The sequence below is a fragment of the Musa acuminata genome, chromosome BXJ1-9 (genome assembly GCF_036884655.1).
Source record: "Musa acuminata AAA Group cultivar baxijiao chromosome BXJ1-9, Cavendish_Baxijiao_AAA, whole genome shotgun sequence".
Classification (NCBI taxonomy): domain Eukaryota; kingdom Viridiplantae; phylum Streptophyta; class Magnoliopsida; order Zingiberales; family Musaceae; genus Musa; species Musa acuminata.
In genome coordinates, this window is record NC_088335.1 from 11,454,630 (window position 1) to 11,595,698 (window position 141,069).

A 141,069-nucleotide genomic window follows, 5' to 3' on the forward strand; every position below is an offset into this window, starting at 1 on the left:
CGAGATTAAACAATGAGTGATGTTTGTAACTCTGCTCACAAATAAATACATCATGTAACCATATCAAAGATCAAGGCACAAGGCATTGTGATCATGGTGAGTAACATAAAGAGTTTACAATACACATATAAGCTCATTTAGGAGGTGGAAAATTAAAATGCCTAAATAAAGAGTCAAATTGTCGATGAATTTGCTGCAGCTTAGATAGGATTTGATCTTGTCGATGTTCAAGCCGTTCTTGTCTTTGTTCAAATCGGTCCATCCGAATCTCAATATCTTCGATAGATGATGCAGGAGCTTGCTCAAATGAATGTGTTTCCTTAAAGGGACAAATCAGAGGAGATTGAGTACCCCTAAAGACTAGTGTTTCCGATTCTGGTTCAGGTTGAGGGGGATCGGTTCTTCTAGGCATTCTCACCCAGTTACCGTTTCTATAAACACATCTCAATCGGTGAAGTAGATTTTTATTTATTATGCTAAACCTATCTACTTTTATTACTTCTTCGTCGGATGGTATTGGAATATCGTAGGCTTTCAGTATTCTAGTGATTATACCACCATATGGAAGCATCATGTCTTTCTTAGATAGTTCTAACATATTTTGTTGGATAAGATAACCAAGACAGATGTCATGTCCTTTCATGATCTAATACATAGTTCCTAATTCTATTTGGCTTACTTCATCATGATGGTATTGTTTAGGGAGAATGATGCTAGTTAGGATATGATAAGTACCTTAGTATTTAATGGTAATAGATGTTCACAACTTTTAGGAACAATCGCTAAATTGGGATTGGCGAAAATTGTTCCTAAGGCTTCAACATATGTTGTCCCAACAATTTCATCATCCCATGATCCTCTAAAGTAAAGTCCTTTATTTTTTATGGGAATGCCTATCATGTCGCAAATGAGTTTATCCGTAATGGAGATGTGTTGTCCTAAGAGATAGGTAGACATTCTTTCTTCTTCATCTACTTGTATATTGTTGTAAAACAATCTAACAAGTCTTGGATAGATGGGTTCATTAATTTGTAAAATAGGGAGTAGATCTAGGTTTGCAAACCATTGGATTGTCTCTAAGTCTCTTAGTTCATCTAAATCTATATGTTTTCTCTTATTGACACTTCTAAATTCGAAAGAGGAAAACTTTTCAGTATGATATTTTGAATCGAAAAGGGTAAAATCAAAGTCTTCCACTAATCTCCTCTTCCCTTTGTCCCTTGATGATCTTCTAAACCTCATAACTACTGCTGTTTAGGAGGATAGTAATGAGCAAGAATAAATGAATCAAAAACAGAATTTAAGGGCTTCTTAGAGAATACCTTAGTGAGATCTTCAAGAGAAGGAGAGATTGTTGATCTTTTGCTTCGAAATGAGGAGTATTTTGGATGTTGTGAGGGGAGAAATGGAGGTGGAGAAGCTTTGGAAGAGTAAAGAGGGGAAGGGAGTGAGTTGGGGTCGGTTCCACCGTCGGCCCTAGCTCGGGTTAAAAGGGGGCAGGATTGCGAGCGGTTGCACCGCTGGCTGGGGCGGTGCAACCGCTGTAGGCAGTGAGCATGGTTCTGACTGCTGTGTGGTCTGATTTAAATGTTTTTGACTTTGAGATGAATTTTTATTTGTGGATCAATCAACTTTACTTACGTAATTACGTAAGAATTTTCATTTTAAGATAAGAACTTTTGCACGATCAAGATAGATCTTTTGACGTGCATACTCTCAATATCGTACACATGTTTGTGACAGATTGTTCAAGTTGGTAAGCCTTGCAAGTTCATGACAAACTTAGTCAGTTCATGATATAGTTGGATTCGAAAGTTATGAACGGATGAAATCGATGGGTTCGAAAATCCAGAGGATATGTGAAGGGAGAATCATGGGTTTCCAATTCTGAGGGATCAAATGGGATTGTATCCATATCGCATTTGTAATTTTAATTTTCTAATCCTCTTTTTGTTATTTAGGCTAGAGAGCATCACGTGTTCTTTTTGGATCTCGAGTCATGAATATCGAGAATCCAAAGAGCAGGATATTATTTCTTGCTCCCAGTTTATGATGTTTTACGTCTTTACAAGAAAGGATAATTTTTAGGTACTCATTTGCTTTTAGGTGCCTCAAAAATAGATCTACATTGTTTATCATGTTGCATAGACTTTATCATGGTTCCTTTAGGAACCCAAATTAATTTGTTCGGACTAATTTTCTTGAATGGACAATAATGCATTTTATGTCTAAGTTTGCAACAAAAGTTGCATTTGCTTTGGTGTCGAACATGTAAGATTGGGCCTTTTATGAAGGTGGTTGGATTTTGGTGAGGACTTCTCACAAATCTGATTCCACTTCTTTTGGGAACGTGACCCTTGTTTGCAAGGATCATGTTCAAAGACTTGCTACCAACCTCGAATTTCTTCAAGGTGTCTTTAAGTAGCAAGTTTTCCTTTTGGAGAGTTTCTAGATCATGACATTTTATGCATGAACCTAAACTATCATGATATTCAGTTTTTAAATTATCAAAATTACAAGTAAGACTATCATGCTCCTTTTTTAGCAATTTGTATTTTCTACTAATAATCTTGCATTCATCAAATAAGTCATGGAAGGCATTTAATAATTCGTCAAATGATAAATCTGCATCTATTAAATTTGTTACCTCCTCCCCGATGGCCATTAAGGCATAATGAGCAACTTGCTCGGTGTTGGACTCCTCTTCTTCGGACGCGCTCAAGTCATCCTACGTTGCTTTGAGCGCCTTCTTCTTTGATGTTCTATTTTTGACTTGGGGACAATCACTCTTGTAGTGTCCCTGCTTTTTGCACTCATAGCAAATAACTTGGTCCTTCTTGGGTTCAAATTTATTTTTTGTTTCATTCTTAAACTTGTTTCTTTTAATGAATTTTTTAAATTTTCTTGTTAGAAGTGCCAAGTCATCGTCACAGTCCTCATCACTTGAGTTTTCTCTCAAGTGGTCTTCTGAAGTTCTAAGTATCATATCCTTCCTGTTCTTTGGAATGATGTCTTCTTGCTCTTCATGAACTTTGCAAGTCATCTCGTAGGTCATTAATGACCCGATTAGTTCTTCAAGAGGGAAGTTGTTTAGATCTTTCGCCTCTTGAATAGCAGTGACTTTAGGATCCCAACTCTTAGGAAGGGATCTTAGAATCTTATTTACGAGCTCAAAATCCGAAAAACTTTTTCCGAGTCCTTTTAGACCGTTAACGATATCCGTGAAACGGGTAAATATGTCGCCAATAGTCTCACTCGGTTTCATCTGGAAAAATTCGAAAGAATGTATCAAAAGATTGATTTTTGACTCTTTCACTCTACTTGTGCCTTCGTGAGTCACTTCGAGTGTGTGCCAAATATCAAATGCGGTTTCACAAACCGAAACACGGTTGAACTCGTTTTTATCAAGCGCACAAAATAAGGCATTCATAGCCTTTGCATTAAGAGCGAAAGTCTTCTTCTCCAATTCATTCCAATCGATCATTGGAAGAGAAGACTTCGAAAATCCATTTTCGACAAGATTCCAAAGTTCAAAATCCATAAAAATAAGAAAGATCCTCATTCGGATCTTCCAATAGGTGTAGTCCGTCCCATTGAACATGGGTGGACGTGTAATAGAATGGCCCTCTTGGTTTCCGGCGTATGCCATCTCTCTTGGGTTTTAATCCGTTTGAGAGTTAACCCCACTCTGATACCAATTGTTAGGATCAAGAGCATTGAGAGGGGAAGGGGGGGGGGGGGGGTGAATTAGTGCAGCGAAAAACTTTCGACGATTAAAAAGGTGTTCGTACGATAAAAGCGATTTTGGTAGAAAAGCCGATTCGTAAATCTCGTTAACTTGTAATCAAGCGAGATGTAGTTAAAGGAAATCTATGAAGGCAGTTTGCAGTTATGATGAAAGTTAAAATGTAAGCGCAAACTGAAATATGATGTTCGTACGATAAAACTGATTTACGTCTAAACGCCGATTCGGAAAATACTGAACTTTAAAACACGATCGTAAATGTGCAGAAGGCAGTAAGCTATTGAGGAGGTTTGCAGTAAGGATAAGATGCTCAAAGTAAATGCAAACCAAGATTTAGAGTGGTTCAGTCAATCTTGACCTACATCCACTTTTGGCTTCCTCCACCGACGAGGTCACCGATGTCTACTAGAGGCCTTCCTTCAATAGGCAAAGGCCAACCATCCTTTTACAGTTTCACTCCTTTTGACGGGCTTAAGAGACAACCCTTACAGAATTTTCTCTCCTCTCTTTAAAGATCAGAACTTGGAAGAAAAGAGGGAGAAGAACTTTTGGCCTTTACAATAATTTTGAGCTCTAAAAATCATATAATAAGATCAGGATTTCGGTGTGTTTTTGGTGCTCTTTCAGTGCTGAAAGGGTGGGGTATTTATAGGCCCCAACCTAGTTTAAATTTCGAGCTCAAAACTGTCAATTCCCGGAATTCCGGGATTTGACGGTTGCACCTCTTGACTGAGGTGGTTGCACCGCCCTGCAGAGCTCGAAGACTGAGCCTCTGGGCGGTGCCACCTCCTGTCAGGGGCGGTTGTACCTCCTGCCAGAGCTCGAAGACCGAGCTCAGGCGGTGCCACCGCCTGACTGAGGCGGTTCAACCGCCTGGCAGAAATCAGGGTCCGAATGGGTTGATCCATTCGGCCCTATTTGGGTTTTTTAGGGGCCCAATTGCCCCAAGATTAAGTTAATGGGATCACCTCCCATTTCCAACTTAATCATTGTGCTAACTACGATATTTCCTAAGACATTTACTGCAACTTGCTCCGGTGCGTCAATCGCTTCTTCCGGCGAACTTTCGTCGATCATCCGATGAACCCTCGGTGTTGCTCCTGCGGACTTCCGGCAAACTCCTGGACTTGCGACGATCCACTTGGCGAGTTCCGACGAGCTTCTTTGGCAAGCTCATGGACTTCTCGGATTGTTCCCGCAGAACCTCCGACGACTGTCCGAACTTTCGTCGAACTCTCGAACTCCCAACGTGATCATTGTCTTGATTCCGGCGCAACTCCTGCTACATATCTTACTTTCATCATAGTTAATCTTGCACACTTATCTCAACATATAGATTAGATAACAAATGACAATTGACTTCATCATCAAAATCCGAGATTCAACACTACATGGACCAGCTCTGATAGTGGGTAGCGCCATGATAGCATACGCCCTAGAGTTGACAAGTGACATTTGGTGAATGACTCAATATATTATTATGAGCTAGTATGCTACTTTAACGTATATTAACTCACACTTTACGAACTTTTATGTTATATTTATAAAAATATAAAAATTATTTTAGATATGAGTAAACTATAAAAATTTAAAAAATCCATATTAAAACTAATTAGATGGGTTAAAATAGACCTTAACCATAGAAATATTCATTCTTTAATCCTAAGATTCGATATAAAAAAAATCAGTTATACAAGTAATTTACATATTTGGTTTTTTTGGATACAACTTAGGTTATTGCTAAGAGTTACATTATAAAACTCATGCAAAATTACTTGTATTTTTGTTCCACCTGCTCGGTTCTTCGGACTTGAGCTTACATGTATCTCAAAATTATATATGACACGGTTCGACATCTCTAAAAAATATATGCATCCCAGAAAAAATACTTGTAAAAACTTAAGCTTTAAAAAAAATATGTTATATTATGGCATATAGGAAGGAATGAGAGTATTATTCGTTGCATAAAATACTCGAATATTGTAGTTCAAACATTCCTTGGCATAAACGATTTAGGAAGGCAGCCATGATCTAACGAGCCATTATTGGTCAAATGAAACGAGGCGAAGATATTTAAAGAATTAAAGACCGCCTCGACCAACATCTCACTCTAATAGCATTTCATTTGTTCATTGTATTATTAGGTTATTTATATCGATCATTTTTATATTTAAAGAATTACTGTTCAAAATTTTTATGATTATTTATATTGATCATTATGATCACTTTATGAATTATATATTATGAATATGATTTGAATTATGATTACGATTATCGATCAATAGATGAATTAAAAATCTAATTATTATAAGATTTTTTAGGATATAAATTTGATGAAAAGAACTTTTCTAATTATTTATTCTAAATCTTATGCTCTCACGATATTACCTCCTAAAAAATCAGTATCAATAATTGAATATATACGTGAATATATGATATTATCGAGAGACCATAGATTATTTTCTTATCTTCCCATAATCACGTAAATAAGAGAATAAGAGATTATAGATCTTTTTTCATCTTTTCTTTATCTTTAAATCTGTCGTCATAGTAGTCAGGTGAAGAATAAAAAGAGAGAAGAAGAAGAGTCTAGTTCTCTTTACAAATCGATATCACTGTAATTTTTGAATTCGATGATAATGTGTTTGTAGATCAAATAAAAGTCCTTTAAGCAACATCAAAATATAAGTATTATAAATTTAAATATATTTTTATTTGATTTTAAAATTTAATATAATTTTTTTTCATATAATAACAATATACTATGATTTTTATGCTTATAATAACACTGGAATAGCGTCAATTAAAAAAAATTAAACGTATTTTTCTAGCTAGACATTTTAGAGATAGTGAGCACCAAACACATCAGCCAGAACAGTTCCTTTATGCATACCGCTTATCACTTTACAAATGACATTAATTAGTATTTCATTTTGTTTTCTTTGGTTTCCGTTACGCGCAACGAGTTGCACAGTAGTCATGATGTGCATGCAATATATGTATATATATAGGGGATTGCCAAGTCAAGTTGGATTTGGATGGGCCACTTGGCTTTATTGAGGTCTCGTTTGGTCTCGTAATGCTTCCTTTTGTGTGTGTTTGTACTGCAGTTTCGATGTCCTCAAGAGTCGGTTTCCATTTCGGAGTCCGGTCCAGTGTCAGCGTTGAACTTGGAATCGCAGTTGGCCGGAACCGGGTTCGGCCTCGCCACGAGAGTTAAAGAGTTCCGATCCAGTCTTCAACGTCCCTCCTCCTCCTCGTCGCTTCTATTCTCAAAGCGCCCCCGGGAAGATCCAGCCCCGATTCCATCTCCCCGGTACCGATCTCGATCTGCGATTCCGTGGAATCCATCTTATCTCTCTCTCTCTCTCTCGTCTCAGATCTCTGACATTCTACTCGGTTTTTCTGGGGAATTCGAGGTCGACTGCAGATCCAATTCTCTGTCGGGTATGTTTTGTTTGATTCCTAGTTATTTTTAAAAAAAGATCGGTGCATATGAGATTTCTTCTTTTCTTTTGGTTTTATCTTGTACAGTGGTTTAGTGTTTGATTTGGAGGATGCAGCACGTTCCGGCGACGATTGAGGAGCAGCTCCTTCGGAAGGCGATCAGGGAAGAGAGCCCATGGGAGAATCTGCCGAAGAGACTTCAAACAATGCTGATTTCAAAAGAAGAGTGGCACAAAAGGTGCCGTTCTATAAATCATTATTGTGTTTGTGCTAACTGGTTAGCTCGAGCATAGGCTAGTTATTTGCAATGAGCACAGGAAAATGTAACTTCACTGTCAAAATTTAGAAATAGAACCTGCAAATTGCTCTCTTTTCCCCAAACCAATAGTGAAACACTTTTATTGTGACCTTTTTTTTGGTTATTTGGCTAGGTCTTTGTCATCATGGAAATCTTGAACTTTAAATTATTATTGAATGAGCTCCATATGCTGTGTCTATTGAATCTTTCTTTAATAGCTTACCAAAACTTTATGAGAGGATAACGGCATTCATGCCATCACCATACTGCTTGCATATGATTTCATGACATCATCATACTGCTTGCATAGGATAACAACATTTTATGTCGCCACCAACTCTTTGATTCTTTTATTTTCCTTTTCTTGCTTGTCATCTGTGATTATTCTGTTGTCTTCTTACCAAATAGATGTTTCCCTTTTGCTTTTTCTTTTCTCTTAGTGAATGAATGATTTCTATTTCTTGTATGTTTTTTTGCTTTCCTCAATGAGGAAGCCAAACATTTCTAGTTTGTTCATTCTGTGACCTGAAACCGGTCGGCTATGAACATTGATGTTTCTTTCTTTACCGTCATGTTATATTCTGCAAATTCCATGGAGGACATGTGTTGTCAAGGCCTAACTTTTCATCATGGAGTGCAGGATCATAGATTACTGCATCAGAAAGCGTCTGCAGTGGAATCAGTGTTTTGCACGTAAAGTCTGTAAAGAAGGAGAATATTATGAAGAAATGATGCGCTATCTGCGAAAGAATCTTGCTGTAGGTCCTGGAATCCTTTATATATTAACTCACATTTTTCATCAACAGGTTATGATTTTACATGGTAGTTAAATTTGAGTCTGGCTGTTGATCTCTGTGATAATTAGTAGTTTTTTGCTTCTTGCCATCTCCACTATATTTTATTTTTCACTTTCTTGACTTTTGGATTTGTGCTGTTTAATATCTTCGCTTTTAATTCTTTACTTTATCGATTTAAATTGCTACGTTTTCTCTGCAGTTATTTCCCTATCATCTTGCGGAATATGTTTGTCGTGTACTGAGGGTGTCACCCTTCAGATATTATTGTGACATGATCTTTGAAGTTCTTAAAAATGGTAATGCCTGGTTCTTTCTAGCTCCTTTTACTTTCTTTTTGTCTCACCTTGAAGTGATTGATTCTAGTTTTTTTAAAGTCTTGCCAAAAGATGATTGCTTATGGTGCTGGTACTGAACATAGAACAATTTCAACTGAACAACAATTGATTTAGAACTTTAACTTGGGCAGTTATTAATTACTATAATACAGCTCTAGGTGGTATCCTTAACTGCCTGGATAAAATCCAGGCAGCATTGTAAGTTACTATGTTCAGTTTTGCCTAAATATATTTCAAATTTGATTTACAAGTAAAGGTCTCATGTGGCATATATTCCAGGTGAATATCTGTGTTTTTATTTGTATGTTACTGCTTTAAAGCTCTGATATAGGTCTCCTATAATATTATGTCTGTGTTGATTGTATCCTCTTTGTAGTGCTTGATCAGCCTTCTAGTCTCTCCTTTATTGATGGTTCCCATCTTTTCTTCTTGTCTTATATTTGTATGATATTATAAAAGGGTAACTGCCTCTCAGGAATATACGTGTGCTTTATGACCGGGGAAAAACTGTATTCATATCTACTGATGTTCCAGAAACATTTTTGCAGAGCAACCTTATGATAGCATCCCCAATTTCAGTGCTGCAGATGCTGTGAGGCTGACAGGAATTGGACGTAATGAATACATTGATATTATGAACAAGTGCAGATCAAAGGTCTTTTATTTCCTTATCACATGTGCATAGAAAGGGTTTGCCTTTTTCTTTTGTTAGTGGGAACTAGTTTATTTTGACTGTATGTTTGTTTTGGCTTAATGAACTTTAGATAATTCATATCTTGTCAAATCCAAATTAGTCGGTGATTTTCTGTGGAATTCTCAATTCTTGTGCATTCATCAATTTGCCTCCATGCAATCTTACTACATCTTGAATGAACTGGTAGATATTTAGGCATGTGGTGCACAGGTATGTGTGTATAAGAACAGAATAAATAGTAGAAATGCACACACATGTACTATGGAATATGGATAACATATATATTATATATAAAAAAGACGACAAGGCTCCCACTAGTGTGCCGTATGAGGAGGTCTGATGTAAGGAGTATAATTTCGAGTATCAGACCTGTATAGGTTGATGGCTGGACTAGTAGGAGTCCAGTCTGCTGATATATGGATTCACAGTAGCTGATATGTGCCACAATATATGTTTTGTTGGTGTGGGAGGCAGGGTGGGGGGAGAGGATGAAGAGAAAAGAAGAGGAAGAAAGAAGGAAGAAGGAGAAAGAAGAAAGAAGAAAGTGAGGAGGGGAGGAGGAAAAAACATATTGACCAGGTGGTGGCAAGTAGGCGATGGCGGGCGAAGTGGAGAGAGTGATGCAGAGGTTACAGTGAAGTTGAGGCCCAATCACTATCCCTAAAAGCCCCAATACTTCCTTTAAAATAAAAAAATCAAAACCGAGCAGTTGTTGCTTAAAGAAAAGAATGGACTACACACTAGTGGTCGAGACAATCTCGGTTCACATTTGGACCAATAAAAAATTGAGCAGTTAATTCTTATGAAAGCTCAATGATGGGAAAAGATTTATTTGGCTGACCCAAGTATTCAACACATCACCTTTTGTGATTCACAATTCCAAAGAAAATGTTGTTTTTGCCCTTTCTGTCAGGAAGCCCAAAGATAGGTGAAACCATCCAAAGCCTGTTTCTAAATATTGATAGATTTCAATCTTCCGTCAAGAAAAAAACAAATAGTTGTCAACAAAACATAAATGTGGTATCCTTAACTGCCTGGATGAAATCCAAACTCTTTGCTTTGAGTCAAGTTCATAATCTTCCTTGTCAAATATTTAATAACAATGACAAACCAATAAGGAGATATGCTGACATGAGCACCTTTTTTGGGTCTTTGTTTTCCACAGGAAAGAAATCCATAAGTTCACAATTTAAATATCATGAGCTAGAAACCCATTTAACTCTGCTATGAGGGAATTAGATGTATATGCATTTATTTTGTTTTTCATATGTCTGTGATATTTTTTTTGAAATTAATAACTGAAAATCATTAATGCAAGTTGTTGTGATAATCATTTTTATCCGGTTCTTATCTTAATCATTAATGAATTCTTGTGTTCACATTTGGTTGGTATGGTATCTATAATTTACTCAACTTCACTGATTATCAACTTCTGCACAGATGATATCAATGCAACTTTTTTTAGTAACATGATGTTAGAGGAAGTTATTTCATGTTGTTTTTGTCTATTTTTCTCTCTTCTTGTCTGTTTTTTTTTAATTTCTGGTACCTGTGGTTGGTTTGTTGTTCCCTTGACTATTATGTTCTCTTGGTGGTCTCCAGAAATTTATGTGGAAGCTGAACAAGTCAATTGCTAAGGAATTGTTGCCCACACAACCTGTGGATTTCCCAGTTGAACCATGGTGGGGAGTTTGTCTTGTTAACTTTACATTGGAAGAGTTTAAGGTGCAGCTTCTTACAAAATTTGTTCATAAATCAACATAAATACATAAATATATCTGACAAATGAGCTTGATAGATTATCTCACCTGCATTTCCACTTTTTATCCATGACCACATGTGTTATCACATTTTTATATAACTAATTTAAGAAAAAAAATCATGAAATTAATGCCACTTCTGTCTTGGTGATGTCAATACCCAATTATACTGAATATAACTGTTATAGTAATATAATTTACTCCTATAGAAACTCACAGAAGAGGAAATGGCAACAATAGACAAGGTCTGCAAGGAGGAAGTAAATTCATTTATTCTTTTTGATCCTGACATTGTAAGAGGTCTTCACAAAAGGGGATTGATGTACTTCGATGTCCCTGTTTATTCTGATGATCGGTTTAAAGGTATGCATGGCAATAATCATCTATCATATGAAATTATATTCATCTTAAATATGGATCAATATGGTTACATATTCGTGCCCCAAAGACTAAAGACTCATGCTTTGTTGAGGAGTTGATTTTCTTAAAACTATTATCTTGAATTTTTGTATTGTTAACATTTTCCACAATACATATCTACATATGTGAATGTACACACATGCATAACAGAAATCAATACACAAATGTATAACTAGATACACATGGATGTTGGCAAGTAGTTTACTTTCATAATTCATGATCCATCTTTCTCTGATTTCTGACCTTTTCTCATTCTCAATACTGAACTAAGTATATGCTTAATGGAAGAAAATCTGGATTCGATACTGCATATTTGCTTTGTTGATGGTTTACATCTCCCCTTTCTTGGTGTACGTATTATCCTAGGTCTCCATTTTCATTCCATCCTCTTAATTATGATTAAACTTTTCTTATATGATATAGAGTCGTGGATTGTTGTACCGGTCCACTCTGCTAAGTATGACAAACACTTGTTGTTTTAACAAAAATATGGGTATATAGATTTTCCTATAGTGATGGTACACCTTGGATCAAGGTAAACCATGGTATAGGTTACTACAGGTTTAGTACATGGTGTCTTGAGCCAAATCAAAGATTGTGGTATGTCAACTGATATAGGCCTAGTATAATCCAATTTGATATTAGATTGGTATAAACTGCTGCCAAGAGATACAGGATTTATGTAAGACCCTATTCTTGCTCCAGTAAAACTAATTCAGCATAATCAAATACCATCAGAGTAGATTGATACCATTAGAGTAGATCGAATACCATAGATGGTATTCGGCATAATCGAATACCATCAGAGTAGATTGATATAAATGCCAATCAGATTTAACCTAATTGTACAGGTGGAACTTCTAGCACAAATTATCCAAGAGACTCTGATTCACTGGATCTAATCTAGTGTGCTCTGCATTTTCAGTACTACCTCGATGTCTATCAACATTACACTATATGAGACTAATGTCAGGTAAATTTTAAAAATTAGGATTGGTAGCCCCTTAACCCCCACTGTCACTTGTTGCAGTTTTAAGTTTATTAGATGCAAATGCATTGCTTTTGAGATGATATATTTTGTTCGGTTAGATATTATGATTCTTGGCATATCTCACTAAATTATCACTTCTTTTAGGATGGTATGCTCATGATATATTATTATAGCCCCAGATGATACATACCACAAATTGATGTGTTATTATTTACAGCATAAAAATTGAAAAAAAGAAAATGTTCATTTGTTGGTCCAACCAAGAGGAGTGAAAGTGCTGCTCATTGTACGAATACTAGTCCAAGAGGTGATCAAAATGTGTCCTGTATGCAATATAACAAACTTCTATCAGGCAACATGTCTTATTTATTTTCTTGCTAAGATATAACAGATGTTGAATTTTCTTGAGCAACATTTCCAAAAGGCTGGACCAATATGAACCGAGCGATATTTATCAATCCGTCTAGCGAATGGGACATGGACCAAGAAATTTTGTCGGGTCTAGTTTGGATCATGGGTTACTGAGTGGCAAAGCTATCAAACTGAGCTTACCATCTAGATTTAGATTGTTGGACCCGATCTATGGGGCAGTAAGCCTACTGCCAGTAAATGGATCCAATAAAGATGCCTTACCTTTAAATCCCCTATTCCACCTTTTCTCTCCTCTTTCACCTTTTTTAATGTCGTTCCTATTCCCAACCAATTTTCCCCTAATTTTTCTCTCATTCCCACTCTTCAAGTTCTATCAAATCGGAAGTCAATCTCAATCAATTGAAGCCTCATTTTTAAGACCAGAACCAGTTTTTCTCCCAAAAAAGGTAAATTGAAGTTTAACTTTCAAATGAGTCACTTTTAGTTTATAGTTTAGGTGTTAGATTCCTTGTCTTGAAAGATAATTATTGGGCAATTTATCAAAAAAAGCTCCTAATAATGGGTTTTTTTCCAGATAGCATCCCCATATTTAGTTTTTACTAGGGGATGCCCTGTTTTCTAGATTTTAACCAAAATACCCTCAAAAGAAATATAAAAAGATGGTAATTGTCCTTTGACAAGGTTTGACTCAATTTTCTTATACTGAATATCGGTTTTTTTAAGTTGAACCGGGTCAGACCGGTTCAACTAAGCCATAACTATTCAATTTGATTTAATTGAGCCCTAGATTACCCATTGAGTTTTTCAAATTATCCCCGTATCCTCTACCTCCTCCTCCTCCCACTCCATCGTCTCCTCCCTCTCCTTGTTAGCTTTCCTCATCCTCAGCCTCCTCTAACTCCACCTTTGCCTCCTCCTCGTCCCACTCCACCACCTCCTCCCCCTCCCCCTTAGCTTCCTCCTCCACCTCCACCTCCGCCTTGCCCCCTCTCCCTCCCCCTCACCCTCATCCACCTCCCTCACTCCCTTCAACTCTTTTTTTTCTTTCTACTCCTCCATTGCTCCCTCCCTCCTCACATTTTACCTAGACTAGCCATTACATTTGAGTTACGCTCGAATTACACTCATTTACATAACATATAAAAAATATATATTAATTTTTATATAAAATATTTTATTTTAAAAATTAATCACCCTAAATTCATACAAAAATAAAAAAATTGATACTAAATATATTATCATCTCACCCTAGTAGTTCTGGAGAAATTTAGATAGATTTGGTGAAAATTCAAAGAGTTACACTTGCGTTACACTTGATTACAGATTTAACTCAAAAAAATTTATTTTAAAAATTAATCATCCTAAATTCATATAAAAATAAAAAAAGTGATAGTAAACATATTATTATCTCACCCTAGTAGTTTTGGAGAAGTTTGGATAGAATTGGTGAAAATTCATTAACTTACCCTTGTGTGACACTCATGTTACGCTTGAGTTATATTTGATCAAAATTCAATCTAGAAATATTCTATTTGTAAAATTAATCATCTTAAATTCATGTAAAAAAAAATGACAGTAAACATATTATTATCTTACCTTAGTAGTTCTGGAGAAGTTTGAATATATTTGATGAAAATTCAATAACTTATGCTCGATCACCAATTTAGCCCAAAAATATCATATTTGAAATTTTATTCACTCTAAAATAATCAGCAATTAGAAAAATGATACTAAATATCTTAGAATTATGTACTAGTAGTTTTGGAGAAGTTTGGATTGGTTTGATAAATATGCCTTAGTTACACTCAAGTTATACTCATGTTACACTCGTTCGCAGATTCAACATAGTTCGATTTGATCCACTGTGATCGTACCCATCCTTATTTGAAGCGAGTCATGTGGTGCCCAAATTAGACCAAACCGACCCTTGAATCTGTGGCTTGAAGTAGCCCAGTTCAAGGACATCATTGGAATTTTTTAAAAAAGGGTCCCCTTAGTAAAAACCAATTATGGGGGGTGTCATTCTATCACGGATTTAGCTAAAATTGCCTAAGTCGTGAGGCATCCTTACGGCAAAGTCACGGACTTAGTTGGAGTTGCCTAAGTCGTGAAGCACCGTTGCACCAACTTTTTGGACTTAGCTGGGATTGCCTAAGTTATGAAGTGCCCTTGCGATATGCGTCCGCAAAGAGTCAGCCAATTTATAACATCGCTCAAGTCTCTAAGGACCCATAAAAAAAGCAAGTTGATTAGTTTAAAAACGAGTAACGGACAAGTCCTGACGTCTCGCAAAGAGGGCAGGTTTACAAGCAATTTAGTAAATAATTTGAGTGCAAGAGAGAAAAGAGAGGAAGGAGAAAACAGGGACTTTAGAGGGAAAAACGAATAATCTCAAGTCTATAAACGACTGCTCACCGGGTTATCACGGCCTTAGCTGGAATTGCCTAAGGCGTGAGGCACCCTTGCGGCCAAGACGCGAACTTAGCTTGCGTTACCTAAGTCACGCTCCGCCCTTGCGATATTGCTCCGCAAAGATCAACCCACTTGTAACCTCTCATAGGTCACGAAGGACCTGTAAAAGAGAAAGTTGATTAGTTCGAAAGAACGAGCGACGGATAAGTCCCGAAGTCTCGTGAAAAGGGGAAGCTTTACAAGCAATTCAGCGAGCACCTTGCGTGCACAAGAGAAAAGAGAGAGAGGGGGAAAACAAGGGTTTTAGAAGGTTGAACGAACAGCTGCAAGCCCATAAACAACTGCTCACCGAGTCCCGGGCGCGACAACAAGTTCCCGTCAAGGCAACGTGCGAACTTGCGAAGGAGTGTTCAATGCCCGGTACTATACCGAAGCCCCATCTAGCCCTGTGCCACTCGGAGGGTTCCAAGGGGCTGAGATGGCTGACGTTTTGGTGAGCGGAGGCGGATTCCAGAAATTAGCCCGCGGCACATGAAAACGGAGCTGTTTTGGGGCTGTTTTGCTCGGTTCGATGAGCGGTCGCTTTGTAACGCTGCAGCTTGTTCGAACTTACATTTTTACAAGCAAAATGACTCAAAACCAAGGCAAAACAAGCTGCCAAGTAGCTGTACATGTAGATGAGAGCGACGAACGGTTCGTTGAACGGAGTTGTTGTGGGTGCGTGACGACTGTTCGTGACAGGGTGTTGGGCGCAATGACAAGTTCCCGTCAAGTTAACGTGCGAACTTGTGTAAACCGATTAATGCCCAACACTATCCCGAAGTCCCATCCACCCCTATGCCATTTGGGGGGTTCTAGGGGTCTGAGATGGCTAATGTTTCGCGTGCGACTGTGGTCTGCAGAAAACAGGCCATGACACGCGAAAACGGAGCTATTTTAGGGCAGTTTTGCTCGCCGTAGTGAGCAGTTGCACTGCAGCACTGCAGCACTGCGAACTGTTCTTGGTTACATTTTTCAAGCAAAAAACACATGAAACCAAGGCAAAACATACTGCTTAGCATCTGTACAAGCATGCAAAAGCGACGAACTATTCGTTAATTGAAGATGTGGGTGCACAACGGTCGTTTGTGACATTCTCCCCCACTTAAACTATCGACACCCTCATCGACGCTTGTTGGTAGGCTTTAATAACTGCTTCTTCGTGTCGTAGGGCGTCTTCAGGCTACCAGTTGGTTTTTGTTCGGGGAAGCTTTCGCCACTTCACTAGGTATTTGGTTTGCTCCGCTCCGTTAGGTAAGTTTATCTTGCAATATGCTAAAATGGTTTTAACTTGCTTCTCGTAGGAGGCTCTGGTGGGGGGTAGTCGAGTTGGAACATTTCGAGAAGCATCTTGCGGATCTGAGTGGTAGGCTTTCAAGTTGCTTACATTGAAGACATTGTGAATTTTGAGCCATGCCAGTAGTTGCAACTTGTAGGAGACATTGCCTAACCTGCTGATAATTGGGAAGGGTTCTTCGTACTTGCGCACAAATCCCTTGTGCACTTTATGTCTAAAGAACTGGAGTGATGCTGGTTGGAGCTTCACCAACACCAAGTCGCCAACTTTAAACTCCTATGGTCGCCTTCCCAAGTCTGCCCACTTCTTCATCTTTTTGACCGCCTTCTCCAAGTAAGCCCACACAATATCTATATTTCGATGTCATTTCTTCGCAAAGTGATATGCAGACGAACTACTCTTGGTATAACCGATCACCAAGGTGTGAGGAGTTGATGGTTGTTGTCCCGTAATGATCTCGAAGGGGCTTTTGTTAGATGCAGAGCTCAGCTGCAAGTTGTAAGATAATTGGGCAATATCAAACAGCTTCACCCAATCTCGTTGATTGGCACTCACGTAGTGCCGAAAATATTGCTCAAGGAGCGAATTTATTCTTTCAGTTTGGCCATCCGTTTGGGGGTGGAGGCTTGCGGAGAAGTATAACTTGGACCATAGCAATTTGAATAGCTTGATCCAGAATCGTCCTAAGAACCGAGCATCTCGATCACTGATGATATTGTGTGGGACTCCCCAATACTTCACCACATTCTTCATCATCAACTTGGCTAACTCCTCTGTTGAACAGTGTAGGAGTACAACAATGAGTGTTGCATGCTTTGAAAACTGATCGACCACCATGAGTATTGATCCGAGTCCCCCTACCGTCGGTAAGCTTGATATGAAGTCCTTTCTGGTACGGGTAACGACTCCAAAAGTCTCACTGGCTTCCGCTGCTCTACGTTATCTTGTTAGCAAGCAAAGCATGTTCGAACATATTCTTCCACATCAGTCCCTATCTTCGGCCAATAGAAGGCCTTCTCCATGAGAGCCAATGTTCGGTGAATGCCCGAATGTCCAACTCACAAGGAATCGTGACACTCTCTCAAGAATTCACGCCTCAAATTGTTCATTTAAGGAACATAAACCTTATTCCTTTTGGTATAGATGAGTCCCTCCTGGACCTAAATTCGTCGTGCCCTGCCTTCTTTGATTAGTTACATTAGGGTTATTGCCTCGGGATCACAGTGTAGTCCATCCCTGATATTGGAAAGGAAGTTGGATTGCAACTGACTTGCTTGGCCCTCGCCTTCCAACTGTATTGCATTCACCGGCTCCACTTTCCGGCCCAACGCATCGGTCACGACATTTGCTCTTCCGGACTTGTACTCCGTTGCCATATCAAACTCAGCCAGGAAGTCCTACCATCATATTGGCTTTGGGAGAGTTTCTTCTGAGTTTGGAAGTAACTCAAAGCGATGTTGTCCGTCCTTAGCACAAATCGCGATCCGAGAAGGTAGTGCTGCCAAACTTATAGACAGTGGACCACTGCTATCTTCTCCTTCTCGTGCACCGGGTACTGCTACTTGGTCTTGTTGAGCTTACGACTCTTGTAGACCACCGGGTAACCCTCCTGTATGGGTACTCCCCCAATAGCGAAGTCTAAAGCATTTATATAGACTTCGAAGGGCTTCCCATAGTCCGACAATTTGAGTATCGGTTCTTCCAACACAGCAGCCTTTAGATTTTGAAATACCGCTTCGCATTTATCGGACCATCGCCGAGGCTGCTATTTCAGTAACTCCGTCAGTGGAGTTGTGCGCTTCGAATACCCAATTATGAAGCACTGATAGTAGTTGACGAAACCATTGAAGGATCTCAGCTCCGACACCTTCTTTGGTGTTCGCCATTTCGCCATAGCTTGCACATTTGATTTATCCATCTAAATAGATCCGTCATCGATTCCGCCATAACTTGCACCTTCATCTGAGCAAAAGAGCACTTCTCCCTTCTCACGAACAAAGTGTTCTTCCTGAGGATCTTGAAAATTGTTTGAAGGTGCTCAACATGCTCCTCGAGTGTTTGGTTGTAAACGATGATGTTGTCCAAGTAGCCGACCACAAACTAAAAGATGTGATAGGGCCAAAACTCTAGGCATACAAATATGCACACAACAATCCTTATAGCCAGCCTAAGATGTGATAGGGCCAAACTAAAAGAGGCACCCAGATCACTTCTAAGCTTGAGACGAATGACTTTGTCTTCTCAAGAGGCTTAGGTGGCCAGGAACAGGGGCCTTAACACTACCTCAGCAGCCTGAGTCTGCATGGGCACCTTCAGGAACATTTAGTGTATCTTGCATAAAAGTTAGATCAACTTTTAAAATTTCATGGGCCAATGGGATCGAGTTGTAGATGGATTAGGTTTCGGCTCAATGCACATAAGACCTTGTCATCTTGGGTCAGTCCTAATTCTATCCAAACTCTTCAAATTTACTCTTGGTAAGCCTGGAGTATAGACTAAATTTGTTGTAAGGGATAAGAATTTTGACTCTATTGGGAATCCCAATCGAAGAACAGCTTGATTGCCCAACTTAGGTAGTAGGATGGTGACTAATTGTTGGATGGGGCCACCTATCAATGAATGCTGCAAACCAGCTTCTAGTCTACCTAAAGGAGATGACAATAGTCAATTTTTTTAGGTTCTGATTAGTGTTTATGTATTAATATTTAATATGTATGAGTTCATAGAGCCCTTGGGTACATGTCATGTCACTTGAATAATAATGGTACAATTCTCCCTCCTCTCTTCTCTATATCTCTCTTGAAGATGACCTTCTCCCTCAAAGAAAAAGGCACTTGACATGTGATGACTGTTTTGTCATGTTCAGCTATCATATATTATTTGCCTAATATCTATATAATAACTATTGCTAACATAAGGTTCAAGTCATAATCTAATCTGCATCAATTCTGAAACACAGAAACTGCTTCAAAAACAAACAGCCTTATCTCCATCGTAGTTTCCCTTTTGTCATTGATTTCTTAATATCATTCTCGCTCTTGCCTTTTCTTTGTTGTAACACTCGCTTCTCTTTGATATAATTCTTTGAGATAATTTTGACATAGCTCATTTTCTCGAGCTTTTTATATTTATATGGAAAAACAAATAACTCTAGCACTGCTCTTAAAATTTTATCATTACACTTGTATGTCTTTGTAAGTTTGCAATAGAAATGGACCTGCAAATATTACCATTTAATGTGTTTGCAGAAACACCTGTATCTTGTGCTGATGTTCATAGGTTTTTATATATTTATAACTCTCAAAGCTCTGCATAAAATTTTCTGTTATCATATTGCACGTGGCATTAAAATCATAGTATTTTCTAATGCAACAAGTGTTTGAGTTTATGTTACAACATAGTAAGCTGTAATTCCTTCATTATAGTTTTTTGTGTGCATCCTTCTAGTACTATGATTAACATCTACTTATTCAGTTTCCAGGCTGGAAGGGTTTGTTTCAAACAGGGAACAGTCTTATGAAGATCCAATAGAAGAGTAAGATACTTATAGTACAATTGAGAGGTCATTCAACCTATATCATTAAAAGGAATATGCATTTTAGGTTGAATATTTCTATGATTTGTTATATATATTTAACCAAATATATGGAAACTTTTGCAGGTTATTATATGCTGTTTTTGTTGTCTCGAGTGAGAATTCTACTGTTGCTGAATTGGCTACTACCCTGCAGGCTGACCTTTCTCACCTGCAGGCTGCTGCATCATTTGCTTGTCGATTGGGCTGGGCTATAAAGCTTTTAGATCCAGAATCGATTCTTCGAGATTCTAGCATTCCAAGTTCCCCTAGTAATATGCTAAGTGATGATGAATATGATTCTAATGCTAGCATCAACTCAGAAAAATCTGGTCAGCAGACTCATGGTCTTGTAATTGAAAAGAATAGAACAATTTCTGGCACTGCTCATGTGGCTTTTGTTGTTGATGCCAATATTACTTCCTACTTAATGATGGGATCTGTTTCACCAGGTTTGATTCATTTTTGCTGCGTGCCCTTTATAGTTCTAGCATAACCTTTTTTTGGTGGATAACTTTGGTTCTAGGAATGAATAAACCAGTGTTCACTGTGCCACAGTGTACTAGGCAGTATGTGTCGGTCTGATAGGGGACCAACACACGGACCGCCCTGTACCGGGTCTGAACCAGGCAGAACAGTTAAAATCTAACTGTTATCAACCTATATAGGTCGGTAACGATATAGGTCGTTAATGGTTAGATTTTGACCGATACCGATCAATGGCTAGGATTTGTTGAATTCAAACGGTCTATTTGACCATTTGAATTTTAGACCCTTTCTATCCCTCATTCACTCCCCTTTCACTCTCAATCTCTTTTGCTCGTATCTTTCTCATTTTCTCATTTGTACTCTCTTGAACTCCACAAATCTGTGATTTGTGGATTGGATCAAGCTTGGAAGGCTAATTTGAAAGGATTAATGCCTAAGTTAGAGGAAAAACTCTCTTATCAAATGTATATATTCTTTTTTTAGATTTTTGTTAATTTATGAGATAATTAAGCCTATTCTATGTTCTCAATATCTAATATGTTGTTTGAGACCTTTATGATCGTAGAATAGTGTTAATTAGGAAGTAACTAAGGCCTTTAATGTACGATTAGTTTGTTTAATGCTGATTTAATCGAAATTAGACACATATTGGGTGAAATTTTTGTATTTCATGCATATTAGGGTGATTTACATGTTTGTTATGAATAGGTTTATAGGTTTCAATTAAGTTTTTAATGTTGTGATTAGTTTAATTAGGTCTAATTAAATTTAATTCGATTTTAATAAGGGGTTTTGGGGGTTTTTTATATGCTGTTGGCATGCCCTGCCATGCCGACACTTGGCACACCAGTATGTGGTGGTATGTACCGTGCCACTAGCCGACTGGCACATCGGTTCAGACTGGTAGTGCAAACCTTGGAAAAAACTATTGAACATTAGTTTGCACACTGTTCTATTTCTTTAAATTTAAGTTTGCCACTTTGTTAAGATTAGTACTTGCGAATAAAAAAATATATACAGCACCTTAATTATGATGATTTGCTGCTGACATTTGATTCTGAAAGTAAATATCCAATTTTTTTATTGTGGAACCTATATAAGCTTTACAGTTGAGCCTGAGCAGCCATGTAGTATTTTGATGTTAAATACATGTGCAATTGTATGTTAAACTTTTATAGTTCCAAAACTCAGAAGATGTTTAATACATGTGTCAAGTCGTGGTACTAATTTTAAGAAAACATATCTTTATAATTTATAACATTCTATGCCTGATACTTTTGTAGGATTTCTTGAAGGACAGCCAAAAATCACATAAACAAGAGGTCACTATGAGGAAATTGAGCAATTAAAACTTGGAAAAAATTGTGCAAAGGGTCAAGAACCAATTATTTTAAAAGAGAAACAAAGAAGACGAGAATAATGCATGTTGATGAGAGATTAAGTTCCAACTACTAGGACCCCAAATTAGTACTTCTCATCGCATTTCTGTGTTGTACTAGATAATACAGTCCCTTTTAAGATCATAACAATTAAAAAGCACCTAAGAAGTTACATTTGGTAGTTTCCATTCAGGTTCTTTTTCCATCTATAATAACTTAATAAGACCAACTCTTAGATTTAAGAATCTTGGTTTCTGAAATGGGTGTTATTCTAAGTTTTTTAACAAGCACAAGCAAATTATATATGCTTCCACATAAGAAAGTGTAGGCTCCAAAGAAAGCTCACATAAGAAGTTTGCGATACTATTTCCAGTCACTGAAATACATATGCAAATCTTCTGTTTACTTGTGATGTTCTCTCCCTCGTCCTCTCTCTCTGTTGTTTGCTCATGGGCATAAAGTCAGTTCAGCCATAATATAAATAGCACTATCTACAGAAAATTCAAGATCAACTACCTTAAGTCTTTCCCCATTTCTTTGCATATCAGTGAGCCAAGCAACAGATGGGTGTTATCTCTGTCCATCTGTCTCTGTTTCTATGCTTAAATTATAGAATAAAATTATTATTCTGTTAAGTATATCTTAGATTAAGTTACTCATCCAATTACTTCCACTGAACATCGATATTAATTGATCACTTGAGCCCATAGTTTTGAGTTCTTGTAATACTTAAATACAGCTTTCTGAACTGATCTTATTCCATTATTACTTGCAGGATTAAAGTCTCATGCTGTAACACTATATGAAGCTGGAAAGCTAGGTGATTCTAGCATTGCTGAACTTTGCAAGGATCTTTCTACTTTAGAAGGAAAAAAATTTGAGGGTGAACTGCAGGAATTCGCCAACCATGCATATAGCCTTCGATGTATTCTCGAGTGTCTTCAATCTGGTGGAGTAGCTAATGATGGGAAGAATGTCAGACCAAGTAACCCAACTGAAACACAGCATTCCTTTATTGATGACATTACTTCAGTTACATCTGAAATTGGTGTATCTGAGGAATCTGGTTATTCTAATATAAATGAAAATGAACCAAAGATGTACCACAATGATGATTCTTCTGACCATGGTCATACTATAGTACCCCAACCGGACTCTCCAAATGAATCTGATGCTGCACATGTTCTTCCCATGACATCTTCAGGTACTTCAGCTGAAAATAACACCTGCAAACCAGATTATGAATCACAGAGTGATAAAAAAGTTACATCCTTGGATGGTTCAGAAAATGATAGGACCATTCTAAAACGAAAAAGGAAGTACCGTGTTGATATTCTTCGTTGTGAAAGCTTGGCTGCTCTGGCACCAGCAACATTAGAAAAAATGTTTCTTAGAGATTACGACATCATTGCATCTATGGTTCCACTTCCTGCATCATCAGTTTTACCTGGACCGTCAGGTCCAATCCATTTTGGTCCACCATCATATTCTTCAATGACACCATGGATGAAATTAGTTTTATATACGCTAGCGGGTAACGGACCTCTCTCAGTTGCTTTAATGAAAGGACAGTGTCTGCGATTGCTTCCTGCCCCATTAGCTGGTTGTGAAAAAGCACTAATATGGTCTTGGGATGGTTCCACAGTAGGAGGTCTAGGAGGCAAATTTGAAGGAAATTTTGTTAATGGAAATGTCCTTTTGCATTGTCTAAACTCAATGCTTAAGCATTCAGCTGTGCTAATACAACCTCTGAGCAGATATGATCTTGATGATTCTGGAAGGATTGTCACAGTGGACATTGCTTTGCCTCTTAAAAACTTTGATGGAACAGTTCAACCGATAGGGTCAGACATGGGACTAGACCCAGAAGGAGTTGCAAACTTGGATTCATTGTTAATGGACCTTTCCAGCAAAATTGAGTTATTCACGGTTGGTTATATTCGCCTTTTACGATTGCGAAAGGAAATACAATCAGACATGTTGATACCAGATCTTGAATATGAATGGTTTCCTTTGAGCTTGGAATTTGGTATTCCTTTATTTAGTCCCAAATTATGTGGCAGAATTTGTGAAAGGATAGTTTTATCACATTTACTGCAAACAGATTCACTTAGCGAGCACCATGATGCAATGCAAAGTCTAAGAAAAATATTACGTGAACTATGTTCTGAATACCAAGCAACAGGTCCTACTGCAAAGATGTTTTACCAAATCGAACATGTGAAGGAATCACCTCGTCATCTAATCAGCTATGCGAGCGGAAGATGGAGCCCACTGATGGATCCTTCAACACCAATCTCTGGAGCCCCCAGTGAAAACCAGAGATTTAAGTTTACAAATCGACAAAGGGGCAAAACAGAGGTTCTGAGTTTTGATGGGAATATCCTCAGGTACTTGAACAATATATACTGTGTGGCTGTGTGCTTTGGTTATGTCAATTATGAATTGGATTTTACAGTTCTATTGAAAAATGATTTTATCCGAAAATATACATCTTTCCAGTTGGGAAGTGCTAATCAAGCTTAGAAATATCTAAATATACGTTTTGAGATTCAATGAGGTCCTGCAGTTTCCCCTTGTTCATGGTCAATTGGAATTTGTTGCAGTTACCAAGAACAAACTTCTAAAGAGGTGGTAGTACTCTACTTCCTAGAAATTTGACATGAAATCATCTTTTTCAACAATTTCATATTCTGTTGTGTAGAGCTACATTTTTAGTTTTTGCTTTGTCTCATGAAGTATCACATGGATGCAACATTAGCATGTGTTTGTCATCAAACATCATTTACTTTGTAGCTATTGTTCTATAAACTGAATAATTTTGTCATATGTGCATGCATGATAATTTTTATCAAGGAGATTTATGATCCTTGATAGTTATTCTAGTCAATTTTTAATAATTATTTAGATCTTTTCTTTTGTCTCTCCAATATTCAAATTTTATAAGTTTTAACATGATAAGAATTACAGAGGACCTCAGAAGCCTCAAACTATTGATAAAACATAAGCAGGTCTTATACAAATAAAAAGTCTTACTATAAATTGTCTTACTAATTTTCTTGATCTGTTTTCTTTGTTTTCATTGAACATTTTTTTCTTTTTCTTTTCACTTTTCTAGTATTTATTGCTGAAGTTCTAACGTTTGAACCAGACAAAATGGTAGCAATGGTCCAATCTAGATGAAGACAGTTGTGTTGGATGATAGTTAGATTGTGGTTGAAAAAGGGATAATAAGGATCACCTTTTTTCTTTTTTTAATTTCACCTTATTTTTATTTTTCCATTATATGTTCTATCTAGTTAGTTTCACTAACCTTGTATGCTAATGCTTGTGAAGCTCGTTCATGACTTATGAAGGGGGGTTAAAGAATATGATAGCCACCTAATGTGTCCCAATTCATTCTCATTGATCCTTGATTTAAGAATTAGATGTAACTTAAATATTTATATATATGGCTATCTTGGAAGTTCTCTAAGTTTGGTAGTATGTAAGTATTGCCATTATCTTTAGCTTGTTGAGTTTAATATACAATTAACAGGTATCAATCATATTTGAACTGAATGTTACATGGGCCATTCATGTATGATGGTTGAATCCAGAATATTATTTACATTTCCAAACTTCCGCCCACAGGTCCTATGCACTTGCTCCTGTATACGAGGTTACTACACGACATATTGAAGAATCAACTTCTGGCAGTGGAGTAAAACATGAATCAGATGAGGCAGACAGTAGAGAAGTTGTCCTACCAGGTGTCAATCTACTGTTTGATGGGTCACAATTGCACCCGTTTGATATAGGTGCATGTTTGCAGGCTAGGCAACCTGTTTCGCTTGTAGCAGAAGCTTCAGCAGCATCTTCTTCTCTCCAAGCAACCAGGATTTCGATATAATCTTTTCTTGAACTACTTGCCATGTACGACTTCGATGAGGCTGGCATGTCTTCTATTGGTTACTTGTGCAGATCGTTTTCTGCCTCTTCGAAGATATGTTGTTGCAAAGTTCTGAATTTTCGTGTTTCATAAATTCTTTGATTCAAACAGGCAAGTAAACTAAATATGAATAATTTATCTTTAAGAGGTTAGTACTAATTGTTAAAGATGACCAACCAACCGTCCCTTATTCTTCTGAAGAAAAGTGATTGCTTCTAAGATATTTTAAATGTTCAGTTAGAAGTTCAATTAGTCATGCCTGGAAACTTAGAAACTGTCATACAACTTTCATTTTGATGTCGATGTTTTAACGTGTTCTTAAGTCTTAATTCCTGGGGGGCGGGGGGGCGGGCAGTTCTCATGCAGCAATAATAAGCCTATGATAGAAAATTAAAGCCTTAATTCCCTTTTATTAGTTTATGAGCCACTTCATATGTGTACACGTCTTTTAATACAATATTGCAGTTTACTTACACTGGACATCAACTATATGTTATCCTTTCTTTGAATATTATTTTGTTTATAAAATCTTTTTTCTTTGAATCTGACAAATTTTCTTTTGCCACTGCAGGGCCTTTTGCTAATTCAAAATTTTGTTACACCTGTATCATGAAATGAGCATGAAGGCCATTTTCCTTCTAGGGGAAAGGTTCTGTTTTAAAGTTCTTAGTCCACAATTTTCCTTTGTATTTTGGGACAATTTGCATAGGTGATATTTCCTTGTGTGGAAACTTCTGCTTTGAAGTTCTAAATCCACAATTTTCCTATGTATCTCGGGACAATTAGCACTAAAATGTGAATGCATTGAGTTCTATTTCCTAGGTGGTGCTATTTCCATGTCTTGTATGAATTCACCCCAAGGGGAAACCAACAAATGGTCATCTCCAGTTGGCGAGGTGAGCCAACTGCACATGTTGATTGTAAAGTGCCCTTCCATTTGATTTAGTATTCCTGCTTGGATAGACTGGTTGTGGAGAGAAAATTGCTCATACTGAAGTAGTATGTTCATGCTGTATTCAATTATATTTGGTGACATAAACATGCAGTTTTTCGATCATATAAAAATGAAAATATTCGATAGAGATTGTAACCCTTTTTTTTTTTTTTAATGTAGTAGGACTCAGAATAAATTCTATAATGCAGTACGCATGAATTGCACTGAGAGTATCTTTGGAAGCGTGATTCGATGATGTTTACTCTTGTCTTCTCATTTTCACACCAAGTGAGCTGAAGGAATATTTTCTTTATACTTCCATCCTATGTTCGTCGTACCGTACTGATGTTTCTGGGCTCGATACGGTATGGTACCGGTGTACCGAGTGGTACATCAGGGCGTACCGAGTGGTATACCCTGATGTATCGAATAATTTTATTTTTTTTTTCATATTGTAGCAATACTACAGTATAGTACTGTAGCACTATAACGGTACTAGGCGGTCCGCGTATCGATAACTTGTTGGATCGGTATGTATTATCCGGTACGGGGGCGGTACGCTTCGGTATGACAGACCTTGCTTTCATCAAATATTTTTATTTTTATTAATATATATTGGCTACCTTGATTGATATTTTAACATTTCATGGGATCGCATGGGTTTAAACATTCCCTAAAATTAAAAAAATAATAATAATCTATTTTTTCAACAATCTGAAGCTCGAGTCAGGTCAAAGTTTCTTTTCATGAGGAAGCTAAGTCAAAGTTGACCAACTTGAATCTAAAACGAGTTGAGAATTCAAGTCAACCGCATATGCAGATCGTAATATTCAGAGGGAATATGTTCTATTATTAATTTTTTAAATCGAGAATGATATTTTTTAACTTAAAAGAAAAAAAACAGTGATCCATCGAAATTACTCGAAACTCCGCTCTCACTTTTCTAACTGTTTATTGTGTTACCCGCCGAACGTGATTGGGTGTGGGAACCAAACTCGTGTGGGTCCCGCCATGCGCGCCGACAGTCACAGCGCAAGCATCGTACCCATGCCACCCTGTCATTGCCGAGTCCCACGTGCACACGATCACGGAGCCACGTGGTGACGGGTAAGATGCAAACACGTGCCGGCAAAAGTGTTCGATATTTTATGGACGGTCCAGATCAGAGCTCCGCCCATGATCCTCCCTCGTTAGTCAACACACACACACACACACACACACACTTCCGGTTGCAATTTGCCATTCTATCTCTCTTTCTTGCCGCTTCTTCGGTAAGCCCTAAAAGCCAGTGTAGTTCCCATTCGCCGTTGATGGCGGATGAATGGCTCTCCTCCTAAGTAACAGCCGACACCGCCGTCCCTTCCGCCTATCGTCCTCTTTAGCGTGCGATGGCCTCCGGTTCCCCTCCGCCGACTCACGCCCTCCAGATCCGATCACGCCGCCACGGGAAGACGGGTCGGGAGACGGAGGCTGGGGAGGAGGAGGAGGGGGAAGGCCGATGCGCCTCTCTCGTGGTCCTCCTCTGCCCCTGCCTCGTTCTCCTGATCCTCCTCATCATCGTCGCCTCCATCGTCCTCGCCGTCAAACTCCGCCTTTTCTGCCGCGGTCCCTTCCGTGCAACTATCGCCCACCTCATCTACAAGGACAAGTGCCACGGTTCCTCTTGAACCCTGCATCTCCATCTTTCTCCACCTCCTCCGGCTCCCATTCCCCCTCCGACACTGATGCTGATCCCGATGCCGACCCCGATCCCACCTGCTCGACACAATTAAGACCGTCGGACCCCAAGGAGGTGGAGCGGGTGTGCAAGGTAATCGAAGACCTCTTTGTCTCCGACCGAAACATGGAGGCCGTGCTCGATGAGTGTAACATCGACCTCAACCCTTCCCTTGTGATCGACGTCCTCGAACGCTTCCGCCACGCTCACAAGCCAGCATATCGATTCTTTCGGTGGGCAGGTGAGCGCTCAGGATACTCCCACGATTCTGATACCTACACCAAGATGCTGAGCGTCCTCGGGAAGACTCGGCAGTTCGAGACGATGGTGGCATTGCTTGAAGAAATGGGAAACAAGGGATTTCTGAATATGGATGCCTTCAAGATTGCGATCAAGGCCTTTGCAGCCGCACGCGAGATGAAGAAATCCATGGGGATTTTTCAGCTAATGAAAAGATTCAACTTTGAGGCAGGGCTGGAGACATTCAACTGCTTGATTGAAGCCTTGGCGAAAGGAAAGCTCGGGAAGGAAGCTCAAGCACTGTTTGAGAAGTTGAAGGATCATTACCCGCCTGATCTCCGGACTTATACCCTGCTCCTTCTAGGGTGGTGCAAGCTGAAGAATCTAGTGGAGGCTGGAAGGGTTTGGAATGAGATGTTGGATAAGGGATTCAAGCCAGATGTTGTTGTACATAACACAATGGTTGATGGACTGATTCGGGGACACAGAAGGTCAGATGCGATCAAGCTTTTTGAGCTGATGAAAGCTAAGGGGCCAGCACCAAATGCTAGGACATATACAATCTTGATACGAGACCTTTGCAAGGTTGGAAAGATGGACCTGGCAGTCAATTGTTTCCAGGAAATGCTGGATGCTGGGTGTCAGCCGAATGTTGCAACCTACACTTGCTTGATTGTGGGGTTTGGAAATGCTCGGCAGATGGATAAAGTTTCAGGATTGCTGAGGGAGATGACTGAGAAAGGATGCCCACCAGATGCACAGACATACAATGCCTTGATAAAGCTTATGACCAATAGGAACTTACCAGATGATGCTGCTAGGATTTACAAGAAAATGATTAACAAAGGCTTTGAGCCAACGTTTCACACATATAATATGATGATGAAGTCTTACTTCCATGGAAATAATTATGAAATGGGCTGTGAAGTGTGGGAAGAAATGGGTCGACAGGGGATTTGTCCTGATGTTAATTCTTACACAGTCTTTATTGGAGGGCACATACGGCATGGAAGGCCACAGGAGGCACACAGATACATAGAGGAGATGATAAGCAAAGGAATGAAAGCTCCTCAGATAGACTACAATAAGTTTGCAGCTGATTTTTCTAGGGTCGGAAAGCCTGATATGCTATATGAGTTGGCACAGAAAATGAATTTCTCTGGGAAGTTTGAGGTTTCCAATGTTTTCTATGGTTGGGCAGAGAGAATGAAGAACAGGGTCAAAAGGAGAGTTCCCAATCAGACTGGGAAATGCCTTTTCTAAGACTAGAGAGTAGTGTCAGGAAGAGAGTTTCCAACCGAACTAGAACAAGCCTTTACTCAGACTATTTGGAACATCTTCGTAACATTTAGTTTATTCTTTTCTTCTGGTATGCAACTATTGAGTCCCTCTTTTAGTATGCCTTGGCACTTCAGAGAAAGTTCAAGAAGGGCTGATGTTTTATGTATAATTTGTATTCAGTCTTTGCAGAATTTCTAGTTTTGTTCTCCTTGTTCGGTGTCTGTAGAAGCCTTAAACTAATTTATCCAGTCATACCTTGTGCATTACTTGCAGATTATTTCGTCTATTTTTTCAGTTTGTTGGCTGGACTAATCTGCTTGCTGCTCATATATTCTGCTCCTTTTTTCGCTCTAATATTAATGAACCTACTTATTTGCATTTTCATGCTCTCAGATGATGGAAAGGATACTGAAATTAAAAATCTATTAAACATGTCTCTCGTATTGGATGTTAGTCATGCATTATGAACTAGAATGTCATACAATATTTCACTGTTTCATTTCCTGAACTAGTTATAATCTCTGTACCAAGGTTACAATTATCTGCAGCTATGATAATTCATCATATATGATCCTTGTGGTGTGTCTGTGTACATAAACACACAAATGACGCAAGCAGAAACTGAAGCTGAAGCAGCAACAAAGGTAGTGAGTCTTGAATCCTTACCATATGGGTGGAGTACTTTTCTTTCCCACTGTTCACCCTATACCTGACGAGTAACCCTGTGCAAGTTTTAATTTGAAAAGGGCCTGGCTAGCAACTCAACGTTCAGTCACATTTCCTCAGAATTTTACATATCTGTTGCCAGCTGCCACAGTAATTATCTCTTTCATGAGGTTGGGACTTGCTGTGGTTAAGATAGAACATAGTTCAACAGCCCTATAAGGAACTAAGATATTTTCTTAGAAAATCAGTAGGACTTAATTCTACATGATCTATAGATACCTGCCAGTATGCGCTACGTCAGCTGGTATTTAGTGGTCTGACAAAGGACTGATATCAGCTCTTATGGTTTAGCACTGGTCAGCGTGGATTTGGAAATTGATCGGTACCGTGTGTACTGACCAGCATTTAGCAGTTCAAACAAGGACCTGGATCTATTTGTATTTTTTTGAGATTACCAAAATCATAGTATTGGATGGATAGAGTCCTCCTACATGACTCTTTAAGAAGAAGACGATTTTGAGTTGTTATGCTTGGAAAAATGGCTTATGATTTTTTTGAAATTGTAATAAGCATTATTGCATCAAAGTAACTATCTACAGGCTGTTTTAGTTGCTTGTAATTACAAATTATTATAGTGAGAATGTAATGCAACTATAAATTTTACATCCACAGGTAATTTAAATTTTTATTTGATGTCTGTTTGGTATTCGCAATGTACAATTTTCTCTATAGTGGGTTTTAAGACAGGAAGAAGTGCAGTAAGCGGGCGGGGGTAGGGACTGTGACAATTGTGGTGGGTCATAGGAAGCCTAATGGTGTCTAGAGAGCCATCATGTTATAGGCTGTGAGAGGTGCCATGGCTGTAAACGGTGCTGAGCATGGAATTAGATACCGATCCATCCTGGCATACATACAGATGTATCCTCACACCTGAAACATTTTCTTTCTGTATTTTTTTTCCTCATTACAGTATTTTTTATGAATCTAGTCTGACACTGTTTCAGTCTGCAGCTCACACTGATATGAAATGATCCTTGGTGATGATGGTCGAGTTGGGTGTCAAGTGTGGCACTGCAGATTGGAAGGAACGATTGGAGCGACAACAAAAGGTTAAGAGAGTCAAAAGCAGTGGTGGTTCTCAACCGACAACCGGCCTGCAGTTCCACATGCCCGCAAACAACTTAGAATGTGCATACGAGAGAATTTAGTTTGCGACTGTAATGCAGTTTGTATTCACTGGAGTGTGTTGCACATTGTTGAATTTGGATCAACAGCAGGTTTTTCAAATTGTATGTATACATGTGATTTTTATCAGATCAAGTGGTAGATCAGATGAGAGATCATCCAAAAGCCAGACAGCCCCAAGTACTTGGGAAGTTTTCCCTTGCTTTTCTTGCTCAGAATATTTTCTTTTCTCTGTGACAAATTGGCAATTTCCAACTACTTAACCGGTTGCTGCTCTTGTGATGTTTCTATATGATGGACTGTCATCCCTTTCTTCGGAATTCCAAGTATTGCTTGAGCTCAACACTGTCCTCTCTCTCTTTGTGGCATCATGCTTGGTCGAGTTGAACTCGGATAAATGATTATCTTGTAGCTTTCAATGATCCACTTGGGATCAGTCTTAAGTTTATATGGCACATATGATTGAGTGCTTCCATTTCTTTGTTTGAAGAGTATGCAGTGACATGAATCCCTGTTTTTGGTAGACTCACTCCTCTGATGAAGCCTTTGGCAAATCTCCACAATAGTGCAGTACAATGTACCAAAAATCCTGACTGCACTTGTGGAGGTCACCGTGCATGTTTAGGAACTACTACAAGCAAATAAAGTCTTTTAGTTCTCACTGACTTCTTCTTCTTTTCAATTTGGGACGAGCTGAGAAAGAATCGAGGGGTTGTTCCATTCACCAATGGAAATCCATGCCTCGGTACAAGAACAATATACACAGAAATGAGAATCCAACAAGGATTGGACAAAACATTATAAACATCCGCAAGTGATGTGGTCAGAAGCGTATATGGATTCTGTGCTCCTCCTCCTCCTCCTCCTCTTCTTCCCATCCCAATCTACGAGTATTTTCCATCTGTTGGATTAAGAAAAAAATGATCATAATTAAAAGGAAAAAAATTAAAGAGAGTAGAGGAAGGAATACTTCCATGTAAAAATGAAGATGAACAGCAGAACTTACATGGAGCTGATCCTGCCGGTGTGCTTCCTGGAACGCCGAAACGAACCGCATCACCAAGTAGAATGGCAACAGGATTCCACTGGCTCTCAGCAGGAACACCTGCAGCGTAAGCCATCACCAAACCCTCGGTAAGTAAGTACACGACGACCGAGGACAAGCATGAGATTGCATAACGTTGTTCTGATCCGATGTCACCACTTACAGTGAGGATGGTGAATGCGTAGCGATCGTCCCCGACCGTGATCACCGCGATGAGATTTCTCATCAGTAAGATCATCATGAGCTGCGAGCAGATTTAATTGTTAACTCGGGCGGCGGTGGGAACTCAAATCTCTGCGGAAACCCCCAATCGCTTACCAGGAGCACGATCGATCGACAGTAGGAAGCGCGTCGACGCGACGCGGGAGAGCACTCGGCGCGATCAGAGCCGGCATCGTCGTCCGCGACGAACTCCGGGTTACGGGGGTCGTAATTGAGCCTGGGGACCTCCAAGCTTCCTCTGTCACAATGTGCATAGCTGGGATCAATCACGGTGTCGGGGACCCCACTATATCCATGATTTGAAGCAGTAGGAGGTGGGAGACATGAGAGACTGCGTGTGGTGCCAAGTACAGCAGAGGACGAAAGGCGTCGCCGGCCATGGAGGTGGGAGGAGGGAGGTGTTCAAATTCAAACACAATAATGCATCTCAGGGTGGGCCCCAGTGGCCTAGGTTTGAGAATTTACCGGTATCGAGAGAGAGAGAAATGTGTGATGAGGGGGAGGAGGAGGAGGTCGAAAGGTACCTGATGGTCACTCCCACATCGATCAAGGCCTTCTTCTCAGGGATGGTATATCCAGGTTCAAATTTCTGCAAGATTACCTTCATTTAGCGAGGTGAAGGAGGTGGAGAAAGCATCTTAATTGAAATCATCAGAAAGATTAAGGCCGTAAAGCTCCGATCAGAAACCAAAAATCCAAATAGCAACTGCTTGAATTCGGAAGAAAAGAGCGTCCGATGAGATCGGAGAAAACAAAAGAAAAAGGAAAAGGAATCGGATCGTCTTGCGACCAGAAAGAATCATCGATCTACCTCGAGGCAAATCTCGCAAACGTTGCTCCCCTTCTCGTCGCACCATCTCTGGATGCATTCCCTGTGAGCAAACTGGAGCAAGGGAACAGACAAATCAGCACCACAAGATAAGACCTTCTTCGCTCGCGAAACAGATGTAAAGGCGATGGATACCTTTAGGGTCCCAGAACAGCCACAGGGGGATTCCATGCTCGTGTTCCTCTCTTCCTCCTCCTCATGGCAAATCCTGCAGAGGCACAAGGCAGCGGCAGGAGAACAAGAGGAAGCCAACCCATCGTCATCATCCACGAGCAATCGAATCTCCTCTCTGTTCCCAAACTCCTCCATCTCTAGCTTTGCGTCCATCTATCTTTCTCCGCCTTGGCTCCCCGTGGAAGGAAGAGTATAAATTAGGAAGGGAAATGGTGTCCGAGGAAGCCGTGTCCAGATAGGAAATGACGAGGGTGCCCCCTCTTCGGGGAGTTGGACCAGCGAAGGAGACGGTTGTTGTCTTCCTCCTCCTCTGTCGGCTCGGTCTGCGGTTGGACGGCGGCGGTTGGATGGATCACGGTACAGGTTTTGACCACCAGAATTGAAACGCTCAACTGCTTGTCCTTCGCCGCAGTAGCCATGAATTGAATCGTTCCACACCTCTTCTCCACCTAATCTCTTCATCCGATTGCGGACCTAAATACATCGGGCTCGGCATCCGATTGAGCTCCATCGTCACATCGCTTACCTTAACTGCATATATATATATATATATATATATATATATATATATATATATATATATATATATATATATATATATATATATATATATATATATATGAGTGTTTGTGTGTGTGAGAGACTTGGTGAGGTGAGATCACCTATGCGCCCAGTTGGAAGTTGTGTTGTTGACGTGAACTCGATTTGGGATGATCGGGTAGGTGATTTGGGATTTTCCTAGTTGCAAGATTTATCTTTGGGTTTATCTTTGGGGCTCAGTCATCCAGGTGTCATTGAGCGAAGGGTTATCTTATAGCTACGTCTTGACAGCTGAGTTACCTCTTATTTGTCAATGATCCTACATGACAAGTTGACATCGAGGGTTGCCCGGTGTGACTCCTCTGATGTTTAAGTTAACGAATAGGAGAAAACAATAGCGTCAATTGTACGATTGAGTAAGTGTGTAGAGAGTTCTCCTCTCAATGTGAGTTGATAGATTTCTTTTTATATTTAATCCCTGGGCCTATTTACTTGCTGATCCGGGATAAAGATTAGGTGAATCGTCTAATCATTCTCTCATCTTGATAAGGTAGAATGGTTATTGCTAGCGAGACACATCAGAATACATTACGACGTTATATATATATATATATATATATATATATATATATATATATATATATATTTCAAATTAAAGTTCTCAAATGAGTCATGAGGTCCCCGATTCAAATCGGTAACGTCTTCGGTGCCATCTTTTGCTTCCCTTGACAGAGGTCTGGAGCCCTAAAGAACAGTTCTCGCATCACATGATACCATCTCGCACTCTGTTCAATGAGTCCATAAAAGCTGTGCCTATGATTAATTAACGGTCGATTCAAAGTTTGAAACCAATCTACATTTGCTTTGGGTCAGCTTTTTCCACTGTACATATATATATATATATATTATCGTTAAGGACTTCTTCTACATGCTCGACTCTGATGCAACACAGTGTCCTTGGCGAGGAGCTATTGGGAGAATTAATGGTGTGTTTGGGTTTATTTGAAAGAGAATTAATGCTTCTTAGGGCTTATTATATCAAAAATTACAATGTTAAATTTGTTATATCTTTTGTTTATTTTAGTTTGATAAAACAGTTGGACAAGTGAAAGAGTAATTTAGTTAATTATCAATAAAATAAAATATATTTGATTAGTTTAAAGATATTTTGTATATGCAATAAGTTGTCACATGTCATCTACTCATAAGAATAAACAGAAAATAAATGTAGAAAAAAATAGAAGAAGCTATATTATTAAAGATTATAAAATCTTGATTGGATATCTGAAGAATTTATCTCTATAAAGATAAAAGTTTATCGATTCGTAACACAATAAAGAGATGAATATTATTTTTTAATCAAATCAGAAATATTATTTTCTTTGAAAGAAAAATAATATTATATATCTGATTTGATATAATTATAATATTTTGTACTTGATATAATATTAATTTTTCTTATTTTTATACTTGAACCTATAAAACAAGGGGTAAAATATTATAATGAATCGATCCGAAAAAGGATCAATAAATTTTGAGTTTTAGTTGATCAGAAATCGATTAGAATTCTCTCCGCGCCCTACATCACTTTAATTTATAGGGTTGATCGAATTGATAGATTAATCGATTGTTTAATATATTTAATAAAATATATTTTTTGTAAAATTTAATATTAAATTTATTTTTTTCTTTTTCTTCGACTTTCATCACTTTTTTTCTCACTTTTCTCCTCTCCTTCTATTTTTGCCTTCCTCTCTTTTTTTCTCTTTCATCAATGTAATACTCCTAATCATCCAAAGTAGAAGAGGTTTATAAAAGTTTGATAAAGTTTAATACCCTTAACTTATGCTCAAACAATTTAGGTTAACGGTTTAGATTCATCAATTTAATGAGTCTCATTTGAAGGCTTGAACTTTTAGATACAATAGTGTTATATAAAATATATATATATATTTGATTAATTCAAAGAAAAATGTGGATTATTTTTTAGAATTATTTGAGAATATATATATATATATTAAGATCATATCTCATTTAAAAACTTAAATTTTAGATGTAATAGCATTAATCAAACAAAATTTAACACAGTGTCAACAAATCTCTTGTCCAAACCTCACATACTAATTGAGTCATTCAATGAGTAGATTCTTGAAAGTAATTGATCATATCTCATTTATTGGCTTAAGCTTTTAGATGTGATGACAAGGTACATTGAGGCTGAACTCATTCATAAAGGATTAGTAAGAGTTTGATGTTCTGTATTGAAATAAGAGTTCTAAAAGATATTTAAAGGTACTATCAATAAAATAAAAAAAAGTATTTGTTGGTGTTACATGGGTTTCTAATTAATCAAATAACTTTTGATAATGATAAAACAACTTAAGAGATTAAGTGCAACCCAATTTATTTATTGACAAGTTTGATAACAATATGTCTATCATTACACATTTTTAAATATCCATGAGCGGTATCAAAACTTATTGTAAGCTTTAGTATCGAAAAATTCTCAAATTCAATCAGATTTTCGGAAGAGTGTTTCAATAAAATCCCTCTAATACTTAAGTTAGCTATGAGTTCAAATTAAATTATTCGAGAGAAAAAAAACCAAAGAGACTCGAGTAATTGACTAGAGTAAATAGATGTTTAATTTATTCGATAATTATATGAAATTATTAAGTAGTAATCGAACATAAATAATTGATGGAATCATATGAAGTTATGTATCACAAGTGATAACATGGCATCCGATCATTCTACCCCTTATCAACATCTATCCGTCCTATTAGGGCAGATCCAAATACAAATCTACTAAGAATGCGAGTTTAACATGAAGATCCAAAGTCCAACACACTATGGGTGTGGTATCATTATCATTATCCACACTATATCCATGAAACATAGGCCAACATCAACACTCATTCCGGTAAAGCTAATGGACCTCAAGGAGGAATGATTCAATCTTTCTTTCTCTTGTGTTAAAGGTTATCAAGTGCCCCTTATTTATGGCAGGATTCGACGAAGTTGCTTGTCCTTATCATCAATCAACTCATTCGGATTTCTACTATCCATAAACAAGTAGGAAATCTACGTCCCAATGGAAAGATGTGAATTAAATGGGTGGTTGGATACATACGTCGTCAGTGCAATCGAGGAACTTTGAATGCGGTCCGCTTTCTCACTGATCCTATCTTCGTGTGTTTCTTTCGATTGCGATTTGTGATGTTGGAATATTAAATTTAATTTTATATTTTAATTATTAATCAATTCAAAATAATTTTGTCTCATCGTGGATTTAAGTCGATCTCCATAAATTTGTTTTAGAGGTGAAACAATACAATTAAGCGTGAAAAAATCTCTCTTATTTTTTTTCTTTTAAGACTTGTTATTTCTTAGGGAGTAGTACAATTATTATTATTATTATTATTATTATTATTATTATTATCATTTTATTGGTTTAAGAGTTACTTATGGCAGAGTAGTCATTTCAAACCGGAAATAGGAGATAATTTACGTATATTTATCTTTATCTACACTATCTCTACTAAGTAAACTTCGTTACATCATAAATATAGACCGTGTTCTCTCGTACATTATTGACGTCATGAATGACGATGTTATTGCAACGAGTCAGAAGCTTCGAACGAACTCGGCATCGTCGTGACAAAAAGAAAGAATTCAGACGATAGAAATTGACAGAGTCGAAATCTCAGGAAACTATAAACCGACGAACGCAAGAAGACGAGAATAGGAGGAGAGAGATAACTCGAGTTCGTCCGAAAGGACACGAATTGATGGATATCAAACAAACAGTGCTCTGTACGAGTCGAGAACCGACACACCGACCGTACGAGCCATCCCTTTCTTCTTCTTCTTCTTCTTCTTCTCCTCCGTTTTATGAGTTTGCGTGAAGGGTTTCTTCCGTTGGATAGTTATTAACGGGAAAGCGACACTGAAAGCAGCTACACAATTCCATGGACGCCACGGAACGTCCTCATCCCTTTCTTTCGGTGTCCCACCTGTCGTGAGTCGAAGGGAAGCAAGCAAATGAGATAACGTGATTACTTGGGGGGATGACGTGAGGGCGGAGACGGCGCCTACCTTTGCATCCAAATCCGACACGTAAACTTGGCCGAGCGAGTCGTGCGCGCGTCAATCCACGCGGCGTTTTGTGGTGGATCACTGTCGGGGTTTTCTTTCTCCTGCTGGATTCTGGAATGCGCATGCTGGACCCCTCGACTTGGGTACGACTTACGAAGGGAATTAAGGTACCGAAACAACATCCTTAGGTGAGTTCTTTTATTCATGAATAGCTTAGCTATACAAAACAGTGATATTTGGACTGTCAATTCAGTGAAGCTTTATTGATCGATTCGTGTTGAGATGATTCACCACTGATTTAACTTTTTAATGGTGTCGATATCTTAATTATCCGAAAGAAGATTACATAAAGAGGCTAAAGTTATGGTATATTAGATATTGTTGGTTAGTAATTTATTTGAAGTAAGGATATGTATGCTAATAGTGAAGCTAAGATGATGGTGTGTTATTAAATATATAAGTGTTTTTGGTAATGAAGATGATTATTTATACGATGATTTGTCTGTTGATTATAATATTTGAATGACATCAAAATTATATTGATATATATATTATTTTGTAACTGAAATAATATTAGTCTTTGTATAACTGAAATAATGACATCAAAATAATGTTTTGAGATGGGATTTCTTAAATCCTTAAAAAACAATGTCATTTGAAGAAATTTTGAGATTAAACATGTTGCAATTAGAAATAATAAAATAAAAGTAAAATGTGAAGTTTTCGATTGTCGATGGATGGATGATTGTAGCTCATGGTAGAACAAAAAATTTTAGAATTACTAAGTTTCATAAGGAGCATGATTGTAATTTACCAAAATTGAATAAGGATTATAAGGAATAAGATAATTCTTCCATTGCAAATCAAATCAAAGATATAGTTATAACAAATGTTGATTCTATTACAAATATGATTATTACTTGTATTCAAAAAAGATTTGGAGTTGTTGTTTCATGCAAGAAGGTTTCACTTAATAAGGTTTGTGGTGACTTTGACCAGTTATATAATTTTATTTTTAAGAGAGTTAAAACTATATGACTATGAGACTTATGTTTAAATGATAGTTTTATTGGAAAAGTATTTTTAAATAATATTTTGGGCTTTAAGAGCTTGCGTTAGAAGTTTTAGATTATATATGCGACCTATTTGGCATCGATGCTGTACATCTATCAAGTAAATATCTCGATGTTTTGATAATAATTATAACTATTAATGGTTGCAATAGATTATTTCCATTTGCATTTACTGTAATAAAATTTGAGTGTACTAATTCATGGCAGTGGTTCTTGCAACAATTAAGAATATCTATTATAAGATACAAAAATTTGACTATTATGAATGATCAAAATCTAAGAATTCTCTCGGTCGTGAAATATATCTTCTCAGCAGTATATCTCATGGTTATTGCATAGTTTATTTATCTAAAATTCTTACGAGTGATGTGCGAGACAGAGAAGCTACAAAACTATTTTGGGTTGTTGTTAGATCCGTATAAGTTTAATGAATACATACAAAAGTTGAGGGGAAATCACATATAAAGTTTCATATAGATATCTAAAATTAAGAAAATCACGTACAAACGATCATCCACATATTCCTATGGCTATCGTTATATAATGCTCATCATAAATATATCAAAAAGTATAAATTTATTATTGAATGATGTTAGTGACTTACCTGTTACCTTTATGATTGAAATGACGAGCAAGAAGGTGACTGAATGGTTCTACATCCATCGTAAAATAATTAATAATTTAAAATCAATCTTGACAGGTATCATTAAGGATCAACTTGCCAAGATAAACGACAATAATCGATATCATAGTGTTTTTTCTCGTACTCATACTGAATTGTAAGTATAGATATCCTTTGAGAGCAGTTATAATATATTTGAAAAAAATAAGTTATTCATGTTGATATTTTGAGAATTTGATATTCTCATGGTATGGCTACTATTGGGTATAGAAATGACAATCCATATTCCTTCCGTTTGTAAAGATTATTATAAAGCTGACACTTATAAAAAGACCTATAAAATATTTTTTATGAGAAATAAATAATATTAGATATGACGAGAATATGATATATATGTGCAAGCTGGTGGACAAAAAAAAAGAAGCAAGAATTGAATCGACAATTACCTAAAATGGAAAATCAATTACATATGTCTATTTTGGGTCTAATTGAAGCCTTTCCTAAAATTGTTAAATCAATTGGACCAGTCTTTTTCTGTAATGCACTGTTTATAGATTTTATAAAAAATAATACAATGAATATGAGAAAATATTTTATTTGACCCAAATTGTTATCAATATTTTAGACCAATTTAAAAGTTCAACTGTCATAAAAACATTCCATATATCTATGATATTTCTATGGAATGAAAAAAAGGTCGACCAAAAATAAAAAAAAAATGACACACAGTTAACAACCTAAATAATTCATAAAAATTAAAAATAATCTCTAAAATAAAAAAAAAATAGTGACATATGTCTATTTTAGTCCAATTCAAATATTTTCTAAAAATTTCATATCATTCGAAGCAGTCCTTCAATGCGGTCCACTATTTTTTTTATTTAATTTTAGACAAAAATAGTACACCATATATTCGATAATATTTTCTCTATTCCAAATTTTTATTAGGTGTTGTGAACAAATTTAGAAGCTTAAATATTAAAAAAATATTATATGGATTCTTGATATTTCTATAAAAATAAAAAAAAAAATTGGCCAAAAATAAAAAAATGATACATAGTTCATAAGTTGAATAATTTACAAAAATATTTTAAAAAAATAAAATACAAAACTAGTTAGATGTATACAATGGGGTGTATAACTGAAAACATAACTTAGAAGTTGGCTTTACAACTCATGATGGGCCAACCCTGGTTCATTCAATAGGTTCTTTTTGTTGGGCCAACACTTGAGAACACAACAATGCCCAAACCTCTCTCTCTCTCTCTCTCTCTCTCTCTCTCTCTCTCTCTCTCTCTATATATATATATATATATATATATATATATATATATATATATATATATATATATATGAAAGGTCTGACGGTGGGTGCCATTAGTTAGGACTGCACTCATCATATAGTCAATTATGAGGGCCATGAAACAACAGTGTGTAGTAAACAATACATGTGACTAACATTGCACATGCAGACGGCCTCAATGTACAATGACTTGGAATATAATAATTCGCATGCTTTGTCTTAGACTTCCAAGTTGGTTGGATCAACATTTATGATCAGATTAACACCTCCGAATTCAACTACATCAAATCAAATATCATATTTTAATTTGGTCCAATCGAACCTATTGACTGAGTCAGATCTGATGTCATGCGATTTGTCCAATTGAATCCGATCAATTGAATCAATGCCCCTTTTCGTAGGCTGACCGATTACGTGTCACCCACAATTCGATCTTATCTCGACACCGGGATGAGGCCAAAAGTAACACAACACAAGCTTTCTACTGGAATAATATTTATTAAAAGAAAAAGAAAAGAAATCACGTGGCGCTCCACTTGTACTTCAAAATTGGTGTCCCAGCTGTGGATGGTGTGCGTTTGGGAGAGATGGGGATAAGTGGACTTCGAAAGATAAGTGGCCGGAGAGGGGCAATCATTTAGAGAGAGATTTGACTTCGCCTTTCGTTATGATGTATACTTGTAGAGCTTCGCTGTCACGTGAAGTATTGCATGATTTGGATCGTCCATTATTGCGATCCGGATCCGATGCCATCTTAATTCTATTCAATGTCCACTGGTTGCGGATCCTTCGTGTCTGTGGATCCACTGTCCCCCCACCGCAGTCCACGTCATACGTTTGGGTCATATGTCTCGGACAAGACAGGGAACACTACCTCCATCCACAAATTAGTGGTACGGATCCCAAGTCTTAGAAGGGATAAGCTGTTGGCAGTTTTGGTCTTTGTGTGAACCCTGTTCGAGTGGTGACACGTTTCGGTTCCAAGCCGCCTCGCGTATAAATGATCCCCGAGCTCCGAAGCAAGAAGTCGGTTATCAGTCTTCTTTGGTTCTCTAGTGTTGATCGTGTGGGGGCGTGTGAGGGTATACTTCAGTGGCCGGAGGAATGGCGGTGGGCAGCGAGATGGAGGCGGACATCGACGATCTGCCCAAGAACCCCGCCAACTACATGTCCCTGACCCCGCTCTGGTTCCTCGACCGAGCCGCCCTGGTCCACCCGAACCGCCTCTCCGTCGTCCACGGCCCCAAGCGGTTCACCTGGTCGGAGACGTACCAGCGCTGCCGCCGCCTCGCCTCCGCGCTCGCCGCCCGCTCGATCGGCCCAGGATGCACGGTGACTCTCTCTCTCTCTCTCTTTCTCTCCCTTATTTTAGTATTCTCTGTTTTTCTTTCTCCTGTGATGATTGCATACAGGACGGTTTGATAGTTAAGTTGACCGTCTAATTTCTATGGATAAATTTATGATGCTGTGAGATTTGCGTTGAGGACCGGATGTGTGGACATTCTGGAAACAGGAAATTCTATTTCGGCTTTCCATCTATTGATTTAGTCGGCTTGAGACTCTTGGATTCTTTGCTCTTCTTCGTTTCTGTTGTTGCATGTAGGATGCTTTGGGTTCGTCGTGTTCAGGAGCGTATGCTTATGGATGATATATATACTTGTTCGGGAAGTTATATTTGAGCTACTTATTATTATTTTTAATATTATATGTATTTTTATTGGTTTTATACTCACCTCCTCTGTTTAGATTGCCCTGTGTTCTTGTGGTTATGGCTGCATATCTAATACCTGTGGTTGTTACTGATGGATCGAGAATTTGTTTTTTTTTTTTTGTGAATTTATCCGTTTGATATACTCGAGACTTTTGGATTTTTTTTTCACTCTCGTTGTTCTGTTATTTTTCTGGCTACTATTGCACAAAACTTAAGAAAATTAATAACCATCCATACCTCCAACCGTGTGGATAAAATTTATTCTGGATCAGAAAATAATACTTTAGCTTTTTATTTTTTATTTAATTTTTACACTTTTTCAACATTGTTTTTTTATATTGTTTAATTAAAGCTACAATTATTCAACATATATATATATATATATATATATATATATATATATATGTTTTTTGGGTTTTCATTCTTTGTATCCCATAGTTAACTTAGTAAAATTTGAGAATAAAGAAATCAACTCGGATATTTGTTTCTCAAGATAAAAAATTTAACATATTATGAAAGTTGATCCATTTTGTAGCTCTTGGCAGTTCACACTGCATAAATATCATTATAAATATTTTTTTTTCTAAAGATATACATAAATGTGATTGTAATTTGCCTTGTATAACTGATGAATCAAATCTGCCTCTCTTTCTTTCGAGTTAACTGCAAATTATTCTTCTAAAGACATCTACATGTCTCTTGCAGTCTACAAATGTGCAGCAAGAGAGTGAACTAGTTCAGTTGTTTTCCTAACATTCATACAATATAATTAATGAACATGAAATCTCTTCTTGATTATTCAACTGAAAATGCTTGGGCTCCACCGTGTCTACTAATACAAGGTTGAGGAGTTCAACACTTAAATAAGTGGATTGAGTTGGTTTTTCATTATTAGGTGTGAAATGTGTTGTCACCATTGTCATTAGCTGTGACATGATAGTGACATTGACCATGTAAGACAAGATGTTTCAGAGCATGGAAAGTTAGAAGAAGAACCTTCCATTTGTTGTTAGAGGTTCTAGTATCAAATAGATTTTTCTAAAGCATTCGGTTTCAAGATGAGAGTAGTTATATCGAATTCAAAGATATAGAGATGACTTCGATACCAAGATAATACATAACAAGATTTCAAGTGTAACACAAATGTTTCATTAAAGCTGACTGAGACTTATTTTCAACTTTTTTGCCATATTAGGATATTTTCTCGTTTAAACTAAATGGTTTCTTTCCCTTAAAACTATATTAATCAACCGATGTTAACATTACTTTAGATTATGTCGAAATTGCTTCTGTTTTCTTCTCATGCTAATAACTTTGGTGCTTTGGTAAATAACTATGAGGCTTAAGTCATATACGTTATCTTATTCTTAGGTAGCTGTAATTGCACCAAACATCCCAGCTATCTATGAAGCTCATTTTGGAGTTCCAATGGCTGGAGCAGTCTTGAACACTGTCAACATTCGGTTAAATGCTGCTACAATTGCATTTCTATTGGGGCATTCTTCAGCAGCAGTTGTTATAGTGGACCAGGAATTTTTCACTTTGGCAGAGGAATCATTGAAGATCATAGCAGAGGAAAAGAAAGCCGCTTTCAAACCACCACTTCTCATTGTTGTAGGTGATGAAACATGTGATCCCATGTCTCTTCAACATGCTTTGAGAAAAGGTGCTATTGATTATGAGAAATTTCTGGAATCTGGGGATCCTGATTTTGCTTGGAAGCCACCAAAGGATGAGTGGCACAGCATTGCACTAGGCTACACGTCTGGGACGACGTCCAGCCCCAAGGGAGTGGTGTTGCACCACAGGGGTGCTTATCTTATGGCTCTCAGTTGTGCTTTAATATGGGGAATGAATGAAGGAGCTGTCTACTTGTGGACTTTGCCCATGTTTCATTGCAATGGTTGGTGCTATGCTTGGACATTGGCAGCCCTTTGTGGAACAAGCATATGCCTCCGTCAGGTATTGTTCCAATTTGCCGATATTTTTTAAAATTTTTTTGCAAACTATGTAAATAAGATTTATGCTTGTCTTTTATTCTTTAGATAGTTCAGACAGAGTAGATTGAGTTAATGTTTTTATTGCCCCATTCTCTCTTCTTCTTTCCTTTTTTCTTGGTTCAAGTTACTGGCAGTTGCCATTTTTAACACCCTCACATAATTTCCATATTACCAAAAGACTTTAGGATTATCTAGTTTCAACAGATTATATCTTATTCGATGTTGTTATAGCTCAATCTACTGATATTTGATGAAAATTAGTAAATTACTTAAATCTGACCAGGGTAAGTAATTTAGATATCACAAGTTGCGGCTTTTTTTTGAGAAAATTATTAACTTAGTAGCAGCCATATACATTCATGATTAGTAGTGCACAGTGCAGATCCTACTTTATTATTCTATTGTCAACCTTTATTTGAGATGACGAGGCTTTTCCTTCTCTAGAAATAAAAAGGGTGTCCACTGAATGCTCTAACCAGAGCAGCCTGTTTAATTAAAAATGGGCCTTTGCCAAATGGAATTAAAGAGGAAGTTGTGATGTTATTGTCATTCTTGTTATCCGAGTCTTCCCTTTATCAAGAGCATTTCTGAATAAGAGAACTCCATGGACGATGCTGGTGAATGTTGTCACTGGCACTTTGCAAAATCTTTACATGCTAATATCTTCATCAAAGATAAGTTCAAGAGAGAGGAACTTACCATAAGTGAAGAAAGGGCTTGCTGGGTGTTGAATTGTCTATTTTCCTTTATCTCTAATTTATGCCGGTGTAATTTCTAGTTCTGAAAAGAGGGTGACTGCATTAACTCTATAAGTATTATGATTGATGGAAATTATAATTGTATGTGGATCATAATTACTATACAGATTTGTTTTCTTTTCTACATCTTATGTTTTAATCACATAGGAACTGCTCTAGTAGAATCTAGATATTCATTAATAGATGTCCTGTTCCAAAAGATCTTTTTGAGATATCGATTCTTTTCTTGCTTGGAAAAAATGAGTTGGATATAATAAATTATTATTTTACCAGCCACCTGTTAATTTTATGTCCAAATAGGAATGTTGGTGACTGTTCTCCGATAGATAGTGTTAAAGAAGGATATTTTGAGTACTTTCTTCCCTATGTTAGTGCCGATCTGGTTAAAAATGGAAAATATGGAAGTAGACTCTCTGCAGAAATAAGTTTATTGCAGACATATGAGGTGCAGTATCCAAAAACTACAAAAAAAGTACACAAAGCTGCCTTGACCTATTTCTGGATAGTTAACATTCCAACTTTTGTCAATTACATTTAAGATACCATGTGGCTGGATATTCTTTGTTGTTGAAAGAAACAGATAATGATATTGCTATACAATATATATGGTACATTTGTTGACAACAAGAATCATGCCACTGCATTATGTGGTGCTGTTTATCTTCAGTCACTTGCAATTTCTTTATTTTCAGTAGGGAAAATTTTAGTTTCCAGTTCCATTTTGTCTCCTTTACTGGTGAACTGCACAAGTTGCATGTTTTGTTGTCAAGTTAATCCATGTATAATTTCATCAACAGTTTAGTTATTTTGTGGACTTGGGTGAGAAAAAGTTACTATTATTTTTTTGCTCAGAAAGCATGTTGAGTACATAAGCTTACTAATCTTTGTGTAGGTCACAGCCAAGTCTGTATACTCGGCCATAGCCAAGCAAGGTGTCACCCATTTCTGTGCAGCCCCTGTTGTCCTGAACGCAATCGTCAATGCCCCTCCAAGCGACACCATCCTCCCTCTTCCCCGTGTTGTCAACGTGAACACCGCCGGAGCTGCCCCACCCCCATCGGTGCTGGCAGGAATGACAAAACTTGGTTTCCGTGTCACCCACACATATGGTCTATCGGAGACCTTCGGTCCGTCCGTCGTCTGTGCATGGAAGCCTGAATGGGACCTTCTTCCGCTCGAAGAACGAGCTCGTGTCCATGCTCGCCAAGGTGTTCGCTACGTTGGGCTGGAAGGCCTAGACGTTGTCAACATGAAAACTATGGCTCCGGTCCCTGCTGATGGTACCACTCTCGGGGAAATTGTCATGCGAGGAAATGTTGTCATGAAGGGCTACTTGAAGAACCCAAAGGCAAATGCAGAGACCTTTGCTCATGGTTGGTACCATTCCGGTGACATAGGTGTAAAGCACCCGGACGGATATATAGAAGTGAAGGACCGTGCCAAAGACATTATCATCTCAGGGGGTGAGAACATTAGTAGTTTGGAGGTTGAGAGCTACCTGTACATGCATCCTGCGGTGCTGGAGGTATCAGTGGTGGCTCGACCGGACGAGCAGTGGGGAGAGTCGCCGTGCGCATTTGTGACTCTGAAGGAGGGAGTGGATCAATCCAACGAGCAAGCACTGGCAGAAGATATTATCAAGTTCTGCCGTGCAAAGATGCCGGCATACTGGGTGCCCAAGTCCGTGGTGTTTGGACCGCTGCCAAAGACAGCTACTGGGAAGATTAAGAAGCATGAACTGAGGACGAAGGCCAAGGCAATGGGAACTGTCAAACAGAGCAGGCTGTAATGGAAACATGGCTTTTCAGGATATGGAGTTAGCTGCTGTTGTAAGTGGTCTTTAATATTACGGTCCGTGATTCGAGCTTCGTCAGTAAATGTAGTACAACCTTATGCGGTGGTGGTTTTCTGGCGGAATTATGCATTTATTTATGACTCTCTTTAATAAAGTTTGGTCCCCAGCCGAGTCTTATGTAATGAAAAGGCGTGAATCTTTGGTGCCAACCAAATCTGTGTAATCTCGATTGACAGCGTAACACTCTTTAGTTGGATTGTATGGTGGTAAAGGTCCGGTTGTGTTTATAGTTCATTGTCTTCTTCTCTACTTTTCAGGATCACCTCATGCCAGCCAATACACTTGATCGACTGACTGACTTGAACTTGGATAAGGTGTTTAATGATCCGATGCACTTCTCAGTTCAACCTAATTCAGCGCAACCTGAACTAGTTTTACCATTTGAATCCAACATACAACTAGATTTCTATTGGCAACCTTCACTTTGCTATTTACAATTCTATTTAATTTTTTTTATATTTTAAGAATATCTCTTCCTACATTTTTTATTTTTTATTTTTTTTCTATTCAAGTAATATCGGACAATAGGAGACATAGGAGGAGGATAAAGAGAGTGGATAGAGACGGATATAGATAGAGGAGGTTAAGTGCGAGATGAATTATTATTATTCTGTTTTCTTCTCTTCATTTTTGTTTTTATTATTTTTTATAGATTATTGACAGTAAAGGATCGTGAATAACAAAAAGAGCAATCAATTGCAAGCTTATAAAAAGAATATAAGAAATAAAAGCTTTTACATATCTAGAATAAAAGCTTGGAAATAGTGATAATCTAAAATTTAATATACGATATATGCTCTACCAAATATTTTAACTTTACTTGTATTCTTTTAAACATTCGAGCAGTTGGCATGTCATTATTTTTTGTATTCCCTAAATGAATTTGTATCACTAGCCATTAATTATGATTGTTATTAATTTTAAGATATATTAAAAATTATCATATCCGGCATACATTTCATATTTTCACCAAAAGCTTAAAACATTTTACATATATATATATACATATATATATATATACATATACATATATATATATATATACATATACATATATATATATACATATATATATATATACATATATATATACATATATATATATATACATATATATATACATATATATATGTATGTATATATATATATATATATATATATATATATATATATATAACAGTACTTACATGTATGCTAAAGTTAAGATCTCTAGATATTGATGTGACATGTCTAATTTATTTGACATATTTAACTTATTCATAATCTCTTATTCTCGACACTTAAGCCCAAATCTCTCTCATCTTCATTACTGTCTTTCTTAGAAGTCCACCCACCCCATTGTCACCCCTCCTTCAATCGCGCTCCCATAATTATGTCGTCCATACCCATGTCAATGTCCATCAATAATTTAGATTAAAGGAGTTTCTCTATTATTAGATCTATAATGCCATCGTCATTAAGACTTGTCCCTGCTCCTCTATAGTTATGATTCGTAAGGCCAATCTACGATTATCATATGCGAGCTCCTTTCGTTTAAAATTTTGATTTCTTTCTTTTACCCATTTACTTTGATATACATTATTGATAAAAATATCATATTATGATCAAGTGAAGAGAGGATCAGGATTATAAGTTTATAATGATATAAAAGATATTTTTCATTAATTCAGAATTAACATCCATCCATTATATCCATTACACGCTCATCGAGACTCATAACTTTTATCATTAATAGATATGATAATTAAAATCAGATTTATCTTTATTATTAATCAATAAAATTCAAATTATCTATTAAATCATTATTAATATTACGTGAAAAAAAAAAATCATGTGTGGCACATTAATTACAAATTACAATAGTGGCATCCCGTGGAGTGAACACCCTCGTATTCTATTTTAGAATTGGAGGGATGGGGGAGGGGCTATATGTATGTTGCACATGGATTTGGAACCGTCAGATGTGTGCTACCTCTTGATTCGCTCGATCGAACGGTCCTCATCCAATCATCCGCGCTGCGCCTCCATCGTGATGTGTCGTTCACCCCACCAAAAACCGAAACCGAAACCGAAACCGCAACCCATTAAATGAAGGTCACGCAACCACACGGCAAAACCGCTTGAGGTGACCACAAACGGCCTATTTAAATGCCTTCTCCTCATCTCCTTGCCGTGAAAGAAAAGCGGTGGAAGGAGGGATCGGTGGTTCGAGGGGAGCGGCGCTGATGAAGTCGGACAAGGGCGGGCTGAAGGAGTACTGGAAGCGGCCCGAGCACCGCGGCGGCGGAGACGAGGGGCGACGGCGCCTGTGCCGCGCGGAGCTCGGCGGGGGCGGGCATCGCCGCCGGTTTTGGCGGCTGAAGATATCGCCGCGGCTGGGGTTCCTCCGTGCGACCTCTCCCCAGCGGATCCTCCCCCAGATCCGCGACGCCTACGTGCGGATGATGCTCCGCTTCGCCAGGGCGACCCCACTCGGCGTCACCTACGGCGGGGGCGGGGGCGGGGCCGGGGCGGTCGGGTTCGCGCGGGAGCCGCTCAGGGAGTACGACGAGAAGGTGCTCGTCGAGATCTACAAGTCACTCGTCGCCGACTCGGCCAATGCGGGAGGCGCGGTCGGTTTGCGGCCATAGGTGGCGTCAGCCCTCTCTCGCCGACTCTAATTTCCGTGGCGCCACCGAATAAAGAAACTGTGTATCCTAAATAAATAAATAAATAAATAAATTTTATTTTATTTTTCCTTTTATAAATTGCTTTTACAGGCTTTGGGAATGCTGACCGGCGAATGGATTAATGACAACAAGTTCGGCGTGGTACCGAAAATAATGCTTCCAAACAGCACAGATATGAGGGAGGTCCTATGGACGCATCTTTCATCGGTGTTGGTGGTGGAAGAATCTTCCGAGCACTAACTGCTCTCGCTTCATTGTACCAATTTAGCTAAAATTGTACCAATAGAGGGACTATTGCTCTCGCTTTATCATCACTCTCCTTATCCACACTCGTGATTCTCTTAACTGGAATGTTAAGATTATTTGTTATATTTTATATTTTTATTGATAAAATTAATGATATTAGGATAAATGAATCTAAATAATATTTATTTTCATAATTATAAAGATACCTATAATTTTTTAAAATATAGGATCGTGATATTAAAGATAATTAATAATAATAAATAATATGTAATTAATAGTAAAAAAAAAAAAAAAAAAACCCACTTACTTTTGATGCTGGCCGTCGGTTCAATTGAATTCATGACTTGGGTAATTTGATGCAAAGAAAGGTATGTTATTTATTGTAAAACGAAGTTATTGTTAACCAAACTTCAACCGCAGAATCTACTGCTCCTTCAAAATGGCCCCCCCTTTACCAAAATCACTCTGTGTATGCTTTTCAGTTGGAGTCATCATCATCATCTTCGGAAAGGGTCTCAAGTGTTAAAAATCATAAAAATTATTTTTGTTAATGTTTTTTAAGTTAGCATTAGGAAGTAAAAAAGGATTCAAATGGGTTTGGAAAGCTAAATAATTATATTAATAATCTCCTTACTTCGTAAGAGCAGTTACGTGGAATCGCTTAGTTTTGAGAGGTCTTATGTCCCAACATCCAAAAGAAATTTAAAAGAATATCTATCACACCAAATGTACTTGTTAACTTAGCTAGTAAAGATTTTGGACTCAAATTCTTCCTTTGCTATAAAAAATATAAATAATATCTTAATAGAAGATTTAAACAAAGAAAACTTATGATAAGCGTCGACTGGCCTAACGTCCATCGTGTCAAAAAGAGAAAAATAAAATCCAGAATCTACTTTTACATTGGACACAGTCTTCCACATATAAATATTTTACATAACCATATGAAATGTCTCAGCTACTTCAACTATTACAATGTCTCTCCATGATAGATCTAACTCGAGTCATGACAGTGCATGACTATAAAAAGCATACGAGATGATCATATGGCATCTATGAATCATTGGTGATGTCTATTTTCCTCCAAAGGAAAGAAAAGGAATTCGGTGGAGGCGATGCAGAAAAATGTCACAACCATCATCGTTACAAGTAATGATGCTTAGGACTAAGAAATATATATATATATATATATATATATATATATATATATATATATATATATATATATATATATATATATATATCCCACAGCATTGCAAAATTGATCTTATAAGACATCAACTTGCCACTAGATTTGGAGCCCCAACCATTTTTCCCTTGTTCCAAAAGATTGGAATTCCATACATGATTAGCCAGAGTATGCATTATAAAATTGACACAATCTAATCTACACAGCAGTAAAATGTTTGTCTACACCAATATGTAATGCATCTAACAGTATTAAGCACGGTGCTTCGATTCATAATAAATTTTGACAATAATGATAATGTTCTACATTTGTTAATCTGTCGGTGCTTAGTGATGATAAGTTTACATTCCACAAACTTAATGCAATTTAAATTACACAATGTATTGCAACTAAATGAATACAAGGATAGATGTTCTGGATGACTAGGAGGAATAAAACAATTAAGTAGGATTAGCCATAAATTAAAAGGGAACAAACTAACACCACTTTGTTTCCTTTAGTCAAACGAAACCTGTACATGACTGCTGGAGTTAGAAAATACTCCCCTCGATTTTGAAGAGACTATTTGGAGACTCCTAATGCCAAATCCACAAAAGAACACACCAAACCAAACTAATGCAATTCAAGCCTTTCGCCACTTGAGGGATGTCTTGTTAGCATGAGCTAAGAAAGAAACTGGAAACTTAGCATGTATGCATTTGCATACTACTTTTACCTTTGTACACCAAATCGTGTGTCGAGATTTGACCGTGTGGACTCAGTATGTCTTCAAGCCCTTTCTCTGGAGGCAATGGTCTGATTTCCGTGCGGTTACCAGATAAATTGTGAAGGAAAACTCTCTAGAACCCCTTAAGATCTTTAATTATGGAACAGTTCCAATCATCTTGAAGAATTCATAATTGCTTCGTGGCATAGCGACTCCAATGCTTCTTCAAGAATTCATAATTGCTTAATGGTATAGAGACTCCAATGCTAAACTGGGGGGTTAAAGTTGAACTCGTTATCAACCTGCCCAATCCCTTCTTGCTGCTGCAAACCAAAAAGAACTGCAGTGTGAGGTATGATGATCCAAACATTGTATTTAATCAATAACTTGCTAAAAGAAAAGTTGTGTGGTACTCGAGAATGCTTCCATTGTTCTAGCACATAATGAAGTTATGTTCAGTGGTATTAATGCTACAGTTTGCTCAAAATTAGACCATCCTCCGTATATTTTGACTTACTTTTCAGCTGTAAATTACATGATAAATGATAACAAGTGACTGCCAAAGTCTCAATCTAGTGCCTACATCAATCATTGTACAATATAACACAATGTATCCATATGGTTGGTATTGGTTGATACAGACAGGGTCAGATCCAAACCACCTAAAGCCTCTTTAATAGTCTTTTGCTTTTTTATAACTTTTTATATCAATAATAAATCAAAATATGTTTCTAATACTTGTAATAAACCAGATATCAAGACATCTACATAAAAGAACTAAAAATACATCAAATTAGCACATAATGTGTGATACATATATCATCTATACATCATAAATAGATAATCGAAAACTCGTAAATAGATGGACTAAAACACTACACTAGTGGGACAAATCTTATCATAAAAACGAATGACACATTGCCTAGGAAGTGGGTCTAGGTCCAGTCCACAATGTCATGTGGTTGGACACATGAATGACATGCTTTCACAACAGTTACATAAACGATATGCTTTCGTAACACTTGATATTGATATGCTGTCATTGTTGAATCGAAATAGCAATGATAATGGTGCATCTGGGTCAGAAAATTTACTCCTGGTACTAACCAACAAGATAGAAGGAAGGGCAAGGGCTATTATGGTTGTTGATATTTAACAAGTTCTATGTGATGCAACCATGATCACTGTTGAGCAGTAAACAATCAATAATATATTGTCATGTAAGTCATATGAAGCCACAGACTCAGCAAAATAAGACCAATTATTGACAAACACATTGTGCCCATGAAATCCACCACATTGGTATAGAGGTTGTGACCAAAAAAGAACTTAACGACTTGATCTTATTTAAGTTGTCTCTCGTTTCCTTCCAAGTCACCCTTGCCCTTGTCTTTATTCTAACTGATCTGGTAAATGGTTCAATGTTATGATCATCATCTTAAGTGGTACAAGTAAAATACTACTTTTTTCATGCTCATCTTCCTTTCGTTTGCTTGCCGGAAACACAAGACCTCTGGCCCTCACCACCATCATTAATGGATGTGCTATTATCCACCTCATTACATCATTGTTGATCTCATAAAGACTTGAATCAAATGGAGGGGTCTCTTCATCCTCCATGATTTATCGCTTCTCAATGACATATAATGGATTAACTGAATGCGATGAGTGACCTTTACCCATGCCACATTGTAGGGATGACTGAAATTGACTGTTTGTAAAAAAAAGGACTGTTTGCACCATGACACACAAAACGCTAACTGTTTTGTATCTTGAACATATGCTAATGTGTAGCCCTGGTCCTCATACCAAATTGCTTCATCCTATAGGTCAACTTCGATTTGTTTTGAGATACACTGAGATAGACATGGTAGATCTCCTACCTCATCAACAAGTGGATCATCCTAATTCTTTGTTGCACATATCTAATTATATCATAGGACATGAATCATTCTAGTAAACAAAGTGTCAACCAAGGTTTTAAATACCGTACCGGTGTATCGAGCTTTGCTCAATATGGTACGGCATGGCATACCGAGCAATACACCTAAAATAGACATACAACCCTTCGAAAATATATGAAAAATAGAAAAAAATAGTTAGGATAAAGTTTTTAAGTTAAAAATAAATATATATTTAGTATAATTTTAACAAAACTAATATAAATTAGATAAGAATAGTGCCACATATCTTTTTTGGGCTTTGAGGAGTAGCCTTGTGTAGGGTCCGCAATTTCGATCTTTTCCGGATCGTCCTTCCGTTAATATTAAATTATCTATAGAAAAATTATTTAAATTGTTCGATTATTTTGTATACAACTTAAACATTAAAATTCAAATGAATTAAGAAATCACATACAGATATACTTGATTCTACCATCAAACCGAACGACAAACCTCCATGGGTAGTGGATCGAGGTCCTCAATCTTATGTATCTGTATATCAATATGATATGTTTGTCGAACCTAATTCTAAAATTAATCTCATGACATAGTTTATTGATATACCGTATGCCATTGGTGCATCAATGTGGTGATGGTCGTAGGTTGATTGTCATGAATACATGTGTTTGAAGCGACTCCCGATGCATGTATTGGTGAATATCAGAACTTCTACTTTCGCTACTGATTTGCTATTCCGTATTATACTATTGCTCGGAGAAGTATGACCAACTATCACCGTACTGCTATTAGCCGTAAGATTCTCCATAATACGTGCATAAACTTGACTAATACCTCGTCGAGTTCCATGATTTGAATCTTGGGTAGCATGTGTAAAATACTGCTCCTCGGTCTATGCACCACCCTCAAATTGTATAGACGAGACCTCTTGATTAAAAAGTTTTTCCTCATAATCCTCCTTAATTTGATTTAATCCACAATTCATTGTTTTGTTGAGTTTAGGAGAATAAAAATGTGAGAATAAGAGAGAGAATGTGAGAAAAATGAGTTTGAGAGATTTTAAAAGAATGTGAGGATGAAATGGAATGAAATAGGAGGGAGGAAAGGGTTCAAAAACCCTTGAGGTTGACCGTTGGAATATTGTTACCATTTGGTAACGATCGGTTTCAACCGTTATCGCCCGGTACAGGTCGGTAATGATCGAAATTTCGATCATTATCGCCTAATACAACCCCGTATCGCCTGACACCAGGCCAAATACCTGATATCTGATATCACCCATACCGAGCGATATGGTACGGTATTCAAATCATTGGTATCAACTGAATTTGATTCACGTTCTTCCTTATCTCTATGTAATTTTAGGCAACATAGCCTTAAAGAGATCTTATAATGGATATAAACCTCTGTTGTTATCAATTTCTCTTCTTCTTCTCCTCGTCCTCTTCAAACTTGTCCTTAACCCCCCTGCCCGCCCCCTCTTTCTCAGTACCACAACACAATATATCATGAGACACACTATCATCCAAGAAGTAGGCCTCCTACCACATAGGATCAACATTTTGCTGCTTCAGTTTCATTTTTTTTAACAAAATTTAAGAAATAAATTCATGACTAATTGAAATATCTACACAGTGGTGGAGAAAATACCTAGATTTATAAGGATCTACACAGATCTTACGGGGATTCACACCAAATTTTGCAATATTTATGTCGATCAAGATTGCTTCTTCATGGACCTAGGTCACTCACATGAATTTGACTTGCATTTAAATGAGTCTACATGAAATACTTTTTGATCCAACCTTGATTGAACAACATTGCATGCTTGAAACAGGAAATTTAAGCCCTAAGCTGAAAAAAAAAAACATCTTTAAATAACAAAACATGTAATAAATGTAGCAGCAAGATTCACACCTTAATTTGGTAGCAAGAGAGAAAAGGCTCCAAATCCAAGACATTTAAAACATTTGATGTGAAAGCCATGCAATATGCATAATCAAGACAAAAACAAAAAAGGAAACTACTAGTGAGAAAGGAGGGAAGAAAGATGGAATTCGGTGAGGAAGAGATAAACAGGCGGAGAGGGTGTTGGCACGGAGCTGTAGACTTATCGTCCAGTATATCTCAATACCAGAAACGATACCAAGTGGTACACTAGGCTTGGCCAAATTGCCCAGTCACATGTTAGGTTCACATACTAGTCTGATGGAAATTATAATCCTTGGTTATATCTCAACATGCTTCACATGAATTTGTTAACTCTAATTATATAAGATGATGTAAAAAGTAATCACAATGAGCTTTAAAAGTTTTGAAACTCAACAAGCCAAAAAAAATTTCTATGATTTATCTACCAAACTAGATAAAAAAAGTTGATTACATATCCTACACACAATTTTAAGTTTCTCATACTCAGTGAGAATAGAAATACATGCATATAATGCACCATAAGAAAGACGATCTAAACTCCTAATAAACCTCAAAGTGAAAAGTAGAGATACATGCATATATTGCACCATTAAAAGGCGATCTAATCTCTAATAAACCTCACTTGTATACTGCATAGAGCCTGCATGAAGAAGATGAGATCTTCTGATACACGGTGCATGCACTTGTATGTCTAATACTGATTTTCAAGTTATATTATTTTGGTGCCACCACAACATAAAAGTATTGACATTTAGGTCTTTACCTTTGAGAATCTGCTCAAACTACATGATGGTTGCATTAAGCGATAAACTGTCTTTTTTATTATGTCAAATAGGTTTGGATGAGTATAATCATAGAAATTTTAGATCAATACATGAAAACACTTCACTAACTTAAATGCATTTATTTTAGGGGGAATATATCACATTAGTTGGATTTTAAGAAGCTAACCTGCTTCCGAACAACATTCATGAGTTCATTTGTAATAATATTGTCTTCAAAAAGAATATCTTGATAACTGAGATCTGGAATTCCATCATAATTTACTCTGTTGCAGTTCTCCACTAGGTTGGTTTTGTGCTGAACAATGCATTCTCTTTTCTCCATATCAATGTCACTTCTTGTTGATATGATATTCTTCGTGACTGTTCCAGCATTACCGTTAAACCCATTGTTGGCAGTACTAGTTGAATCTTGATTACCCATCAGTGAAGAATGACAGTCAATAGTGCTTTGCCCATGACCAAGGTTTTGGCCTGACTGGTATGGGAGATTTACATTTTGCAACTTCCAATCTTGGCTTTTGTTTTGATGATGTTCACCAATAATATCAAAATTTGGAACATGGTTGTCCATTCCTTTTAGGTTGCTACTGTTGCTTAATGCTTTGACACTTCCTGTCTGCGGTGTAGCTCCTTTGCTGCTTACATGACGATAGCAACTTCCAGGTAATCCAGTTATGAAGCTATTATGTACATCAGGATAGAGAGCTTGGGGAGACGTACTACATGAAGCATTCAAATAGTTGGCAGGCAAGGATGTAAGCATATTGGCACTGGTTTCGAGCCGTCCAGAGACATGATTTGGAATATTATTGGGAGGTACTTGTTGCAATAAGGCTGACACAAGTCTAGAATCATGACAGGCAGTTTCAGTCAGTAATTGTCCCCTTGATCGTGGCAGTCCTTGCAATGTGATATCCATATTGCTCCTTTGCTGAGATATAGGAAATTGTTGTCCATGCTGATTCATGTGCCTGGCTAAAGAATTGTTCAGTTGTTCATTGATGGTACCTCTAGGTAATGAGAAGTTGGTTAGTTCTGAAGATGGTAAACTAAAAAGATTTGTAGTTCCTTCCCCAAATTGCTGGTTAATACTTCCAAATGGTTGAACCACTTGCTGTGACTGCCCAAGTTGGTTTAACTCAATATTGTTGGAGGGTCCATGGACGTCACTCATTTGTCTGCTGTTTATTTGCTGCACGGATGAAGATATTATGTTTGAAGAGTTTGTAACTTGTTTACCAGAACTAAGAAAACTGAGTTGATCAATAGCAGACACCCCCATGCCAGTATTTGTAGCACTTCTTGGACCTGAATGTAGAGCTGCTATATTTTGTGGTAGAAGCTGAGTAGAAGCAGCAAGAGCTTGAAAATCATATCCACTAACTGAACCAATTGAATTATTATAAGTTACTTCCTGGGCACTTGCAAAATGTGCATCAAATCTGCCGTGATGCTGTGGCACACTTACTCTCCTCAAGTACAAGCGATATTTCTGTTGAAGTATCAAATGACAATAAATATATCTTAGAACAACAACACAGAGAAAGGAAATGTAAAAAGCATGTGTTTAAGGACCCTGCATGTACTATTGGTAAATGAATGAATTAAGCAACAATATAAGTTCTTGTATAAAAGCCTCTGAAGAACAGAATCATCATAACTAATCAGTTAGAGAGACTGATCGAACTTACCCAAATGACCATGGTTTTGACCTCTACTTCATTACCATGGATCACTCCTTTCCGGACTTGTGCTATACAATAAGTGATGTTGAACACCCCATAATATTGTTGGTACAGCAGTGTAGACTCTGGAGTTATGCAAATCTTTGGTCAACAATTCCAGGTGGATTCTTAGGCTAATAATTCTCTCTCATGGCAAGGTCAACATTGGCACTGGGGAATAGAATAAAATAACTCATTGAAGCAGATTGGTGCTAGGAAAGTAAACAGTTACTAATAGTAGTTTTCCTTCAAGCCTTTGTAGTCAGGGAATGGGGGGAACATGATTGTGGTGGGTAGCAGCCTATCCATCAAACTTGTGGAAAGTCGTTGCCAAGTCATGGAATATCACCAAAGAAGATATCACAAGATGCACTGACTTTGATACCAAATTGATATAATGTGTCACATTTTATCAACTTTCACCTTACTTCGAGGGTAGAGTGTAACATTTGGGAGAGACTTTTAGGATGAGAAAGAAGACAAGTAGAAAAGAGAGGAAAGATAAAGGAAAGAGAAGACTGTATTATCACTTCAATGATATACCCAAGGAATCCCAACCATACATTTTTAAGAGTTGGACGAGGAAGAGCTATTCCTGTCACCTACAAATCCCTCTAAAAGATTATTTTAGAAATCTCAGAATACAAGTTTTAATAGAAAAATAATTACATCAAGGTTTTGGACACTAATTTGATGATAATTAGGGGTTTAGAGCAAGGTTCGTCATACCGTACCATACCGGCGTTTCGACCCGGGCTCGGTATGGTATGGTACCGGTGTACCAGGTGGTACATCTGGGCGTACCGAGCGGTACACCCTGATGTACCGAACAATTTTATATTTTTTCATACTATAGTAGTGCTACAGTATAGTACTGTAGCACTATAGCGGTACCGGACGGTTCGCGTACCAGTACATACCGCCCGGTACGGGCAGTACGCTTCGGTATGGCAGACCTTGGTTTAGAGAACCTTTATAACATCAATGTAATACAGTAATAAATATGCATGAAAACTATAAGAAAAGTTTCTTATCTTGGTACAAAGATGATTAACCTCTCTTGTATTATGGCCTTCTCCTGAGGTAATCAGGTGTCATATTAGGTTCTCTGGTTTGGCCTGGGGCACTCAGAGAAAAATCCAGCAGCTGGGCTGATCTAGCCAACGTAAGACTAAACCTTACTCTTTTCCAGGTTAGGTAGGAAGAGACAAATGACTAGTCAACCTGTCAAAGTATCTCCAAAGTTGGCAAATTCCTGCACAAGCTCTACCATCATCCATGGAGGCATCCAAGGTGTCGTGAAGGCCGATGTGAGAATATTCAATCACATAGTGGCTGTTTAAGCTAAACCATATGGCCCGACTGAATCTAAACATGGCTGGCCTCCTTTAGCCTCTTCCATCATATGCTGATGATGATGAATACTAAAAAGGACTTACCATGTGAATATGTCCTTATTTGAGTTTGTCAAGTTAGAACATTGATTCAAATCTGATATTTAAGATAAAGATCAAGTATCTGTAACATAAACTAAACCACTTGGTAGATAAAGTGACCAAATCTATACCTCTCAATCACTCAATTTTGGTTTGAGTATGCGTATGTCTAAATGGACTTAGGAAACGCAGGGTGATGCGGAACCAATCTTATCAATCTCTTATTTAAATAAATCTGATTAGTTTATAGGTTATTTTGCATATCATAAGTTGCCACATGACAACATACTGAATAATTCTAATCTAGTTTCTTAGTTTACTCAAGGAAGAAGAAAATATGAAAAGAATTTGAGAAAATCAAATTATGATTGTGATTGAAGATTTCAAATCTTGATGGAAGATTTTGTGAAGATTGATCTCTATGAAGATGGAAGCATATCAATCAAAAATATTATCCTCTTCGAAAGAAAGATCAAATCATATATTTTTTTTTATTCAATTGTAAATTATTTACTTTTACATTTTTCTTTTCTTTTCTTATACTTAGCCTATAAAAAGGGGCAAGAACATTGTAATATAAATCAATCAGAAATGGATCAATGAAATAAGTTCTTTTCCCACCTTGAGTGTGAGTGGTGTGAGGCCACATTTGTTTTCTAATAGCATGATTCCATCGTCTACGTGCAAGACGTGCGAAATTGTGAGGCCTTCATCCTGGGAGTGTCCTTCCTGAGCCAGAGCAGCTCTGGTACTTATCACTTTGTTTTTCTATTATTTTTCAGTTACTATCTTCTATTCCTCTCTTTTATATTCCTCTATTATCAAAAAAATATATTTTGTCGCTCTCATCCTACATCACAGAGGATGTAGGATAAGAACTCTAATACCAAATCTGATATAGAATGAGAGCTCTATACCATTATGATATAGGATAGACACGTGGAAGACCAAACAAAAAAATACTTCCCTTATATGGGGTATAGTTGTGGAATAAAAACAAAAAGATATCGAATAAGATCAAAAGAAGGATAAATAATATATTCAAGTCAGCTCAGGGATTAACTCTTAGTGATGAATGTCTCACACCTCTATCTATCGTAAATATGGACAATAAAATTATATCATTGGAAAAATCACACCATTAACAAATATTATAGGAAAATATATTTCCATTCATTCAGTTATCATCGGATCATCCAAGTTATAGCCTCTTTCCCCCCCTTTTCCAAACCCTTTAGGTACAAAAAGTGGAAAGAAATATCTTTTTCCCTTTTTGGGGGGAAGATAGATTTGCATATTTGTTTTGGCAAATAAACTTCCTAATAAGATCTTTGATTAATAGACTTTTTTAGTAAAATCAACAACCATAGTAAACTTCCTTGTAGGGATCGAATCTCCCATCAATCCTAAGAATTGTCAATAGAGACTAAGATTTGTCTCCTTATTGTTTTTATTGATAACTAATGTCGGATCATAGAAGATTGTCATATGACAACTTATGATATTTGCAAAAGAGCCCTAGACTAATACAATTGTTACGTGATTAAAATCAAAATAGTTTCACATCATCACCCTTCACACCTACCTTGTTTTCAAGTGATGATTGGGGTCTTCTTGGTCACAGACCAAATTTGGATTATTTAACTTCCTCCTTCACATGCAGATGGGGGAGAAAAATGTTATTTATCATGTCTTTCCAAGTGAAAAAAGCTCTCCTTAATTCTGATTTGAAGATGTTGCTCAACTATTGAGAGAACAATTTCGGTTTCCTTTATAGCTCCAATCTGTTGGGTTGTTGCTACAAAGGATTTGATATTGCCTTCTTGGCATCTTGCATTGGTAAAAAGCATTTGGAATCTTTAAGGAGTTAATCAAACACCTAGTTGACATTGAAACCATAAACTATAAATGAACAAGATGATATTTGATGTACTAGAAATATATACGACAATAGTTGCTTTGATAGAAATGAATAAGATGATATTTGGCTTTTTCACCAATAGAGAATTGTGGGAGAGAAAACAAGAGAACAGAGGGAGAGAAATGATAGAGAGAGAAGAAAGACAGGAGGAACAAGAAACTTCACTGATCACTTCAATGATGTGCCCGAGGGGCACAACTAGAAGTTGGAGAAGAGCTCATTATTCCACGTTACAAAATCCCTCCAAATGATTATTCTAATTTTTTTCAAAATGAAAATATTAGTTAAAATAATTAGTCTAACAAATTAATACTAACAATAAGGCTTTGGACATTATACAAATCATGTCAAGTTATTTGGCTTAGTTGAACTGAACCATTAGTTCAGGTTCAACTCAAGCTCAGTTATTTGTGTTTTGGGCCAGAAGAGCCTAGGCCCAGGTGCGCACCTAAGCTATGCCCAAACTAAATGCCTCACCCGAGACATTTTGAGGTGCTTGGGCCTCGCCTCGCCTTGCCCAGGTGCCTAGGCGAACACCCAAGCACCCATGACAACACTGGATTACACCAGATAGAGTACAAAACGAATAAGATGCTCCATGGAGGGACAGGAGAGTGGACCCTATCTTACCATAGAAAAGGATCTGATTTTCAATGGAAGTGGTTCCTACATCCCACTTGTCCATGTCTTTGGAGGATTAGTTGGTAGATAACATACTTTTTCTATGAACCCACACCAAATAATAAGATCCATAGTGAAGAAGTACTAAGTGCTCTCCCCAGTTAGGTAGGAACAAAGGGAGTTGACCAACGGAAAGATTAAAAAGGCAAGCAATCAACACATTTTTCACTAATAGAAAAGAAACTACAAAAATGAAATGATTAATCCTTTAGATTATAACCTGAGTTAAAAACTTTGGATGTTTCCTGAAAAATGGAGCTGAATTGTGGAGACTTCCTCATGCAACATCATAATGTACAGGAAATGATGATATCATCTATTGCTTTCCAAATCACAAACTGAATGACAAAAAATTCTCGCTATGATTTTTTATTATAGCAATTTCATTATTTTCATGTCTGTATAATTGATTGATCTGGAATAAAACACACAGTTGTAACTTGTAAGAAAAGAGAATTGTCTTTTAGATACACAAAGGGGCATTCTCAATATTATGCCTTGAAAGAGTCATTTACATCCATAGTCTAAATCAAATCTCTTTTATCAGGGTCCAAAAGTTAAGACATGTAAACATTCTTTTGTTGCTTTTATCTAATACTCTCTCTCTCTCTCTCTCTCTCATTGTCTTGCCCTTCTCATTGTACGAGAAACATTTGTGCTTATGTTAGATGTTTTAAATTGCTATTAAAATTATTGAATCAACTTCGATTATAATTTGCACCACTTTGCAAGTTATTGTTTTATGAAAATATGCATTAAATCTTAGAAATACATTATTTTTCCGCTAGCTTCTGTTTGCTTATCATGGAATTTGGACAACAGAAAAATAAATGATGTATAAGATCATGGTAAACAAAGAAAAGAGATGTGAAAAACGACTAGCTAAGACACAAGAAAAATTGTACACATACCTGCAAGTGACTTGCAACATTTTCCCTAGTAAGTCCAGCCACATTCATCAACTCAAGAATTTTCTTTGGAACAGCTTCTACAAGGAGGAAAGATATATATATTAAGTACATATACAATTGTTTTCGAAGTAAATTAATTGCAAACATCCAACAGGTGTTCACGATGACATTATATTTGTCGAGATCCAACTAATGGATCGGTGAACAACCTGACCAGAAAAGAAAACTTTTTGGTTTACCTTCTCTATAGACCTGTATACTGAAACCATGAACTTTATAAAGTTGATGTCTATTAATGCTAGTTTGATTAAAAACCATATTCACAAACAATATTTTCGGAGACATGATAAATTAAGAATTAAGGATATGGTATCAATAATATAAGGAGAAAAGAACCTACTGTCAACACCCAATTGATTGACAGCAGTCACAAATTGTTGGTGGAGATCAACAGACCATACAACCCTTGGCTTCTTCGTACTAGAAGAGTCATCATGCTCTTCAACCATCTCTTCCTCCTCCTCGTCCTTCTCTTCCTTTTTTCTCTTTGCATTCTTCCAATTCCCGACACACCCAGAGGAAGCATTATCCCCATCATCCAGACTTCGCTTGTGCTTGTCGTCCTCCTCCACACTCCCAGAATTCTCCAACTCCTTCAATTCATTCCTTTTCTTCCTCACCACATGCTGCCATATATTCTTCAAGGATTCCATCCTAACCGGCTTTATGATATAATCACAAGCTCCATGTGTGACACCTTTCATGACAACATCCTTCTGGTCATCAGCGGACATCACTGTGCATCAACGAGAAGACAACAGACGAGGAGTCAAACATACGACTCCTTGAGTTCACATCCAACTCACAAATCATCAAGGAAGAGATATACTGACTGATGACAGGAAGATCCATCTCCAATCCGATGTGCTCGAGCAACTTGAACCCGTCCATGTCCGGCATGTACACATCGCTGAGAACCAGGTCGAACCATCCCTTCTTCTCGCGGAGGATGGAGAGCGCCAGCGCTGCTCGCGAGCAAGTCGTCACTGCACATCAAAAGCACGGACTATGCCTCAATCATGCGAAACGCTAAGATTAGGAGCCGCGGGTTTGCGTTACCGTCGTAGAGGCACTTGCGGAGCATCCTGTCGAGGATCTTGAGGCAGGTAGGGTCATCGTCAACGAGGAGCACCCGGAGGCCGGCCGGGAACTCGGGCGCGGGGCCTCCGCCGTCACCGGGCGGGCCGTGGCTCGGCGTGGACGCTGCTCTGCTGGGATCCATAATCGAAGAGTCCCAATCCAGCATTCGATAGGCCTAAGATCAAAATCTAGTACAGGAAGCGATATGGAAATCTCATCGGGGAGTCGGAATCGGAGATCCAACAAGAGGACGAAGGGAGTTGGGGCACAGCTCTGTTCGATTGGCTTCTCTCTCTACTCGCTTGGACTAAAGAGAAGAGTCGGAGCAGCCATCTCCCCTCATATTCCTCGTATCTTTTCTACGCTGCTTTTATCCTCTACCCAATTTGGAATTTTTCCCTTAATTTTCCTCTTGATTTGCGATTTGCATGTCAATCCCTAAACCATCCTGATTTGTACTCGTGACGGGTTTCGTTTCCCCGTTTTCTCGGGTTGTGTTGTCATTTTGCATTTCGATCCTTTTATATTTTCAATTTACGTTTTATTAATTTACCCGAATTGATTTAATAATAAGTTTAATTTAAATATAGCAAAAGCGGAAAATATTAATTGATTTAATAATAAGGTTATATATAATCTGATCGAAATCGAGATGTGTCCTTTAATGCGTACAATCGTTCTTATATACTTGTCATATATTTTGTTTCCCCCTTTTTTGAGTGTATTCTGCTTCGATTCTTTGTTGTAGTGTGATGGTGATATTAAATTCTCTGCAATAAGTCGAACTTTTTATTGGATTAATAATAGAAGGATATCAATAATGGATACGAATATGCAATACAGTAATAGAAAATTAAGTGTGTGTTTTGGGCCAATCGAGCCGCAGTGCTTACGGGTTTGAAGTAGTTATGACGTACGTGAGCGAGTAAAGGCAGACCAGTTCAGTTGCAGGTAAGGAAATATTTAGTAGCAGATTAAATATGTGCCGATTGTGTTTTATGTGACTCTTCTTTATGTTTGATGTTATAAGATAATAACACTGCCGTGCACGTGCCATCATTGGTTCATGAAAATAAATAATGGACTCTGTGGAGTAAGCCTTAATGGGCATAGTGTTCTGTTGGTCTTACTCGATTATGATTTAGTCGGATTATAATAAGCAACATCCAATTTGACTTGAGTCGATTTGGATTTCGATTCGATTATGAACTTAATCATTTGGCTCGATCGACAGGAATCACTGATCCATTCTGATTATTGAATCAGCATAACATAAATCGGATGTCATAATGTATTAGTCTTCTATTTTTCTTAGATCTTTATTGTATTGTATTAAGTTTGGATCATATTTGTTTTGATAGATTTATAAATTTTTATTTTGATAAAATAATAAGATTTTAGATTTTAGATTTTTTTATAGTTTACGAAGAAGATTACGAGAATACATCAAAACTAAAGTTATGTTTAGTACTATTCATTACTCTCAAATCGATGATCAATAAAAAATATATAATTTATATTTTCCATATAATTAAATATGAGTCAATTATGATTAATTAAAAAAACTTATTATATGATAATCTTAGCAGGACATATTGTATTTTTATAATTTATAAAAATATATTTTATGTAAGCTCAAATTCATAGTTATCTGAATTCATTTAGGAATCATATCAAGACTTCTTGGGTCGGTCAATATATTTAATTTAAATATATGTTCAAATATATACAAATAATTTAAAATTATACATAATAAATAAAATCAAAATATGAAATTATTTTTTTAAAAAAATATACAAATGAAAATAAAATTTTATTTGTATAAAATTTGATAAATTTTTTTAACAGTAACCAACATCATAAACTTACGCATTCATCCAGATTAAATAATAATAAAATATTGATAATAATTATACTATTCTAATTCAAAATAAATTAAAAAATAATTTATTCGACATAATTGTGATGACTTAAATAGTATATACACATGAATTCTTACCAAAATAGATTTTTTTAGTCATAAAAATGCCATTAGGTAATTTTACCAATAAGTCAATTCCGTATTGTAATCTGAATTTTTAAACTTTTTTTATTACAATATTTGTTTTTATTCTCCTCATGTTTATTTTGGTGCTTAAATCTAATTCTGCCTATCTATGAGCTCTAATTTAATCTCTCTCATTTTCTTCTTTTTCATCATTAATATTCAAGTCACCTTAAGAGTTATTAATCATAATTTATTTCTCACATAAAACGATTTAAGTTAAGAAAAACAATAAATTTAATGATTAATTTATTATATATATATATATCATTCTGTCGTCGGAGTCACGTGGAGGTCAAATCGAAAGCATGTGCTAATGGCAGTTTTGATAATAAATGACAACAAGAGTGGCGTTTGTTATGGCTCCCGAGAAATATCTCGCGGCGCGAATCCCTGGGATCATCAATCCCCTCTGTCTTAACACACCGCGCGAGCACGACTTCTCATCGTCATAGATATTTTTCGCAGCCCAATCTCCCCCGCCTTTCCTCCTCCTTCCATAAATCGGCATCGATGGTGTCGCGTGCAAATCGATCTCCGTCAATGGACGCTTCCGGTGCCGGATCCGACGGCTCCTCCTGCTACTACTCCCACCTTGGGATTCACCGCAATGCCTCCGCCTCGGACATCCGCGCCGCGTATCGCCGCCTCGCCCTGGTACGTCGTACGTTCGTCTCCCCCATCTTTTGTTGGGCCTGCTTGTAATCGTCGGCTTTCCGGGGTGCTGGGCAGAAGTGGCACCCGGACCGGTGGGCGAAGGAGCCGGCGGCGGCGGGGGAGGCCAAGCGGCGGTTCCAGCGAATCCAGGAAGCGTATTCGGGTAAGCATCGGTGTTAGCTTTTCGTTCATGCCGTTGGCAGTCGCCGTTTGGTCGAATAACGGAAGCAGCGGTCTGGTGTTCCCCGCAGTGCTCTCCGACAAGGGTAAGCGCGCCATGTACGACGCCGGCCTCTACGATCCTCTCGATGACGACGACCAGGTACTCTGCTGCTACCTTTTTCGAAAAAAGGAAATTAATTATCAATTTATTATATATACCTATATTTTGGACGGCCAGGATTTCGCCGATTTCATGCTAGAGATGCTGGCGATGATGGACGGTGTCAAACCGGAGGTAAGGTTTCCGCACTCGTCCGCTTCTTATTTCTTTAGATATCTACGAAAACCGCATCACATAAAGGTGTGATCTCTGACACAACTGGCAGAAGCCGGACACGTTGGAGGACCTGCAGCGGATGCTGGCGGAGATGATGGACGGTGATTCAGGGAGCTGCGGCGCCGGGGCCCACTCGAGTGGCCGTCGAGGGCCGTTGGATTCGTCCAGGAGGAGCCGTGGCGGTCCCACGCGGAGGTGAAGCGATCTCTGGCCACGTACTCGTTTGGAAAAGGAGAGAGGAGCGTCGAAGTAGTGGGGTAATGTTATCGATGGTTTGGAGCAGCAATGTGATCCCTTCGAAAGAAGAGTACAATTGTGGCTCCATGTGCGCGTAAGTAGATTTATGGGTTTGTTTTGATCAAACGTAATGAGGAGGAGTAGTAGTAGTAGTAGTAGTAGTCTAAGGGGTTGAGTTAAATTGGTGTTGGGCCCGATCAATCTCAATTGCAATTTCTATTTGCTGTAAGATCTCAGTCACATCAGGTTGGCACCAATAGAACTGCGAAATCGCAAAATCATGTTTATAAATAACTCTCAAGATTTGTCATTTTCAAGCTTGGCTAATTGAATCACCGAACCTTAGAAACAAGCTTAAATCTTGATATTTTACTTCGTAAGACAACTCACAGAGCCCATCACGAATTACCTGAGGAACTCTCCTTTGCAACCCCATCACAGCCCACACTTTACTACTCTGAAGAAGGTGAGAAATATGACAATCTATAAGAAGACAGACTACAACTAGACATCTTTCTTTCGGGGCTACTTTGTTGTTCCCTGAATCAGTGATAATAAGAGAGAGATGGAATGCATGCATGCATGTGTTTCTGTAGATGCCATGTTTGTTTCTCCCTGCTTCCTACATGTAAATATACTTCTTTTATGTTCACTAGTTAGCTATTCAACTCTCGGAAAGTTTGGCTTACGATATGTTGCAGTTGTGCTGATTACCTTTTTCCAGTGAAGTGGAGTGTAAAGGGAGGTAATGCTGCCTCATGTAATGATCACTCGAGCAGCCACTAAAGCTTAACCCTCACAAGTCCAAATGACTTTTTTGTTCTGGTCATGCTTGATGCCTGCTGCAGCAACGAGAGCATGCTTTTGTTTGCATGAACGTGGCTTTCCTCACGCAGCACTGAAACAAGCTGCAGCAGGCTGCATTAGTTCTTGCAGCTTTCAGCCAGCGACAAGTAGTAGCTGGTGGCCTATCGGACTTCTCGGTGCAAGCAAGTCACAGTGAGATGCTACAGTCGTCTTCCTCGAACAATCGCAAGAACTGTCTCACCTCATTCAAGAGTTGAATGCTCTCAGTACACATTCTGAAGCTCCAAGGATCGAGAAGACCGCCACGCCTTGAGCTTATGCTCGGATTAAGCTCGACGAAAGAAATCGAGATAAATAATTAAGAATTTAAACATTGTTGCAACATCTCAGTCGAGATAAAGATTTCGAATTGGATTATTAGTGATCTCAAAAACTTAAATTGTTAGGAAATGATCCAATATATATGAATCCTTGGCCAAACGCTTGTGCTTGCTGCACATAATACTGTGTAGCATTGCAGGTGAACAATAAAGCCACTGACCGAGAAATCGTGGCAGGATACGATCATTATTGATTGACTGAAACAAAAACACAGTTTGTAACATGAATGTACCATTAAATTCACTGAATCTACCATCGAGGGCCACAAACTAAAGCTCCAGTGAGTTATGACTTACTAGTTACAGGGGAGGACCATGGCGCATTGAAGAAGCTGGTCCTAATTCTCATGAAAGGCCAACCTCAACGTATCTGTGTTACCCAAGATGTGACAAGGAGGTTCACGTAATTAAAGGAAAATGTGTAGAACAGAAAACACACAAGTCCACAGAAGCTTCGGAGAGAGAGAGAAAGAGGGGTAATCTCTTGAATGGAAAGACCAGTATTCCATGCAGCGGTGCAGTCACTCCTTTCTGCAGTTTGATGCCAACAGTAACTGTGGTCCTTATCTTTGCTGTTCATTTACCATAACAGCGTAAGCTTTTAATGAAGTCAGGGGAGTCGTTGTTTCTTTACTGCGACCATGATGGCTTCCATTAATTCTGAAGTCGGGAAGTCAGGTTGCATGCCTGCATCTTAATTCTCTTCAGTGTTCCATAAGGTACGTGGAAAGTTGAATCACGTAGAGCATATCAAAGAAGTCTTCATCTCCATCAATTACTGCATCTCTCTCTCTCTCTCCCATCTTGAATCTTAGTCAGTATGTGAAGCGCTCCTTTCTGTGGAGATCATTTTGCTTATCACCTCCGTTTTGAAAGTATAGGAGATGCATCTTAACATTTATGCAGCTAAAAACATAGTGCAGCCGACTATGTTGTGCAAGTACAGTCTGAGAATATTTGTTTAGCCAAGAAGAACACCCTTCACCGAGCCAGGAACAGTGTGTAATGAATACAGAGCGAGGGCATGACTCGATGTCCACCTCGAAACAATACTTTCACAGTGATGGAAACCATGGCTTTCAATACCAAAGCAACAGCTGACCCTCCTTCGCTCACCATTGCTTGATTCCTGCTAGCGTGGCCAACGAAGGCGCTGTTGCCACGTGGGCGCTCTTCCGGAGAAAAGTCTTCCGGTGGAGCCCCCCTCCCTTTGACTGATCTCCATATTTCTCCTTCTTAAACACCGAATCATTATTTTTTATATTTTAATTAAAAATAAAAAAAAATCTCATATATATTAATATATTAATCGTGAATAATCAGTTTCGATTCAAAAATTATTGGTTCAAAAAATCATCAATTTTAATTTTCAAAAATAAAAAATTTTAATTTTAATTCTCATTTATTTGAAACCGATTATTTTCCCCTCTTCCTTTATATCTTTTTTATACATAATATTATAATGTCAGTACGTCTCCTATTCTTATAGCAGCAACAGGTCGGGCGCGAAAGAAGACACGACAGCCACAGCTCTGAGACATGATTGATTGTTTCTATCACATGCGACGATGGGCGTCCGGCAGTCTGTTCTACTGCAGGCTTCAGCACATTATTCTCTGCCTGCCTTCCTCGAAACCTAATGGGAAGCTGCTGCTTGAAGTTAGACCTAACCCCAGTCCTAACGCTCATGTCAAGCTACTCCCTTGTGAGTCCTTCCAAAGACTACTGAATCATACATACCCAACCTCTGTGGCCTTACCTTCTCCTCCTTGTGTCATTAAACCCACCTTCCTCAGTGAGTACTTATATCCCTCTGCCCACTTCACAACCGAGTACACGTCTCAAGTAGTTCCCTGGGTCTCCTTCGTCTCACCTGCTCTTTGATGATGTTCCAAGGCTTTCTTAGCTGAGGTGATGATTGTGGTGAGAGATCTTTACTGTTTTTCGTATGGTTTTGTTTCGCCTGCTGTTTTGATCACTTCTCTTACATGTATTTTAGGTCTGAAGCCGGAGGATGGACGATAAGGACTCAGTAAGAGGGAAAAGAAAAGAAAGCATGCCAATTTCCACCTTTTTTTATGGCCTCCTAAATCGTTTTCAGTTCTTGCAGGTAGCCTCCTTGGATCCTACGGCGGTGCAGGAAGTCATGCCTATTTCCGCCGTCACCGACATCGTAAGAAGTTGGATTAAAGGTCAAGGGACGCTAGCGTTCCATGGTCGTTTTATCTTCGGATGCAGGAGTTGGTCTTTGTCGGTGTTATCTAATATTTCTTGTTAGTTCTGGAATGGTGTTATCCCATCTGAGCTTTTCTCCCTTCCCGACTATCCTTCTTCAAACCCCACACCACTGCCCGCAAGATCAACTGTTCTTGACCTTGTAAGACCTTTTCTTGATCTTGTAAGGCCCAATTCTCCATCTGTTTTCCTCGTCGTCTGCTTCATCTTCATCGTCTCCTCACTCGACGTGGAACGAGTCAATGCAAACTATCTTCCTGTCTTCTCTCTCCTCTTCTGCCCTCCCCTCCTCTCTATCCCTCCTGAGCTATTTCACCAGATGTGCTTCGAGATTATCTAGCTCTTCTTACTTTTAAACTTGTTAAGATCCACTTTGAGAGAGGAGCTTTAATAGGTTATCATTTCTAAGGTAGAATATCTCCAACTGTTTCGATATTATTATGTTTTGCAGCCATCCATTTGTTTTGCTTCACATGTTAGGCAGTATATTCTTCTTCCCGTCATAAATCGAGCTGGTACAGCATGTACAAGGCTATGGATCTTTTCGATGCTTTTTGTATGCCAGTTTTCTGTGATTTCCAATGAAATATGCCTTTTGGTGTTATCATATTATTGTTTCGGAGCTTTTCCTTGCAAGATTTGATAGAGAAGTATTCTTCTGTACCTACAGAACGATTCATGCTGATATGATAATATCTTGGACTTGATCACTGGCTTGTCTTCATTCACTCTAAGCAAACTGATGCACATGACATCTGTGGAAGTTCTAATACCTATTTGATATGAATCTTTGAGAAATCTACTCCTGTTTTATGCATCCATAAGGACAATTCTCACCAACTCAAAACTCTGGGCTTTGGTGCTTAGATATGATATATGTATAACAGAAACAAATAGCAGATCATCTGACATTATTATCTATATATTTCCTTAACCAAAGTCTTTCTGTATCCTTTCAGTTTAAGAGAGAGAGAGAGAGAGAGAGATGGCACATTGCAGCATGCATGACATTAATGTTTGTTGACCACAGATATGCAATGATGAGTTTTACAGTAGGAAAAGTTTGAACTCCAAAGGAGGAGACAATAATGAATATGGGAAAATGCATGGGACATGGCTTCTTGATTAGGATGTTCTAACTGCTGTTAGAAAAAGAATATATTTGTTTCCACTGCCTTTCTTGTTTATTTATTCTTTTTTTTTGTTTCTTTTTGCACTTAAAATTCCTCCAATGTCAATAAAATTAATGCATAACTGCAACCCATTATGATTTGGAGGTGATTACACTCTGACTTAATAAGACATTGCCTCTACAAAATAAACAATGTCAAGAAGAATGAATAAGATTTTGCACTTGTTTTTCGCTGATATTTCCATGAGTTGTAACAAAATAGGAAAGCCATTGGTAAGAACAGGTCATTTCTTAACCTGTAAAGGCCAAAGATACACATGCTCTGGCACCAACTTTCGCCACTAATGGATGTGATGATGATGGTGTCCCTATGGCCCAGCATGATGCTCAAAGGCTGTGATGCTTGTGATTGGAAACCATGCCCAGCTTCATCTTCTTTTGGTGTCCCTCTCTTTGTGCTAAGCACTACAGCTTGTCCACCACCATCTGCTCAAACACAGCTTTGCAATCATGGTGCTTTTGAAATGCATTTATGAGGTGCCCACCACCTGGTCCTAATCTTGGTGTAATTCTGCTTTGTATGTTGCAATAGTTGTTTCATATGTTAGAATCACTTATCTTGCAATGCTTTCTCTCTTCCTATTCAAAGCTCTTAAATGACAGCATCAATTCCCAGCACTGAAATGCTATCATACTCTGTGCCAGGTATTTAAGGAGCTTCCAGTGATTCAGAAAAAAAAAGAAAAGGAACTCATTAATAACCCTATTACTGGTCAAGAACAATCATAACTGATCCTTTACAGAAATAATAAATAGTGGATTTCAGGTGACACACTTTGTTGTCATGACTGCTGCTTTGGATTAAGTGAACTCAACATAGATTTCCACATGCAGTTACACTCTACTGCAAGAACACCCAACTTCTTCCATTTCACAGACAGCTTTACATGAGACTTTGGGACTCTCTAAAGCTTTGGTTTGTGTCGTCTTTTGCTCACAGCTAAAGTGAAGCTAAGAGAGCTTCTTCCCTCTAGGCAATGAAAACTTGGAGATTTCCACCTCAATCATCTCTGAGTGGAAAATTGTCTAATAGGGAAGGAAGGAGACTTGCCTGCAACCTGCAAATTTGTTACCTTCCTGATGTGAAGAGAAGGTTGTTGCCATGCGGTACAGGAAGACTCGTAATTAATTTAGATCATGCTCCTTGCTTGGACCCAGACATGCATGAGGTCATTTATGCTTCAGACAAGTACATTAAATTCTATGAAGTACTCATGAGACCAACTAAGAAAAAGTTGGTGACATGTTGGGCATTGTTGGCTTATTGTCCATTCCTTTTGCTATGAGTATGGTGTTTGTCTTCGCGTGTCCACACATGAGAACCCTACTGTAAAACCACGAGGCCTTGAAGAACAAGCATGTTTCAACATCCGGACTTCATATTATGATGAGTAGAAATATAGCAGATTGATTCTCCAGTTAACTACAAGGGTGTGCTTGGGTTCAGTTCATCATCAGAGAGAAAAAGCCTTCAAATTGCCACTGTCTACTTCTCCTTTTCAGCAGTTCTTGCTGACTTGATTAATGACACAACACACACTCCTAGTTAATATAGAGAGCAACAACAGAACCTAAAAGTATTGTAGCCTCAAATTAAAACCCAATCAATCTCCTAGGTGTCATTTTTGACCCTATAAATCACATTCTCATAATGCCATTGTCACAGAAGCACCTCCACTGAGATAGCTAAAAGTTTCTGAAGATTAATGTGAGTGTAGTTCAGGGAAGAACCGTGGTCAAGCTAGTTGGCAGGTGTGAGTGATTTCTGCAGGAGCTGATGGTGGCTCTCCATTGCAAGGTTGTGACCTGGTGGAGGAAAGGTTTTTCTTGATGGTTCTGGATCAAGTCTTTTCTTGGTGAGCCTGATGGGAACTGTTAGCAAAGCCTATCTTTCCACTAGCAGCAGGAGACCTAGCAAGTAAGGACCTCTGGCCATTGACCTCATCCTAGAGGGCTGTTGTTTTCAGTGCATTGATAGGGATCATTTCACTAGGGAGTGTAGCAATGGCCATGTCCACCTTGCTTATGAGTATGTTGGACACATGTTGCAGTCTCTAGTGTAACAGTTCTATTGCAAGAATGGGGAGTTCAATGAGTAGCATCAGCTTTAGTTTTGGTGGTTTGCCACGTCAATCATGTCGCAGAATCTATCTAGTTCGAGATCACCTTCGTCACAAACATAAATGTCGGGAATTAATAGATTTCGTTCGACAATCTCCATAAACCTAAGTGGGATGTATCCGATAAGTGTTGGGTAAACAGCTCATTGGTTCACAGTGAGCTTTAATAGTCCATAGATTTCGTTCAACAATCTCCATAGATTTCGTTCACAGTGGGCTTTAATAGCCCACAGTTCACTTTAGTCTCACCTCTCTCTTACCTCTCTCTTCTCTTTTAACCTAAATCTAAATCTAAATCTAAAAAGGACCGAAAAACTACAGTAATACGAGGAGAAAAAGATTAAAAAAATAAAAAAATAAGAAAAGAAAAGAAGACAAGAACAATATAGATATTATTCTCAATCATATATTCTTATAGTAGATTAAATCATATTTACAGTATATTCTTATTGCAATCACTCGAGAAGATTTAGAATATTGTGTATAGTAACGTATCCTTATATCCTAAATATTCTTTTATGATTGTTGCTTGGATTTTGGATAAGAGATTTCGAGATTTATATATTCATTATTTTTATAATAAATTTTCTCTGATTTTATTCTTTAATTTTTATCCTTTACGTTGGAGTCTTATTTAATTATGATTTCTGTTTAATTCGGTTGTGTGTTACGATTTAATTATATTTGTTAGTATACAAAATTTCTTTTCATCGCGTCAACAAGATTCATATGCTCAAAGTTAGAATTTAGTTAAACGGACACTACTTTGTGCTTAAGAGATTATGCGCCCGATCGATTCAACTGGTGTAGCTGATTAATTCCTTAATATCTGCAGCACCCAATAGGGCCAATTTTAAGATCATAAGGCTCCCGCCAATTACTTGAAATTAAATACCGACATCCAAAAGTAGCTACAGAATAGTAATGTGAGAGGAAAGGAAAAGGAAGAACATGATGAGTTCAATTGCTCGACTCTCAAAATCCTTGGTTTGTCTCCTTCATCGGTAGGATATCCCCCATGTGACTTTCCATCAGGAACAGCACGTTCCCTTGCATCATCCTGTTGGCTTCCCACATACGGCAATTAATCCCGGCTTTTTGAGCACATCATCATATAGCAAATGGATGTAAGGTTGTAAAGCCGGAGAAGATGTGCTCTAAAACTTACAGACTGCAGATAGGCAGCCACAAACTCGCCACTGTTCGCGTCGTTAAGTCTTATGATTGGTCACTAAATCATTACTAACAAATTAAAGATACAAAAGCAATTCATACGCCATGGCAGGAGAGCAGTATTCCGTGGTGAGGCGGCTGTTCATCTTTTCTATAGGTTATCCAATGCAACGCAATGGAAACCAGATGATAAAAGCAAAAAGAACAAAAAGGAAGATGTGGGTAATTAAACTTCGACGCACCGACTATATGATTTGGTAAGGAGAGTTACTAATGCCTGCAGCAAGTCAGGCGCCATGAATCTTTCTTTTAGCGGGCAAGTCCTGTCCTTTTGGTTAGGCCCTTCATGGGGATAAGGCCTCTGCCACCACACAATATCTCGTGGTTCCAATGGCTTGCTACAAATGCTGGGAAGATGAGAAAAGCCAGATGCATGGGTCTGTTAATCTTTCGAACATGCACGATCAGTGTCTTTGGTGGAAATGGAAGAAGCAATTCCAACATATGTTTATGCCGAGAGTGGTATGCTTGGCTTCCCATTTCCTCCTTGATTTCTTACTTGCTGGCGATGCTTTCAGTACACAAGTGGCAAACGCTGAGGGATGGATGCTTACAGAAACCTATCCTTGTCGTTTAGACTGACAGTGCTGCATTAAGCGTGCCATAAATATTGGCAGTACTTTCATTCACTAATCTAACCTTCCACGCAAAGTTTCGGTGGAGGTAATGGCCAGGAAAAGAGGAGGAAAACTTGTAAGGTCGCAACATAAAACATGAAGGCTTTCATCCACGAAAAGATCGGAGAAAAGCGCGAGAAATGGCAACATACAGCAAGTTCTATCGTCAGCGGCGGCTGCGAACAGGCGAGGGACGAGCACGCCGGGGAAATTATTTGGCCCGAGTCAACGTTGACTACTGATCGGTGCGGCCGAAAGCACCACGCTTTCCGTCAGATGACCCAAGCAGGGGCCCGCGGCGTTGACTATTGACGACCGTTACGTGGCGGGAAGACTTCCTAGCTTTTTCCCGCCACGTCATCCGGCGACTCACTTTACTGCTGGCGTTACACGTCGAGGGCGGCTGCTGTGACTTATTCACGCTATATTGCTCTGTAACGGGCTGTTATGTCCCCTTATATTTGTAATTATTAGGCTGTAGACTACTGGTTTAACTTAAGGATTCTCTAATCCTCTTTGTTTCCTTCACTTTGGACATGTCTCGGCTAATCATTAGCTGCTGCTGGAGGAAGCGGTCATTGCTTGCGTCAGATACGTTCACATGCATTGCATCTACCACTTGATTTATAAGCTCAGCATCGGATTAGAATAATTATCTTAATAAGCTTGATAATAATATCACATATGTCTATAACTTGATAATATAATGATCATGGAGAGTAAATATCTCTGCAAGTGGCAAGTAAGATAAAACATTTGGGGAGCCGCTGCTTACAAGTGGCCAACCATGATGATAGGAGTGAATTGGATGGAGACTTGCACCAAGTAGAATGTGTGTGTGTATTATCCCCCTATTGTTTTGTGTCCAAACCAATGGATGTTTCAGACAAAACCGGCAGTAAATTTTGCTTATGGACAAGCACTGATCATAAGTTCCACTATGACGGCAAACATCTTTATGACATTATGGAGAAGATGTACATGAGCGGTTTGCATAGCTCAAATTAATCGTTCTCAATGAGATCAATTAGAACATACACATACCAAAGAATGAGATTAAAACCATATGTCCAGTGTTGAGGAAGGACAGAGATAGCAGAGAAGAAATGATTGGAGGAGTGCTTGAGAATGTTTTCCTTCTCTTGTTTTTATTTTGCTTCGATCATCTTTTGCCTCCTTTTGGCCCCCAAACTTCCCATTTCAAAGCTGCTGTTGCAACCAGATGTCGTCCACGCTCCACAAGCTCTCCCCCCATCCGCCGTGGTCGAAGTCCGGCAGGTCCGGGCATGCGTACCCGCCGGGGCTCGGTAGCCGAGCTTCCTGAATCCAGTCGACGACGGTGTCGTCGCCGGCCTGAGTCTCGCGGCTCCCCGTGAAGCTCTCGGAGACGAGAGGCGATGAGAACAAAGAGTCGGTCGTGTTTTCTGGTGCAGGCTGGGCGATTGGGTGGACGGGCTGCATGGGAGCCAGTGGAGCTGCAGCATTCTGATGCATGGCGGCGAAGGAGTTGATGGAGGCCTCGCGGATCCTCTCGACGAGGCGAGGCATCCATACGTACCGCATGATGTCCTTGAACTGCTTGCTGTTCACGTCGCACCGCAGCTGCTTCGCGTGCTTCTGCACCCTGGTCCTCCAGTAGTTCTTGATCTCGTTGTCGGTCCTCCCCGGCAAGTGCTGCGCTATCTTCGACCACCTGCGTCACACAGTTGATGGTGATGGATCCCTCCTCCCCCCCGAAGGACTGGATTAATCAAAGGAGTAAAGCTCACCGGTTTCCCAGACGAGAGTGGAGCTCGAGGATGAGAAGTTGCTCCTCGGGGGTGATGTTGCCACGCCGGACATCAGGGCGGAGATAGTTGAGCCATCGGAGCCGGCAACTCTTGCCTGTTCTTCTCAGACCTGTTTACGGAAATCAAACAAAAGGTCGAGGGGATGAACCGAACTGCATACTTCTTTCGACCAAAGCCATGCACATGAAGAACAGAATACAGCAGCCAAGAGGCGATCGATGAGCTGAACTCCACACCTGCGCAACGAGCAAGGGAGTTCCATCGTCCCTCGCCATGGGTAGTGACATAATTCATCAGTATAAGGTCCTCATCCACAGTCCAAGGCCCTCTTCTCAGGTCCATCCCCTCTTCGCTTTGCCGCGTGGCAGAGTTGCAAGGCCTTCCATGAAGCTCCATTCTGCCTCTCAGACCGACGCTTTAAGAGTGTAGTATATCGAAAGGAAGAGAGAGAGAGAGAGAGGGAGAGGGAGAGAAAGAGAGGTCGATACGATGAGATCTGGAGAGAATAGGATTGGGTTGGAACTATTTGATCCAAGACGTGGCGTATTTATAGGCAAAAGAGAGAGGCGCAATGACATTGGTTTCGGCCACTCAAAGCCAAAAGAATAGGCTTTTCACAGTATCAAACCGTGTAACGAGGGCTTTGCAGTTTGACTTTGCTTTCTCTTCTTCTTCATTTCCTCCTCTTCTCTGTCACAGTCAGATGCCTGCCCTCCTCTCTCTCTCTCTCTGTGTTCTCTTCAAGTGATTCTGTGTCAGCTGCATGGAGTTGAGAAACCGATGGGTGAGAAAAGTAGTAGAGCAGGCTGCTTCTTTTGCTGTTGTCCACTGTGAGAGAATTGGGTGTAGTGCATTAGGATATCAAGTGATAGGATTTGATTTGGTCACGTTTTCAACGTTAGGCAGTCTCCGGACGGCATGGATATGGATTAGAGGGCTACGTGGCCTCCTTCTCCGTGATTTCTGTTCAGGTGAAGGCTATGATATGATTACAACATCGAGCTCAATGTAATTATTCTGCTTGACTTTTATGAACATCGAGGGCCACATATTTTCTAAGCAACAGATGGCTGTGTATCGGGTTTCACATTCTCGAGTAGATTGATGAAGAATGTGTCTTGAGTTTGGTCTCCTTCTATTACAACTTGTTTGATCAAGTCTTAGTTAAACACATAAGCTTACGGCTTGACGTTCTTTGTGATGATCTTAGTTATATATATATATATCAAAAAAGGAAGTGGACGTTGATGTATTAGGTTGTACGAACAATTTGTAGGTGATTGATGGGTATGAAAGCTCGGTGATGAACTATGTATACCACCAGTTGGCTATCTGTATGTTGTCTGGAATTGTATATACAGTAGTAGTTCAGGTTCTTTCCAACATGAATGAATGGGACAAGTGCTTTGGCTACCTACCTTTAAGGACAAAAAGGAAGACGACACACCATTCATTAGCCCACCTGTGGAGTGTCTGCTGCATCCTTTTTGGCGTCTGCACTTTAGGTTCAAAAGGTGCTCCGTTTCGTCTAAATGGCAATTGATGATGCACACTTAAGCACCTAATAAATGGATATGCAATTGACTTTTCCTGGCTTGATTACGTCCTCCATTATGCTTTGGATTAGCAAACAGGCACATTAGATCGACTTTGAGATATGTCACATGAAATTTTAGAGATAATAAATATTGTACTACACAACCTACCTATATCATTTTTACACTCAAAGAAATTATTTTTTATTAAATAAAATTGAATTATATAAAATAGTATCTCCATATATGATATATGGTTTCCTAATGAACAAAATATTTAACTCTCTATTGTCCTTTTATGCTCATAATGAGCAAAAAAAAGATTGACTTTCATCGAAAAAAATTTTGTTCTACGTATCTTAATATATTTTTTATATGATGGGACTGAAATAAGATATAAAATAAAAAAAAATATTTTTATTACTCATAATTTTGGTTTGAATTGAGATACGAGTATTTTTTATGCTTGAGAGAAATTTATAAGCAAAGAGATTATCTTTATAACCCTCGATCTTGACCATTGAAGCCATAGAGAATAATGTCATACTTACTTATTCATGTATATCTATATACAACGCATGCGTCTTTTACTTAATATTTAACAGTTGGAGGTAAGCACCTTTTTGAATGTGTTCATGGTGACTTTTTGTGCTTTCAAAATGCTTTTTGAATGCTTAATGGCCATCCCAAATGTGCCACTTTATCATGTTTCTTTTTGACAAAGGTGAGAGATGGCCCTCCTTGTGTTTAGACCAAGATTTTCATTCTAGCTTAGGAGTACATACATATATATATATATATATATATATTATAGAGCTTACAATTTAGAACATTGTCTTATTATTTATAATTCTTTAAAAAATAATAAAAATAATATTTTATTATTCATAATACCTCTAATTTTTATTTTTTTTATTTTTATCCTTTCCCATAATTTTCGCCTACAAACACTACAATCACTTGCTCTCCTCACTACTCACACACTCTATTGGATAATTTACAAAAGCTTAAAATATGATATCTTTTAAGTTAATATAAGTGATTTAGAACATGATGTCTTCTGGGCTATTACAAAATATATATAATGATAAAAATATTAAATTATTATAATAAATATAAAAAATTATTTTTCACATCCTCCTCTTTGACCTTTACTTTATTCTATTTTATCATCTATATTTTTTCATCATTTTACATCACATCTGATGATTAAGAGGAGGAGGAAAAGAAAAAGAAGAAGAAAAAAAGGAAAGAAGAGAGGATTGTAGGGAACGAGCGAAAAAAAATATTGAAATTAATTTATAGATTAAGGGTATATATCTCTATTTACAAAGAGATAACTTAGGAATATTCAAATTTCTTAATGTGAGTTGTAAATAATAAAAAAAGAGAGTTACAAATAGTAATCCCCATGTAACATGTATCCATTATGCTTGATTTGTCGCTTTTTTTCCCTCTTTTTTTCCTCTAAAAATTATTTTATTCCTAATAATAAAGTACAAAATGATAAGATATCATATGTGAAAATAATATTTTATTTATTTACTTTTATTTTTTACGATTGGAGACGAAACATTAAGAAATGGAGTTCTTGACGATTACTTGATCTTTTAATTTATTCCTTTTTTTAAATTTATATCCTTTAATGATTAGAAAATAAGAGAAGAGAGGACAGTGGTAGACTATTGCCATAGTATAAGAGTAAAATGAATGACAAATGATCATTAGATGCCATAATAAAGGGCTTAGAATCAATAAGAAAAATTGGAGTCCATGATCCAAATGCCTACAAGTTGGCTAGGCAGAGGTGATGGGACTAAGCTTAAGAAAAGCAATGTAGTAAACCTCCTCATAACCTCTCTCTCTCTCTCTCTCTCTCTCTCTATTATGAACTCTTCTAAGTGGTTAACCACAAGGAACTACATGAGCTTTTGCCACAAGTTTCATAAGAAAAATTAAATTTAATTTTCTCTTAATTTTAAATCTGATGAGAAAAATTCAATATGGTACATAAAGCTATCTTTGATATAAAATCTAAGGAGGATCAATGCATACAATCTTATCCCTCTACAATTAGAAAGTGGCACAGACTCTTATCATCAAAATCGCAAAAAGAACAATCTTATTGATGAGGTATGAAAGCAACGCTCATCAGCATGATACTTTGGTCAAGAGGATTGCCTCTTTTTTTGGGGACTATTTGATACACTAAGACACACTCAAACTAATAATAGTTTCTTTAATGCTATTTTGGGCAAAATTTTGACTTTGGTATGAATTTATGGGTACATATATATTGGGGTAAAAATACATGTTTGGAATGAAAATATTCTACATACAATCTCTCTCTCTCTCTCTCTCTCTCTCTCTACACACACACACACACACACACACACACACACATGAATTCTAAAGAAAATATTTCTTTTTAGATTTTTCTCCAAAAGTGCTTCCCTTTTACAATTCCCTAAATAACACTCTTAATACCTAGCATACCCAATTACCTACCTTTTTTATTTTTCTCTTTTCTTATTACATTACAAAATTTTCCAATAATATAAAAAAAATAATGCTACAACTCAGTGTAAACACTATAAATCAGAATATTTTTATAAAATTTGTATACAAATATTATTTTACAGTGTATTATGTCATAGTGTTTTCTAGTATTGCTGAAAATATTATAACATAATGTAAAAACATTATAATTAGACTGATTCATCCTATGACTCAATCCATAGGAAAAGAAAGAAAAAATGGATAGATGATTAGTTATCAAATCAAGAGTATTTGCCTAAGAAATTATGAAAATATGGTATGGAGAAAGGTCCCCTTTTTTTTTTGTTTTATTTTGCAAGAATTGACCCAATAATCTAAAGGCTTCATATGCAAACGCACGTAATACATTTTTACGAAGCCCTAAAAGCTTCTCATCCTCATACCACAAGCAAACACCTGAATGTATGTACATGACAATTATGTTTCTCTTTATGTTAGCTGCCATCTTTCCTTACACCCACAAAGACTAAAAAGCTTTCTCTTGTGATTGCCAACTCTCTTTTCCTAGTACATCCAAAAAGCTATTCACATTACTTCGTCAAGGAAGATCTCGTTCGTGAAATCATGCAAGGATCGTCGCAAGCTTACTTGCTAAATGATAGGATTGTTTAACGGATTACAAGTGGCCCCTCTCTCTCTCCTCCACGTCGTCTATCATCCATCTCATTCTCCACTAAACCCTTCTTATCCACTCGGTGGCTCACAACACACTTGCTTGGCCACCTCCACATCGCTCTTCTCCGTTGAGGTGCAGCCATGTGTTGGTGGTGCATGCTCAGGGAAGATGTGGACAGTTGCATGAGAAAGACTTCCAACTAAGTTACTTCGTATCCCCATGAGGTTTAATAGGACATGGACGAGTAAGATTAATTGCTTGATGGGTTTCGCTTTCCGTGAGCAGCAGCACGTTGGTCTTTAGATGCACCACCCAAGTCGGAGAGTAGATAGGAATAGGGTGGAGATCGAAGACAACCGGTGCAGTGGCGGAGGATGGTTTCTTCTCCTCCGTTACTTCTCCACCACCGTCGTCGTATGACGGAGGTAGTTTGAGTCTACACGCAGTACCTTCATATAGTGGATGTAGCTTTAGTGGAGGTCAATATATAGTTGGGCAGGACTAGAAAAGTTGCTTAAGATTGATAAGCCTTGAGGATTTGAGATCTTGGTATGCATCTCTAACTTGGCAAGAGACTTGAGGTTTACATCCTCGATGACCATGTTTCATTGCTGTGGGATGATGAAAGCGATGAACATTCTCAAGTCCGCTGACGTGTGCAATAGGTGGGTTATCTACCGAGATGTGGGAATGCTACGTGGTTTCTTTAGAAACAAAGAAGATCTTCCAGAAGTGACAGAGCACAGCTGTCAAGCTATTGCAGAAGACGAAAGAAGAATTAGAAAGATAGCGACTTTCCCATACGATAAAAAAATCAACCCTTCTTGTCAGCGGTATGTTTCAAATATGTTTGATTAATTTTTTTGAAATGGATATTATATTGAAAATGTTCAAATATTGATATTTGCCGAGCTAGATATCTCAAACCCTATAAAACTAGGTCGGGGAACAATCCCAACAATACTCGTTTGATGTCTCGGACTAATCAAATAGGTCGGACAAACTATTTGTTATGTATTGAATGTACTAATATAATTTCTCTTTATAGTGAATGCTTAGGAGAGATGTTACATAATTTGTTATCATGAACTAGTTATAATAATCTTTATTGACTTTGGACAATTGTGCTTATTTGTTAGACTAGTTGGAATTACCCTTGATGGGCATAGGGCTATTTACCTTATTTCTTTTCTGAGTATGTGCCAATCAATCAATGATTCATACATATGACAAAAAAATCATGTCCACCACATTAAATGTTGATATGTCAACCAAGTCATATCCACTATAATACGTGTCCCCCATTTCTTCGGGCGAAAAGCATCATAAAATCAAGTCGGAAAGTATCACTTTTTTAAAATCCTTTGCTAGTGTAAAGAAATAGAAAATATTGAAATATTTTACCTCGAGTTTCCCACGAAGTCGGCACGAGTCAATATGCCCGACTCAACTTGTTGAACTCGATTGGTTTGACTCAATTTTCCTAGCTCAATTGGTCCCACTTAGTTCTCTAAATATGTTTTGTGTCAATTTAGGGCAGCCAAGATAGCAGTGAAGTAGAAGGGGACAACTGGTCATGGTGGCGTGATGAGGTATAGCATATAAGCTCTTTTACAATAATATTACAATTTTGATGATGGCTGAAGTCCTATACAAGGATCGAAAATTCAGAGCTTCGATGGATGATAGTGTAATGGTTTAGAAAGGTCAAGGACAAATACGTAAAGAGGATTAAAGTTATCTTGGATGATGTGTTATGGGCTAAAAGACCAGACGTAGTGATGTGCCAAGAACCAGAATGCCAAGTGCGGTGGCACGATAAGAGTTAAAGATCGAGTACGATGGCGTATAAAGAGCCATAAAGCTGAGAGTGGTGATACGATAAGGGTTAGTGACTAAGTGCAATAGCACACAAAGAGCCAAAAGGCTGAGTGTGGTAGTGTGATGAGGGGCAGCAACCGAGCAAAGTGGTGCACAAAGAGCTAAAAGATTAGGTGTCGTGGTTCAATAAGGGTCAAATGATTGAGTGGTGCACAAAGAACCAGAAGGCTAGTTGCGGTGACACGATGAGGGTTAACAATCGGGTATGGTGGTGCACAAAGAGCTAGTAGGTTGGGTGATATGGTGCAATAGGAGTCAACACTACCACTAATTATATGACCATGTAGGAGCCTGGCTAGAGCATGTGCTAGAAACATCCCTTTTCAACGAACAGGAGAATCTAGATGAACCTGATTTATGGCCTAGCAATTGCACATGTCGTACTCACTTATAATGGAAGGGGTCATTGCAAAAGCTGCATGTGTTGGACTCAAATTGGTCATCATCCCCATCACCATGACTTAGTGTCAATTACAGAAGCTTTGGTCTTAGAAGGAGCCAAGTCAGTCGCCCCAATGAAAGCTATACCCTCCAGGAGAGGCAAATTCATCTAGTGGTATAACTTTGCCATTAGAGATGAGTCCTTTGACTCAAATTCTACAGTATCGACCTTTGACATAGAGATGTTCTAGGAGTTCTATCACATACTCATTGAGTTTGAGCTAGTGTTTGCTTGGTCATATGACCGACCCTTTGCATCGCATATGTTCTACACCAGCATATGTGCGCTTGAGGTGTGATTTCATTTCCTCCTTTATCCCTTTTTTATTAATACTTTTAATTATTGAAAGTTTTCGCCTACCTAGATGGTGCCAAATTCTTGATACTTTCTAGCAACGTTTATTGGAGAATATGTAAGAAACCAAATCTCCCCATCGTAGACCCTCATATTCGCTAGCTATAGCCTATGCTTTTGGGGGTCAACATATTTCCTCTCTACCAAACTTAGTTGCCGAGTAAAAGGTGCTTCTATCTCCTTTAAGGGTTAGAAGATGAGATATTTTTTTGCTCTTTCATGAAACGATTGACTGATCAACTTAGGTTGGTCCAATCAAGAGTTTTATAATATTATCTCAAGATTGCATGAGACAAAAATATGATAGTTTAAAAGGTCATCTATGGCCCTATCAGAGTCCATTGCCATCCTATGAACGAGCGAGTAGTGGCTCATCAATGAAAGCCTAACCCTAAATCCTTGGGATAAGGAATTAAAATATTTATTATATAAGAATATGTTTGAATTGTTTGACACTTAATCTTTTTTATATAGATATGGACCTTCAAAGGAGCATTCTCAAATATAATGCTCGCCATTAGGGTTGACAAATAAAGAGTGTTATCTCCCATCCTAGGTCAGCTCGGGCTTGTCAGGAGAAAGAGATTAGTAGGAAACGCTATTGGCCAGTCAATGGAGGAAGAGGGCCTCTGCAAATTGAGCCTTCTTGGAGGTCCAACTCCCTCACTCGAAAGAGCGATGTGATGAAGAGTGGGCTGAGACCCATGGCTCTGAGCAACAATAATCTCCAATCCCCTGATCTTTAGCTATTTTAGGATAGGACCGTCAGCTATCCTATATGGCCCATTGTGTAATCAAATCAAATATTTGAGATTAAGATTTAAATTTTATTTTCCTTACTTGTCATCATAATTTAGGAAATCTTAATCTACTTCGTTATTTGTTGATATGAATTAAGGAAATAACTATTAAGTATTCCAAATATGATGATATCATATTTGTTAGTATATTAAATGGAAATAATTTATATTAAATAAATACAAAAATTAAAATTTATTTCCCTTAATAGAGGCTCACCACCTCCTATTTAAAGGGGAGGGATTTCTCTCCTTCGTTCCTTACTTAGTTGAGCCTAGCAGCGGGAGGAACGAGGAGTTACACTCTGTTGACAAGAGAACGAGGAGTTACACCCTATTGACAAGAGGTAGGTTTCCCTACCTTTCTTAAAAGTTTTAGCTTTTATTTTGATTCTTTAAATATTGAATATTTTATAGTTTGAAAAATGTGTATCAATTCTTTAAATGTCAAATTTTTTTTGTATTAAAATAATCAGTTAAAGTTTTCATAATATTCTTTGACCCAAGGTTTTTATTGTAGAATTAAATATGTTAAAAAGGTATATGTTTTATATGATATATTTTCTGTATTACAGTTTATCTTTAATCTTATTTGGATTAAAATCTTGTTAGACTAGAATATGTTATCTAAAATCCCTTTTTGATATTCTTTGATATGAAATTTAAAATATATTATTCTGAATGATTTAAAATATGACTAGAATATGTTGAAATTTTATGTGTTGAAAACATGATTTTTATTTGAATTTAGAAAGCTATTTCCTTGTGTTAAAATTTATCTCCCAGTCCCTCTTTTAATGTCTTATGATTTCTAGTCAAATTGAGAATGTTATTTCTTTGTATTAAAGCTTTTCTCCTCATCTATCTTTTAATGCATTATTATGTTTTCATATATGTTGTTAATGGGTATATGCTATGACTAGTCCATGGGCCAGGGCTGAGCCAGTTTTATGTAATGCATGCTCAATCATGTATAATGCACATGACCAGTAGATAGACTGGCTCAATCTAGCTCAATATTATTGTTGAACTTGAGCCCAAATATTGATTGAATTAAACTAGACTTGATTAGTCTAGATCAATTCAGAGTGATTCCGAATTGATTGACTTATTCAAGTTAGTTTAACCTAAATTGAACTTAATCTAGTCTAAATTATACTAGTCTAGGGTGGTTCCAGACCAGTTAAATAAGGATTAGAGATCAGTTTAGTTAGGCTCTAGTAAATCGAGTTCAATTGAATCGATTAAACTAGAGTTCAAGTCAATTGAGGGTTAATTTATATTATTTGATATTGATGATTTTTTAAAGAGATGTTTTAAATATGTTATTTCATCCCGAAATGGATATGACCAGTGTGAGATTATATTCCTACCGAGAGCAGGTAGGGCGATTCCCTTCGGGGATTAGCGGTCCGTCAGACGTGGCGGTTGGACGGTTCCTCCATCCGCTGTTGGGAGGAACGTGTCCCCACTTTGACGGGTGTGAGACACCACTCCATCCGCTGTTGGGAGTGTGATATGAGTTTGCCTCCATTCGCTATTGGGAGAACACAAACTCATCCCGTAGGATAAAGCCTCTCCATCCGCTGTTGGGGGAGTGCTCCTTCGGGTACTTGATATACGCCAATGGGATGATTGATTGAATTTTGATCATGTATTCATCTTGATTTGACTTTTGGGGTTCCTACTCAGCGTTGCTGAATTTTCTTTGTTTTTGATTTTCAGAGCAGCCTCCCTCTAGTACTAAATCGGATTCCAATGGAGAGCGGACTTTCCTCTACCGCTAGGTAGAGCCACTTGGATGACTCTTGAAGTTAACATCACTATATTTATTTTTCTATTTGTAATTTGATGAATAAATGAATTGTAATAAATGGTTATAGATGATGAATAAAGTGATGTTTATTTATTTGGCCTGTGTGAAAATATATGAAAAAAAAAAAATCCAGGATGTGATAATTTTTATGGTATCAGAGCATGGTCTAGGGCTTGAAGGTGTATTAGGTCCCTTGATTAACTTTAACCGATGATTGTCTTTAACCTATTATAGGAGTAATGGAGCCAATTCCAGAGATTAGTGGTCCTGTCACTCGGGGTGCTCATGGTCGTAATGTTATTGGTCTACGCACTCGAAGAGGTGTTCAAACAAATAATAACTTGGAAGCTCCACGCATCGTAGAGCAAACCTAGTCCTCTCGTACACCTATAACTAATTATGGGCCAGTTTCTCCGACTTCGTAGAATGCCCCTCATGCCCCAACACCCGTCAATGCTCAAGATGACGTACACGGAGTCCTCAATGCTATTAGGGGATACTTTGAGCGTCAGGTGTAACAAGATGAAATTCCACGAGGTAGGAATATTACCTTAGATCACTTTAAGAGATTGGGACCACCAATTTTTTTAGGGCAAGCCAGATCCAATCTTTGCTGAACGTTGGATTCGTCAAGTGGAAAAGACATTCGAAGCTATCGAATGTAGGGAAAATCAGAAAGTGCCTTTTGCTTCTTTCATTTTGGAAGGGAAGGCAGACACTTGGTGGACCTCAAAAAGGAGGATGTTAGAGGCTGGAGGTAATGTGGTAACTTGGGAGCAGTTTAAAGATGCATTTTATGAGCAGTTCTTTCCTGATTCAGTTCGCTTTGAGAAACAACAAGAGTTCCTTAGCATCCACCAAGGAAATAGAACTATAATGGAATATGATCATCATTTCACTGAGTTGGCTCAGTTCTCTCCACATATTGCTTTTAATGAAAGTCAAAGAGCTCGTCATTTTGAGAGGGGACTTCGATCATCAATTAGAAAGTCTGTTGCAGTACTGATTTTACCAACATATGCTGAAGTGTTAAATCGAGCTTTGGTGGTAGAGAAATTGGATAATGAATTACAACAAGCAAAGGATCGAAAGCGACCTTTTAGTGCTGCACCATTTACATATACGGGATCACATTCTGGACCCTCAAAGAAAGGAAAAGGCAAACAGTTCGGGCATCAACAAGTGAGAGCTCCTAGCAATCAAGTTGTTATAAGATGTTATTTCTGTGGGAAGACAGATCATGTTTCCACCTCATGCCCCATGGGACAACGCGTATGTTTTTATTGTCAACAATCGGGGCACATGTTGAAGGATTGCCCACGGAAGCAATATCAACGCCGAGCTCCACCCCAAACAACTGGACAACAACAACTATGACCCAGAGAGGAAGGACAGGCAAGAGTCTATGCACTGACTCATCAATATGCTGAAGCCTCAGGATCTATTATTAAAGGTATCATCACACTCTATGGTATGCCAGCATCTGTGCTTATTGATTCTGGTTCTACACATTCTTTTATATCACCCTATTTTGCTATGAAATTACATAAGAATCGCGAGACAATGAATAATGCATTAATGGTAGTAACACCGGTTAGAAATTCTTTGATAGTTGATCAGATATATAGAAACTGTGTTATTACTATTGAAAGTCACGATTTGCTAGTAGATCTTATTCTACTAGAATTTTAAGATTTCGACGCTATCTTGGGTATGGATTGGCTTTCCGCATACCATGCAAGTGTCGATTGTTTTTGGAAGACTGTTACTTTCTCACCTCTAGATCAACCACCTTTCAAGTTCATTGGGATTCAAGAAAAGTTCCCTTCTATTATTTCAGCCTTGAGTGCTACCCAACTATTACTGAAGGGATGTCAGGGATACTTGGCCTTTATTTCTGGAGAAGAATCTAAGAAGCCAGTATTAAAGGACATCCCCATTGTACGGGATTTTTCAGATGTTTTTCCTGAAGATCTACTTATACTGCCACCAAATAGACAGATTAAATTTACAATTGATCTTCTACCTGGTACTGCACCTATTTCTAAACCTCCATATAGAATGGCACCAATTGAGTTGGAGGAGTTAAAAAAACAGATCCAAGAGCTTTTGGACAAGGGTTTTATTCGACCTAGTGTATCACCTTGGGGTGCCCCTGTCCTATTTGTGAAGAAGAAAGATGGATCTATGCGACTATGCATCGATTATAGACAACTCAACCAAGTGACCATAAAGAATAAATATCCTCTTCCTCGAATAGATGACCTGTTTGATCAACTTCAAGGTACTCAGGTATACTCAAAGATTGATTTGAGATTCAGGTATCATCAACTAAAGATAAGAGAAGGAGACATACAAAAAACTACCGTTAGAACAAGATATGGTCATTATGAATTCTTAGTAATACCTTTTGGACTCACAAATGCACCAGCTGCTTTCATGGATCTCATGAATAGAGTATTCCACCCTTATCTCGATAAATTTGTAATTGTGTTTATTGATGATATCTTGATCTACTCCAAAAGCATAGCAGAGCATGAACACCACCTTAAGACAGTTCTAGAAGTCCTAAGGCGAGAAAAACTATATGCCAAGTTAAGTAAGTGTAACTTTTGGCTCAATGAAATTATGTTTCTCGGTCATGTAATTTCGAGCGCTGGTATATCTGTTGACCCTCACAAGATTGAAGCTGTGATAAAATGGAAGCAGCCTTCTAATGTTTCAGAGATTAGAAGCTTCTTGGGTTTGGCTGGATACTATAGAAGATTCGTAGAAGGCTTTTAAAAAATAGCAGCACCATTGATCAAGTTGACACAAAAGAACATAAAATTCATGTGGGATGATAAATGTCAATAAAGTTTTCAAGAATTGAAGAAGAAATTAACCAGTGCTCCTATCCTGGTGATTCCTTCAGGGGGGGAAGGTTTTGTAGTGTACAGTGATGCCTCACTACAAGGGCTTGGTTGCGTTCTAATGCAAAACGAGAAGGTAGTTGCTTATGCATCGAGACAATTAAAGCCTCATGAAAAGAACTATCCTACTCATGACTTAGAGCTAGCAGCTATCATTTTTGCACTGAAAATTTGGAGGCATTATCTATATGGACAGACTTTCGAAATCTTCATAGATCATAAGAGTCTCAAATATATTTTCACACAGAAAGATTTAAATATGAGACAAAGAAGGTGGTTGGACTTTCTAAAGGATTATGATTTTAATATCAACTACCAACCTGGGAAAGCTAATGTAGTTGCTGATGCCTTAAGCAGAAATACCTACAGTCTTGTAGCCTATATGAATATTCAAAGGAATTCTATGATGACAGAGTTAGCAGACTTAAAACTTAAGCTTTTATCGGAGACAAATAAAGGTTTTCTCGTGTGTTTGATGGCAAAATCATTTTTGGTGGAAAAGGTTAAAGAAGGTCAAAAGGAAGATACATATCTTCAAATGATAGTTAAGGAAATAGCTCAAGGTTCTAGACCTGGATTCCTCCAAGCCGAAGATGGTTCTATTACATTCCACAATCGACTTTGTGTTCCCGAAAGCCATCCAATAAAGATGCAATTATTAGAGGAGGCACATAGATCAAAATTTAATATCCATCCCGGGACTACTAAGATGTATCGAGATTTATGCCAAAACTATTGGTGGCATGGTATGAAGAGAGATATAGCAGAGTTTGTTTCTAAATGTCTGATATGTCAACAGGTGAAGATAGAACATCGAGTGCCTACGGGAAAGTTGCAAAGGATTTCGATTCCTGAATGGAAGTGGGAGCAAGTCACTATGGATTTTGTGACAGGATTACCCAAGACTGTGAAAGGATATGACGGAATTTGGGTAATAGTAGACAGACTTACTAAATCTGCCCACTTCCTTCCTATTAACAAGAAGTATTCATTGGATAAACTAGCAAGCTTATATATTAAGGAAATCATTCGATATCATGGGGTGCCAGTTAGCATTATCTCAGATAGAGATCCAAGATTCACCTCTAAATTTTGGGGAAGTCTACAAAAATCTTTGGGCATGCAGTTAAAATTTAGTACAATTTTCCACCCCCAAACTGATGGCCAATCTGAAAGGACAATACAAACTCTTGAAGATCTCTTAAGAGCATGTGCTTTGGACTTTGGTGGGAGTTGGGATATGCACTTGCATCTAATTGAGTTTTCTTATAATAATAGTTACCACTCTAGCATACAGATGGCTCCATTTGAAGCTCTTTATGGAAGAAAGTGCAGATCACCTGTATATTGGGATGAGGTGGGAGAACGGAAGCTTTTGGGACCTCAATTAATTCAAAAAGATGCTGATAATATTCGAATTATACGCCAAAGATTATTAACAGCTCAAAGTTGTTAGAAAAGTTATGCAGATCGAAGGTGAAGAGATCTAGAGTTCGAAATTGGTGAGCACGTCTTCTTAAAGGTGTCACCAACCAAGGGAGTTATGAGGTTTGGTCAAAGGGGAAAGTTAGCCCCAAGATTTATTGGCCCATTTGAAATCTTACAAAAGGTTGGGCATACAGATTGACATTGCCCCCGGCTTTGGCTAGCATCCATGATGTATTCCACGTGTCAATGCTTCGAAGATATATCAGGGATCCATCACATGTCATTTCTTACGAACCTCTACAACTACGAGATGATGCCACTTTTAGAGAACAACCAACCCAGATCTTGGAAAGGAAAGAACATGTTCTAAGGAACAAAATTATACATTTGGTAAAGATTTGTTGGCAACACCATTCAGACCGAGAGGCAACGTGAGAAAGAGAAGAAGATATGCGAGAGCAGTATCCTTATCTATTCTACTAAGGTAAGCTAAATTTGGGGACCAAATTTCCTATAGGAGGGGAGAAATGTAATCAAATCAAATATTTAAGATTGAGATTTAAATTTTGTTTTCCTTACTTGTCATCATAATTTAGGAAATCTTAATCTACTTCCTTGTTTGTTGATATGAATTAAGGAAATAACTATTAAGTATTCCAAATATGATGATATCATATTTGTTAGTATATTAAATGGAAATAATTTATATTAAATAAATACAAAAATTAAAATTTATTTCCCTTAATAGAGGCTCACCACCTTCTATTTAAAGGGGAGGGATTTCTCTCCTTCGTTCCTTACCTAGTCGAGCCTGGCAGCGGGAGGAACGAGGAGTTACACTCTGTTGACAAGAGAACGAGGAGTTACACCCTATTGACAAGAGGTAGGTTTCCCTACCTTTCTTAAAAGTTTTAGCTTTTATTTTGATTCTTTAAATGTTGAATGTTTTATAGTTTGAAAAATGTGTATCAATTCTTTAAATGTCAATTTTTTTTTTGTATTAAAATAATCAGTTAAAGTTTTCATAATATTCTTTGACCCATGATTGAGGTTTTTATTGTAGAATTAAATATGTTAAAAAGGTATATGTTTTATATGATATATTTTCTGTATTATAGTTTATCTTTAATCTTATTTGGATTAAAATCTTGTTAGACTAGAATATGTTATCTAAAATCCCTTTTTGATATTCTTTGATCTGAAATTTAAAATATATTATTCTGAATGATTTAAAATATGACTAGAATATGTTGAAATTTTATGTGTTGAAAACATGATTTTTATTTGAATTTAGAAAGCTATTTCCTTGTGTTAAAATTTATCTCCTAGTTCCTCTTTTAATGTCTTATGATTTCTAGTCAAATTGAGAATGTTATTTCTTTGTATTAAAGCTTTTCTCCTCATCTATCTTTTAATGCATTATTATGTTTTCATATATGTTGTTAATGAGTATATGCTATGACTAGTCCATGGGCCAGGGCTGGGCCAGTTTTATATAATGCATGCTCAATCATGTATAATGCACATGACCAGTAGATGGACTGGCTCAATCTAGCTCAATATTATTGTTGAACTTGAGCCCAAATATTGATTGAATTAAACTAGACTTGATTAGTCTAGATCAATTCAGGGTGATTCCGAATTGATTGACTTATTCAAGTTAGTTTAACCTAAATTGAACTTAATCTAGTCTAAATTATACTAGTCTAGGGTGGTTCCAGACCAGTTAAATAAGGATTAGAGATCAGTTCAGTTAGGCTCTAGTAAATCGAGTTCAATTGAATCGATTAAACTAGAGTTCAAGTCAATTGAGGGTTAATTTATATTATTTGATATTGATGATTTTTGAAAGAGATGTTTTAAATATGTTATTTCATCCCGAAATGGATATGACCAGTGTGAGATTATATTCCTGCCGAGAGCAGGTAGGGCGATTCCCTTCGGGGATTAGCGGGCCGTCAAACGTGGCGGCTGGACGGTTCCTCCATCCGCTGTTGGGAGGAACGTGTCCCCACTTTGGCAGGTGTGAGACACCACTCCATCCATTGTTGGGAGTGTGATATGAGTTTGCCTCCATCCGCTGTTGGGAGAACACAAACTCATCCCGTAGGATAAAGCCTCTCCATCCGCTGTTGGGGGAGTGCTCCTTCGGGTACTTGATATACGCCAATGGGATGATTGATTGAATTTTGATCATGTATTCATCTTGATTTGACTTTTGGGGTTCCTACTCAGCGTTGCTGAATTTTCTTTGTTTTTGATTTTCAGAGCAGCCTCCCTCTAGTACTAAATCGGATTCCAATGGAGAGCGGACTTTCCTCTACCGCTAGGTAGAGCCACTTGGATGACTCTTGAAGTTAACATCACTATATTTATTTTTCTATTTGTAATTTGATGAATAAATGAATTGTAATAAATGGTTATAGATGATGAATAAAGTGATGTTTATTTATTTGGCCTGTGTGAAAATATATGAAAAAAAAAAAATCCAGGATGTGACAATTTTTATGGTATCAGAGCATGGTCTAGGGCTTGTAGGTGTATTAGGTCCCTTGATTAACTTTAACCGATGATTGTCTTTAACCTATTATAGGAGTAATGGAGCCAATTCCAGAGATTAGTGGTCTTGTCACTCGGGGTGCTCATGGTCGTAATGTTATTGGTCTACGCACTCGAAGAGGTGTTCAAACAAATAATAACTTGGAAGCTCCACGCATCGTAGAGCAAACCTAGTCCTCTCGTACACCTATAACTAATTATGGGCCAGTTTCTCCGACTTCGTAGAATGCCCCTCATGCCCCAACACCCGTCAATGCTCAAGATGACGTACACGGAGTCCTCAATGCTATTAGGGGATACTTTGAGCGTCAGGTGTAACAAGATGAAATTCCACGAGGTAGGAATATTACCTTAGATCACTTTAAGAGATTGGGACCACCAATTTTTTTAGGGCAAGCCAGATCCAATCTTTGCTGAACGTTGGATTCGTCAAGTGGAAAAGACATTCGAAGCTATCGAATGTAGGGAAAATCAGAAAGTGCCTTTTGCTTCTTTCATTTTGGAAGGGAAGGCAGACACTTGGTGGACCTCAAAAAGGAGGATGTTAGAGGCTGGAGGTAATGTGGTAACTTGGGAGCAGTTTAAAGATGCATTTTATGAGCAGTTCTTTCCTGATTCAGTTCGCTTTGAGAAACAACAAGAGTTCCTTAGCATCCACCAAGGAAATAGAACTATAATGGAATATGATCATCATTTCACTGAGTTGGCTCAGTTCTCTCCACATATTGCTTTTAATGAAAGTCAAAGAGCTCGTCATTTTGAGAGGGGACTTCGATCATCAATTAGAAAGTCTGTTGCAGTACTGATTTTACCAACATATGCTGAAGTGTTAAATCGAGCTTTGGTGGTAGAGAAATTGGATAATGAATTACAACAAGCAAAGGATCGAAAGCGACCTTTTAGTGCTGCACCATTTACATATACGGGATCACATTCTGGACCCTCAAAGAAAGGAAAAGGCAAACAGTTCGGGCATCAACAAGTGAGAGCTCCTAGCAATCAAGTTGTTATAAGATGTTATTTCTGTGGGAAGACAGATCATGTTTCCACCTCATGCCCCATGGGACAACGCGTATGTTTTTATTGTCAACAATCGGGGCACATGTTGAAGGATTGCCCACGGAAGCAATATCAACGCCGAGCTCCACCCCAAACAACTGGACAACAACAACTACGACCCAGAGAGGAAGGACAGGCAAGAGTCTATGCACTGACTCATCAATATGCTGAAGCCTCAGGATCTATTATTAAAGGTATCATCACACTCTATGGTATGCCAGCATCTGTGCTTATTGATTCTGGTTCTACACATTCTTTTATATCACCCTATTTTGCTATGAAATTACATAAGAATCGCGAGACAATGAATAATGCATTAATGGTAGTAACACCGGTTAGAAATTCTTTGATAGTTGATCAGATATATAGAAACTGTGTTATTACTATTGAAAGTCACGATTTGCTAGTAGATCTTATTCTACTAGAATTTCAAGATTTCGACGCTATCTTGGGTATGGACTGGCTTTCCGCATACCATGCAAGTGTCGATTGTTTTTGGAAGACTGTTACTTTCTCACCTCTAGATCAACCACCTTTCAAGTTCATTGGGATTCAAGAAAAGTTCCCTTCTATTATTTCAGCCTTGAGTGCTACCCAACTATTACTGAAGGGATGTCAGGGATACTTGGCCTTTATTTCTGGAGAAGAATCTAAGAAGCCAGTATTAAAGGACATCCCCATTGTACGGGATTTTCCAGATGTTTTTCCTGAAGATCTACTTATACTGCCACCAAATAGACAGATTAAATTTACAATTGATCTTCTACCTGGTACTGCACCTATTTCTAAACCTCCATATAGAATGGCACCAATTGAGTTGGAGGAGTTAAAAAAACAGATCCAAGAGCTTTTGGACAAGGGTTTTATTCGACCTAGTGTATCACCTTGGGGTGCCCCTGTCCTATTTGTGAAGAAGAAAGATGGATCTATGCGACTATGCATCGATTATAGACAACTCAACCAAGTGACCATAAAGAATAAATATCCTCTTCCTCGAATAGATGACCTGTTTGATCAACTTCAAGGTACTCAGGTATACTCAAAGATTGATTTGAGATTCAGGTATCATCAACTAAAGATAAGAGAAGGAGACATACAAAAAACTGCCGTTAGAACAAGATATGGTCATTATGAATTCTTAGTAATACCTTTTGGACTCACAAATGCACCAGCTGCTTTCATGGATCTCATGAATAGAGTATTCCACCCTTATCTCGATAAATTTGTAATTGTGTTTATTGATGATATCTTGATCTACTCCAAAAGCATAGCAGAGCATGAACACCACCTTAAGACAGTTCTAGAAGTCCTAAGGCGAGAAAAACTATATGCCAAGTTAAGTAAGTGTAACTTTTGGCTCAATGAAATTATGTTTCTCGGTCATGTAATTTCGAGCGCTGGTATATCTGTTGACCCTCACAAGATTGAAGCTGTGATAAAATGGAAGCAGCCTTCTAATGTTTCAGAGATTAGAAGCTTCTTGGGTTTGGCTGGATACTATAGAAGATTCGTAGAAGGCTTTTAAAAAATAGCAGCACCATTGATCAAGTTGACACAAAAGAACATAAAATTCATGTGGGATGATAAATGTCAATAAAGTTTTCAAGAATTGAAGAAGAAATTAACCAGTGCTCCTATCCTGGTGATTCCTTCAGGGGGGGAAGGTTTTGTAGTGTACAGTGATGCCTCACTACAAGGGCTTGGTTGCGTTCTAATGCAAAACGAGAAGGTAGTTGCTTATGCATCGAGACAATTAAAGCCTCATGAAAAGAACTATCCTACTCATGACTTAGAGCTAGCAGCTATCATTTTTGCACTGAAAATTTGGAGGCATTATCTATATGGACAGACTTTCGAAATCTTCATAGATCATAAGAGTCTCAAATATATTTTCACACAGAAAGATTTAAATATGAGACAAAGAAGGTGGTTGGACTTTCTAAAGGATTATGATTTTAATATCAACTACCAACCTGGGAAAGCTAATGTAGTTGCTGATGCCTTAAGCAGAAATACCTACAGTCTTGTAGCCTATATGAATATTCAAAGGAATTCTATGATGACAGAGTTAGCAGACTTAAAACTTAAGCTTTTATCGGAGACAAATAAAGGTTTTCTCGTGTGTTTGATGGCAAAATCATTTTTGGTGGAAAAGGTTAAAGAAGGTCAAAAGGAAGATACATATCTTCAAATGATAGTTAAGGAAATAGCTCAAGGTTCTAGACCTGGATTCCTCCAAGCCGAAGATGGTTCTATTACATTCCACAATCGACTTTGTGTTCCCGAAAGCCATCCAATAAAGATGCAATTATTAGAGGAGGCACATAGATCAAAATTTAATATCCATCCCGGGACTACTAAGATGTATCGAGATTTATGCCAAAACTATTGGTGGCATGGTATGAAGAGAGATATAGCAGAGTTTGTTTCTAAATGTCTGATATGTCAACAGGTGAAGATAGAACATCGAGTGCCTACGGGAAAGTTGCAAAGGATTTCGATTCCTGAATGGAAGTGGGAGCAAGTCACTATGGATTTTGTGACAGGATTACCCAAGACTGTGAAAGGATATGACGGAATTTGGGTAATAGTAGACAGACTTACTAAATCTGCCCACTTCCTTCCTATTAACAAGAAGTATTCATTGGATAAACTAGCAAGCTTATATATTAAGGAAATCATTCGATATCATGGGGTGCCAGTTAGCATTATCTCAGATAGAGATCCAAGATTCACCTCTAAATTTTGGGGAAGTCTACAAAAATCTTTGGGCATGCAGTTAAAATTTAGTACAATTTTCCACCCCCAAACTGATGGCCAATCTGAAAGGACAATACAAACTCTTGAAGATCTCTTAAGAGCATGTGCTTTGGACTTTGGTGGGAGTTGGGATATGCACTTGCATCTAATTGAGTTTTCTTATAATAATAGTTACCACTCTAGCATACAGATGGCTCCATTTGAAGCTCTTTATGGAAGAAAGTGCAGATCACCTGTATATTGGGATGAGGTGGGAGAACGGAAGCTTTTGGGGCCTCAATTAATTCAAAAAGATGCTGATAATATTCGAATTATACGCCAAAGATTATTAACAGCTCAAAGTTGTTAGAAAAGTTATGCAGATCGAAGGTGAAGAGATCTAGAGTTCGAAATTGGTGAGCACGTCTTCTTAAAGGTGTCACCAACCAAGGGAGTTATGAGGTTTGGTCAAAGGGGAAAGTTAGCCCCAAGATTTATTGGCCCATTTGAAATCTTACAAAAGGTTGGGCATACAGATTGACATTGCCCCCGGCTTTGGCTAGCATCCATGATGTATTCCACGTGTCAATGCTTCGAAGATATATCAGGGATCCATCACATGTCATTTCTTACGAACCTCTACAACTACGAGATGATGCCACTTTTAGAGAACAACTAACCCAGATCTTGGAAAGGAAAGAACATGTTCTAAGGAACAAAATTATACATTTGGTAAAGATTTGTTGGCAACACCATTCAGACCGAGAGGCAACGTGAGAAAGAGAAGAAGATATGCGAGAGCAGTATCCTTATCTATTCTACTAAGGTAAGCTAAATTTGGGGACCAAATTTCCTATAGGAGGGGAGAAATGTAATCAAATCAAATATTTAAGATTGAGATTTAAATTTTGTTTTCCTTACTTGTCATCATAATTTAGGAAATCTTAATCTACTTCCTTGTTTGTTGATATGAATTAAGGAAATAACTATTAAGTATTCCAAATATGATGATATCATATTTGTTAGTATATTAAATGGAAATAATTTATATTAAATAAATACAAAAATTAAAATTTATTTCCCTTAATAGAGGCTCACCACCTCCTATTTAAAGGGGAGGGATTTCTCTCCTTCGTTCCTTACCTAGTCGAGCATGACAGCGGGAGGAACGAGGAGTTACACTCTGTTGACAAGAGAACGAGGAGTTACACCCTATTGACAAGAGGTAGGTTTCCCTACCTTTCTTAAAAGTTTTAGCTTTTATTTTGATTCTTTAAATGTTGAATGTTTTATAGTTTGAAAAATGTGTATCAATTCTTTAAATGTCAAATTTTTTTTGTATTAAAATAATCAGTTAAAGTTTTCATAATATTCTTTGACCCAAGGTTTTTATTGTAGAATTAAATATGTTAAAAAGGTATATGTTTTATATGATATATTTTCTGTATTATAGTTTATCTTTAATCTTATTTGGATTAAAATCTTGTTAGACTAGAATATGTTATCTAAAATCCCTTTTTGATATTCTTTGATTTGAAATTTAAAATATATTATTCTGAATGATTTAAAATATGACTAGAATATGTTAAAATTTTATGTGTTGAAAACATGATTTTTATTTGAATTTAGAAAGCTATTTCCTTGTGTTAAAATTTATCTCCTAGTCCCTCTTTTAATGTCTTATGATTTCTAGTCAAATTGAGAATGTTATTTCTTTGTATTAAAGCTTTTCTCCTCATATATCTTTTAATGCATTATTATGTTTTCATATATGTTGTTAATGAGTATATGCTATGACTAGTCCATGGGCCAGGGCTGGGCCAGTTTTATATAATGCATGCTCAATCATGTATAATGCACATGACCAGTAGATGGACTGGCTCAATCTAGCTCAATATTATTGTTGAACTTGAGCCCAAATATTGATTGAATTAAACTAGACTTGATTAGTCTAGATCAATTCAGGGTGATTCCGAATTGATTGACTTATTCAAGTTAGTTTAACCTAAATTGAACTTAATCTAATCTAAATTATACTAGTCTAGGGTGGTTCCAGACCTGCTAAATAAGGATTAGAGATCAGTTCAGTTAGGCTCTAGTAAATCGAGTTCAATTGAATCGATTAAACTAGAGTTCAAGTCAATTGAGGGTTAATTTATATTATTTGATATTGATGATTTTTGAAAGAGATGTTTTAAATATGTTATTTCATCCCGAAATGGATATGACCAGTGTGAGATTATATTCCTGCCGAGAGCAGGTAGGGCGATTCCCTTCGGGGATTAGCGGGCCGTCAGACGTGGCGGCTGGACGGTTCCTCCATCCGCTGTTGGGAGGAACGTGTCCCCACTTTGGCGGGTGTGAGACACCACTCCATCCGTTGTTGGGAGTGTGATATGAGTTTGCCTCCATCCGCTGTTGGGAGAACACAAACTCATCCCGTAGGATAAAGCCTCTCCATCCGCTGTTAGGGGAGTGCTCCTTCGGGTACTTGATATACGCCAATGGGATGATTGATTGAATTTTGATCATGTATTCATCTTGATTTGACTTTTGGGGTTCCTACTTAGCGTTGCTGAATTTTCTTTGTTTTTGATTTTCAGAGCAGCCTCCCTCTAGTACTAAATCGGATTCCAATGGAGAGCGGACCTTCCTCTACCGCTAGGTAGAGCCACTTGGATGACTCTTGAAGTTAACATCACTATATTTACTTTTCTATTTGTAATTTGATTAATAAATGAATTGTAATAAATGGTTATAGATGATGAATAAAGTGATGTTTATTTATTTGGCCTGTGTGAAAATATATGAAAAAAAAAATCCAGGATGTGACACATTGCCCTCATCAATTATGAGAAATTTGCCTATTCGATGAAGGTTCTATCGTTGCAAGTCAATGATAGGATGGCCACTGGGTGATCTATTTTTTCAACTAGAACTTAACTAGTTCCAATAAACCATGGGAAGTTCTGAGTGAGGCCACCACTTGGAATCAATGTCTAATGCAATCTTCCCTAACCAAAAGGCCTCTATTTGAGATCTATCGGGGACTTTTAGATACCCATAAGCAAATGATCATGGTATGTATCCGTTTTCTTTTCTACAAGTCTTTTATTTTTATGAGTTTCCTAACCTTTGATGCTTCTTACGGTAGAATCAACACCTCATGATTGCACTTTTTAACTATGCCCGATACTCCTTAACAATCGTCGGACAGCTCCTACAAGAGGTTGAGATCTTGAAAGGAGTATGATGATATAGTCACGAAGAAGTTGAGAAGGGGTTGGCCTAGCTTCAAGCCTAGGTTACTTAGCTAGAGAGGTGTGCGATAGCAGCAAAGGAGGTCACCCAACTTCGAGCTTAAGTCAATGGGCTAGAAGGGGCAATTGCGACGATAGAAGCAACGACGACAAATGTAAAGGATGTTAAGTCGTTAAAGAAGTTGGTAAAGGTGGTGAGGATTGACAGAACATATCAAAGAGCCTTGAAAGTCGAAACCGATGTAGACTTGCTTTGGACTTAGGAGTTCAACTTAAAGATGGAGGTGAGAAATCTCCGTCACTATCCCAATTGTTGGAGAACATGAAAGAGAGAAGGTGACCAAGTATAAAGCCTCCTAGGGGTTTAAAAAGGTCCTTCACCTATGGGTATAAATTGGTTATCTCCTAGGCCAAGCATGACCACTCTTCTCTACTTCTTTCATATGATTTCATTATTATCTATCTCACTAATGAGAAGGTGGCCATGATCAGCTCAGTAGGTATGATGATCGAACAAGATGATAGACTATACAAAAGAGGGCCAATTAAAGTTGATGATGATCTACAGACGGTGTTAACCACGAGAGGGGGTGCAAAGGGGTCGCCTCTAAAGGCTAGGGAGCTACCTTTAAAAGATTAGGTCTCGTCAACTAATCCTGCTTCTCCCACCTATCTAGTCGCTGATGAAATTATAAATATTCTAGAAGAATGGTTAAGTTGGCTATCCCTCCTTTTCCTACTCTTTTTATTTTTATTATTTGTTTATTTTTTTTATTGAGAGATTAATTTTGACACATAAGAACTCTCGACAATACAATAACTTTTTATGAATAAAAACTTATTTTCATATAAGTTTTATTATAGTCAAATAATGTTACATCTTGAGATTTTACCACAATAGGTAGAGTTATAAATTCTATTATAATTATGCTAAAGAGTACAACATCAAGTGTAATATTTCCTAAGGTTTGAAATGTACCAAGTTCTAGGAATATCCAACTTGTCAAGTGTCTAAAGTCAATGAGTACCTAGTCAGACTTTCTCTACATTGCAATACAGTCCTTCCCAAGTCGTCATTAGCTTGCTTCCAACTTGAATTGGGTGACTGACTTTGACTTGGTTCTTCTTAAAACTAAGTTCCCTTCTTTCATCGACGAGGACTAATTTTGGTATTTAAGGTTTTAATTACCATCCTTTTATGTGCCAAGTTTTTAATATGTGCTTGAGCTCTAACTTTATCGATGATGTTTAGATTTGCTCTAAGCCTAAACTCTATTTCTTCCTCGACAAAGTATCGAGTCTAGATAATTGACAATGTCATCTTAACCGAGAGTACTATTTTAGTTCTATATACTATAGAAAAAGATGATTCCCAAGTGGAAACCTTCGACATAGTCTGATAACCTTATAATATGCTTGAGAGTTCATCCACCTATGCTCCCTTAGCTCTTGAGACTCTTTTTCTTAGGTCATATAACATGGCTTGATTAATTATTTTGTCTAGATAGTTAGCTTATGGATGGGCCACTATGTTGAACCTTAGGTAAATTCTAAAGTAATCATATAATTTTTTAAACTTAGCATTGTTGAATTATGTATATTATATGGGATTAGTACTCACGACATTGTCTGCTATTATTAGTCTTACCTCCACAAGGTATAACATCGTAATGGAGTCATGAGCCTCATATGAATCATTGATTTAGCTAACAATTAGTTGGGTCATCGTATACCTTTAGGTTCAGTATTCTCATACCTTTGATGAGCTTTAGTCTTAATAAAATAATTTTATATTTTTTTTTATTATTGGTAACATAAAAGTACAAACAGAGTGCATGCTCATAGACTTCCCTTGTGGACTTTTTTAGATAAAAGCCATGCCTTTGTTCGTCTACATATCTAACTTTTCTACATGCATCATCTACTATTTAGTATCCTTAAACACCTCTTCGGTGAAGGTCATTTTTGTCACAAAGTCGATGAGGGCCTTTGCAACGGTCCTCAACTTATAAGAAATATCAAGTTTGTTGAGCTCAATTACCCATTTAAGGAGCCTTATCATGGTCTCAAGCTTCAAAAAAAATATAATGCCTTGGCTTATCATCATGATGATAATATGATAAGCTTGAAAGTAGGGACGAAGTTTCTCGACTGTTAGGATCAGCTCATAGGTCAGTTTTTCAAAATTGGGATATCGAGTTTTTGCATCATCAACTATATAATTAGTGTAATATACAAGCCTTTGGATTCATTGCTCTTCGCGAAATAGAACTAAGCTTATAGCCATTATGGTTATGGATATGTATAAATATAAATTTTCCTTTAGATAAGAGCTAAATAGTTCTAGAGGTGTCATATATCTTTTAAGCGTATCAAATGCTTCTTAACACTATTTAGTCGATTAAAAATCCTTTAGATGCTTTAAGATTTTGAAGAATGGTAGACATCGATCGCTTATCCAAGATAAAAATTGGCTAAGCATGATGATTTGATTTGTTAACTGTTGAACTTCTTTAGTGGACCTTGGGGGTTCATATTGATAATAGCTTGGACCTTCTTTGGGTTTGAATTTATCTCTCATTGGTGTATCATGAAACCTAAGAACTCTTTCGAACTTACATTGAATGCACATTTGATCGGGTTTAGCCGCATTCAGAATTTTTTGATGGTGACAAATATTTCTCTAAGGCTAGCTAAATGCATATCGGTAGTGTGACTCTTTAGTATCATGTCATCCACATAAACCTCTATATTCCTCCTAACTTGTTGTTGGAATATTTTATTTATCATTCTTTGATATGTTGCTCCTATATTTTTACATCCAAAGGGCATGATCTTATAGTAGTATAAGCCTTTTTAAGTGATGAAAGCTATGTTTCTTATCTTTTAGTGTCATTTTAATCTAATAGTACCTAGAGAAATCATTCATGAAAGTCAACAGCTTATGTGAGGTGAAGATGATAAGTTGATCAATTTAATAAAGGAAAAAATTATTTTTTGAGTAGGCTTTATCGAGGTTGGTGTAATTTACATACATTCTTCATTTCCCATTACTTTTTCTAACTAGGACTATATTTGCGAGTTATTTCAGGTAATATACTTCATGGATAAAACTAGCTTGTAAGAGTTTTCTAACTTCCTCCTTTACGACATCTTGACGATTGGAAGCAAACCTTTGAGGTTTTTGATAAATTGCCTTATGTTCTAAGTTTATGTTGAGTCGATACTAGACGATCTATTCTAAATATATTATTAGTTGCCCGTAAAAATATCTTTGAGTTCAGACACAAAAAAAAAAGTTAATGAGCTCTCTCTTCCTTTCTTGAGTCAAATCTGACTCCACTTTAATTATGCAATATGATCGTTCTAGATTTATAGGAATTTTTTTCATAAGTTCTCCTATCACAAGATGTAGGGTTAATAGTGAGGGATCTTGTGAGTCCATTTGTTGGATTGACAATGTTCATTTCTTTCGAAGGGTGACCGATGTCAAGTAACATCATGGGGATTCTTTAGAATTAGTAAAAAATTTGAGTGTCATATAATAAGTCGATAATATTGCTTATATTCAATTGAGAATAAGTCACCCAATAATAGTGTTATAGGTTGAAAAAATATCAACTATTAGAAACTTCATTTTTATCATCGTTATGTAGTTGTCAGCCCCAAAGGTTACATAGATGTTGATAATCCCCATTAGAATAATTAACTCTCCTATAAAGCCAATAAGAGTAAAGGAGATTGGTTAGAGGTCCTTGGTTGATAAATTAATTTTTTAAAAGGTATTATAGTATAATAAATTTATCGAGCTCCTTATTTCGATTAGAATCCTTTTAACTAATGCATTTGCGATCCTGAAAGATACTACTAACCATCATTGTGCTTCGGGACTAATGCTTAGCCTCTGCTTCCTAGAATACAATGGATTGGTCCCCACTTGAAACCTTTTTAACTATTGTTCCCTTGCATTCATATTTCTAACGGAGGAGCAGCTACCCTTAGTTGCCAATTTCTCAACTATCATATCCACTCTCAATCGAGTTAGTCTTTCCTTAGTAAACGTCCAACATACAAAATCTAAAGTTTTGAGGAATTAGCTTCTTGTTTATATATTTTGTGAAAGGAGATTGCAAATTAGGATCTATTTCTAACTGTTTTTCTTACTAATTTCTCTACAAATGTCCATCAATTGTTGGTCCATCCGGTGTAGATGGCCTTTGACTTTGGTTGGAAGGTCAATCAGCTAGCCAATAGATTCATTCATAAATTTTGATATTAGTAATGAGATTTGGCTTTGAATTACTAAGCAGAGAGGAGAACGGGACAATGTTTAGGTCAGCTACTTGGCTCGAGAGGGGTGTAGATAGCAAAATTGGAGCAAGAATAAGGAGAACAAAAGTAAGCAGAGTTTGTCGAGCTAGTTGGGTGATTTGAGATAGCTACAGAGTGATGGTTTAGACTATCCCTATCAAAATTTGCATTTGCTGATGTAAAATATGGAAAGTTTATACAAGGATAAACATAGTTGTAGTAAGAGAGTGTTGGGTGAAAGCTAGCTCTTGAAAAAGTTGACAAAAGAGGATGGGGGTATAGAATAAGAAATAAGTTTGGCCTGGTTGGGACTCCCATTGGCTCGTGATTTGGGAGCACCGAAATCAAGAGATTTAGATCAGAAGCATTTATGGTGATCGAGGTCGGGGCATGAAAGTATAGGGGGTTTAAGTCCTTGAATTCGTTCGAGATAGTCTTATGGGATTCTCTTGAGACATAATGATTGACCCTCATTTTAGTACCAAATTGTTATAGTCGATTTTGAATCGATCTTTAAAAAATTTGTTGGACATCTCAAACCCTACAAAACTAAATCATGGATTAATTTAACAATGTCCTTTCAATGTATTTGTGTGATCTTTATTTGTTAGTATAAATAAATCATAATCATCTTTATTAATTCTAAACTGTTGCACTTATCTGTTAGGCTGATTGAAGCTGCCCTTGATAGGCTTTCTTTGCTGGACATATGTTATACAATGGTTCATACGCATGACAAAGAAATTATGTTTTTGTTGGACGTGTTAAACAATGGTTCGTACACATGACAAAGAAATTTTCCCAATAGAATATCACAAATATAACCACATGCGCCACTATAACAAAAAGAAATTTTGATCAACCGTGGTCGATAATAAGAACAGGCTAAAAGAATGATAAGTTGTATACTTGTAATTAATTTGAGAACTATTTTCCGTTTCATCTGCAGGCAACTGATGTGAAACATTTTAAAGAAAAGAAGCCTTTTTATTTGTTGAGACGCCTTCTGTAAAGCAGTCCCATGATCACATATGTACGTGAATCATATTTCAAGACCAGAGATAATAATAGCCATATAACATGTAAAAGAAGAACACTGAGTTCAACATTCTCAGATTATTCCACAACTTTTGGCTTCACGACTAATAACATTAACCTCAAATTACAAATAATAATAAGGAGCACTGCAGGAACCACAGCATATAAATCCCACCGGAAATTTGTTTGAAACGAGTGTAGAAATTTATTTGTTGCTGCTGATACCTCCCATAAGCTTTCAGATTCAAGAGAACCAGGATGGCATAATTTCATCAGGTAGCAAGCAGAATTTTTTTAAAGCTTCGATGAGAAAACTAAGAGGGGAAAAAAAAAAATCTTTTTAGTTCTCAGGAATCTTGTATAAAACATACAATTAGCACATCATAACAAACAGTATGAAGCGCAGCAAAAGCATGTTGCATTTGGACAGGCTTCAATAAAAAATTAAAACCGGAAATGCTTCGGAGATCCCATTGCTATTGTGACATTTAGTCGTCAGCTGGGGGAATCTCACTCAAGTCCAGGCCCTCGGCAGGCAAGTCTGATGTGAGGGGGCCCAAAATGCCCTCAGAATTCAGGGTCAAGCCACTCTGCCAAAATGAAGAAACATTCTCTATCAGTCCAACTATTCCAATTTCAACAATCTCTATACATAATAAGGTTGTCAACCATCACATCAAAATCACACAATGATATGATAAATTATGTGACACTGTGGATTCTCGTGGCAATATTTACACGATGTAAACATGCAAAATTTCTCCTGTAAAAATATTTAAGTGCATATTAGGTTTTTAAGATGATGTCAAGTACCTCAGGCTGGAACCTTAGCATGTCAGCACGAGCCATCGCCTCGGCTTGGGCTATCCTTTGCCTGAATATCTGAGCCATCTCATCTGCCTGATATTAAAAAACAAAATTATCAGACCAGAGACTAAATTACTATTTAATAGTATAACATGAAGCAAATAAATATCCTTGCATAAAGTATACCTTCTCAAATACAAGCTTAGGATTCCGAATCATGTCACCAGGAGTTGGTTCCAGCTTTTTGGTAGAAAGACTTACTCGTCCCCTTTCGCGGTCATGACTCAGTATCATAACCTTTACATGAAAATTTTCGTTATGACAGGTTCAGAAGAAGGCTGCACTACTAAAAGAAATACAATAACTTAACAGAGTACCTTAAGGGTATCACCAGGTTGTAGGACGGTTGAGATATCAGAGACACGATCATGACTAATCTGGCTAACATGGAGAAGGCCATTGATTCCACCAATGTCAACAAAGGCACCATACGGTTTAAGACTTTGAACAGTTCCCAAGACCACCGATCCAATTCCAAGTTGAGCCTGACTATCTGCCATGGCCTTGCGATTACTGAGAACAAGCCTAGATTGTTCCTCGTCAACCTCCACAAACTTCAGCGGTAGTTCCTTATCAATGAGTTCTTCTGCTGTTGATTTCTGGTCGAACATTGAGAAAATTCATTGACAAAATATTCGAGATCAGTTCAAGCTCACATGTCAAATCCAATAAAAAAATAATTGTAATCCGCCATATAATAGGAATGTTGTGAACTTGCAGAGTTAGGCATGAAGGAAAATCTTGGACAAATGAAGCAGCTAAAATGGATCGATTGACATATGGTACAGCATAGTTGATAACAGACACTGTTGTGTACAATTAAAAAATAAATTAAGTATTTTAACATAAGCATGATAGTGAGGTGACAAAATAAGACAGATGCTCTATATCATAACAATTAATATTTGAATCAGCTGGTAAAGTTAAGTTTCAGCTCTCAACGTAATAAATAATTGGCAAGAAGCATGAAAATAATTTAACTTGAAGGCCAAGAAAACAGAAAAATGTTAAAACATGCTAAAGTCAAATACAAAGGACAAACCGCTGATATCTGTGAAAATGGAACAAAACCACGAAGGCCCTCCACGATTGCCACAACACCTCCTTTATTTCCACCCACAACCTGTTGACAATAAAACTCAGTAAATTACAACAAATGCCAAAATAGGAGAACAAAATTATAAAAGACAAAAGCTGATCAAAGTCTAGTAAATCTAAAAAAGTTCAAGATACATATAATTAACATAAAAGTTGAATGATACATGAACAACAAGAAGATGAAGGCTCAAACTATCTAGATTGGTTACATGGATTCTTTTCTGCCCGTGAGCTCTGTTGAGAGCACTATAACTAGTAAGTTTAAGAAAGGTCAAATTTCCTTTTACTGATTAATATAACTATTTCCATAGAATGATTCATATGAAAAAAAAAAATCAAAAAAAAAAAAATTATATGTATATATATGTATGTATATGAGTCATGGCTACTTTAGTCAATTTATGTTAAATAAACATACCTTTCTATACAAAACCAAGAACGCCATAAGTTTACTTTGCAACACATCCAACTGAAAATATTTGTCTTAATAAAAGATAGTGGTGCATATGATGCTGACTTGAACAGTAAGTTATGCAGGAACAATTGGTTTTGCATGACTTTTAGGAGAAATAGAACTATATAAGCACAGCTCCGGTCCAAATTATTCTATTTGTGCAGTTGATGAATAAATTTTATGATAAGAATAAAAGATCTGGAGAGAGAGAGAGAGAGGGAGAGAGAGAGAGAGAGAGAGTGGTTAATGAAGTGAATGCAAGGAAAAGAGTATCTCATAAAAAACAAGTAAATGCATTAACATTAATAAATAACAAGAAGAGTTATCTAAAAGTATGTGTGTGGCTAATTAGCAACTATGATAGTTAACATAGTATGTTGAAGATTGGAATAATTAAGGAGAACAAGGAAACCATCAACAAGTTCATAATCCATACAAATTTCTCCAAGGATGAAAGCAAAATAGTTGAAGGCATACCAAAGTATATGAATGGAATACAAGACTCTCACCTTACCCTTGACAATAACATCTTCGGCCTGAAGCTGCCTACACCTTTCCCATGCAAGATCATACTGAATTGACCGTAAACTCAAAATTAAGCTATCATCTGCATTCATCTCACCAATTATGACAAACTCTTCTACCAATCCTGGATATATTCCTGCCTCGGAAACATGCTTAATTTTGTGAATACACGCTTCTTGGACAGGTAAGTATGCAGAAGACTTGGCTGTTATGTCAACAAGTGCCCCATTCATATCTGTCATGAAAACTGTTCCCTTTACCTGGGAACAAAGAAAAGGGAATGAGGCTAGCAAATCCATATCTGCAAACAAAAGCACAAGGGCCCACCAATCTTGCTTATCATGCTTGAAGGTAAGGCGATTCAGGTATATGGTAGAATCAGGTAAAATAAAATCAACAAAAGTTCAAAATGCAGGAGAGAAAGTAAAAATTCTTCCCAATCACACTCAAAGATGAACCGTAAACAAACACTAGCCTGTTTCCATGAGTCATGTAATTTGGAAAGTTACATGACATCTATCAGATTCAGCACATACAAGAGTTCCAGCCAATGTACAGTTTTTTCATCATTAAGGTAAAACGAACCAGTTATTCCAAGAAAAATAGGTCAAATATTTACTGAATAATAAACTACAGCAACTGCCAAATGCAAACTAATAGCAACTAACAAACTTGCCAACTTTATGTTTCTCTTGTTAATTAGAAAAGATAAAGAAAAAGAAAAGAAGAGAGTGACCTAATCGAGCAACCATTGTAGACATCCCATAGCACTGGTTTATACTATTCTTATGCAAAAATTACAAAAGAAATAAAAGGAATATTACCATTATTCAAGCTCCTACTCAATTGACCACAACTAGATGGGGGACAGGTTTCGAATTGGCATATGAATTCTAGGATTCATCAGACATCCAAAATTACCATCATACTTAGCAGCAACATCCAATTATTCTTGAAAACCGTTTCAATTAAGCCATATCATATTGCCAGTCATATTTGCAGGATAAACCATAGACTTTCTATCCACGTCCAATCTCTAAGAAGATGAAGCTTCGAGCCTTCTTCAAATGGGAATCAAACCGAAAAGAAACTCGCGCCCCAAACATTACAGAGACCCACAGCAGGCGATGAGAGAAAGGCGAGACCTTGGTGCCGATTTCGGAGTCGAAGTCGTACTTCTCGAGGGCGGAATGGAAGTCCTCGACGGTGAAGGCGACGCCTTCCATGGGGGCGGTGCGGCAGCGGTCGTAGGCCTCCTCGAAGACCTCCTTCAGCTTCTGCCGCTCCTTCTGGGCCGAGGTAAGGGCGTAGGTGCCGGCGATGACGGCGGCGGAGCAGAAGGAGGGCCTGGCCGGCGCCTTGGAGGAGGCGGCGGAGGAAGGCTTCGAAAGAGGGGAGGAGGAGAGCGGCGCGCACCGAAGGCCGGCGAACTGGTGGTTCACGAAGCTCGCCATTGGCAGCGCTTTGGAGTCTTTCTATCGCCTCTCTATCGCCTCTCTAATCCAATTCCAATGGCGGAAAAGAGAGAAGAGAATCGGATGCGTTGGGGGACACGACGGTTTTGTGGTGCGGGGAGAGGTGTTTGGGTTTGGGTGCAATTTGAGTGGACATGCGGGATTGGGTCGAACCCAAATCAGCTTCTGTGGGATCGAACTCATACCACCAAATGAGATGAATCCTACGCGAAGTTAACACATCAAAGGTTTTATTTCAGTTGTAAAATTCAGTATGATTCTAAATTTTATATATAATTTTCTTTTATAATAAATAAATAAATAAATAAATAAATAAGACGACGATACGATCTTACGATAAATTATCAAGATATTTATTATCTAACATATTTCTCAAATTAATGTATATGCGAAGGCTATTTCGCGAAAAAGCTCAAGTTTTAAATTTTTTTTATAGTGTTTCTTATTTTTATACTTTAAAATTTATTTTCTTTGTAAAATATAAATTATATTTTAAAAAAGATAACTGATCTGTATTAAACTGATCTAATATTTCTATATTACAGTGTTTTGGATCTATATTATTTAATTACTAAACAAAAAACACTGCCACTTCATTGAGAAATACTATAAGTAGATAATAGCTCATTATTTTTATTATCATTCCTTCATAATAAATTATTATAAATATTATAATACTTTTTAAAGTGTTTTGGATCTAATATTTCTATTTCTATAAATATTAAACTGATCTAATATTTCTATATTACAGTGTTTTGGATCTATATTATTTAATTACTAAACAAAAAACACTGCCACTTCATTGAGAAATACTATAAGTAGATAATAGCTCATTATTTTTATTATCATTCCTTCATAATAAATTATTATAAATATTATAATACTTTTTAAAGTATTTAGAATCAAATTTAAATCAAAGCAAAACAAATAGAGTTCTTTATCATGGTTTATTTTGAAATATGTAAATGCCTTCATAATTTTTTATTATCATTCCTTTTAATAAAAAATTATAAGATTTTTAAAAATTATAGGCTTAAATTTAAGGTTACATTAAAAAAAAGAACTTCTTTATTTTGAAGAACATCAAAATAGTTTCAATGTTCATTTAAAATCAATTAAAATTCTCAAATAAAATATTTTATAAAACCTTAATATAAATATATATATATAATAAGGTTAAATATTAATGTTTATGAGAATTTGAATTGATCAAGACTAAGTTAACAAAAAACACACTTAATAAGATTTTTATTGTAATATCAAAGAGACCAAAATCTCTCATCAAATGTTTATGAATTATATAATGATTATTTTTGGAGATGAAAAGAGAAAGATTAGCAATATCGTGGGAGCCTTACATCTATATTCCAACTCATACCAAGCCAAAGGTTGAGTTTGTCACCGATGAGAGATGATGCTTAAATTCAACAAAATGGAGACAATGAGATAACATGAGTGATATTTTGGTGGCAGCATTTTTAGGAGTATTCAAGAAAATATCATATAAAATTGATTAGGATAAATATCACATGAACGATAATGACGTGCTTTATCTTATGAATGATAAACATGTGAATAAACTTGAAATATATTTATCATATTCAAAAAGTATGCATGCTAATGCATATCTACTTTGTCCAACATATCTATGTAGATTTACAACATATCAAGAAAGAACAGCAAACAAAATTAGTGTTTATCGTAACAATGTAAATTATATCTATGACAATTATTATAGCAAACATCAGCATGATTTTTTAGAGTGCATGCTTGGGATTGGCTCATAGGGATAAATGGTGTTGCACTTACTTACCACTTTGCTCCAATGAAGCTGAAGAATGCAACTAAAGAAGAAATGCCAAGTTAAAGGTTATACATAGTTATGAATGTATTATTATATATATGGGGTTGCATGCTTGGGTTAGTGAGTGAAAAGTTTAGAGAATTCCTTGGAAATAAATGCCTAGTTGATGAAGCACAAGGATCAAAGAGAACAAGGATTTAATTCAAGATTTCGTTTTTTTATAATATTTATTATAATTTAGTAAAATTTTAATTACTTTTTTAAACACCTAAACTGAGGTGATTATATATGGAACATGATGATATCTACGGTTCTATGGCTTGTATCATAGTGTGTTCTTGTAATATGATTAGTCCTCGTTTTAGTTATGATATAGTATTTTATGAGAAGGTGTGTGGTGTAATGATTAATATGAAATATTAATGAGTAGCTATTATATATGAATATATATATATATATATATATATATATATATATATATATATATTAATGTTAGTTGTTGATAGTTTAAACGAAGAATATAGAAAGATAGAAATTGTAGTAGAAACTATGAAATGTATAAGATGTAATTGTCAATTCATTTTGATAGTGAGCTCTTGATAGCTATTTATACACACTCAGCAGGGAGGTTATACACATTCAGCATGGAGGATTTTCTTCAACTGCTTAAAGATTTTCTCAATTGTCTTGAGGAAATCTATACTTACTTATATATGATCAATAAAGAGATGATGATGGTCAAGTTCACCAATACAGGTATTTGATAGTAATATTTTTAAGAATATCATATAAAATTAATTTGTATAAATATTATGTCAACGATTATGATAAATATATCTATGGATCATAAATCTATGACTCGACATAGAAATATATGTATATAAGTATATTTGGCACTCACTTTTTGTGTAAACATTATGTGAACAATAAATTGAGGTGCTTCATCTCATGAGAAATATATTTATGAATGGTAAAACTGTGACTCCACATGTGGTTAAATATGAAATATATTTATCACATTCAAAAGTATGTATACTAATATAGATTTATTACTGTTTGATGTAAACAATGGAAATTATACGTATAACAATTATTAGAGCAAACAGCATGTTTGGCGATGTTGAATTGTATTATTAGAGCAAACAGCACTTTTAGATATCTGATAGCTATAGGGTTTTCTTGGTTCCATATGTCACTTCGTCTTCCTCGTCTGACTCGTTGCGGTTGCTTGATGAACATACGTGGCTTAAGGTTGGCCAGGTTGGGCCTCATGCATAGGACTGGCAAACACGGGGGGACTCGGGAACATGGTCAGACCAACAGCTGCAATGGCTCCTTCCTCGTGCTCTGCTTCGGTCTCCTTTCCACTTGCATCACTCGTCTTCTTCGTCTCCTTCCCCTTGCCCCATAGGACCAAGTAAAGCCCTCCAACTATGACGACAGATCCCGCGACACTGCAATCCAAAGGATAGATGAGTTGCGATCGGGACCGAGCACTTGATCCAATAGCTGATATGCGACTCATGGTGTGAGATAATTCATACACGGATCACTTCCAAGACAAGTTTACCTTCCAACGTACTGCTTCTCGTCGAGGATCGCCCACCCGAGGACGGCGACGACAACCAGCAGCAGTGGGCTGAACATTGAGACGAAGAGGGGACCTCTCTTCTGTAAGCACCATGACATCAGTGCGAAAGCCAGACCTGAGCCTACCAAGCCCTGAGAGGTTGAAGCCGAGCATTTAGATGCTAAGTCACGTCCAGATTTCAATGAGCGGTCAATCGAATGTTCGCAATAAGCTCACAATGTAAAGGGACGCAGCAAGCCGGATGTTCCAACCAAGCGCCCACGCCGAGAGCCTCCTCCTCTCCACGGCGGCCGCAACGACGATGCATTGGACGCTGGCCATGAAGCACATGATGGCGGAGCTCGTGTAGGGAGACGAGAAGCTCTGGCTCATCTTTGCCTGTTATGACGCGGTGGATCGAAAAGGGAATGATCAGCAGCATCGACAGCTTTGAAGAGGCGTTTGGAGATCCAGAGGAGCTTCCATTACCTGGATGATGAACCATATGGCCCAGGCGAAGCAACTGGCGATGACGAGGACGGCGCCGAAACCCATTCTCTGGTAATCGGAGCCGGCCTCGCCGGTCGTCATCCTCTCGGCGTATCTCCAGTGGAGGGGGGATTGCCACATCTTGATGAGGCCGCCTCTGTAGAAAGTCATCAGCATGGAGCCACCCACGCAGAGAACCGTTCCTACCACCTTGGCCTGACCGGCCACCGTTCTGATCCCCACCGTTTCCATCCTGCGATCGAGTCAGCTAACGCTCACGACGTGTGAAAGAAGAAGTAATCGGGTGCTCCTTTCCGTCAAGTACCTGAACGGCACTGCGATGACGAAGGTGATGGCCGGTAGCATGTTACTGAGGGCGCACGCGATCGTCGGCGAGGAAAACTTGAGCCCCACAAAATACAAGATCTGGTTAGACGTGGCGCTGCGTGACATGCAACACCGTCAGATACGAGAGCTTCGAGCCCCGCAACTGTGGCAGGCGCGGCTTACCCGAAGACTGAGCAGAGGAATATTTGGAAAAGGACTTTGCTTGTGATCTCCTTGGAAACTTTTCTGCGCCCACAGCGGTCGACAAAAACACGCTCAGATGATGCCAAAGAAGAGGAGAGTTCGATGATATCTGCACTACCGCTCAAGGAAGAAGGCGATGGGGGAGAGGAAGATGGTGGCGACGATCTGCCGGTAAGCGATCATGACGAAGGGGCTCATGCCGTCGTCCATCGCCAGCTTCGACAGCACATTCAGGCCGGCGAATCCCACTTGGACGAAGACCATGGCCAACGTCGGGGTGCAGTCGCCTCCCATGCTCCCTCCCTCCTATGATCCTCCTCTTCTTTCTCCGTCGTCCTTCCTTCCACACAACGATTCAGCGAGAGGAGACAGGAGCTTTATACGACGAGATCGATCATGGAGCAGTCCCTGACGTGCTGCAGCAATATCCGCTTTCGAACAGTGAGTGATGGTATCTTCTTGCGTGGTTTCTGTGGGACTACGACGAGCTCTGGGCCATGGAGTCTCTTTCCGCTGAATCTTTAGTGTGGGACAAGCAGCATGACCTCGGTGGCGTTGCTTGGGAGTGGATGAATACGCGGAGAAAAGCAATGAACGGCTTGCTTGCTTGCTTGCTTGCACTGCCTCTTCTTCCACGCCAGGACAGCGATGAGGGAGGTGGAGGACCCGCAGTGGGTCCGATCGAGTTTGACCATCTTTGACTAGGAAATGGACAGATTATTGAGGTGTAATTTACACAAAACCCTCATCCCATTTCGTCCATCAAAAGATAGTCTAATATTTTTTTTGTGTAAATTGTTGGGAAAAAATGCTTGATTAATTAATTATTTGGAAGCAAAAAAGATTCCTTTTTTTTTTTTGTAGACTAAATAATGAGACAATAGATTTACAAGGAAAATAAAATTTGTAAATGTTTTTGGGAAAATTATGAATAAAAATCAGATGAAATTGATGGCATTATAAGAGTTCTTTCTAATCAACTATTAAGACCAATTATTGGTTCACTAAATAATAAATCAAATGAGATTATCAAAGAGAATATTTATATCTCACAGATAGATAGGATTATCAGAATATTAAATGAAAGAATCCTTTATCTTTTATTTTGTAGAGAATAATGATAATGGAATTTATTTATTTTTTTCTTTATCTTTTATTTTGCTCAGTGATGCGTATTGAAAATTAAAGATCTTATATTATTACATTGACACAATGTTCTAATTGTATTATCATTACAAGGAACAAAGGGAGACATGGAGAGATTTAAGTTGGTAGCATCTTACCACAAAAGATACAAATATAAAATGTTAGTTGAATCTAAACTTGTTCCAAAAGCTTGACCAACTTATATCCAACTCATCTTTATTGCTAATGCATTGGCATGGCAGCAACTCATTAGATAGGAGACATGATCTTTGTCTCAAAATAAAATAATTATATCTTGAAGTATCTCAGGAGATTTCTCCATTCCAAAGCCATTATGTATCATTTTACACTCCCCACAAAATGTTGATTTATTTCCCCCTTTTATTATAGTAAGAAGAAGTTAAATACAAAGAAGGAGACCTCAGAAAGATGCAAACAGACAAGATTGTTGAAATGGAAGGCTCAAATCAAAATAGTAGTACCTGAATGGATGCAACACTTTGAGGAGAGTTTACCTCTGTTCTTAGCTCTCCCTGAGCTGCAGCAAGATGCATACTGTACTTCTTTGTGTCAGTCAAGTGTATCATATTACTTGCAAGCAGTAAAAGTGCAAAGTAGATCGATCACCTGTGGAGTTCACCTGCACTGTTCTATGCTTGCAAGCGTCGCTGGTTTGAACCACATACAAGAAAACATTCTAAGCAATACTCTTTGCTGCGTTCAGGCATCTGTGATGATTATACGAAAGATGCATGCCGCTGCAGTACAGTACCAGTGGAATCTTTCTCCAAGCTCCCGAGGAACACACAGGAGAGAAAGAGCACTGGTTGGGACAGGAAAAAGCATGGCAGGTCCACAACAGTCATCCATCATCTGTGACATGGGAATACTTTGAGGTGTCCCAAAATGCGGGGCAACCAAGGCGAAGCCCACCTCAATAATGCATCCCTGCCTCCGCCTTCTACTCTCCATGAGCCGCTAACATAGAACATGAGGGGTTTCGAGAGGAACCTAACAGTGGGAGGGTGCAAATGGATGGGGTTTAGAGCATGCACCGGCGCGCACAAGCCTCCTACCACCATTCCCATCGTTGTTGCTGCCCATCGCTCAAGAGAGAGAGAGAGAGAGAGATCGCTTTCTGTTCGTCAAAAGGACTTTTCTTTTTGCCTCGCCCTCACCACTCCCGTGAGTTAAGAAGCTGCTGGTCACTGATATCTTCTCTCCTTTTTCTCAATTCTCCATTCAATAATGCATTCATGATTGATGTATTGGTTCATGAACTTCTTCAGGTGCAAATAGCTTTATCTCACGCGCCCACAGCCACACTAAAAGCGGTTCCTTTTGCCGAAGAACAAGGTGGAATATCTCTGAACCTGGAAATGCCATTTGAACTTTCACTGAAATATCATGTTAATTGGTCCAATCAGAAGCAATTCAGCTTTGAGCTTTGCACGTTTGACTCTTTTTCCATTTCATTGGGAGAATGTGTTGATTACACATAGATAACTTCCATAACTTCACTCCTTTCATTGAGCATTTCTCGTCACTATATTACAACCTTACTGTTACATTGAGTATGATTCTTCGTGTACCATTTAACTTCCTCGATAGCACTTATCTGAATCAATGTCAATAATCGATTGAGGTAAGCCCTCCGACAAGCACGACACCGGAGGAATCGTCAGCGTCTCTGTCGCGCCGTAGGCATTCCAGCAGAATGGATCGGAGATGAAGTCTCCTTGGGCAGGAAGCAGCTCCACCTCCGATAGAGTGATGTTGGTGCAGGGAACAGAGTCGCTGCATCCCAAGTGGATGGGCGGACTCCTAACGTCGTATGTTCCCCTGATGCCGGTGTAGGATACATCTGATACGTAGACCGCAGAAGTCTGGTTCCGGCATGACTTGCTGAGGCAGTAGTACTGGTCGATGATGATGGGGTTCCTCACGGTGTCCATGCGTATGTTTTCGAAGCTGATGGATGAGACTGATCCCGATCCACCTTGCCATGTCTTGATCCTGACGCCATTGTCTGAATGCTTGATGACTGCGTTCCTCACTGTTATGTTTGCCACACAGGCCCGAGTGTTCTGCTTTCCAAGGCTCCCGATGCTGAAGGAGGGAGACAAAGCAGCTCAAGCTTGCTTAGGGAGAAGATGAGTGGGTGTAAGTGATGAAGGAAGGTCTCGAGAGTACCTGATACCATGGCTTGGTCCACAGGTTACGTTTACGATGCTTATGCCGACGCTACCAGCTCCGATGGACACACAGTCATCCCCTGTTCATCGGCAAAATGCAGCATACATAAGGATTCCTGTGATGTGGACGTGGAAGCAACTTTGAGACGATGAGCTCACCATTAGAGATGACGGAGTTGTAGATTCCGACCAGCTCGGTGTTCTCCACATGGATGCCATCGGTGTTGGGGCTAAGAACAGGTGAGCTTATACAGATTGTGTCAATGGTGACGTTCCTGCAGTTGTCGAACCGGAAGTGGAACTGAGGGCTGTTTTGGATTCTGAGCTCGCGTACCGTGAGATTTGAGCTCATGAAGAACCTCAGAGCCTGAGAAAACGAAAGCTTAGTTTGCAGCATTCATTGGCTTTACTGAAACGAGAGGTAAATCCAGTTGAGGTTACCACAGGACTATCACAAGTTCCAGGCAATGTCGTGCCATTTGGCCCCTGCAATGTCAGGAAAAGTGAGATTAGATTCTTGGCATCGAGTTCCTCTGTTCTTCAAGCTCGGGAAAAGGAAACAGGATCTCTCTCCGTTGCTACTTCTTTTGTGTCTCACAGGTGTTCGTTCATGTATACCTTGTGAGGTTTGCACGGAAGGTTCCACCACTTCTCTCCTTTTCCATCAATGAGTCCACCTCCTTGTAGCTTCATCCCGTTGACTCTGTAGAACACAAGCCACTGCCGCCGGCTAATGCTCTGAGGCCATTCGTCCGGACCATCGGGTGGCGTAATTGTTCCATCGACCTTGTTGTAGACGAGCGTCGGCTTCGTTATTAGACTCGAAGGGAACCAGGGAATAATTAAGATGAACTGAGAAACCATGGCGTACCTGAAACGTGAGCTCACTCCGACAAGGCCCGGCGAAGATGGTCGACTGGATCTTGAAGGTGTAGCCCTGCGGAAGAAGGATGAGTCCTGGCCCTCCTTGGCAAGCAGCCTCCCACGCGCTCTTTAATGCTTCGGTGTCGTCGGAGACTCCATCGCCTATTGCTCCGAGGGCACGCACGTCGAGAACAGCGGTGGAGTTGGTGGAATTCCAACCGTGGTTGCCATCGATAGGCTCTGGAGGAGGAGGACGAGGAGGCTGTCCACTAGTGGAGTTTGTAGAGCTCAGCCCAGAATTCCCGCGGATGGCAGGCTCAGGAGCAAGTGCAGGAAGACGACGGATGAAACTGGGAGAGGGAGGCTCCGCCATTGGAGGTAGAGCAATGCTGTACCTCGGACGCTTCATATGAAGACGAGCTCTTCCATATGCAGGAGTGCAGCAGAAGGTAGAGGAGATGAAGACGAGAAGTAGGAGAATCCTCGTTACTTCCATTTGTGGGTTTAGCCTACGAACAGTGACAAATGGGCACGAACAAATCGAAGATCTCGTGGCTATATATACACAAAGCCAGGCTCTCACTGTCCAAGAAGACGATTCCAATCCACTTGTTGACGAGATGAAGCTCCGTGAACCGAATGAGGCCTACTCGGAGATCCTACGGCGGCAGGAGGTTGTCGCCGTCTTAGCAGCTGCATGCGCCTAATGGGAGGAGACTGCACGCGAGCAAAGACTTGGAAATGGGCTTAAAGTGGATCGGTGAGGTGAGGGATTGAGAAACGTGATGAAAAGGATAATAAACTCAAAACAGTATGATCATAAAAAAGCATGATATAGGTCTAAAAATTTAACTCAAGTTGTCAAGAATGGGATTCGAACCCATGCCCTTTCGGACTAGTACCTGAAACTAGCGCCTTAGACCAACTCGGCCATCTTGACTTTGTGTTTGTTTAGCCTTCTAAAGTAAATTGGTAAAGTGAGAGATTGAGAAACGTAGAGGGAAGGATAAACTCAAAACAGTATGATCATAAAAAGGCATGATATAGGTCTAAAAATTTAATTCAAGTTGTCAAGAATGGGATTCGAACCCCTGCCCTTTCGGACTAGTACCTGAAACTAGCGCCTTAGACCAACTCAGCCATCTTGACTTTGTGTTTGTTTAGCCTCCTAAAACAAATTGGTGAAGTGAGAGATTGAGAAACGTAATGAAAAGGATGACAAACTCAAAACAGTATGATATAGAATTACAAAGGCAACTCAAGTTGTCAAGAATGGGATTCGAACCCATGCCCTTTCGGACTAGTACCTGAAACTAGCGCCTTAGACCAACTCGGCCATCTTGACTTTGTGTTCGTCTAACCTACCTTTCTCTATATAACCTAAATTATAATATTCATATCATCCACAAATTATTGTAGGTTACGTCAACCTGTGATTACAAAATCTATAATTTTAAAATATTATCGGGCTATTTGAGTAATCAAGAAACATCAAATGTCTGCCACATTATATTATTATTATTATTATTATTATTATTATCTATAATCTAGACTCTAATAAAACCCTGGACGTTGAGTCTCTTCTTGATCATGTTTCCATTTGACTTTGAGCAGAGAGAATGAATCAGCAATCATTGTCACCCTTGAGATTTTGATTTGTGTCAAACTCGATCTCAATCCGAGGGTAGTATAGAAGGAAACAAGCTGCACTGCACATTCATGCAAAAGAATGAAAATGGTAGGTTAAAGATCAACGAGACTTGTAGAACCTGATATTGGAACCTCAGATGAGCATTGCACGACTTGCTTGCTTCAACATTCTTCAAACAGATGGCAATGGTAACCAAGGCTGGGGGAGATCAAGGAACACTGAATCAGTAGCTCCACAAAATTCATCAGGAAAACTTCCCCTTGAATGTTTCAAACTGTGACTGGAATCATGCTGATCATCACATTCCTCTCAAAGTCTTTCCTGCAGAGGTGAAAAAGAGGAAATTACAAATTGTGTTTATCAAAATACTATGTGAATATTGAAGTGTAGATAAAAGGAAATTTGCAGAAATTTATGAATCTTAAACATGTTATGAGTCCGAGTTTTGCGGAAATTGTGTTTCGTCTTCTGCAGGATGAAGTAACAGACAATGCATTCACCAGAGCTGGTATCATGCAGATAAAGAAATACTGAACAACTTTGAGATATTTTGGAGTGGCTGAGCTTTGTGCTAAGTTCAATATGTTTGGACCCTTGACGGAGGATGAAAAACCACAACCAAGCAAAAATAATGAATCTAATGAACCAAAAGGGCAACTTCTAACTTCAGAAAATATCAAATCAGTTCCGCATCCAGAACGAATACATCATGGGTTGCCCAGATTTATCAAAAGAATACAAAAGAATCTGACAAAAGTCTAAAAAATCTAATAGGACACTATTTTTTCATTTTCTGAGTCAGAGACATCTGATGAGAGTAGGCCCTTGTTTCCAGCCTTGACAAAAATCCAAAACTCCATCAGGGATTTACACAAGAAGGGCGATGCGACACTAGAGAGAAAAAGTCAAATTCGAACATGAATACTGACATCCAGTTTTTTAAAACAAGAAAAAAGAATATTAATGAAAAATATAGAAGCAACTAAATTTACTACATAAAAAGCATAGACACCATGGGTTGGAGATTATTGTTAAGAGAATATTCCCTATAAAATACTTCATGTCTTCAACAAATAACTTACATGATGCGCATGTCAAGAAGTATAATTCTGAAAAACATAATAGTGTCTTCCTGGATTAACAAGTGTTGCAAACAAAACAAGGAAACAAAAATTCCTCACTTTCTGGTTCCTCAAAAGAAAGAAGATTCCCAATATATGTACAATAAATGGCAATTTCATTCAAGAGATATGTAAATACATCTTCATAACTTTGTTGAGGCAGCGGTTATTTTGTTGCTTGATCTTGTCATTGGTTACTTGAGAACTTTTAAGAGGCTTACCTCATGATGCCTAAAAAGTATTCACATCAAGTAGTGCCATACTGAGTCCCCTCAATATTGCCATAGATCTGCCTTCAAGCTTGATGAAAGCAACTTCATTTCTAGTCTCAGCCATGGAAGTGGAGACAATTCTCTTCGCACTGACTCCAAATTGTTGAAGTGTTGCTTGTAATAATCATTTCTCCATAAACGATTCCCGAGCAATCATATGGAGAAATAAACTACCAAAGTAACTTTAGTACATAGCGAGTAGAAAGTATCCAAGCATCCAAGTAACAACTCAATATATATATTCTACAAAGAAGCTTGTCACAACCTGTTCAACATATGCGACAAGTATATCAAGGCTCTTAGACACTAAATAAGCACATAATTGAACTCTAAAGACTACCTATAGCATGAACTTAAGATAGTGATGAAAATACATCATAAATTTATAATCATCTAGTAAGGAAACTGGATTTGTTGGCTTCCTTCTTAAATGGGCTGAGAAGGGAAAAACTGACCTTGCAGGATTGGATAACTCACAATGCTATGGATGCTTTTTGTTTGTAAAATTTGAACGTGTAAACATGGTGAGATGGATCCCGCAGCCCGAGCAAGAGAGGCCGTGAGTGGATCCACTCCCCATGCCGGGTTTTCATTCCCCCGCTTGATAAATAGTTTACATGACAGCATTTTCTTACTAAATCATTGCCTAAAATGACATCAAGAAATAACTGATGGTGCAAAATACTATCAACTATTTTGCACATCTCTGCTTTTTTTTTTTATGACTTTTCTACTATAACTAATTTCCACAGGAAAATCACCAAATATGATTAAAGAGATGATATTCTTAAAAATCAGTTTGGTTTTCTGTCCAAAAATCATATCATAAAATTATTTACTTAGTAAAGATATCAATGAAATTTTATATATCAAGGCAAGATTCATAAGATTCATATATGGTTTTTATTGATTTATAAAATTCACAAAATTTTGGCAAGATAAGTTTTTGAAGAGAAATGAGTATCCAGTAATTATATTTACTAATATTAGACAGACATATATTATTATTCAAGAAAAATTGATGATAATATTATTAAAAAAAGAGATGGATAAAGTGATGAGGAGGTAATGCAGTGTGATTGCCATACAAGCTTTAAATTTAAATAATATGAAGTTAGTTATGCTTTATGGATCGAGATATTCTATTATTATGAATATTTAGCGTATAGCCATTAGGAAAAGAAACATTTTTTTCTACAAACAACTAAGTATTACCCCAACTAATAATACAATGATAGAACAAAATGTTTAACATGAGTATAGAAGGTTAGAAATTTTCAGCTGATCAGAATTAGGAGGAAAATATACAAGAAACAATAGAATTGGATTGAAAGGCTCATGATCTGACTAGAATTTTGCTCTACCCTGAGGTTAGTGATGAGAAATATAATACATATAGCCGATTACGAAATGTGTCTCTGCAGAAGCATTGCTCGGTAACCATTCGACAAAATGCCTTTGGAGAACAAGCGACCACAGAAAAGTTTTCGAAGCAAACAATTCAGACTAGCAAATGTATCATAATCCATCATTCTCCTAAAAAACAAACGTAATTAAAACCTAAAACAAGGTCATTTGTCCTCTACACATTAATTGACCACATAAAACTAAATCCAAACTAGGAGATCACAATCTTTGCAGCTCGCTAGTTATGGACTCTAAATCAAGAAAGCGATCAATAGTTGACTCACCTTGCACCTTCTGGTAGACGTAGGTGAGGCCGCACTTGCCGCAGTAGTGGCGGTCAAAGTGATTGGCCATGAAGGTGCCGGCTCCACACTCAGCGTCGGGGCACTCCTTGCGGAGGCGGGTGACCTTTCCGGTGGCATCGTCCACCTTATAGAACTGGAGCACCGCGAATTTGACCTTCTTCTTCTTGTGCTTGATCTTATTCGGCTTGGTGTAGGTCTTCTTCTTGCGCTTCTTAGCACCGCCGCGGAGGCGGAGGACAAGGTGGAGGGTGGACTCCTTCTGGATGTTGTAGTCGGCGAGCGTGCGGCCGTCCTCGATCTCCCCGCGAAGATGAGACGCGGCTGGTCCGGCTGGATGTCCTCCTCCTCCTGGATCTTAGCCTTCACGTTGTCGATCGTGTCCGACGACTCCACCTCGAGGGTGATCGTCTTGCCCATGAGGGTCTTCACAAAGATTTGCATCTTGCCGGCGCCACCCGACGCAAGGATTAGTGGTGTGGAGATGGAGCTGAGTGGGCGAGAGATGGCATTCACGGTTTCGATCTTAGAGGATCGATCTTAAATATATCGGAGACTACGATGTGCTGCTTCGGGAGGCATTATATTAAGATATTATCAAAGATTTTGATCGTTGATTTGGTAATCATCACACATCAGCACAGGATTTACACGGGGAGAGTATCGGACTTAAGTTGGAATGCGGGTACATGATACAAGGAGAATGAGACAAAGAATTTGATCTCTCCACCGATTCGAATCGGGCCGGCCGGTTCAATTTCTATCGATCAGTTTATAGCGAGCCGAATCCCACCCGTTTCTGCCCTCAACCATTTCGCCGCGGCCACAGACTCCGATGCTCCTTTCCTCTCCAACGACATTGCGACCGCCACCGAGACCGGCCGCTCGGCCTCGCCGGAGTCAGCCGCCGCTCGCGATTAGGCTTTCTCTGGACGCCCAAGATGGTGGTCCCGCTCTCGTTTCGTCCGGTTCAAGTCCCGTGCTCGTTGGCCAGTCTGGTTCTCCGTCCCTTCCTATAATTCGAGGGCTTAGCCGCGAGCCCGAATTGGGGCTCTTTTCTATCCTCTTCGTCATATCCATGGTAACTTCCGTCGTTTTCTTCGAGGCACTCACAGAAATCCAATCTTTCTTCCCTTTGATCGATTCGATGCATATCTCGCTATCAGATTTGAGACCGTCTAGAGAAAAGGCGCCGCCTTGGTGGGAACTGCTTTCTTTTTTGTGTTCCTTACTTTTATGTTTTTATCGCAGGTCGTTGGTTCGTTCTTCTCTTTGGCAATGATTTCTCTCCCTGCCTTGAATGTGAGAATAGTTATTCTCATTTGGCCGCCTTTAATCTTTCTATTCATCGGCTACGAGATTTTGCATTTCTGATTGGTCCAACTTCAGGCTTTTAAGAAGCTAGCGGTCTCCGCGGATAAATTGTCGAAGGTGGTGTCGGAGGAAGTACCTGGAACCTTGTCTTCACTGAAGCTCTCTGGTTTGGAGATCAATGATTTGACTTTCCAACTTAACATTCTTAAGTAAGCTGCTTGGTGCATGATTTGGTAGTTTATGTCCAGTTAAATGTGATTGATTCGAGGATTGATGTTGTTTTATTTCCGTTTTTGAAGGCAGAGGATATCAGGAAAACAGCATGGAACGAAACAGCCCAAAAGACGAAGCTCTCGGGTAAGAAGAGGCAACACAGGCATAAACTAGTTTTTTTTTCCTAGGTTCATGAAATGGAGTCTGTAAATGCTACAGATATGAAGCGGGAACTGTGACAAAGAAAAGCTTCCGGTGAAAATGTTTTCCATACACTGCACTCTGGATGATTATTAATATGAGCTACGTTTTTTTTGTGATTGATTGAAATCCAAGCACAAGAGTAGAATTTTCGGGTGAAATTATGGTGTCTAGTTATTTTACCATGCTAATGATATTGTAAAGCCACAAATGTATTGCTCTTGAAGTTCAAGAGAAGATCACACATGACTATTGTAAGTATCAGATGAAGAGAAACGCAAATGAGACTAGTGTTCCATCATGGAATGTTGAACTATTGTAAGGAAGGTGTTCGACTCTTTTCATGTTTATAAGGTGAGTGATGCCTCCACTGACTTGATGAGCTTATGGATAATGGTCAGTCATAGATACCAGAGAGCATGTACTAGTGAATTTGAGATTGAGGTGCCTATATTAGATTTAGCAGCTGCCTCTTTGACAGGCAACTCTGTTGTAATATCTTTAGATGCAAAAGTCCTTTATATTATGTCCTTCATTTTTCATGTGGCTTTATCTTTCTAGGTGATAAGGCAACAAATATCATATGAATTCCCTATTCTAAATGGTGTACCAATGGTTACCGGGAATTTTTTTTTTGTTCAGGAGCAGAAACTTCTTCGGTCATAAGATTAGATTGGAAATTTTGTTGACGTCAGAATTTTTGAATTGCTACCTCTCGCTTATTTGCAGAGGTTGCAACTAGAAATGCAAGATGTTGACCGTAAAGGTATTGCTTCTGCAAGTTACTGTGTGGAAGATTATGTTGTAAATTTGGCAGAAGGTTTGAAATTAGGGTTAATGGCAATTAAAAGGTTCTCAAGATCTTTTTTTTTGGTTGTGGGGCATGCTGAGTCCAGATGCATGTATCTTGATTGCTGCTTGAGAAGGCTGAGTAGAGTAACCAATATTGAGTAGGATGTGATTTGGATAATCTGCACCTTTTCTGGGCATTGGCAAGCAATGCACATCAACCAAAAATTCCACTCTCTCAGTTTGCATATTAGTAGTATTGTGATTATGTTATGTGTTTTGCATTCTAACCTCATTTTTTAGCCTCATGAAAAATAGAAGTAACAAATCCGCGACTAATGTAGTGGGATACATTTCAGGATTTTGCTACTTTGATGTTCATATATATTAGTTTTAGGTTTTGGGGAAAGTATTTTTATTATTTTCCACACTAAGAATTACTTTGATTATTTGAACTAAGAATCATGTAGAAGATACGTCAATGATATTAATCGTAATCTATAAACATTTCTGTTATTTTTGTTCTTCATATGGACAACATTTTTTCCATTTGGAGTAAACTATTACTGTTAACTTTTGACATTAACTAGAAAAAAAAACTTATCCTTTTGTATCTTAAAAGAAAAGTAGCTGTAACTTTTCACATTTATAATAGAAATCTCTGTGGGCAAAAAGTCTTATTAGTATATTAAACATTTCCAAAAACTACGCATAAATATAGTGGCCTATATTAAATCAAGTATGCTGGTCTAACTTAAAAAGAGTTTATTATGGTACAGGTGACATTTATTGATCCCACAAATTGCCATTTTAAGTAGAAACAACGTGTATAAAACACAATAACATATATATATATATATATATATATATATATATATATATATATATATATATGGAAAACAAAAACATTCATTTCAGGGTTCAAAGGTAGCTAAACATTCTTCATAAATCTTAGACTTCAAAGAATCCTTATTGAATGAACCAAAAAAGTTTGTAACTTGCGAAACCCTGCTTACTGCTAGAAGAAACATTGGTCTATCATCACATGATATATCGGTCACTCACTAAAATGAGAAGTGGATTTAATCTACAGTGAGATCACACAATCAATCCATGGTGAAATGGTGTTCTCATTTGAGAATCAAAATCATCAAAGAAGTAAATCTGTGATCTCATGGTGCCAGCCTGATGGTCAAATCATAATCAATCAAATTAGTTACTCATGTTTTTACATGATGAAGTAAACGATAATGATCGCATTAACAAATCATAGTAATTGGTTCATGCTACAGATATATAACATGAAACATCGATATAAGCCAGGATGCAACATTTCATCCTATAGAGGACAATAATATTGTGTTATGGGCACACTACGCTGACTGAAATGCTACTAGGGTTGCATAAAACCCATCCTTAATGTTGATCAGATCTTCATGTTTGCCCTTCTCCACGATCGTGCCATCTTGGAGTACTGCAATCATATCGGCACCTTTAATGGTTGACAATCTATGTGCAACTACGATTGTGGTGCGGTTGATCATCACCCTTTCAAGTGCCTCTTGAACTGCACGCTCAGAGTCCGTGTCGAGTGCACTGGTAGCCTCATCGAACAGCAGGATCTTTGGGTCCTTTATAATGGCACGTGCTATCGCCAATCGTTGCTTCTGGCCACCTGATAATTGGGCACCACGTTCCCCAACTAAAGTGTCGTAGCCCTGCACAAATTCAAGAGTTTGTGATTTTTATCTTTTGACAGCTCATGCTTGTTTAGGCAACATACATAATGTGCTCTAACCTGCTGCAATCCACTTATGAACTGGTGCGCATTCGCGGACTCAGCAGCAGCTAATATCTCTGACTCGGTGGCATCTCCTCCTTTTCCATATGCAATGTTGGCCCGAACAGTATCATTGAACAATACAGGCTCTTGACTAACCAGACCCATTTGTTGTCTCAGCCACCTGAGCTTCAGTTTTTGTATCTCTACTCCATCTAGCAATATATGACCTGAGTCAAGGTCATAAAATCTCTGGAGCAGTGAGAGCAAGGTGGATTTCCCACTTCCACTTTCGCCAACAATAGCAACAGTCTAGAGAAAAGGTTGCAGTAGGTAATTCGATCATCAACTAGTTCAGGACAATGACAATCAGGATACAAGGCATACATCCAAATCACGCATGCATATGTGAAAATATCAAAGAACCATTTAATTCCTCAAAAGTTGTTAAGCTCTCTCATAAAAAAATGAAGAAAACTAAGAATTTATTCAGGCTTATTTTTCAGAATGCAATGTACCATCTCATACTTGGGCATTTTGAATTACTTGTCTGACAGCCTCTGTGGAACAACTGGATGGATAAAGTTAACTAAGAACATTTCTATATGAAAATATTCAACAAGAAACAGGAAATTAATGATATCTCGACTGCCTAAATAGTTCATGAGGAAGACAAAGTACAAAATTTTATCCATATAAAGTTAAGGTTTAAAATTTCTGGCTGAAAATTTTATCTGTAAACTTTTCACCAAATAGTTCCTGAGGTTTAAAAATCTTAAATATTATAACCACAAAATCTTTATCCATAGAGTATAATGAGGAAGACATGAATTTAGGCTTCATTACTTGCTCTGGAATTCATTATGTAAACAAGGACCACAGTCATTGCTTGAAATTCTAGAGTAAAAGACAGCATAAACAGCAGTTATTTAACATATGATGCACATACATGTTCCATTGCAGAAGTGTTAGTCATGCACTCCTATTCAGAGCATACTGAATGAGCTACTTGTGAATGGATCTGCATCTAATAAAACCTAAACTGATAGACACTAATTTGCGTAATTTTATCGATAAAAACAAGAATTTAGAATGGAGATGATTAGGTTACCTTTCCTGACTGAACAGCAAAGCATAAGTCATGAAAGATCCGGACATCAGGCCTTGTGGGGTATCTGAAGCTGACATGATCAAATACAATATTTCCCTCCACTAAATCTAATGTTGTGCCAGAATCATCACTGGAGTCGATCTTGGACTTGCGATCAAGTATTGCAAATACTGAAGCTGTAGCAGCTTTTGCTTTTGCAGAATCAGGTGCTAGGGAGCTATACTGGGTAATTCCTACTGCCGCAAAGTTGAGAGCAAAGAAGACCTACAAGGCATATAAAACATAGTACTTTATTAGGAGAGGAAAGGAGCTGCATCTGTATGTCCAATTGTAACTCGATTATAAGGGTATTACATGAAAGTATATATTAACTAGCATTCATCATCTTGTATCTACTTGACATGTTGAACAAAGAAAGAAAACCTTTTCTTCATCAGAGAGTTGCCACATGATGGTTTCTGTCAAACTTTAAAAAAAATGGAAATACCCATCCTCAGCAAAATCAAATATTATTTTAGTTTTGCATTAATTTACTTGAATCAAGGTTGAACTCTTACATGTCTCCAATTCAGTTTGACATAAACAAAAGTCCCCATTTTGAAATGGTACATAACACACCAGAATCTTAAATAATTAATTATATCACACTGATCAGATGTAATAAACAACCACCTGCTAACTTAAGGTAGAATTGGCAGTTTTTACAGTCATTAGCAGAACCATAACGAGAATTGGCTTCAGTTTATAACAGAAATTAAATTGGAGGATGACATCCTTCAGGAATAAGATTCCAGAACAGCATTTAGATATCTAGAGCAAAACCCACATTAATTAGGGTTGTCAGGAGCAACTAGTTTAGAAAACAAAGAAAAATACTCACGTACACGAAAAACATTTGCGAATGTAGTCTCGCCATCCTTTACGAGTCTAGCTCCAGCATAGAAGCCAGTTGCATATACACAAAACAGCAAGATGTTGGAGAGACCAAAACCAAGTCCACCAATCAATCCTTGCTTTATGATAGAATTCATAGGACCTTTATATTTCCTCCTATAAAGTTCTATCACCTTCTCTTCAGCAGTGAAAGAGGAAACTGTTCTTATATTTCTAATTGCATCACTGGCAACCTGACTTGCCTCCTCAAACATCATCTGCAGGAAAGTTATTTATGGTAAATCACAGTTTCCTTAGAAGAACAATTAGGTGGTGCAGAACATATTAGTTATAAGTCAATATGTGCCTGAGATAAGCATATTCTAAATCTTCTTATTGTTATCTTATTTTTTATGAGAATTTGCATCTTGCTTTTGAATAAAAAAACAAAAATATCATAAAAATGGCACCAATACACCTATGGGGGATCTAAGAACCATCCAATTGTTTTATATAAATCACAGAAAAACACTTGAAATTGATCTCACTAGATTGCAGAACGCACCTTTGCATCTGCATTCAATCCCTTCATGAATTTTAATTGAATCCATCCATTTAGACCTACCAAAGGTGCCAATGCCAGTATTATTAGAGCCAGCTGCCAACATGCAGAAAAGGCAATTGCCAAACCTGCAACTAATGTTGCAGCATTCTGAACAGCAAGTGCCAATGTATCACCAACAAGAGTCCTCACTGTTGCTGCATCTGCTGAAAGCCTTGCTCCAATTGCTCCACTTGAGTTTTCAAGTTTGTCAAACCACCCAACCTCCATATGAACAATTTTGTCAAATGACATTGCTCTGATTCTTTCTATTAACTTGGACCCAGCAATAGCAAACAAATAAGCTCTTGCTGGAATCGACAGCAAGGTTGCCAAACCAAGGAAAGTCAACATCAATGTCCAAAATTTTGAATCCTTACGAAGCTTTGTTGGTGGCTCATACAAGGTACGTATTATACTTGACAAGAGAGCTCCAAAAATAGGCAGCAATATTCCACTGATTATAGCAGCAATTGTACCTAATAGTAACAAAGGAATCTCCGGTTTATTTAGAGATGCAAGGCGGCTAACAGGTACTTGAATTTTCTCTAATGACCCTTCACACTGCAAAGTCTCCATGGGAGCTTCTAATAGTCCAACAGGCACCCTAAAAGATTCTGATAATGGGTGAAAACTGTCACTTCCAACAGATGACCATCTATTGGTTGATAGCTGGGAAGATGTTTGAATCAACTGTTGGCCAATAGTTGCATAAATGTTGTCCTGGTCAACTGGAGTATGTTGATCAGAATCTTGTTTCACTTCCTGTAACCTTACAAGTTGGTAATAAGCTCCATTTGGAATCTTAATGAGCTCATCATGGGATCCTATTTGATCCAGGAAAAGAAACATTAGATATCAATTACACTTAAAAGACACATAATGTGATCAGAGAATTTCTTGTAAAACTAGAACATTCTGTCAAAAATATAAAAACTAAATCGACATTATATAAAAGACAATGTTATCAGAGAATTTCTTGTAAAAACTAGAACATTCTCTCAAAAATAAAAAAAACTAAATTGATATTATACAAAAGGCAAAAGTTCAAAGTAACAATTTAAGAACTTGAGGACTGAAGCATAATCTGTATGCAAGATGCACCTTTTTCAGCTATTGAGCCTTGATGAACTACAGTGATCATATTTGCATTCCTCACTGTTGTCAACCGATGAGCAACAATAACAGTGGTTCTGTTTTTCATGGCGTGGTCAAGTGCCTCCTGCAAAATACTTTCAGACTCTGCATCAAGAGCGCTGGTGGCTTCATCTAGCAGTAGGATTCTTGGGTCCTTGAGAACAGCTCTAGCTATTGCAACTCTTTGTTTCTGACCCCCAGAGAGCTGAATACCATGCTCTCCAACCAAGGTGTCAAGACCCTTTTATAAAATCATTGCTGTTATTTTGCATATCATTGAATTCAAATTCAAAATTATGACATGAATAGAAATTTGAACACCCAGCACTGCAGTAGAGCATCACATCTACTATTCTTTTACCCTATATGAAGACGTTAAAATTTGAGGATTGAGTTCGGTTGCAATGAATACTATGCATGAATGTTAAATAATTAAGAAATCCTGAAGATCAAAAGAGCATATACCTGAGGCAATTTATCAATAAATTTGGAAGCACTGGCTAGATCAGCAGCAGCTTTAATTTCATCAATGGTAGCATCATCCTTTCCATAAGCAATGTTTTCCCTTATCGTAGATGCCAAGAGGACTGGTTCCTGGCTAACAAGTCCAATTTTCCCTCTGATCCATCTCAGCTTGAATTCCTTCAGATTTATTCCATCTATAAGAATCTCACCAGCTTGTGGATCGTAAAATCTCTCTAATAGACTGATGATAGTTGACTTTCCACTTCCACTTTCTCCAACCAAGGCAACAGATGTTCCACCTTGAACGAACAAAGATAACCCTTTGAGTATTTGCTCATGAGGTCTAGCTGGATAGCTAAAGCACACATCCTTTAATTCAATATCTCCACGAATGTCATCCAAAGTTGTTCCAGTGGTATCATAAGCATCTATCTCAGGCTTCCTGTTGATTGTCTCAAACATCTTGAAAGCTGCCACTTGTCCTGCTGCAAAAGCACTTGTACATGGGGAGGCCTGGCCTAGGGACCTGAAAGATGCTTGCCAATTGATTAGTAGAATGTTTCCTTCTCGACAATCATTATCATATGACTAGGATATGTCAGTGCAGATATACATTGTATATATAAGTGTGCTCTTAATAAGAGATGCTTAATTACATATAAATGGATGGTAATACAAGATAAGCCAAAGAAAATGTGTGAACAATAACTAGTCTGGACACAGTTTGGGTGTACATCATGAACTGGTCAACACACAAGATACTCAAAGAATTCATATGTTTTAGCAAACTAAATAACAATTGTGGTGATTAATTATCATGTTTTCCCATAGCCATCTATCCATAAGAATAATAATCATTTTTGTTAAGGAGGATGCTGATGGTCCTAGCATGCAATCTGCAAATTTTAAATATACCATGTATTTCAATAATATTTCTCATGTTATTGATCTATAAAAGATAGCTAGCATATCCATGTATTTCACATCTCTTAACTTTTTGCACCCAAGTTTGCAACAAGAGTTTATATGAACACCAATGTTCATAATAGTACCAAAAGACAAAATGATGTCCATGATGGGTTAGCAATAGAATCTAAGAGTAATTCAAAGTGCTAAGAGTAATTTAAATATCACGAGTTAAACCCATCATTAAATTGACTTAATACATTTGCAGTGGACAGTCTTAAGTGTCATATGTCTTGGACATAGATTTCTACTTGGGTTCATGTACTATGGGTTATGATGCCATCATGGATATTTTGGTCCTGTCAACGCAGGGTGTCTTCGGTTCAACTGATGTTAATGAATTCTCAGGAGTCAGATACACTGGTATTGTAATGGTCAATATTCAACAATTTTACATATTCTTACTATAATGTTGGAAGATAGCGAGTGCAATAACAACCTAAACGTGGCCAACAATCTGTGGTATGCTACACAAAGGCACTAACAATAGAAGAAGATCATGTATAATAAGCTGGAGAATTTACTTTAGTCCACATTACCTACCACAAGAACAGCATAGGCTACATATCAGGAAAGCACACAGACACTAGAAGTAATCATCCATACCTATAAACTTGGGAGCATTGCATAGGAGATGACATCATCTAAAAAAGTCATAATGTTTAATCCTATACACCCAAGCACAACAGGATCATCAGAACTCTAATTATTAGCATGAACTGTGAGCTAACCTCTGAAGCATCTTACTAGCAATAGCATATCACAACTTGAAAAGCATTTATACAACTAGATCCTCTTTGTCAACAATCTATGGTTTCTTCTTCTCTCAGTTTGCAGATAACAATAAGATTGGACACGAATTGCCAAACTATGTTCAATTCAACAATTACCCAAAACCCTCCAAAAGTATCTAAAGGTGTGAAAAAAGTATTTTGAACATGCTCCTGATACGGCAGTAAGATTCTGTACAAAAGTGAAACATTTAAAATAAATACCTATAAGACCAGGTCCTTACCAAGGAATTTGAACAACAAATAGCAGGTCAACTCTAAAAATATCCTACATTAAGATATGAAGATTGATATGGGAAATAGGAACTCACATGGAGCCTGTAATGACTGCAAAAATCACATTGATGACATCTCCACCAGTGTAGTTTTTCTTCAATATCATTTTAGATCCAAACCATATTCCTAAACCATAGCCAAAGAACACAATGCCAAAAGTTGCACCCAAGCCTACTCCTGCAGACAAGCCTTCCAGAACACTGGCCTTGTAAGCGCTCTTAAGACTTTTGTTGTATTTCTTTATAGCATGTTCCTCTCCGGTAAAAGATACAACCTAAGAATGAATTAGACTGTTTTATTTAGGAAAGGAAAACAAGAAGTTAATTTCAACTTTTGCATGCACAAGAACTAAATATGTCCATACTGTCCGAATTGAGCCAATTGTTTGTTCAACAGTGGCTGCTGCTTCTGAATAAGCTGTCTGCCCACGGGCTGCCATCTTGGTCAACACAGTGGCCATGACTGCAGCAGCAAGCACCATAGGAGGAATGGTGGACAACATAACAAGTGTAAGTTGCCATCCCTGGACAAATGCTACTATAAACCCTCCTATGAATGACGATACCAATTGAATGAATTTTCCAGCCTGGGAATTGATATATCAAAGTCTATAAGAAATGAGTAGAAGACTTTCATCTTTGAAATTTATTGAAACTTAACTGAAGCAACATAGCATATTCTTATGTCCCAAGAAATTTTAGATGCAGAGGCATCGGAACAGCTAGAGGGAAAAGATATGACATATGCAAAATTAAGTGTGTAAATTTTAAGAGGTAACTGAGACTACAATGAACAAGTATGGAATTGTATCTATTTGACCAAACAGAAAATTGACTAAAGTAGACAGAAGTATGTGCACAAACAGTTTTTAATCAATTAAGAAACATAAAAATTGTTGGCATGACATATATGATAGATAGACATAGGATAAGGCATGTTTCTGGTACCTTTTCACCCATGGCATCCTGAATTAGAAAAGTGTCACCTGATATCTTTGCAATAACCTCTCCTGTGTTAGCTTCCTTGTCGAAGAATGCAATATCTTGTCTAAGTATGGCTTTCAAGTACAGGTTTCTAATCTGTGCAGCTTGTCTTTCCCCAGTAATCGTCCAGCAAGCCACCTCTAACAATAAATGACAATTTCACTATAAGTTCAAGCATCTTAGCCATGCAAATAACTAAACAATTCACTATATTAATATGTATATCTTCTTACGAAGGAATGAAGCTATGCCATTTGCGATGCCTAAATATACAAACTTCAGAGCGACCTGGAGACACAAGAAAAATGCAGTGTTAAAATGCAATTTGCAAAACACTAAGCACTGAGAATGCTTTGATGCCATGATAAGCCAGAAAGAAGAAAACACATGTAGGAATTCTGTGATCAACTTCAATGAGCAAAGGGTAAAAGAGCTAATAGCTGTAGTTAAAATGATGAGTGTAAATTCTTTTCTTGGATGAATGTGATAACTGTAAGATTAAGGAAAGTTGTCAAATAGGTTACCCACCTTAGAAACCTCACGAACAATATAGTTTATGTCTCTAGTTTTGCCAAAAGTGTTGATCATATCTCCAAAAAGAACTGTTGTCAAAGGTAATGAGACCCCATCAGAAATAGCTGCAATTGTGCCCACAACCATTAAAGCAAGATCTGCTGTGTCAGCCAAGGAAAAAAGCTTGTGATAAGGCATGCTATTATTCCTCTTCTTCAGGTCTTGCTGTTTACTTTTGCTCTGAAAATCATTGTTCTCCTCTTGTTCATGGGAGCTTGCATCAGTTGAATTAGATATTTTCATCCCTCCTTTTGGTACCATCTTAGCAAAAACTTTCAAGAATGTCACCTGATTATTCTGCAATGTAACATATCAGGCAATTGAAAAAAGATCAAAAAGAAACTCGTAGAATTCAATGATCTTTCTCAAATTAATAAAAATAGAAGAAAGGTCATCAAAGTATAGTGTTTGGTTCCAAAATCATTCTTCTTGAATCCTCCAAATCCAAAAGATGTCTCCCAATAAAAAATAACAAACAGAAAGAAAACCCTGACTACTTCATTTACAATATACAAAAGCACAGTGGTTCTAATAATATTCAAGAAACCCACAACCAGAAAATCAAATCATTAACACTCTAATGCAGATATGGGTTATGGGGGTAGACTATCAGAATTCAACCATAAATAACTGACCATGGCAGTCCAATAGTAGCTACCAACAATTCCAATTTAATTGCCCGGTTTGTTCACCTTCTACCTTCTTTCATGAAGATTTGACAAAACATAAAGTAGGAGAAATAGATGTAAATTGCAAAGTAAGACCCAGATCTCTATGAGAAAATGAAGAATTACAAGTACAGGTACTTCCCAGAGCCACGGTGCACTGTTCTCAAATGTAACTGTCATCTTCTTATTAAACATGTAGCCATCTTCACAAATAGGCATCTCTATAAAGGTGTAAGACAGACTGGAATCTGCCTGTGTACCAGGCATAAAAGGGGTAGCTGTCCAGAATCCTCCAACCAAACTGATAATCCGGCTGCCTCAAAGTTATTGATAATCACTATTAATATGATCATATACCAAGGAAAGTTGCTAGTTCTATTACTCTGTTTTTATAAGTTTGCATTTTTTTAAAACTAAGATTCAGAACTTAATTTTAACAGTCCTAGATTCGCACTGTCGAGAAATTAAATAAGACAGAAACAACAAAAGGAAGAAATCAACTCAAAAGGATCAAAAAATAGTCTCGGTATAGTTGATCATACTATTTAGGGGCCAATTGCATCAACATACAATTCCAGTATAAACTCCAAAAGCATTCCAGAAACGGCAACACTGCCAATAGATGAATCTTACATGGCATCAATAAGTATTTGAAGACCCTTCAGTAGTTAGATTGAAATAGATTACAGAACATCAGAAGTAGGAAATCAACAATGAATCAACTCCTGATTTTTGAAGGCTTCAGTACTAACTGGGCATTTGGTGGTCCAAAGATGGAGTCCTTCCGGTTCCTTCTTCCACTTCTTTGGATGTTTGAGATGACCCTATTAATTTGTAGTCTAAGTGCCAAAGCTCGGGGGAGAAATAGTGAGGCGAGAAAGAACACTAGAGTGACTTGTTCCCATGTCCTACTCTTTAAGTAGCAGAGAGTATATGCATTCCACCGATTCCTTATTCCCTACAGCGTGGCAGTGAGCATCAGTGTTGATGGAATACTCCTGAAATCAACGACAAAACCATCTGGAGATACCAAAACTTGTCGTATTACACAGAAAGCGACCCTTGGAACGATTCCCCTCAACACTCGAGTAGCAGTTAGAGGTCAGAAATAACTAAGTTCATCATCTCTTTCACTACATACCCGGAATCATGGATTCCTTCCATGAAGTTGGACAAGGAAAAGAATCCAAAGACTGAATCATTTTGAGAAATTAGCCGCGAATATTGCATTTCCAAAGAGAAAAGCAATTGCTTGGCATCCACTTGACGGAAAAAGTAGAGCAATAATTCACCTTTCTTTATGTGGGTTGGGAGGCAGCTGGTTGCGGTTGCGTACTGATGTGACCCCGAATGGCTTCCACCTGTGCTTGGAGAAGCTGGACACAAAAGGGCAGTGACCGGACACAGAGAAGTGGTCGTTGCGACGGGGGATGGTGGTCATGTTTGGTAGTGGAAGGGATCGGCCGATGGAAGACGAGGAGGAGGACGACGCCGAGGGTTCCGCAGCTGAAGTATCGGTGGATTTATCGAGCGAGGGAATGCCACAACATGGTTACTTATCACTAAGATAAATGTAGTTAGTAGTATTAGGATATATATATATATATATATATATATATATATATATATATAGGTAATTTTCAAGATAAAAAAAACCCTATATTTTGGATAAAGATACTGAGGAGAAAAAAAATCATTTTTAGTATTTATGCAAGAAAAAAAGTGTAAAAGATATTTTGAGGTTTAAGTTTGGATTAACTAGAGAGTTTTTTTATCTTTTTTTATTTCTAGAATATCTAAAAATATTGAGGAGAAAAAAAAAAAAGGTTTGGGTTCACTTAAGAGAATATTTTTATATATTTTAATTATAATATATCTAAAGATTCTGAAGAGAAAAAAGAATTAGTATTTATATAAAAATAAGTGTAAAAAAGATTTTGAGGTTTAAGTTTAGGTTAACTTAAGA

At 37.8% G+C, this 141,069-nt stretch overlaps 13 protein-coding genes, 1 long non-coding RNA gene, 3 other non-coding genes and 1 pseudogene across 35 annotated transcripts; 7 read left to right on the top strand and 11 right to left on the bottom strand.

Annotated features, from left to right (window-relative positions):
* The first annotated feature begins 6,812 nt into the window (after positions 1-6,812).
* LOC135593218 (uncharacterized) lies at positions 6,813-26,942 on the top strand. Of its 6 annotated transcripts, none has more exons than XM_065083094.1 (13): positions 6,813-7,061; positions 7,176-7,192; positions 7,280-7,430; positions 8,131-8,248; positions 8,487-8,583; positions 9,171-9,277; positions 10,919-11,041; positions 11,286-11,439; positions 20,082-20,142; positions 20,269-20,633; positions 22,825-24,439; positions 25,683-26,091; positions 26,552-26,942. In XM_065083094.1, exons 3-12 carry the CDS (start codon positions 7,303-7,305, stop codon positions 25,939-25,941), a joined length of 3,027 nt encoding a protein of 1,008 aa, XP_064939166.1. In that variant the 5' UTR covers positions 6,813-7,061; positions 7,176-7,192; positions 7,280-7,302; the 3' UTR covers positions 25,942-26,091; positions 26,552-26,942. The 6 variants fall into 6 exon arrangements, with proteins under 6 accessions (XP_064939166.1, XP_064939168.1, XP_064939169.1 ...); XM_065083096.1 differs by having other exon boundaries at positions 6,847-7,061; positions 7,165-7,192; positions 7,309-7,430; XM_065083097.1 differs by having other exon boundaries at positions 6,921-7,061; positions 7,309-7,430.
* A 1,179-nt stretch (positions 26,943-28,121) lies between these two features.
* Positions 28,122-30,424, top strand: LOC103998087 (pentatricopeptide repeat-containing protein At3g62470, mitochondrial). The gene has a single exon (XM_009419479.3). It carries the CDS (start codon positions 28,236-28,238, stop codon positions 30,132-30,134), a length of 1,899 nt encoding a protein of 632 aa, XP_009417754.2. The 5' UTR covers positions 28,122-28,235; the 3' UTR covers positions 30,135-30,424.
* A 2,215-nt stretch (positions 30,425-32,639) lies between these two features.
* Positions 32,640-34,526, bottom strand: LOC135593220 (uncharacterized). Its single transcript, XM_065083098.1, has 7 exons — positions 34,235-34,526; positions 34,082-34,153; positions 33,795-33,859; positions 33,367-33,508; positions 33,212-33,292; positions 33,010-33,108; positions 32,640-32,904 (listed from the first exon to the last, which is right to left on the bottom strand). Exons 1-7 carry the CDS (start codon positions 34,424-34,426, stop codon positions 32,827-32,829), a joined length of 729 nt encoding a protein of 242 aa, XP_064939170.1. The 5' UTR covers positions 34,427-34,526; the 3' UTR covers positions 32,640-32,826.
* Positions 34,527-42,939: 8,413 nt separating this feature from the next.
* Positions 42,940-48,467, top strand: LOC135593221 (acetate--CoA ligase CCL3-like). The gene is made up of 3 exons (XM_065083099.1): positions 42,940-43,241; positions 44,992-45,582; positions 47,271-48,467. The coding sequence occupies exons 1-3, from the start codon at positions 43,014-43,016 to the stop codon at positions 48,165-48,167; spliced, it is 1,716 nt and encodes a 571-aa protein (XP_064939171.1). The 5' UTR covers positions 42,940-43,013; the 3' UTR covers positions 48,168-48,467.
* Positions 48,468-50,371: 1,904 nt separating this feature from the next.
* Positions 50,372-50,980, top strand: LOC103998173 (uncharacterized). The gene has a single exon (XM_009419566.3). The coding sequence runs from the start codon at positions 50,459-50,461 to the stop codon at positions 50,861-50,863; it is 405 nt and encodes a 134-aa protein (XP_009417841.3). The 5' UTR covers positions 50,372-50,458; the 3' UTR covers positions 50,864-50,980.
* Positions 50,981-52,663: 1,683 nt separating this feature from the next.
* LOC135593223 (two-component response regulator ARR1-like) lies at positions 52,664-65,899 on the bottom strand. 2 transcript variants are annotated; one of them, XM_065083101.1, is made up of 6 exons: positions 65,454-65,899; positions 65,228-65,380; positions 64,735-65,130; positions 64,335-64,411; positions 57,828-59,153; positions 52,664-53,366 (listed from the first exon to the last, which is right to left on the bottom strand). In XM_065083101.1, exons 1-6 carry the CDS (start codon positions 65,638-65,640, stop codon positions 53,310-53,312), a joined length of 2,196 nt encoding a protein of 731 aa, XP_064939173.1. In that variant the 5' UTR covers positions 65,641-65,899; the 3' UTR covers positions 52,664-53,309. The 2 variants fall into 2 exon arrangements, with proteins under 2 accessions (XP_064939173.1, XP_064939174.1); XM_065083102.1 differs by lacking the exon at positions 52,664-53,366 and adding an exon at positions 56,555-56,798.
* A 2,027-nt stretch (positions 65,900-67,926) lies between these two features.
* Positions 67,927-69,228, top strand: LOC135593222 (uncharacterized). The gene is made up of 5 exons (XM_065083100.1): positions 67,927-68,175; positions 68,251-68,338; positions 68,427-68,497; positions 68,576-68,632; positions 68,724-69,228. The coding sequence occupies exons 1-5, from the start codon at positions 68,032-68,034 to the stop codon at positions 68,871-68,873; spliced, it is 510 nt and encodes a 169-aa protein (XP_064939172.1). The 5' UTR covers positions 67,927-68,031; the 3' UTR covers positions 68,874-69,228.
* Positions 69,229-71,653: 2,425 nt separating this feature from the next.
* Positions 71,654-72,942, top strand: LOC135593224 (uncharacterized). The gene is made up of 3 exons (XR_010479457.1): positions 71,654-72,021; positions 72,098-72,130; positions 72,209-72,942. It is a non-coding gene; the product is annotated as an uncharacterized LOC135593224 (long non-coding RNA).
* A 5,586-nt stretch (positions 72,943-78,528) lies between these two features.
* On the bottom strand, positions 78,529-79,799 carry LOC135594274 (transcription factor MYB2-like). The gene is made up of 3 exons (XM_065084675.1): positions 79,522-79,799; positions 79,265-79,394; positions 78,529-79,188 (listed from the first exon to the last, which is right to left on the bottom strand). Exons 1-3 carry the CDS (start codon positions 79,679-79,681, stop codon positions 78,696-78,698), a joined length of 783 nt encoding a protein of 260 aa, XP_064940747.1. The 5' UTR covers positions 79,682-79,799; the 3' UTR covers positions 78,529-78,695.
* A 29,107-nt stretch (positions 79,800-108,906) lies between these two features.
* Positions 108,907-113,065, bottom strand: RPS4 (small ribosomal subunit protein bS1c). The gene is made up of 7 exons (XM_009419485.3): positions 112,681-113,065; positions 111,520-111,795; positions 110,501-110,581; positions 109,776-110,057; positions 109,585-109,695; positions 109,405-109,491; positions 108,907-109,181 (listed from the first exon to the last, which is right to left on the bottom strand). Exons 1-7 carry the CDS (start codon positions 112,987-112,989, stop codon positions 109,080-109,082), a joined length of 1,248 nt encoding a protein of 415 aa, XP_009417760.2. The 5' UTR covers positions 112,990-113,065; the 3' UTR covers positions 108,907-109,079.
* Positions 113,066-115,920: 2,855 nt separating this feature from the next.
* On the bottom strand, positions 115,921-117,745 carry LOC135594275 (WAT1-related protein At1g09380-like). Its single transcript, XM_065084676.1, has 7 exons — positions 117,523-117,745; positions 117,384-117,446; positions 117,199-117,315; positions 116,874-117,126; positions 116,622-116,783; positions 116,385-116,536; positions 115,921-116,268 (listed from the first exon to the last, which is right to left on the bottom strand). Exons 1-7 carry the CDS (start codon positions 117,696-117,698, stop codon positions 116,061-116,063), a joined length of 1,131 nt encoding a protein of 376 aa, XP_064940748.1. The 5' UTR covers positions 117,699-117,745; the 3' UTR covers positions 115,921-116,060.
* Positions 117,746-119,989: 2,244 nt separating this feature from the next.
* On the bottom strand, positions 119,990-122,172 carry LOC135594276 (polygalacturonase At1g48100-like). The gene is made up of 6 exons (XM_065084677.1): positions 121,617-122,172; positions 121,364-121,531; positions 121,187-121,231; positions 120,905-121,112; positions 120,744-120,825; positions 119,990-120,659 (listed from the first exon to the last, which is right to left on the bottom strand). Exons 1-6 carry the CDS (start codon positions 122,103-122,105, stop codon positions 120,146-120,148), a joined length of 1,506 nt encoding a protein of 501 aa, XP_064940749.1. The 5' UTR covers positions 122,106-122,172; the 3' UTR covers positions 119,990-120,145.
* Positions 122,173-122,468: 296 nt separating this feature from the next.
* Positions 122,469-122,549, bottom strand: TRNAL-CAG (transfer RNA leucine (anticodon CAG)). Its single transcript has one exon. It is a non-coding gene; the product is annotated as a tRNA-Leu (tRNA).
* Positions 122,550-122,677: 128 nt separating this feature from the next.
* Positions 122,678-122,758, bottom strand: TRNAL-CAG (transfer RNA leucine (anticodon CAG)). Its single transcript has one exon. It is a non-coding gene; the product is annotated as a tRNA-Leu (tRNA).
* A 115-nt stretch (positions 122,759-122,873) lies between these two features.
* TRNAL-CAG (transfer RNA leucine (anticodon CAG)) lies at positions 122,874-122,954 on the bottom strand. Its single transcript has one exon. It is a non-coding gene; the product is annotated as a tRNA-Leu (tRNA).
* A 3,103-nt stretch (positions 122,955-126,057) lies between these two features.
* LOC135594277 (ubiquitin-ribosomal protein eS31z fusion protein-like) lies at positions 126,058-126,857 on the bottom strand (annotated as a pseudogene).
* Positions 126,858-127,158: 301 nt separating this feature from the next.
* On the top strand, positions 127,159-128,416 carry LOC103998097 (uncharacterized). 2 transcript variants are annotated; one of them, XM_018818509.2, is made up of 5 exons: positions 127,159-127,443; positions 127,614-127,664; positions 127,752-127,885; positions 127,976-128,033; positions 128,109-128,416. In XM_018818509.2, the coding sequence occupies exons 1-5, from the start codon at positions 127,198-127,200 to the stop codon at positions 128,112-128,114; spliced, it is 495 nt and encodes a 164-aa protein (XP_018674054.2). In that variant the 5' UTR covers positions 127,159-127,197; the 3' UTR covers positions 128,115-128,416. The 2 variants fall into 2 exon arrangements, with proteins under 2 accessions (XP_018674054.2, XP_009417763.2); XM_009419488.3 differs by having other exon boundaries at positions 127,160-127,443; positions 127,976-128,416.
* Positions 128,417-130,065: 1,649 nt separating this feature from the next.
* LOC103998098 (ABC transporter B family member 21-like) lies at positions 130,066-140,634 on the bottom strand. 12 transcript variants are annotated; one of them, XM_065083103.1, is made up of 14 exons: positions 140,396-140,633; positions 139,856-140,101; positions 138,391-138,732; positions 138,096-138,150; positions 137,827-138,002; positions 137,244-137,465; positions 136,915-137,153; positions 134,847-135,372; positions 134,349-134,622; positions 133,209-134,071; positions 132,655-132,921; positions 131,771-132,034; positions 130,678-130,971; positions 130,066-130,597 (listed from the first exon to the last, which is right to left on the bottom strand). In XM_065083103.1, the coding sequence occupies exons 3-14, from the start codon at positions 138,694-138,696 to the stop codon at positions 130,253-130,255; spliced, it is 3,831 nt and encodes a 1,276-aa protein (XP_064939175.1). In that variant the 5' UTR covers positions 138,697-138,732; positions 139,856-140,101; positions 140,396-140,633; the 3' UTR covers positions 130,066-130,252. The 12 variants fall into 12 exon arrangements, with proteins under 12 accessions (XP_064939175.1, XP_064939179.1, XP_064939180.1 ...); XM_065083107.1 differs by lacking the exon at positions 140,396-140,633 and adding an exon at positions 139,646-139,715 and having other exon boundaries at positions 139,856-140,303; XM_065083108.1 differs by lacking the exon at positions 139,856-140,101 and having other exon boundaries at positions 138,391-138,723; positions 140,396-140,634.
* Between the last annotated feature and the right edge of the window lie 435 nt (positions 140,635-141,069).

What these genes read in the sequence shown, in the direction of transcription:
- LOC135593222 (XM_065083100.1), top strand. Translation starts at nt 68,032, where the DNA reads ATGGTGTCGCGTGCAAATCGATCTCCGTCAATGGACGCTTCCGGTGCC. An exon ending in AATCCAGGAAGCGTATTCGG is followed by an intron (nt 68,339 to 68,426) that starts GTAAGCATCGGT and finishes TGTTCCCCGCAG; the next exon opens with TGCTCTCCGACAAGGGTAAG. An exon ending in TGGACGGTGTCAAACCGGAG is followed by an intron (nt 68,633 to 68,723) that starts GTAAGGTTTCCG and finishes CACAACTGGCAG; the next exon opens with AAGCCGGACACGTTGGAGGA.
- LOC135593221 (XM_065083099.1), top strand. Translation starts at nt 43,014, where the DNA reads ATGGCGGTGGGCAGCGAGATGGAGGCGGACATCGACGATCTGCCCAAG. An exon ending in CGATCGGCCCAGGATGCACG is followed by an intron (nt 43,242 to 44,991) that starts GTGACTCTCTCT and finishes TCTTATTCTTAG; the next exon opens with GTAGCTGTAATTGCACCAAA. An exon ending in CAAGCATATGCCTCCGTCAG is followed by an intron (nt 45,583 to 47,270) that starts GTATTGTTCCAA and finishes ATCTTTGTGTAG; the next exon opens with GTCACAGCCAAGTCTGTATA.
- LOC135594276 (XM_065084677.1), bottom strand. Translation starts at nt 122,105, where the DNA reads ATGGAAGTAACGAGGATTCTCCTACTTCTCGTCTTCATCTCCTCTACC. An exon ending in GGAGTGAGCTCACGTTTCAG is followed by an intron (nt 121,532 to 121,616) that starts GTACGCCATGGT and finishes GTCTACAACAAG; the next exon opens with GTCGATGGAACAATTACGCC. An exon ending in CAACTCCGTCATCTCTAATG is followed by an intron (nt 120,826 to 120,904) that starts GTGAGCTCATCG and finishes GCCGATGAACAG; the next exon opens with GGGATGACTGTGTGTCCATC.
- LOC135593218 (XM_065083094.1), top strand. Translation starts at nt 7,303, where the DNA reads ATGCAGCACGTTCCGGCGACGATTGAGGAGCAGCTCCTTCGGAAGGCG. An exon ending in ATCTGCGAAAGAATCTTGCT is followed by an intron (nt 8,249 to 8,486) that starts GTAGGTCCTGGA and finishes TTTTCTCTGCAG; the next exon opens with TTATTTCCCTATCATCTTGC. An exon ending in GATGGGATCTGTTTCACCAG is followed by an intron (nt 20,634 to 22,824) that starts GTTTGATTCATT and finishes TATTACTTGCAG; the next exon opens with GATTAAAGTCTCATGCTGTA.
- RPS4 (XM_009419485.3), bottom strand. Translation starts at nt 112,989, where the DNA reads ATGGCGAGCTTCGTGAACCACCAGTTCGCCGGCCTTCGGTGCGCGCCG. An exon ending in CATTTTCACAGATATCAGCG is followed by an intron (nt 110,058 to 110,500) that starts GTTTGTCCTTTG and finishes ATGTTCGACCAG; the next exon opens with AAATCAACAGCAGAAGAACT. An exon ending in CTAAGCTTGTATTTGAGAAG is followed by an intron (nt 109,492 to 109,584) that starts GTATACTTTATG and finishes TTTTAATATCAG; the next exon opens with GCAGATGAGATGGCTCAGAT.
- LOC103998097 (XM_009419488.3), top strand. Translation starts at nt 127,198, where the DNA reads ATGCTCCTTTCCTCTCCAACGACATTGCGACCGCCACCGAGACCGGCC. An exon ending in TCCTCTTCGTCATATCCATG is followed by an intron (nt 127,444 to 127,613) that starts GTAACTTCCGTC and finishes TTTTTATCGCAG; the next exon opens with GTCGTTGGTTCGTTCTTCTC. An exon ending in TTTCTCTCCCTGCCTTGAAT is followed by an intron (nt 127,665 to 127,751) that starts GTGAGAATAGTT and finishes GTCCAACTTCAG; the next exon opens with GCTTTTAAGAAGCTAGCGGT.
- LOC135593220 (XM_065083098.1), bottom strand. Translation starts at nt 34,426, where the DNA reads ATGGACGCAAAGCTAGAGATGGAGGAGTTTGGGAACAGAGAGGAGATT. An exon ending in TTTGCGAGATTTGCCTCGAG is followed by an intron (nt 33,860 to 34,081) that starts GTAGATCGATGA and finishes GTAATCTTGCAG; the next exon opens with AAATTTGAACCTGGATATAC. An exon ending in GTCGATCGATCGTGCTCCTG is followed by an intron (nt 33,293 to 33,366) that starts GTAAGCGATTGG and finishes ATCTGCTCGCAG; the next exon opens with CTCATGATGATCTTACTGAT.
- LOC135594274 (XM_065084675.1), bottom strand. Translation starts at nt 79,681, where the DNA reads ATGGAGCTTCATGGAAGGCCTTGCAACTCTGCCACGCGGCAAAGCGAA. An exon ending in CTCCCTTGCTCGTTGCGCAG is followed by an intron (nt 79,395 to 79,521) that starts GTGTGGAGTTCA and finishes TTCCGTAAACAG; the next exon opens with GTCTGAGAAGAACAGGCAAG. An exon ending in CACTCTCGTCTGGGAAACCG is followed by an intron (nt 79,189 to 79,264) that starts GTGAGCTTTACT and finishes TGTGTGACGCAG; the next exon opens with GTGGTCGAAGATAGCGCAGC.
- LOC103998098 (XM_065083108.1), bottom strand. Translation starts at nt 138,696, where the DNA reads ATGGTACCAAAAGGAGGGATGAAAATATCTAATTCAACTGATGCAAGC. An exon ending in TTATTGATAAATTGCCTCAG is followed by an intron (nt 134,623 to 134,846) that starts GTATATGCTCTT and finishes ATTTTATAAAAG; the next exon opens with GGTCTTGACACCTTGGTTGG. An exon ending in TCATAAGTGGATTGCAGCAG is followed by an intron (nt 130,598 to 130,677) that starts GTTAGAGCACAT and finishes GAATTTGTGCAG; the next exon opens with GGCTACGACACTTTAGTTGG.
- LOC135593223 (XM_065083101.1), bottom strand. Translation starts at nt 65,640, where the DNA reads ATGCTGGATTGGGACTCTTCGATTATGGATCCCAGCAGAGCAGCGTCC. An exon ending in GATGGATCTTCCTGTCATCA is followed by an intron (nt 65,131 to 65,227) that starts GTCAGTATATCT and finishes GTTGATGCACAG; the next exon opens with TGATGTCCGCTGATGACCAG. An exon ending in TGAATGTTGTTCGGAAGCAG is followed by an intron (nt 53,367 to 57,827) that starts GTTAGCTTCTTA and finishes TTTGGTTTGCAG; the next exon opens with CAGCAAGAAGGGATTGGGCA.
- LOC103998173 (XM_009419566.3), top strand. Translation starts at nt 50,459, where the DNA reads ATGAAGTCGGACAAGGGCGGGCTGAAGGAGTACTGGAAGCGGCCCGAG.
- LOC135594275 (XM_065084676.1), bottom strand. Translation starts at nt 117,698, where the DNA reads ATGGGAGGCGACTGCACCCCGACGTTGGCCATGGTCTTCGTCCAAGTG. An exon ending in GTCATCGCAGTGCCGTTCAG is followed by an intron (nt 117,127 to 117,198) that starts GTACTTGACGGA and finishes ACTCGATCGCAG; the next exon opens with GATGGAAACGGTGGGGATCA. An exon ending in GAGAAGCAGTACGTTGGAAG is followed by an intron (nt 116,269 to 116,384) that starts GTAAACTTGTCT and finishes TTTGGATTGCAG; the next exon opens with TGTCGCGGGATCTGTCGTCA.
- LOC103998087 (XM_009419479.3), top strand. Translation starts at nt 28,236, where the DNA reads ATGGCTCTCCTCCTAAGTAACAGCCGACACCGCCGTCCCTTCCGCCTA.